This window comes from Gopherus evgoodei, chromosome 1 (genome assembly GCF_007399415.2).
Source record: "Gopherus evgoodei ecotype Sinaloan lineage chromosome 1, rGopEvg1_v1.p, whole genome shotgun sequence".
Taxonomy (NCBI): domain Eukaryota; kingdom Metazoa; phylum Chordata; order Testudines; family Testudinidae; genus Gopherus; species Gopherus evgoodei.
Window position 1 is genome coordinate 342,710,758 of NC_044322.1, and position 112,117 is coordinate 342,822,874.

General features: G+C 42.7%; 2 protein-coding genes across 2 annotated transcripts; one reads left to right on the forward strand and one right to left on the reverse strand.

Moving 5' to 3' along the window:
* The first annotated feature begins 51,226 nt into the window (after positions 1-51,226).
* NAPEPLD (N-acyl phosphatidylethanolamine phospholipase D) lies at positions 51,227-79,136 on the forward strand. The gene is made up of 5 exons (XM_030556089.1): positions 51,227-51,874; positions 66,897-67,209; positions 71,000-71,646; positions 74,872-74,986; positions 77,979-79,136. The coding sequence occupies exons 1-5, from the start codon at positions 51,669-51,671 to the stop codon at positions 78,108-78,110; spliced, it is 1,413 nt and encodes a 470-aa protein (XP_030411949.1). The 5' UTR covers positions 51,227-51,668; the 3' UTR covers positions 78,111-79,136.
* A 1,117-nt stretch (positions 79,137-80,253) lies between these two features.
* ARMC10 (armadillo repeat containing 10) lies at positions 80,254-111,516 on the reverse strand. The gene is made up of 6 exons (XM_030556863.1): positions 111,150-111,516; positions 108,405-108,550; positions 106,751-106,885; positions 92,115-92,291; positions 86,461-86,532; positions 80,254-82,723 (listed from the first exon to the last, which is right to left on the reverse strand). The coding sequence occupies exons 1-6, from the start codon at positions 111,391-111,393 to the stop codon at positions 82,427-82,429; spliced, it is 1,071 nt and encodes a 356-aa protein (XP_030412723.1). The 5' UTR covers positions 111,394-111,516; the 3' UTR covers positions 80,254-82,426.
* Positions 111,517-112,117: the final 601 nt, after the last annotated feature.

A 112,117-nucleotide genomic window follows, 5' to 3' on the forward strand; every position in this document is an offset into this window, starting at 1 on the left:
CCTTCCCTGCGGTTTGCAGGGGGGTTCGGGGAACGCAAGAGCAAACCGCGGCGAAGCTGGTCTCCTTCCCCGGTTTGCTCTCGCGTTCCCCGAACCCCCGAGCAAGCAGGTCTCCTTCCCTGCGGTTTGCAGGGGGGTTCGGGGAACGCGAGAGCAAACCGCGGCGAAGCTGGTCTCCTTCCCCGGTTTGCTCTCGCGTTCCCCGAACCCCCCTTGAAGCCGCCCAACAGCGCTGCAGTGTGGCCACATCTAACACCACTTGCAGCGCTGGTTGCTGTAAGTGTGGCCACTCTGCAGCGCTGGCCCTATACAGCTGTACTAATACAGCTGTAACAACCAGCGCTGCAAAATTGTAGATGTAGACATACCCAAAATGATAACAGGTAAGTCTTGAATGTTCATGATTAAAACAAAAAGCCAAGTTATATATATGTTAATGAGTCTGCACACAAACTCAAGAATAAATCTGCCTTTGGATGACAGTTTAAAGGAATCCAATTTTTCTAAACCTCAGAAGGGGCCCATAATATTTTAGCAAACTCATAGTCTCTGGTGACACATAGTATTGCTATGGACTAACCCATCATACTTTAGGCCTGAAGGATTTATTGTACTTTACTCTGTTGACCCAAGCCCAGGAAGAGAGCAGACATATGCTGGTGGTCTGCGCGTTTAGAAATATTTACTATAATGTTAATGTAGGTTGGATTCTATGCACAATGTATGTTTTTGTTTCTTCCCACCATCAAAGTGGAAAACAGTAGCTTCTTTTTAATAGTACAACTTATCCATTTCAGTTTCATAAGACTTTGAGTGGTGCTCTCTCCAACAGGGAACTGAATTCCATTCCTATTCACACTGGTTTTAAATCCAGTGTAACTCCACTGGACTCTTCTGAACTGGGAGCAGAACTTGATCGTAGCATTTTAAATTATTTGTAAATGTTATTAGAACTATTTGACTTTGTTTCCGAAGTATCTTGTATATCAGGCAGTGGATAGTTTATTTCCTGATGCACTTAATCTGCAGATTATCTCTGAAAACTCTCCACTTTCTCCTGTGGGGTGGGCAAGGATACCCAGTTTTATTTTAACTTTTTTCAATAACTTTTCATGTCATCATAACTTAAGGTCCTCTTGCTTTTGGTTATTTATGTGCTTTGAAACAGGTTATTGTAGAAGCAGGAAAAAACATTTAACATGCTAGAACAGGGCCTCATCCTCCCTGATTGAACTAACCTTGTTATCTCTAGCTTGCTTGCATATATATATATATATACCTGCTCCTGGAAATTTCCACTACATGCATCTGATGAAGTGGGTATTCTCCCACGAAAGCTCATGCTCCAAAACGTCTCTTAGTCTATAAGCTGCCACAGGATTCTTCGCTGCTTTTACAGATCCAGACTAACACGACTACCCCTCTGATACTTGACACCATGCAAGGCACTGCATTTAGCCGTATGGAGTGGAAATCCATCAACCTCATGAAGAAACTTGCACAAATACAGACAGATATCATCTTCCTTTCCAAATGCCAACAGATGGACATCATACCAAATGGACTAAAGGTAAAAAATCCACTGCTATCTACATACTACACAGACCACAGTGAGAGATTATGCCATACTCTATCAAAGAAACTGAGGAACCACCTGATCAGCATCCTATACAGCAAACAGGAAAACATCAAAAAAGAGATCTCCAACCTAGAGACTCTCATTAATAACCAAACTTCCGTACAAACGGACTTCACTAAAATAAGACAGGAGATCTACATTATTCACCACCTCTCTACAAAGGAAAAAGGACTGTAAGCTGTCTAAACTCCTACCTGCCACATGGGGCCACAACTGTGGTACCCCTAACCCTCCCAGCAATATCGTCAATCTATCCAACTACACACTCAGCCCAGAAGAAAAGTCTGTCCTATCTCAGGGACTCTCTTTCTGCCCTGCCATCCCCACCAACATGATACAGTTCTGCGGCGATCTGGAAGCCTACTTTCACCGTCTCCGACTCAAAGAATACTTTCAGAACAACACTGAACAACGCACTGATACACAGGTACCCTCCCACCAACAATACAAGAGGAAGAACTCCACATGGACTCCTTCTGAGGGTCGAAATGACAGTCTGGACCTATACATTGAATGCTTCCGCCGACATGCACAGGCAGAAATTGTGGAAAAACAACATCGCTTGCCTCATAACCTAAGTCGTGCAGAACGCAATGCCATCCACAGCCTCAGAAACCACCCTGACATTATCATCAAAGAGGCTGATAAAGGAGGTGCTGTTGTCATCATGAACAGGTCTGACTACCAAAAGGAGGCCACCAGACAACTCTCCAGTACCAAATTCTACAGGCCACTTCCCTCAGATCCCACTGAGGAATACACTAAGAAACTGCACCATCTACTCAGGACACTCCCTACACTAACACCGGAACAAATCAACATACCCTTAGAGCCCCGACCAGGGTTATTCTATCTACTACCCAAGATCCACAAACCTGGAAATCCTGGATGCCCCATCATCTCAGGCATTGGCACTCTCACTGAAGGACTGTCTCGATATGTGGACTCTCTACTCAGACCCTATGCCACCAGCACTCCCAGCTATCTCCATGACACCACTGATTTCCTGAGGAAACTACAATGCATTGGTGACCTTCCAGAAAACACCATCCTAGCCACCATGGATGTGGAGGCTCTCTACACAAACATCCCACACACAGATGGAATACAAGCTGTCAGGGACAGTATCCCTGATGATGCCACAGCACAACTGGCTGCTGAACTCTGTGTCTTTATCCTCACACACAACTATTTCAAATTTGATGATAATATATATCTCCAGATCAGAGATATAGCAGACCTTAAGGTGGCCATACTGCATCAAAAAAACTTCAGGACCAGACTTCAAAGAGAAACTGTTGAGCTCCAGTTCATCTGCAAATTTGACACCATCAGCTCAGGATTAAACAAAGACTGTGAATGGCTTGCCAACTACAAAACCCCACAATATGCCAATATTTTTATGGCCGACCTGGAACAACGCTTCCTCAGCTCTCGTCCACTCATGCCCCTTCTCTACCTACGCTACATTGATGACATCTTCATCATCTGGACCCATGGGAAGGAGACTCTGGAAAAATTCCACCACGATTTCAACAGCTTCCACCCCACCATCAACCTCAGCCTGGACCAATCTACACGGGAGGTACACTTCCCAGACACCACGGTGCAAATAAGTGATGGTCACATTAACACCACCCTATACCAAAAACCTACCAATCGCTATGCGTACCTTCATGCCTCCAGCTTCCATCTCGGGCACATCACACGATCCATTGTCTACAGCCAAGCACTGAGGTACAACCGCATCTGCTCTAACCCCTCAGACAGAGACCAACACCTACAAAATCTCCACCAAGCATTCTCAAAACTACAATACCCGCACGAGGAAATAAGGAAACAGATCAACAGAGCCAGATGTGTACCCAGAAGCCTCCTACTGCAGGACAAACCCAAGAAAGAAACCAACAGGACTCCACTGGCCATCACATACAGTCCCCAGCTAAAACCTCTCCAGTGCATCATCAGGGATCTACAATCCATCCTGGACAATGATCCCACACTTTCACAGGCCTTGGATGGCAGGCCAGTCCTCACCCACAGACAACCTGCCAACCTGAAACATATTCTCACCAGTAACTGCACGCCGCACCAGAGTAACTCTGGCTCAGGAACCAATCCATGCAACAAACCTCGATGCCAACTCTGCCCACATATCTACACCAGCGACACCATCACAGGACCTAACCAGATCAGCCACACCATCACTGGTTCATTCACATGCACGTCCACCAATGTAATATATGCCATCATATGCCAGCAATGCCTCTCTGCTGTGTACATCGGCCAAACTGGACAGTCTCTACGGAAAAGGATAAATGGACACAAATCAGATATTAGGAATGGCAATATACAAAAACCTGTAGGAGAACACTTCAATCTCCTTGGCCACACTATAGCAGACCTTAAGATGGCCATCCTGCAGCAAAAAAACTTCAGGACCAGACTTCAAAGAGAAACTGCTGAGCTCCAGTTCATCTGCAAATTTGACACCATCAGCTCAGGATTAAACAAAGACTGTGAATGGCTTGCCAACTACAAAACCAGTTTCTCCTCCCTTGGTTTTCACACCTCAACTGCTAGAACAGGGCCTCATCCTCCCTGATTGAACTAACCTCATTATCTCTAGCTTGCTTGCATATATATATATACCTGCCCCTGGAAATTTCCACTACATGCATCTGACGAAGTGGGTATTCACCCACGAAAGCTCATGCTCCAAAATGTCTGTTAGTCTATAAGGTGCCACAGGATTCTTTGCTGCTTTTAAGGTCCTCTGTGTTTCAAGTGTCCAGTAGGAATTTTTCTCTTGGAATGACAGCAAGATTACACCCGGTATTTGCTACCCTTAAATGAAACTCTTCTTCGCATCACATAGAAGTCTTGGGTAAACACTGAGGGCAAAGTCCTAGCTCCATTAAGTCAATGGAGGATTTTTCCATTGATTTCAGAGGAGCTAGGATTTCACCCTAAGGGTGGAATATAATTGTTCCACATGTGGGACTCCCGTTCCTGTTGTATGTGATAGCAATGAATTCAGCAGTGAAGAGTTTAAATGGCAGTTCCACATATGCACTAAGTGCAAAAAAAAAAATAAGGGCACACGCCTGCAAGTGTGCTTAACTTTACTTAATCGCATCAGTAATATTAAACCTAGGGTTGCCACCTGGGGTTGGATGTATTCCTGGAGGTTTCATCACATGACATAGTCTTTAATTAAAGATTCATCTTTAATTCCTGGAGGTTTGGCAACCCTAAGCCCAAGGGTGAATTCTTGTTCCCATTGCAGTCCATGGCAGTTTTGTCATTGACTTCAGTGGAACCAGGATTTCATCCATGATATTTGCTGGACCAAAGCCTAAAGATGTTTTGTTTTGTTTGTTTTTGCCATGGGGGACACTTTTTCTAGTTCTTCTCTTACATACATCAGTCTCCCTGTACCAGTTTTGTGGGGTACTGAAACCCAGGCATAAACTGATCCACCTCTCTTGTAGCTTTCCACAATGGGGTACGTGTTTCTGCCATGGAGATTGTTTCTGAAGAGCTGTGCATGTTCCCCTGTACAATTGATAGTAGACATCTGCTCAGGCCCAGGGGAAACTTAAATAGGAGGACCTTGCACACCAATCCTCTGCACCATGGGTGAATTTCATTCATTGGCTATCATGGTTGTTGAAAATGGGTATTCAGGTCCTTGAACTTCTAGGCTAACTTTTTTTTTTTTTAATGATAACTAAAGGTCTTGATAGCACTTTAATGGGCTAATGTTCAAGAGCCATGCCAAAGAGGTCAGTTTTAAGGAAGCATATAAATAAAGAGACCTGATGCATTATATATTGGGGATGCAGCGCAGCAGCAGGCAGGAAAATGACAGCGGATGAAGAGGTTTTCTCTTTTGCATTGAACGGCCTTCAAAAATGTAATAACAAAACTGGGAATGTTTGTTTTTTAAATTGTACCTGCTGTAAACTGCTTGTCTGGAATCTGGACTTCTCATCACAGCCACAGAAATCCATCCAATTTATTTATTACATAAATAACCCTTCTGCCAGGTGGAGCCAGCAGCAACCAGGGCTGGGGTCAATATCTAGGGGTTCCTTTTCAACAATACAACACAAAACCAGCTTGAGCCCCCACCCAGTAACCTGGAAAAACTACACTCCACCCTTGGGCACTCAGGGCTTGTCTACATCACAAAGTTGCAGCACTGGTGAGGGGGTTACAGCGCTGCAACTTAGGAGGTGTACACATCTGCAGGGCATCACCAGCGCTGCAACTCCCTGTTTGCAGCGCTGGCCGTACTCCCGTTTTGTCTCGGGTGTAGAGGATCCAGCGCTGGTGATCCAGCGCTGGTAATCAAGTGTAGACACTTACCAGCGCTTTTCTTGACCTCCGTGGAATAAGCAGGTATCCCAGCATACCTAAGGAAGCCTCTCTGGTAATCAAGCAGGTATCCTTCCCCGCGGTTTGCTCCAGTGTTCTCCGAATCCCCCCCCAAGCAGGTCTCCTTCCCAGCGGTTTGCAGGGGGGTTCGGGGAACGCGAGAGCAAACCGCGGGGAAGCAGGTCTCCTTCCCCGGTTTGCTCTCGCGTTCCCCGAACCCCCGTGCAAGTAGGTCTCCTTCCCCGCACCCTCGAGCAAGCAGGTCTCCTTCCCCGCCGTTTGCAGGGGGGTTTGGGGAACGCGAGAGCAAACCCCGGGGAAGGAGATCTGCTTGCTCGGGGGTTCGGGGAACGCGAGAGCAAACCGCGGGGAAGGAGATCTGCTTGCTCGGGGGTTCGGGGAACGCGAGAGCAAACCGCTGGGAAGGAGACCTGCTTGCACGGGGGTTCGGGGAACGCGAGAGCAAACCGCGGGGAAGGAGACCTGCTTGCTCGGGGGTTCGGGGAACACTGGAGCAAAACCGGGGAAGGAGACCTGCTTTCCCGCGGTTTGCTCTCGCGTTCCCCGAACCCCCCTTGAAGCCGCCCAACAGCGCTGCAGTGTGGCCACATCTAACACCACTTGCAACGCTGGTTGCTGTAAGTGTGGCCACTCTGCAGCACTGGCCCTATACTGTAACAGCCAGCGGTACAAAATTGTAGATGTAGACATACCCTCAGAGAGGCAATGTTTCCCTACTCGCAAGCACAGAGTCTGAGTGTAGAAAAGAAACTTTTAATGAAAGGAGAGAAGTCACCTGAGATTAATTAGGGAAAATGCCACAATCAGGATTCATAAACATAAAACTGTGAACAGGACATCCACCCTAGAGTGCATAAGGCAGAGTCTTCTGCCTCATGTTCTTGAGTTCTACAACCAAAAGCTCCTTTATTGTGCCCCCCTCTGCTCCTTCACCATACCCCACTCACAGTGGTTTTCCTTGGTCAGTGAGGACCCAGGGTTCAGAGGTGCACGTGTGTGAGTTCACCTCCAACACAAGGAAGAAGGAACCTTGCTTGCTCTGCCATCTGAGTGCTTGCTCTGGCTGGCTGCCCTGCCAACCATGGTTCCTCTTTACTGACTACTCTGCTAGCCACAGTTCCTCTCTGCTGGCTGCCTTGCCAGCTATGATTCTTCACTCCTGGACACCCTGCCGGGTACTCATGCCAATGGCTACCTCATCAGCTGTGAGCTTGGGACCTGACTACTCATCAGCTAACTATCAGTCATCTATTGTGACCTCTGCAGATTTTTAGCTCTTAGCAGGCTAGGCAGAAACACTACTCTTTCACAAATGATTTCAGCTCCTCTTTGAGCACTTTAAAATAACAAAGGCTCCTAATGTAACCTATTTAGTTGTATCTTTGAACATTAGGAAAAAATAAGTTAAACCAGACCTAGGACCCTTAGGAAATTGCCATACTGCCTAACTAGGATACCTATCCCCATCCCTCTTACTTTCACAGGGTTCTGGCAGTCAAGCCCCAGGCTTAATGAGGTCCTTTCAGCTGAGGGTGACCCCCTTCTTTGGGCCAGGTTAAGCACAGTTCTGCTCCCCTTTATTCGTACAATACAGACAACAACTTTGATAACAGCATTTCACTACCCTTGCATTCAGTACTAAAGTGATTTGTAACCCAACACCTCCCAAAGCTGATCACTTGGAGCTACACAGCTCCTGTCTGCTAGATATCTATGCAGAGTTCATGTAAATACAGCCAGCTGTCAGGGGAGAGCCCATTCAGACTCTGCTTACACATAAATATATAATTAGGGACCTACCAAATTCACGGCAATGAAAAACGAATCATGGACCATGAAATCTGGTCTTTTGTGTACTTTTACTGTATACTGTACAGGTTTCACAGGGGAGACCAGTGTTTCTCAAATTAGGGGTCCTGACCCAAAAGAGAGTTGCAGGGAGGTTGCAAAGTTATTTTAGGCAGCTCACAGTACTGCTATCTTTACTTCTGTGCTGCCTTCAGAACTGGGTGGCTAAAGAGTGGTGGCTGGGTATCTAGTTCTGGCGGCGGCGGCGTATGGTATTGCTACCCTTGCTGTTGCCACCTGCAGAGCTGGGTGGCTGGAAAATGCCATGTGCTGACTCAGGGCCCAGCTGTGCAGGCAGCAGCAGCAGTGCAGAAGTAAGGGTGGCAATACTATACTAGGCCAATCCTTATTCTGTATTGCTGCTGGCAGTGGCTCTGCCTTCAGAGCTGGGATCGCAGCTAATGCTCTCCAGCTGCCCAGTGCTGTGGTCAGCAGTGCAGAAAGGTAGCAGTACTAACTGTGAAATTGGTAGGGCCTTATCTATAATACATATATTTCCCTTTTCTCCACCTGACCTTTTGATGACAGTTGTGGAAAAGCAAAAAAGGCTTGAAATGAGGGGTAACTAAGGGCCCAGGACACTGCTAGACCTTCATGACTTGAGAGCCATGCCATCTATGAAATAGCGTATGCTCTAGTTTATTCTGTACTGTTTAAAAAAGAAAATAAACTGTAGCACATGAAAACCTGGAAACTTTTCCATATACACTGGTCAGACCAGGCCAGGAACAACAGGTCAATTGTTTGCCCATATGAATGGATTGATAGTCTCAGTCTAGATCCTCATGAGCAAATGTCTGTATAACAAAAACAAAATCCAGAATAAACTGCAATACTTGGCACTGTTGTTGGCTGTCTTGTGAAGGGGTCAAGGGCTGTGTGCACATGGATGTTGAACTATCCTTATCACCACTAGGTCATTCTAGGTCAGGGCTGAGGAGCATATGGAAGCTTGCACAATTATAACCCATAACTTCAGCCAGAGCTGTCAGTCCTGCACCTTCCATCACAGAAAATTTGCTACCGTGTTTAATTAAGAGATAAGCATTTGAAGAGCAGCAAAGGAAGTAAGTAAAGCACATGAAAGATGTATATTCAACTAACTATATATTTGGTTCTGATGTTCTTGGAGGAGCATGGGCAAAAGCCATCTACACATGACTAGCCACAGTGCAATCTATATTGTATAAATTAGTGACACAGTGTGCAAATGGTCTTACTAGTTGTGTGCTCTGCTGCACCACGACCCTTGCAAAGAGTGTGTGCTCTTTTACCCATGTGGAGCATACACTCCACCAACAATCACCATGCTTTGGGTGTTCTCAGAGATGTGTGCCTGGCTAGCATCAGTGAGAAAGTGATGTCAGTGTTGCAAAAGGTGAATTTAACAGAAATGTTTCAATGCTGTGAATGAATTTAACAATCCCACTTCTGTGCATTGTCCTCTGTGCTTCACCAGATGTGGCCTTCAGGAACTTTTGTAGTAGTAAATCATCTTTATCTTTTTTCTACAAGGTGAGATTGCAGGCACTGCCCATACATGCACAGGCATTTTAATCACTTTATTACAGGAATATAAAGCCCCAAATGTTACCATTGCCACCTAGGAAACTACATGTAATGAAACATTGAAGCAACTTAGACAGAGATATATCTTACTGGTGGTCATTGTCAAAATGCTGCCTTAAAGCCTCCCTGATTTGAATAGCTCCCCTCTGGGCTCCTTTGACAGCCCTGGTATCTGGCTGCGCAAAATCAGTGGCCAAGCAGTCTGCCTCAGCACTCCACCCCTGAGCAAATCTTTCACCCTCAGCTTCACAGAGATTATACAACATACAGCATACGGCTATGACCATGTGAATATTATCCTCAGTGAGGTCCAATCTGCCATAAAGGCATCACTGGCACACCTTTAATCTGCCAAAGGCACATTCAACTGTCATCCAGCACCTACTGAGCCTGTTGTTGAACTGCTCCTTACTGCTATCTAGATGTCCCATGTAAGGTTTCATGAGCCACAGCTATAAGGGGTATGCAGCGTCCCCTAGAATGACTATGGGCATTTAAACACCTCCCACTATAATCTTCTGGTTAGGAAAGAAAGACCTCGCTTGTAACTTTCTGTACAGGTCAGTTATCCTGAAGAACACGCCGCGTTGATGTCAGTGAAACACCCACGGCGATCCACAGGTGCCTGCAACATCATGGAGAAATACCCCTTCCTATTGATGTACTCTGTCACAAGGTGGTCTGGTGCCAAAATTGGAATATGTGTGCCATCTGTCGCCCCTCCACAGTTAGGGAAGCCCATTTCTGCAAAGCCCTCCACTATTTCACGCACATTTCCCAGAGTCATGGTCTTTCATAGCAGGATGTGATTTATTGCTCTGCACACGTGCATTAACTCAGCCCCAACGGTCAACTTCCCCACTCCAAATTGATTTGCGACCGACCGGTAGCAGTCTGGAGTTGTCACCTTCCACACAGCAATTGCCACATGCTTCTCTACTGAGAGGGCAGTTCTCATTCTGGTGTCCTTGCGCTGCAGGTCTGGGGCGAGCTCCGTGCACAGTTCCAGGAAAGTGGCTTTCCTATCCAAAAGTTCTGTAGCCACTGTTCATCATCCTACACCTGCATGATGATACGATCTCACCATTCAGTTCTTGTTTCACGAGCCCAAAAGCAACAGTCTACCCTATGCACCTGCTATGTGAATGCCAAAAGCAATCTAAAGTTGCTTCTATCCAATCATGCAAAACGTCAGGCGCCTTTGAGTCTTCTTCAGTTAGGAGAGTAGTGCGGGATCCATCCCTTCTCACAAAGATGCTGGGGTACACAGCAAAGAAGGGCCATTGACAAAATGCCACCAAAGAAAGCTGGAAGCCCATGGAGTGCTGGGACTGAAATCAATGCATCATGGGACATTTAGCACTTTCCCAAGATGCGCCGCAATCCGCTCCATCATCCCATAACACCTAGTGACAGAAGGACTGAGTGATAAGTACCCATAGTGTGTTGCTCACACTGTCGATGATGGTGCCCCCACTGTGAACATGATCTGCTGACAAAGAGAGCAAGTGTGAACACAAAATTGCAATTTTTATTATGTCAACTCTTGGGTGTCAACATCACTTTTGTAGACACAAATTGGTAGTGTAGACATGGCCTTACGTAGACTGACTGCTAAAGGGGGACAAAGACCAACACTGTATGATGGTAATGTGGTTTATAAAACATAGTGGCTTAAATTACCAGAACTCTCTCAATGTGGCCCCATAGCAGGGTGGTCACCCTGCTTCAGCTCAGAAAGGGTTAAAAGCCAGCCCTTGGAGAGGGCTGGGGCTGAGAGCCGATCAGGAAGGTGCAGGTCCTGAAGTACAGTAGTGGAGATTCTCCAGCCTTGGAGAGAGATGGACCTGTCTGCCTGAAAGAGCAGAGTACCTTGGACAGCGCAGTGCTGGAGAAGGGCAGGAGGAGTTGAGGGAACTCCAGCCTGGCAAAACCCTAAGCAGAGGCAGTGCTGTCAGGGCCGGAAGAGGTATTAGCGCTGCGGGGAGGCAGCCAGGGAGGACCACTTTGCAGCATTTGGAAAACAATTTGTTTGAGGTACATACTGTGTATCATTTCACAACAATGAGAGGCCTCAGCTTAATTTGCTCCTCATTAGATGTTGAATTCTGTCCATCATCCATACCTCCCACCTAGCAGGTGGAGACTCCATTGCTGTAGTCTTTTCTCCTATCTCAACCCTGTGATTTCCATGGGTTATTCCAGTTATGGCTACATCAGTACAATTAATATACTGATGAGAGGTTAAAATCCAAAGTCTGTCATGAGATGATTAATTTTATAGCAGTTTTGTCTATGATCCCGAGGGAGTAGGTTCAAGTTACAGCACTGATCCACCAAGTCCACTGATGCTGTTACATACATATATGTACACAGCAAATATCTATAAAATCACAGGGAACTGTACCAAGTGACTAAGGTGACCAACCAGACAGCATATTATGAATAAGGAATCGTCTTTGTTATCACAGTCAGCTGTTCAGGAACAATCTATACATTGAAAAATGGTCAAATAAGCCATTCGTTGAATAGCAATGTTAAAGCACAGAGTTATAGCCCTGTAAAGGCCAGAGGCTAAATTCTGCTATTGTTTACACTGATATAAATATAAAGTAACTCCATTAATATTAATTAGTTCAACTGATAATTGAAACCAGAATTTATCCTCGGGGCTATAACGAAGTTCCATTACATGTCTATAACATGGGTTTGTCTCATTCACACGGCAAGAGCAAAGGATGTTAAAATACATGGCTGGAGCATTGTGATGTAATAACATGATGTCCTGTCATGGTACATTTTGCTGTGTAAATAGGCCCTTTGAATTCACTCATGCAAATAGCTGCTTAACTCCAATGAGCAGTGACCATTCCCTCCTATCACTTCACCTTGGAAGAAAGGTCAAGGTTTTAGTTCCTGTTTGCATTCAGGCATGATGACTCCTGCAGTTTGTGTGGCAGTGCTTGTTACAGAACACTGTAGCTAGTTAGTTACATGAAAGACTATTGTGGAATATGTTGCATTAAGTGCAAACATTAAATTAAATAGAAAAAAGTGATGTTAAAGTTCAGATTTTACATGCACAGGATTCAGGCAGTTCATTGTTAAGGTTGGTGCCGATGGTTTAGCTGTGGAAGTTCTGATATTGGAGATATAAAATATGACATGAAATATTCACTAGCGACAACCTGCAGGATGATGAAGGTTGGGGATAATTGAATAACCTGGTATGCAGTGCTGTGTTTAGCTGTGTTGGTCCCAAGATATTAGAGATACAAGGTGAGTGAGGGACCAACTTCTTTACGGTGTGTGGGAGTGTGTGATGATTTCTTGTTTGAGCTGATCCCTTATGGAGTATGTGAGTTGCAATAAATGGTTCCTCAGTTTTTCTGAAGTCCTTTTGCAGAGCTGTTCTGCACATTTGGAGTTGTACGCAGTGGTCAGATGGTTATAGGCTGAGTCCTCTGGGGATGATGATGTGTTTATTGCATTTGCTCAGGAAGTTGATGTTGATGTTAAGTTTTGCTTCCTTTTTCTTCATGTTTGCATTGCAGGCGGCAAAATGCACTATCTTCCATTGTTGTATGCAATGTTGTAGCCATGTTGGTTCCAGAATATTAAAGATACAAGATGGGTGAGGTAATATGTTTTATTGGACCAGCTGTTACCAGCTTTTCCCATTACTTTGGGGTATGCTCATTTATTTGGGTTACTCTTCTGGGGGAGGAGGGTGTTCTGTAATTCTATCAATGTACTGCTTGTGTCACTTGTGTTTTCATATGGAGCTCTACCTCTTCCTTCTGCAAGTCCCCTCCCAATGGATCTATCCCGCAGGACCTAGGTTCCGTAGGGCTGGGTTCCTCCAGCCCCAGAACCGGATGAAGGCACACATATTCACACATACATTAACAGAGCAAGTCTGAGTGGACCGGGTCAATCAGCACTGTCAAGCTGACCCCTTATATGTCTCTGGACTCACTGGGCTGGAGGAAGCAGCTCAAGCTGCCTCTCCTTATATGCCCCTGGGCTCCATGAACTGGGTCAAGCAGCACTTTCAAGCTGTTACCCTTATGCATCCCAGATTAAGCACGTCCCTATCCCCACTCTCACATCACAATTGTACTGGCAGTAACCTACTTGATGAGCAAACCCCACAGTATTTTGGGCGCTGCAGGGATCTTTAGCTTAGGTAAAAGAAGCATTGCTGTAAAGTGAATGGGGGAAGCTAAAAACACAAAAGAGTAAAGTTCAGCAAGAGAGAGAGGTGCAACCAGCTTAGCCATAAGTTATTTATTGAATAATAGTGATAACTACACAAGGAGGGCTAAACCAACATAACATATATTATTAAAGGTTAATACCTAAGGTAGAGAGGAAAACAGAGAGAGAGAGAGAGAAAAATAAGGGGATCTCACCACTCCCTGAAGCCTGAACTGGTTGGGGTTCCCAGGTAATGGTGGTAGCTCAGGGTCCCAAGGGCAAGAGACAGGCAGAGTCCCCAGCACGATCAGTCAGGAGAATATTGAGTCCCAGTGGAACTGATGCATAGTTTGGATTTAAGCATCAGAATGCTTAGTGGAGGGTGAATAGGGATTTTTGTAGAGAAAATACAATGGTCCAAGGGAGAACACTAGATTTGTTTATAGGTAAGCTGATGACTCAAGGGCTTTCTTTAGTCTAGACAATAGAAGCTGATCACTCTTGGCTATGGGTAGTGTTTTCTTCCAGGGAGCTCACAATGAACTAGGCTGCTCCAGTATTTTGGATATCAGTCAAGGATTCATTACTAGAATTGATCTGATAACTGCTGAATTGGGTGTGGGCAGGCCTAGGTTCATTAGCATCTGAAGCAGAGATTCCCATGATGCAGTGCTTCCCTGCTTTTTCTGGTCCCAGAGCTCATTGTGGTTCTCTGTTCTCCATTTTGTATGCAAATTGAGATGTCTCCCTGTCCCATCTCTCATGTAGATGAGTCTAGGGGAGTTATCTCTGTTCTTCATTCTGTATACTAATAGAGATGTCTTAATCTTGTCACCCTTGTCAGGAGGAGTCTAGGTGTGTCTCCCAACACCCTTCACTGGTCTCTGCAAGTTTTTTCCTCTGATGGGTTTTGGTTTGAGCAGAGGCTGGAGGGGTGTCTTTCATGAGTCAGGCTGGATACTGCATCCTGGTTCCCCAAGAACATAGAGCTGACTGGTATCGCAGCTTCAGATGTTGGTCCAATAAAAGATATTACTGCATCCACCTTGTATCTCTGTATAACCTGGTGGCATTTTCTATGAAAAAGGAAGTTGATCCCATACTCCTGCCACTGACACTTTATTTTCTGCAGCTTTTTAGATAATCACCCTCAGTAGACACAGAGTATTGATTTTCCTCTTCTCTTTCAACAATTTGCAGATTTATAGCCTGATTCCAAGGGGGTGCTGAGCACCTACAGCTTCTACTAAAGTCAAAAATGCTGCTAATCCAAACATAAGCCACAGTACTGACAGCTATGGTCACATCCTTTTAATAGTGAACATGAGAGATATGCTATAGATGAATTGCCTTGCAGACACCAGTAAACAGGATTTTAATCATGCTACCCTGGAGCTTTGAAATTCCTTATGAGCTTCATTTCCTGCATGCAAGGTCAATTCCACTGAATAAAAATGAGTCCTTGTACAAAAGATATTCTTCCTGCAGACAGGTGAGATTCTAAGACTACAGTACTATAGCAGAGCAGTGATTTTGCTGCAAGATTTTTGCTTTTCCTTAGCACATCTTCAGCCTTGTTACTCATGGACTCTATACACAACAGCAATGCCTCTGGAAAAGTCGTGTGGAAGAAGAGAGAGAGACAGTGACTGAACATTCTAAATCATAAAACAAAGCCTGGTTCAAATAGCATTGCTAAATGTCCCCTTGAGTTTAGCTAAGATGTAGAGTAGAGTAGGGATGGCCAGAAAAGAACAATTTCATTATGTGAAAATTTCAAGATTTCAAAATTTGTTTTTCTGAATCAGAATGAAAATGAGACCTTTCAAAATTTGTCATGAAAGATAAGTTGGCTCTATTGCTTGAAGTGCTCATGTGAGTTGTGGGACACCAGGTTTAAGTCCCTGCTCTGATTCAGGCAGCGTAGGGACTTGAACCTGCGTGTTTCAGAGCCCAAAAAAATGCCACTGGGCTAGAGTCAGTCTCTTTCTGATGAGTAATTCTGTGCTGGACCTGAATTTCCTTACAAAGCTTTTTGTTGGCATAGACATGTACAAAACATTTTGGTTTAGATGAAGCAGCATTTTTTGACATAAAGAAATTTAGTCAAAAATGTTTGACCAGCTTTAATGTATAAGTACATTGTTTTCAGCCTTTCTTCATATCAAAGGATAAACATATGTTTAAAAGAACACATTTTTCTCTTAATTTTGTTATTTCATCCTTTACATAATTTTTCTGACAAACGTAATAAACACGATAAAAGGTCTAATACAGGAGTTTAAAATGTTAGCATGTGTTATTAAAGCCCAGACATTGCCTTCAGGTTCCACCAAAGAACAGCCCCTGGCTGAAATAGTTACAACACATGCAGGCACAATACTGTGGTTTTCTAGAATAATGGTCCAAACCACTAAAGCTCACAGTAGAGTTCAATTTAAAGGTTTGAATTAAATTAGCTGTGTACTGGCATTAAAAACCAAGCAGTGGTTTATTAGAAATCTTATATCTGCCAACTCTCCAATGCTTTTTAATTAACTTTTTTTTTCTTGCTTGACTATCCAATAATTTTGTGAAGCTACTGTTTGATGGTGAATTTCAAGTTTAAAACATCTCTGGGAAAATTAACAAAGCATCTTCCATTACAATCAAAAGTCTCACTTCTGTAAAAGTTCCAGGGAAGTAGCCAATTCCATGCATAGCCATACGATTGTTCACAAACACACAGTTTACCAATGAGTTCACAACAGAATTAGGAGCTCTGAGAAAACAGGTTTTGATCCTGAACTGTTTCACACTAATAACCCACACAAATCTGTTCTTGCACAAGAATGGAATGAACCTTTGTTTTACAGGCTTGCACAGCTCTATCTCAAAATGCTATGTTTTGGCCCATTACTCTAGTATTTTAAGGGCAATAATATCCAGTTTCACCCCATATATACATTGTGTGCTTAAGTATGAAATCTTAAGAGGCAATCTATTTTGAAACAATAAATCAACAACAAAACAGACATTTACTTCTTAATACGCCACTATTATGTCTGACATCCTCAAAATTATCTTTCTCCAAGCCTTTATACAGGTAAATTAAACTTTATACACTACTACAGGTATATTAAAAATAGTCTGCTTGGTTATAGATCTGTATAAAATTCATGGTCTTGCTTCACAGCAGGTTGCAAACGTTTTCTTTGGTTTTCCTCCAAGTGGGCAACTCTGTGTTTTTGGTTTGACTTTCTTGTTTGAACTCAAAAATATGAAAGTTGAACTTAGACAAAACTGCAGGGCCTCAAGAGGCTCTGTATCAAATCCATGATCCTCCCACTTTTTGTTGCAGAGCAGCAAATCATCTCGGGTTTGCTTGAAATTGGACACAGGTTCAGTCCAAGAGGTTTTGGAACTTGACAGAACTTTATGCACACTTTTTTAAGCTTGTGAGAAAACTCAGGCGAGTTTTACACGGTTTCAGGTGTCACTGGGTGAGACTCACCTCTGTACAGAAGGTCAGCATAAGCCCAGTTTTGAAGGCTTAGAAGGGGCTTAAATGGTGCATATAAAGCTTTGTGTTAGCCCTTTGCAAAGGGTGAATTTCACCTATGGAGAACATTGTACGCAATGCAATTATTTATTCTTCCTTGTCTCTCTAGTGATAATAAATGAGGAAATCTGTAGAAGACGTTGGGTAAAATTCTGGCCCTAAGGTAGTTGATGGCAAAACTCCCATTGTCTTCTGTAGGGCCAGGATTTAACCCCTGGATGCTATCTGATTCCAACCAACATGCTGCTTTATCATTTTGAAAGTGATGTTGTAAAGTTCCTTGTGATGTTCTGCTTCTCATTCATCCTGGCGGCGATGGGGCTGGGGTATATAGGAGAAAAAAACTCTGCTTGTACAGGCAGGCGCTTAATAAAAAAGAGGAGGCCTTCACAGAGGAGGGTCAGCTTGATTAAATGCAAAGCTGGATGATAACATATTGAATCTAGCACCATTTTTCTAGGATAATTAATAATAGCCTCAAAGGGGTTAGTCAACAATAATTTGGATTTCTGTCTAACTGAGAGTAGATTACATATCTTCTATAGGGTTCATAGCTTTTCATCACCAGCCTGGTCTTGCAGCTGTCCTGGTGAATAAATTCTCTGTGTCAATCAGTGAAGAACAAATTGCAGGCACACAGAATTGGACAGTTAGTGGTAGCAGCAGAAGTTAATAAGGTTGCCGATTGCTACAGGACAAAGGAAAATAAGCCTTCTCTTTCCCATGAGCTGTTGTTTTAAAACCAATTCAAAATTAGTTCTTAGCTCCGCCCTCACTTCATTTTTCTTTCAAACTTCTGCAACACCAAATTCCTTTTCATGATGTTTTGCATTGATTTTTCTCTTTTACAATAAAATTGGCATTGCAACAAACATAACTTCAGAGAAGATGTTGATACTGTGTCTTGTGTCAGTATATTTTAAACATGTCTGTGTAATCCACCTAAATAATGCTTAACAAGCTAAAAACCCCAAAACAAACAGGGTTATTGTCTGTTTCAGTTTCATTATTGGTTCAAACCAGCTGCCTTTAAGATGTCTAAGCAATGGTATAATTGATAACACATATACAGTATGTGCCTACCCAGGCCAAAGATTTTCAAAAATTACTAGTGACTTTTGGGTGCCTCAACTTTTGAGTGCCCAATTTGGGGCACCTTAACAGGACCTCATTTTCACATGGAGGGTGCTTAGCATTTTCTACAAGTCAGGCTCTTTTCATGTGTCTTAAATTGGGCACCCAAAAAGTTGGATACCCAAAATCAATAGTCATTTTTGGAAAATCTGCTCTCTTCCATAAACCGAAATTCATCCCGTCGTGGAGGACACTTAAAACTACCTGCAAACCACTAACATCCCAAATGAGTCTTTAAGGCAGGGTTTTTAAGGACTTAAGTGGTGGTGCCTAAAGCCTTTGGAGTACCCTCTGCGTTGTGGTGGCTTATCTCTATTATTCCCTGAGCCAGGATTTTCATCTATAGATCTTTAACGAAGTGGCACACCACAAACAGACTTCACTTCTGCTTTGGTGTTTAAGAAAGAAGTATGCCATGCATATAAATGTTGAAAACAATACTTATGCAGTCATTGCTTCAGCCTTGAATTCTCTGAGTCTTCCAAATCAGTATCTTGTTGCACTTTGTGTGTTGACTCCGCTGCCCAGAATATGTAAATTTCTGATGTAATTAGCCTCATTTTGGCAGGGTAGCGGCAGGGCTGGCTCCAGACACCAGCGCAGCAAGCAGGTGCTTGGGGCAGCCAATGGAGAGGGGCGGCATGTCCAGCTCTTTGGCAACGGGTCCCTCAGTCCCTCTTGGAGGGCAGGACCCGCTGCCAAATCACTGCCGATCATGCCTCCTTTTTTTTTTTTTTTTTTTTTGCTGCTTGAGGCAGCAAAAACTCAGGAGCTGGCCCTGGGTAGAGACTTGACATGTACGTGTCTCAGGTATCTTGACCACAGTACATTCCAGCCATCCCTTCTACACAGCCAAACAAGATCAGTGGCTTGTGGTTTATGCCCAAGGCGGAAAAGGAAGGAAAGAGTTCAAAGTCAAACTTTTTTCATATTTGTATACAATTGACATCATATCCCACCCCCGTGATCCCTTTATCCCACCTCTCCCCTGAATATTTGGTTTGGAACTCATGAATTCAATTTAAGATCTCAGTCTTGAGAGATCAGGGAGAATACAATTTAAAGGGTTATTATTGCACACTTTAAATCATAAATATCGGGACACAGAGTGAAAACTATATGTCAAGTCTGGGGCATAGATGAGTTACAGCACAACTGCAGCCGTAAAACCAAGTTCTCCACAGTATTTTTCTTTAACTATTGTACCTGGACACAACACTGCCTACCTCTAATCTGGAATGTATTTTATTTATTTATTTATTTATTTCTATTTTCCATTGCCAAGAGAGAAAAAAATAAAAGACACCCTCAGAGTCCAGAGATGGAAGAAGTGTATCCAGATTAGAAGTCATAGATTAGTTCTCAGCTAGAGATGAATATGATGAAAGATAAAGGGTCAGACTGTTCCATGCACCAGTGATAGTAAAGGGGCAGCAATCTCTCCTTCATATGGGACGTTGTCACCTAGCTTAGAGCCAATGTTACAATTCTATCCTGGCCCCCTAAAAGCCTCCGCTGTTGGGGGTGCGGCAAGCAGGGGGCATTGCTGGAGCATGCTTTGTTTGGGCTATGCTGTGGCAGCTGAACAGGGCAAAGTGAGCTGTAACAAGACAGCCCAGTTAAGAAGATAGCTGTTTCCAGGATGTATCTAAGTACTTACATGGCTATCATTACCAAAGCACATCACAATCACTAACAGGTTTTAAACTCCAAACTAGAACTGGTCTGGAATTTTTCAACAAAACTTATTTGCAAAATGCCGGTGTGTCAAATTGAAAAATTTCATGGGAAAGGATCTGTTTTGACAAAAGTTTCATTTGAAAGGTTTCCTCAGGTCCAGGGTAGAATTTTGCGGTGTGCGGGGAGGGAGGCCCACCCAATAAGTCAGCGGTAAGGGCACTCATCAGGGATTTGGGAGAAACAGGGACTTGCTCTAACCAACAAACAACAAACCCCTCAGAGGCAGGGACAGAGCCCAGGAATTGAGATGGTGGGACAATTTTCATTGAAACAGTTTTTTGTTGGAAAATCCCATTAAGATTAAACAAGTTTGCCTTTTGAAATCATAAATCAATTTGGATGAAAATTCTTTGCAGAAATACTTTTTTGCAAAACAAAAGCATCTCCTGTTTGTCACATACTGTTAAATTGTCTCATTCCACACAAAGAGGAGACACTTTGATCTAGAAAACTAGGTAAGATGCTTCAGTCTGGGCTAAGTAGTTGCTCCTCTTAATGATTTAAAAATCATAAAATTCAAATAAAATAGAGTATTTCAGCTATTATACAGCAGAACTCTGTTTGTTGAATCTAATTGGGACCAGGCCAGAACAGATAATAAAAAATTCGGATAATCCAGAGAAGGGAACTCGTGAGGCTCCAGCGCCATCTAGGGGCCACGGTAGAAATTGCCTGCTTCTGGACCTGTGCGTGCTGGTTGTTTGGTTAATATGGACAGCTGGATAATAGAGGGTTGGAGTGGACATAGGGGTTGAGAGTTATATGGGCCCATGATGCCCATGCTCCAGCAAATTCAGGACTCGGGGGCCCGACTCCACCAATGTTCGCAGCTGCACTCTGTGCTCCCTCACTGGCTGCTGGCTACAAAAGGGAGTAGCGCCAGCAGCAGGCTGAGGTGGTGGCACAGACGTCACCTGTGGAGGGAGGAGGCGCACATGTGATGGCAACCCTTCCCCTCCTCCACCCCTGGCACTCACCACAGGGGAGGTGAGGGGGCTTCCTGGACCCCAGAGGGACCCGGCCCCAGGAGCATGTGCAGTGACGGTGCCCACCGCAGGCTTGCAGCATTCTCTCCCCACTCCCCTGCCTCCCAGGAGGAGGCATGCAGTGAGCAGCGGCAGGCGGGCAGCAGCAGCACAGGCTGTGGGGGTCTCGGGGAAGGGGCAGCGCCACCACAGCCCAGGGGTCTGGCGGGTCTGCAGTAGCTCAAATACCGGAGGGGAAAGGGATGGGGCAGCCTGCCTGCACCCCTAACTCATCCCCAGACCCGCCCCATCCCAGAACCCATGGCTCCAGCCAGAGCCCTCACCCCCTTGCACCGCGACCCTCTGCCCCAGCTCTAGCCCCCTCCTGCACCATAAACCTCTTATTCCTGGCCCCAACCTGCAGCCCTCACCCTAACCTTCTACTCTTGTCCTGAGCCTCCTCCCACACCCCAACCCCTCACCCCCAGCCCCACACCAGAGCCCTCATCCCCCCACACCCCTTCACATTGTTCAATATAGGGAAACTGTTAAACATCCATTACTGTTTTCCATCCATTTTTACATTATTTTAAAAAATATATATTGGCTTACAAGGCGGGATGGTGGGGGTGGTGGGATGGGACGTGGATCTGTTCTGGACACCACCAAAATGTATACAAACCTGCCGCCCCTGGTTGGATAAATGGGGTTCTACCGCATTACGTCACAATCTGCAATGACTCAACATGATAGGACACCTAATGTTATAGACTGCTACTAGTGAAACGCTCTGAGAGAACTTCAAAGCTCCCCAACCTCCACCCGCCACGAGGTAGGTGTGAGAGGATTGTTATCCCTAATTGACAGAGGGAGAAACTAAGGCTGAGAAAGGACAAGGGACCTGTCTTACATCAGACAGCTACTCGGTGGCAGAATTGAGAATAGGACCCATTATTTCACTATTTCACACTAACCATCAATCTTCAATTTCATACACTGAATGATCAAAATAAAGTTGATCTCAAAAAAGCTACAGACCAACAACTGTTCATAGTAATTATTCAGCAAGTATTTGAGAACTAGAACATTAGCGGGAATCATGAACTGCTCAGAGAAAAATTCATCAGGCATATGATTGATTATGGCTTATTTGCCTGGTCTTAAAAGAGAACAACAAAGTCCTGAGTCTCCCTCCTGTTCTCACAACATGGCCCAAAGAATGGCTCAGGATACCAGGGGGGATCACTGTCAGAACTCTTCCATTCTCGCCTCTCATAAACCTTACCTGGCACAGCTACTGCAGACCCGCCAGACCCCTGGGCTGTGGTGGCGCTGCCCCTTCCCCGAGACCCCCACAGCCTGTGCTGCTGCTGCCCGCCTGCCGCTGCTCACTGCATGCCTCCTCCTGGGAGGCAGGGGAGTGGGGAGAGAATGCTGCAAGCCTGCGGTGGGCAGAAGGGTCTGGTGGAGGAGTGAGTCGGCTCAGCCATGCACTGGGGCTGGCGGGGGGCTGGCCAGGAGCAGGGTGCTGGCCGGCAGCTTGGCCCAGCATGGCTGGGGCCGGTCTGCCACTTGGGTTGGCCAGCATCTCAGCCTGGCATGGCTGGGGCCAGTCTGGCACTTCAGGTGGCCAGTGACTTGGCCTGGTGCTCGGCCCAGATGGCGGCTCAGCCCAGCATGGCCAGGGCCAGCCCAGCAGCTGGGGGCTAGTGTTGACTTGGCCCAGTGTGGCTGGGACCGGACTGGCACTTGATGGGGGAGCAGCCATTGTGACTGGGATGGGCAGACCAGGACTCCTCCAGTCACGGGTGGGGCCCTCAGAGCTCCTCCTGTTATGGAGGAGGGGTTCGAGGCTTCGGCATGTGGGGGCAGAGCCTCAGGTGGAAGGGGCATGGCCAGCAGGCTAGCCTTCCCAAAGCAGGGCTTCATCCGCCGCTCGTGGCTGGAGAGCAACCCCCTCCTCACTGGTGGAGGGAAGGAAATAGGGAAAAGGGAAATCAAAAGATAAACCCCAATGTCCCCAGTGATTCAAGGAGAAAAAGGCCTAGCTGGGAAAACATTCTGCCCCCTTAACCTAGTGACTTCTGTGCCTAGAATTTGGCCGGCACCAGATGGATCAGGCTGAATAGGTTCCAAACCTCTCTGAGGCTTTTACCTTCCCAACAGGGACACCTGTTTTCTAGCAAAATTAGTACTTGGAAAGGAGAAAACTCGAAAGAGGCTCCTCCTCATGTTCACATACAGGAACCTGAATTCTCTCTCAGTCCTCGAGAAGAGACTTGCTATAGCAAAGCCATAGGGGTCTCTGAGAGTGCCCCTGCTCTGCAGCCTGTCTGGCCATTGTCAGGGTTTCTCTGTGAGGTCACCACCTTCCGACCTCCTTTGACCAGTAAGCTGAGGTCCTGCAAATAGCCCTTGTGATATCACTGCCCCATTCACCCCTGCCCTGCAGGGCTAATGTCCTGCCCCTGGCCAGCCTCTTTGGTTATTTGAGCTGCTCCCCGGTATCACACCACTCACTCAGGCATTAGCTACACTGGTGCTTTATAGCGCTGCAACTTTCTCGCTCAGGGGTGTGAAAAAACACACCCCTGAGCGCAGCACGTTACAGCGCTGCAAGCTAATCCCCACGGGGAGGTGGAGTACCTGCAGCGCTGGGAGAGCTCTCTCCCAGTGCTGGCGCCGCGACCACACTCGCACTTCAAAGTGCTGCCGCAGCAGCGCTTTGGAGTTTCGAGTGTAGCCAAGCCCTCAGTGTCAGTTCTGAGGATCAAGCAGGCTATATGTGAAAACATCAGAGGCTGCTCAATGTTCTATACTCAGTTTTTCAGAGATTTCTAGACTGTAGGGCCAGAAAAGACCATTAGATCATCTAATCTGACCTCCCTGCATATCACAGGCCTCATGTATACCACAGTAGCTAGTTTTTGACCAAAGCACACTCCAGAATGACATCTAGTCTTCATTAGTAAACATCAAAAGAATGGATATACACAGAGGTGAAAGTAAAATACAGCTCTACCGGGTCCCACTCTGCCCCCTCTCCCCTCCCCGGAAGGGGCAGGGCCTCAGACAGAAGGGGCGGGGCCAAGGTGGAAGTTACATTTCTTACCCATCCAGTCCAAACACAAGCAACCCATCTCTCCTACATACTTCATGGATCCTTCCCATTGCATGACTTAGATACAGAAAATAAAGCTACTATTACTACTACCAGTACTGTCTGTAATAAAACTTTACTATTGGAATAAGCCTGAAAAACTGAAAACTCACTGTCACATTTTTCTCCCTGTCCTCCCTCCTCCTCCTCCTCCAGTCAGGCTGCCCAACATGGCTAGGCTCCATGTTCCTCTGACCTCTGCATTCAGCAGGGGCTGCAGGGGCTCGCTTGTAGCAGGGAGCAGGGGGACTGGCTAAGGGAGAAGCCTCCCCACGTAGCCTGCTGCCTGCATAAGAACAGTTTAAACTTAGCTGTTCACTCCACGGTCTGAACCGCGGGATTAGGGGCTATTTCTGGCATCCTTGTTAATTTCACTCATGGTTGTTGGGCGGGGGTGACCAAAGCCAGGGCAGTTCTTTTCTGCCCCCTGGATGAGGTGATCTTCAATAATATAATACACAAAAAATACAATCAAAATCAGGAACCATTTCCAAGTTCAAAGATTTGGAATGGGAGTGGGGCAAAGGTGATGCAGGGCAGGGCCAGAGGCAATGGAGGACCAGGCCCGGGGGGGCGGGGAGGGAAATCGAGCATAAAGAGGTTTTTTCAGGGCTAAATCAACTCATCTAGATATTTGCCTAGTTTTACAAGAGGCTTCCTCACATGCATCTGAGGAAGTGGGTATTCACCCACGAAAGCTCATGCTCCAAAACGTCTGTTAGTCTATAAGGTGCCACAGGATTCTTTGCTGCTTTTACATAAAAAGAATTAGCGAAGTCAGTACAAATTAGGATTTTACACAATGACTTGTTTATACTGCTCTATATACTATGCAGTGAAATGTAAGTACAATATTTATATTCCAGTTGATTTATTTTATAATTATATGGTAGAAATGAGAAAGTAAGCAATTTTTCAGTAAAAATGTGCTGTGACACTTTGGTATTTTTATGTCTGATTTTGTAAGCAAGTAGATTTTAACTGAGGTGAAACTTGGGGATACACAAGACAAATCAGATTCCTGAAATGAGTTCAGTAGTCTGGAAAGGTTGAAAAACCACTGGATTAGATGATCATGATTGTCCCTTCTGACCTTAAGTCTATGAGGGCTGTGGGCTCCTTATGTGAAAAGCGTGTTTATTTGCATAATAACACAGTGGAGGAAGGTGGCTGTGGACTCCTGGTTCAAGGATAGTGAGGCTTTGCATTTTAAGCCAGCTCCAAGAAGGAGGAAGGGTTGACAGATCCCCTGAACCTGAGGGAGAATCTATAGGCCAGGAATAACAGGACTAAAATCTCTTCAGCCCCAGGAAGGAGGGCTGGGAAGACCCCAGAATCTAAGAAGGAGCTCTTAGTTGATTAAACTATGTTAGACCCAGGGCCAGCCCAGGCACCAGTGCAAGCAGGTGCTTGGGGCAGCCAACAGAAAGGGGTGGCACATCCGGCTCTTTGGTGACGGGTCTCTCAGTCCCTCTCGGAGGGAGGGACCTGCCGCCAAATTGCCGCTGAAGAATGAAGTGGTGGCGGTAGAGCTGCCATCGAAGTGCCGCTGGTCGCAGCTTTTTTTTTTCTTTTGCTGCTTGGGGCAGCAAAAACGCTGGAACCGGCCCTGGTTAGACCACTAGAGAAAGGGAATAAAAGTCCCAATTTTTCACACTTCCTATCTGGTCACCCTAATTGGACAGTCTCTTAAAATACATGGATATTGCACCATATAACAGTAAAAACACTCAAACACACAACAAATCTTCACAATTGAAAGGACACCCTCTCACACACAAATATTAAAAAAATGAAAGGAAAGGGGAATATTTGAAACCTCAAACAGGGCAATGGACTCTCCTGATGGATACCACATGTAAGGAGAAGGCATCAGTACATACAAGGAGGTTACAAAAACATTGATTCTGGAGAATGGAGATTGAATCTTACGATAAAGGCTAAATATTTTTGTGATAGTGAAATTGATAGGAGCAAAATCTAAATGATGTAAATGTGTGGATAAGAAATTAGGACCAATTAAGGAGAAAGGTCACATACATTTGAATGGAGGGTGCAGATTCAAATATCTCTAGTGACGTAGTTATGAAGGAGAAACAGAAAATGGAACTTAAGGGTATTTAGAGTAATTAAAATACTGGGCATTGAAAGCATGTTTTAAACTAAATACTGGAATTTTCTGGTCCTAAATTATCAGAGATCCTCTCGGAGCACATAAACTGAGGAGTCTCTTTTGGCCACAAAAGACTGAGTACTCTCAATGTCCGCTGACTTCAGTGTGAGCTGAGGCTTCACTGGTCCTCTTAGGATACGGCCCTGATTAGGGAATTTAATTATATAGGTCCCACTCCAACAATCAGATCTACACAGACATGCCCTGGTACCTACAAGAAGCCTCACATTTTGATTATATTTATTTTAATATTTGTGATTCAGTAGCGCCCAGAGGACCAACTCAGACTGAGGCCCTGTTGTGCTGGGCACTCTACAGATGCATACTGAAAGACAGTCTCTGCCTTGAAGAGCCTAGCACCTAAATAGACCAGAGAAACAAAGAATCGGAGAGAAAACAGAGGCACAGAAATGTGAAGTGACTTGCCCTAGGTCACACAGTAGGTCAGTAGCAAAGCCAGTAAAAGAACCAGGACTCCTGACTCCCACTCTGGTGTCCTAGTCATTAGACCAAGGCATGGCTGACTTGGGCCTCAGCCTATATTATAAAAGAGTTATTGTACTATGATGTACTATTGTTACTATGATGAAAATACTTAATATTTATTTTTTTCATGTATTATGAACATTTAAAAAATATATTAAGTAGTGATTTCAACCACGTATAACCCCTTTAGTTCAGTCCTTTTATGCCCTTTCTGTAGTTTGGAATGAAACATCAATGCTTAGTTGATTTAAAGAATGTGACCAGAGACACAGAAAGGAAGACTACTGTAAATGTAATTCAGAAAAGCATGACAAACAGGGATGTGTAATGATTTTTTGGTTTGAATAGATGACACAGTCTGGCAGAACCCCTTGTCTGAGGAATGGCGGTACCACATTACTTGTGGGAATGTCTTTCACTGTATTAGTCTTCTATTTGTCTTGTTTTCAAAGGTCCCTGTGAATCTTATTCATAGGCTGAAGCTTTGAGAAAACTCATACTGGCAAGTCATTTAGGCTGATAAGCATTTATGGGCAAAATGTGAAATTATACTGGCAATTTTCCCTTCAATAATTTCAGCACTTATGTGGCTATTTCTGCATTGGCCTATTTAGGTTTTATGCCATGCCCATCATTGTAGTATCTAAGTGTCTTGGTTCAAGAGACTCCATTCTCACTACTTCAGTTCCCATTAAAATTCATGGAAATCTTTACACTGATGTTAATTGGAGTTGGATTGGACCCTTAGTGCATTTCTCTAAATTTAATCTGGAATAAGAATGTCCCCACATGAAATTATTCAGGAATAGTTATTCTGCTTTAAATTCACACTCTGCCTTGTTCTGGAGAATAACTTTAATGTATAGACAAGCCCTTAACCGTAAAGGTGTATTTTTTCTGCTGAGGGTGGAAGTTTATTGGCAGTCCACATAGAGAAGTTTGCACTGCTGCTGCATGTGCTGCACTTGCTTTGTGGATGAAAAAGAGCATTTCATACTCCAGCGCTTCTAATCCAGCATCTTTCACACACACACACTACATTCACATGAAAATAACACAATATAAGCAACTGCATGAGAAATTGTGTACATTTCAAAAGTGGACTGCAAACCTTAAAGCTTTAAGATAAAATCAAAAGAGACTGATACTTAATTTTCAGTTTGTTGATGACCCTTTAACTGTTGCTATATATGGATTTCATAGGTTGAAATGGAATTATTGTTGCTATTATTGCCAGACATCCACTATGCTAGGTAGTGTGCAGACACAATCCCTGCTACAAAGACCTTACAATCTAAGAAAATTAATTCCTATAAAATAATGTAGATGCAATACAAATATAGCCTCATATTAAGCTATTTTTCTTTCTTTACAGTTTATGAAAGCAAATTGAAAAGAGCCATTCACGTTCTAGCAAGTCCCAATTTAAATATATTTCTGTGGACATAACCAAAAAGTAGAAAAGCACATCTGAACTAAGCAAGGTAGAATTTTAAAATTAAACCTAAGTAAATCTTTTTTTTTGTACTGGTGGGTCTAAACTATTTCATTATACTGGGATTTATCCCAAAGACATATTACCAGACTCCACTAAGCCATCAAGCAGTCCAGAAATTTGAATGCTTGCTAGACACAGCATTAAAGCTCAAGATAAACTGATTATCCTCATCGCTTGTCTCCTACTTAACAAAACAGCAGTGTCTCATATGTAAATATATTCTCAGATGTAGCTTGCAGCACAAGTCTTCAGAAAAATTAGATGAAAGTTTAAGTCAAGATATATAGTTATCCAGCAAAAAGTGCGATAAAATGAAAGGAATACTTGTGCTGTAACAATAAAAACTGAAGATATAATAAGAGGGAGTATTTGCTTGTGAACAGGTATTTATCTATGTAACACTATTTTTCTAAAAGATTATTTCAGAAACTTTATAGTTTTAAAAGACTCTGAAAACAATGAATGCTTACTTAATCCCTTTGAAATAGATAAATAATATTTGCAATTTACAGATGAGGAAACTGAGTCAAAGAGATTTTTACTCACCCAGTGTCACACAGGTGTTATTGAAATATTGGGTTTGCTTAGCTGAAAGCTAATTAATAGCTTGATAGGGATAAGGAAAAAATGACCGCTACAGGGGACGGGACAGAAGGATTTCAATTCGACCTCACAGCTTCCTCGCATGCATGGCTTCCACTCTGAGGAATTACGAACGAGAGGTTCAGTTCTGCCCACACTCCTAACGCCCAAATGTATACAGAGCAGAAAAACAACAGTAACCGGTTAAACAGAACAGAACCAGAACCAGATAACCAGATAAGAGGCCCGCCTCTAACCAGAACCAGATAGTATTTCCTTATTTTATTAGGGCTCACCTTATCGGATCACGAACCCCAGGGGCTGCGGAGAAGTGAGGAAGAGGGGTTATGCACCCCAGTGGCGCCGCTTCTAGTTCGCCGCAGCCATCCGGAGTCCAATGTCTGAGCTAGGAGAGTCCTGGCGGAGTCGTCAGAAACTGTTACCGAAATATCGGGTTTGCCTAGCTGAGAGCCAATTAACAGCCTGACAGGGATAAGGAAAAATGCTTTATTTTGCAGAAAAAGGAGAGCCTGTACCTTGGTACAAAAGACTTTGTTTTACACAAATTTTATAAATCTTTTATACACATTTAGACAAAGACTCTTGCGTATTAATACTTGATTGGTAAGTGTAAAATTTTATGTTTTTTTTATTTGGGTAGTACTGACCGGTTTGGAGCAGGATCTTCCTGCTTTGAGGCAGAGGAAAAGAGACAGTGAAAAAGTTTAGGCTACTGTGTTTATGAGCAGTACTCACCCCCCCCACCTACTGGCCGCTTGTAATTTATTAAGGGGGGTTAGCCAGCTTTTACACAGGAATGTTATGGAAGAACTGGGATTAACACTTGGGAATTCTATGTACTTCCCTAGTTTTTATATTGCATTCATAAGCACTAGATCATGTAGCTGTGTTAGATACAGTGCCCACATAGATGAGATTCTAAGTGTAACCCTTCTGGGAACAAGGGGTAGGAACAGGGCTGGCTCCAGGTACCAGCTCAGCAAGCAGGTGCTTGGGATGGCCAAGGGGAAGGGGCGGCACGTCGGCTCTTTGGCAGCAATTCGGCGGCGGGTCCCTCGGTTCCTCTTGGAGGGAAGGACCTGCTGCCAAATTGCTGCCGAAGATCGTGGCTCTTTTCTTTTCTTTTCTTTTTTTTTCACCGCTTAGGGCAGCAAAAACCCTGGAGCTGGCCCTGTGTAGGAATAAATGGTAAATTCTCAGAATGGAGAGGGGCAACTAGTGGTGTTCCCCAAGGGTCAGTCCTAGGACCAATCCTATTCAACTTATTCATAAATGATCTGGAGAAAGGGGTAAAAAGTGAGGTGACAAAGTTTGCAGATGATACTTTTCATAAACAGATAGTTAAGGGTTAATGTCTCTTTTACCTGTAAAGGGTTAACAAACAGGGAACCAAACACCTGACCAGGGGACCAATCAGGAGACAAGATACTTTCAAATCTCAGTGGAGGGAAGCCTTTGTTTGTGGTTTTTTTGGGTTTTTTTGTTCTCTCTGGGCTCTGAGAGTGACCACACGTACCTACAGGCTCTATAATCTTCTATTCCAATTTTGTAAGTACAAAGGTAGAAAGGCGGTATAGTCTTTTTATTTGTTTTTTTTAATTTAGAAATGTGTATTTGGCTGGAAGTATTTTAAATTGTATTTCTGCTGGAGGAGGCTTTTTCTCCAGTTTCTATAAACTGACAGACCCTGTAATATTCCATCTTGAATTTACAGTGATTTTCTTTATTCTTTTTTTCTTTTATTAAAAGTTTTGCTTTTAAGACCTGTCTGATTTTTCCCCTTGTTGAGGCTCGAGGGAATTGAGTCTGTACTTAACAGTGAAGGAGAAGGGAGGGGGAGAGAAAGGGGGGGAACCCACCTGATTTCTCTGTGTTGTGATTCAAGGAGTTTGAATCATGGTGATCTAGTGTACCCAGGTCGGGAAAGACCTGGGAGGAAGAAAGGAGAAGAGGGAATCCCTTCGTTTAGATTCACGGAGCTTGAATCTGTATATCTCTCCAGAAGCCCAGGGAGGGAACACCTGGAGGGGAGGAGGGGGAAGGGAAATGGTTTATTCCCCTTTGTTGTGAGACTCAAGGAATTTGGGTCTTGGGGGTCCCCAGGGAAGGTTTTGGGGGAGACCAGAGTTTATCAGGCACTCTACTCTAAGTCCTGATTGGTGGCAGCACTACAGAATCTAAGCTGGTAATTAAGCTTAGGGGAATTCATGCTAGTACCTATACTTTGGACACTAAGGTTCAGAATTGGGAATTAGACTATGACAATACTAAACTGCTCAAGATAGCTAAGACCAAAGCAGACTGTGAAGAACTTCAAAAAGATCTCACAAAACTAAGTGATTGGGCAACAAAATGGCAAATGAAATTTAATGTGGATAAATGTAAAGTAATGCACATAGGGAAAAATAACCCCAACTACACATACAATATGATGGGAGCTAATTTAGCTACAACAAATCAGGAATGAGATCTTGGAGTCATCGCGGATAGTTCTCTGAAGATGTCCACGTAGTGTGCAGAGGCAGTCAAAAAAGCAAACAGGATGTTAGGAATCATTAAAAAGGGGATAGAGAATAAGACAGAGAATATATTATTGCCCTTATATAAATCAATGGTATGCCCACATCTTGAATACTGCATACAGATGTGATCGCCTCATCTCAAAAAAGATATACTGGCACTAGAAAAGTTTCAGAGAAGGGCAACTAAAATGATTAGGGGGTTGGAGAGGGTCCCATATGAGGAGAGATTAAAGAGGCTAGGACTCTTCAGCTTGGAAAAGAGGAGACTAAGGGGGATATGATAGAGGTATATAAAATTATGAGTGGTGTGGAGAAAGTAGATAAGGAAAAGTTATTTACTTATTCCCATAATACAAGAACTAGGGGTCACCAAATGAAATTAATAGGCAGCAGGTTTAAAACAAATAAAAGGAAGTTCTTCTTCACATAGCGCACAGTCAACTTGTGGAACTCCTTGCCTGAGGAGGTTGTGAAGGCTAGGACTATAACAGCGTTTAAAAGAGAACTGGATAAATTCATGGAGGTTAAGTCCATTAATGGCTATTAGCCAGGATGGGTAAGGAATGGTGTCCCTAGCCTCTGTTTGTCAGAGGGTGGAGATGGATGGCAAGAGAGAGATCACTTGATCATTATCTGTTAAGTTCGCTCCCTCTGGTGCACCTGACATTGTCCACTGTCGGTAAATAATATACTGGGCTAGATGGACCTTTGGTCTGACCCAGTATGGCTGTTCTTATGTTCTTATGTTTCACTACTCTCTGCCAGCCATCCCACTCCTCCCCTCAGACACACACTTAACACAGCTCTCAATGATTTCAGCCATTAGTAGGAGAGCATTAGTGCTGGTGCACTCAGAACCACTAGCCCAAAGTAGGTCTAATGCTTAGACCAAGGTATCAGTGATTTCAGCTCTTCAGCATGTAACAAGACTTCTAATAGAATCAAAATTAGCTCTTGCAAAGCATACCAGAGAACACAAACATGCAAACCCAAACATTCAAATCTGGGGATTGGCTCACAGACTAGAACTGCTATAAATACATTAACTGTAAACTAGAACAGCAGTCTCGATATTGGCAAACTATGGTCAAATACAGAGGATTTTTCTTTAAATTTTGTAACTACCTAAAGAAGTTTCTTCCAAAATAAAAATACCCCCAGATCAGGGGTGAGAAATGGCGCACTGAACACCGCCACAAGAAGAGAAAGTGCGGGACCAATCATAGTAGTGCTGGTAATTTGCCACAAATGATATAATAAATAAATATAATGGAGATAGTATCAGAGGGGTAGCCGTGTTAGTCTGGATCTGTAAAAGCAGCAAAGAGCCTGTGGCACCTTATAAACTAACAGATGTATTAGAGCATGAGCTTTCGTGGGTGAATATCCACTTTGTCAGATGCATACTCTATCTCCTAGAACTGGAAGGGACCTTAAAAAGGTCATCAAGTCCAGCCCCCTGCCTTCACTAGCAGTACCAAGTACTGATTTTGCCCCAGATCCCTAAATGGCCCCCCTTGAGGATTGAACTTACAACCCAGAATTTAGCAGGTGAATGCTCAAACCACTGAGCCATCTGTCCTGCATTGTACTTAGTAAGTATGCTGAAATACCTCTACCTGATTTGCCTTGAACTGAGCAAAGCAAGCAATGTTCAAATGAGTCTAAAAAACACAGGTTGAACAAATGAGAGTTTCTTGCGGAAGAGTTTTATGTGAATAAAGTGGCTTACTGAACGTATAAATCATTTATGCTTTATGGAAATTGTGTTGTATAACTTTACATTTCTTTGCACAGCTGTTCATTAGCCTCCAGTTAATTCAATTTTCTATTTATAGGTTGTCCTCCAGATAATTAAATTGCAAATAGTTTTTCTTTCTCATGGTTAATCACAGGACAGCAACTGCATAGGCTTATAGGCCATTGACACTGATCCATTGTACTCTTGTGTTATAAGAACGTCTGGTTAAGTAAAAGACAAAGACTGTTGACTCAGCCTAGAATACCATTTCTGTTACTCATTAACAGAGCTTTCTCTTTTGAAGTTGGTGATCAGGAATTTCCTTTAGGGAGTATTAAACTGCACTGTCTTCAAGCTCCTTTTTTTCTCATGGATATTAGCAAGCCACATAATAAAAAGAGACCTGTCATATTAAGCACCAAACAACTCATTACCTGAGATGCTGGGCTTTAATCAGGCTTATAAATAGAAGTAGTTCCTTTCCTAAGAAAAAAAGAGGGAAATGAAAAGACTCATGTTGATGCAGTAGCTGAATAAGAAATCACTATGAGGAAGTTCATATGTTTCATAAAAAAATAGATTTCCCCATGGTATTTACAGGGCTTGCTGTAAAATAATCCCTGTAAAATGAGCTTTCTTCAAGGGGGCATCCTTGTAAAGTACTCTTTTCTATCTGGAGTAACATTTTGGTGCATAATTCTGTGTAGTTATTCTAATTTTGAGAGTGGATGTCGATCCCTCCAAGCACATGCAAAGCAGCATTTTTAGGAGCCGACTAATCCCTTTACAGGAACATTTCCCTCCAGAAAAGAAACATATTGTCCCTAGTAGTATCGCCAGTCAAGTTACTCATGATTTACACTAAAATGAGATCAGAATTTGGACCACAGTCTTCCTCAAGACAGACATTATTCTTTTTTTCTCTGTTCAGCCAGTAAAGGATGCTCAACAGCAGTGCAGTCAGCATCCTTTCCTGAAAGATTCTATAATGAAGACAGGACTTTCCTTGGATGTAAAGGCTGTTTATGCCAGTTATAACAACTCCTAGTTGAGTAAATGTATAGTACAGTACTAGTCCTATATCCAGAGAAACAAGACATTTCGGCAAGGTCTCGTCGGTTCTCTTAAAATCTTATCTCTATCCCATTTCTTAAGCTCTGCATTCTCAGTCTCAGAGCCCAATCTCCATTTCTCCTCATTTGCCTTTTGGTGGATTGTTGAAGTGTGAACTGCAGCCAACAGGGTTTTGCAGGGCCGCCCAGAGAGCGGGGCAAGTGGGGCAATTTGCCCCAGGCTCCGCGGGGACCCCCACAAGAACGGCCGAGGCTCCCTGCCCGTCCTGACCTCGCCTCCGCCCCTCTCCCGGAGCCTCAGCACATGCAGGGGCATCCCTGAACAGCGGTGCAGTGTGGCTCTGACGGGGCTCCTGAGCTCCTCCCCCTTCAGAGCCGCGTGGTGATGGGGTGGGGCTGCGAGCTCCATGCCGAGCAGAGGGAGTTCAAGCCCCACTGGAGCTCGCAGCCCTGCCCCCTTACCACATGGCTCTGAGCGGGGAGGAGCTCAGGAGCCCCGCCAGAGCCACACTGCACCGCTGTTCAGGGACACTCTTGGATGTGGTGCACTGAGGCTCCAAGTGAGGGGGGCGCTGTGGGTAAGGGGCCAGGGCCAGGGGGGTTGGATAAGGGGCAGGGAGTCCCAGGGACAGTCAGGGGACAGGGAGGGGGCCAGAGGTTGGGGGGGCAGGGTCAGGGGACAGGGAATGGGGGGTTGGATTGTGGGCATTCTGGGGGTCTTGTCAGGATTCTGGGGGGTATGGATAGGGGTCGGGAAAGTCAGGGGACAGGGAGCAGGGGTGGGGTCCCAGGGTGATGGTTTGGGGGGTCTCTGGGGGACGGTGAGGGAACAAGGAGCAGGATTGGTTGGGGATTCTGAGGGGGGTGGGCAGTCAAGGGGCAGGAAGTGGGTGGGGGTCGGATAGGGAGCAGAGCCAGGCTGTTTGGGAGGCAAAGCCTTCCCTACCATAAAGCTTATTCAGCAGTTTGAGGCTTGCGGAAGAGCCAAGTGTTAGTTTTTCCATTAGGGCTACCATCCCTTTCACTTCTCAAATGCCAAGTTATAGTCTATATTTAATTTCAGTGCCATAGGGAGATTCAGGTCAGGGGAGGGTAGCGTCATTTAAAATTAGCCACTGGGGGAGGGATCACATGAGAAGAGCAATATCCTACACCACCTACCTCCTTCCCAACCCTACCAAGGGAGACCACCCCTCCCCTGCATTCCCTGAGGCTTCAGAGGGGTTAATTCAGTGGTTCTCAAACTTTTGTACTGGCCACCCCTTTCACATAGCAAACCTTTGTGTGACCCCCCCCCTTATAAATTGAAAACACTTTTTTATATATTTAACACTATTATAAATGCTGGAGGCAAAGCACGGTTTGAGGTGGAGGCTGACAGCTCATGACCCCCAGTAATAACCTCGTGACCCCCTGAGGAGTCCCGACCCCCAGTTTGAGAACCCCTGGTTTAACTTAATTTTAGCACCCTGTGTCCATTCAGATGAATGTGTTATTTTGAGAATTTCAGTTTTCACAACATAGGCTCATCCCAGATTCTGGACAAGCTCAAATGCTCAGTTCGTGGAGTATGTACATAAGCTATACTAAAGACAAACCCACAGTAACCACCTCCAGTTTGTGAGGGACCCCATGGAGCCAGTCTCTAGGAAACAGATAAATGCATGGAGGTTAAGTCCATTAATGACTATTAGCCAGGATTGTCGGTAGACAGGATACTGGGCTGGATGGACCTTTGGTTTGACCCAGTATGGCTGTTCTTATGTTCTAAGCTAAATGAACCCAAAGTTCTGGAGACAGATATGATTCAAAGAAGCCAGCAGAGTATCAGAAACCTGAAAAAATCTCTGACTGGATGGGCTCAGGCGTTTGGTCACAAGCTGAGGTGGTCCAAAAGTTTCGGATTTTTTTAAGCAGAATTTTTTTATTGTTTCTTTAAATAATCAAACACAGCAAGCAGCAAATATTTGGTCACACACTTCTGAAACCCCAAACCATATAAAGGTTTTGGCAGACTAATTTCAGCTTTTCAATTAAAAAACCCACAACAAATTCTGAAGGAAAGCAGACATTGTCTGTGATTTTTTCCTGCTTTTTAAAAACCCCTAGTTTTCGATCCAAAAAACGTTTTGATGGAAAATATTTGTCTAACCCTTTTAGTGAGCTTTAGTGCCTTTTAGCACTAGCTGATGCTGAGAACCTGTGATACTTTGTAAAGAAGTTTTCTCCAAACTGGGTTTGTGCTGAGATGCGGAAGGTTTATATTTCCCAGGGCCGCCCATGGAGGCAGGGGGGAGCAAGTGGGGCAATTTGCCCCGGGCCCCACAGGGGCCCCCATGAGAATATAGTATTGTATAGTATTGCAATTTTTTTTATGGAAGGGCCCCCGAAATTGCTTTGTCCCTGGCCCCCTGAATCCTCTGGGCATCCCTGGGGTTTTGTTAATAATGTTACCCTTTTTTAAATCGAGGTGGTTAGCCAATACTTAGCTATAGCAGACCTGGTAGTCTACTTATAACATTAGTTGTATCCTACAGGTAATAGATGATGTGATGGGATTTACAGCCCCTACAATAGGATTAAAAAGGAATCATCATCATAGTCATGTTCCTATTACGCCTCTGGCATTTAGGGCAGTGACGAGGCTCCTCCACTCCTGTCTGTTTCTGGTAAGTCTTTCAATGGTTCCCCAGCTGTGCCCCAGGTTTTTCAACTTGGCTTCCACAGCTCTTCGCCATGTTGTTTTCGGGCGGCCTTATTTTCGCTTGCCTTCAGGTGTCCATCTTATTGCTACTCTGCCGATGGAATCAGTTTCCATCCGAAGCAGATGACCAATCCATCTCCAACGCCTCCTGGCAATGATGGTGCTCAGATCCTCTTGGCTGTACTGTGTCAACAGATCTTGGTTTGAGATTGTTCTGGGCCAAAAGATACAGGAGATTTTTCTGAGGCAGGTTGTATGGAATGAAGACAGTTTGGACATGCCATACTTTCTCAGTATTCTGCACTATAAAGTACTCTTGAAAGTACACAACTCTGATAAATCTTGAGTTTGGTTTTAGTATAGTATTTTGATGATTTCCAGACTGTATTTAAGCTCCTGAAGGTGTTCCTGGCTTTATTGATTTTGTTCTGGATGTCCTGGCTTGTTCCACCATCCTGGCTGATGGCGCTGCCCAAGTATGTGAATGTTTTTACATTGGTGAGAACATAACCCTCTATCTGCACTGGTGATGGTGAGGCAATATTAAAGTTCATGATAGCTGTCTTATTGTGGTTGATTTTCAGTCCAATTTGCTGGCTGAATTCTTTGAGTCGAGTTGTTTTTTCTTGTATATGGTGTTGGGTATGTGATAGGAGAGTGACATCATCTGCAAAGTTCAAGTCTTCAAGGGATGAGAAGACTGTCCATTTAATACCTCTTGGCATGTCTTCTGTTGTACACCACATTGCCCAGTCAATGGCAATGTTGAAGAGGACTGCAGACATGACGCACCCCTGACATACTCCTGTTTTGACTTCAAAACTGAGCTCACTGTGATCAACACTGCATGTAAAGTTGAAATAGAAGCTTTTGATGACGTTGATTATACAGAAAGGAATTCCATATGCCCACAGAACGTGCCATAGGCTGATCCTGTGAAAGCCTTCTCAAAGTCTATAAAATTAATGGAGAGTTGCCGTTGCCATTCTAAGCACTGTTCTATTATGTTTCGTAGAGTGAAGATCTGGTCTGTGCATCCACGCCCTTTCTAAAAACCAGCTTGCTCTTTTCTGAGAACGCTATCAACTGCCTCTTATGTACACTGGACTATGATCTTACACAATACTTTGCTTGGCACAGATAAAAGTGTGATGCCACACTACTTATTACAATCACTGAGAGTTCCTTTCTTTGGTATCTTCACTATAACCCCATTGGTCCACTCATCTGGCACTTTTTCCCTTTCCCAGACTGATGTAAATAGAGGGGGCAGGACAGATGCTGCTAATTTAGGATTTACTTTGAACAATTCTGCATTCAAGTTACTCTAGCCAGGAGCTTTCCCATTTTTTAAGGATTTGATGGCTTGAATTATCTCTTCCTTAGTTGGGGTGTCTGTGTTGATATCAAGATCTTCTTCTGACTCCTAGATGTGTGCTTCCTCTTTAGGTGACTCCCTGGTCATCAATTATTTTAAATGCTCTGTCCAGCGCATTTCTTGTTCTTTTTCAGTTGTTAGTAGGTGTCCTTGTTTGTTCCTGATGAGTGTTTGTTGGTGTCTGCCGTTTACCACTGATAAACCACGTCATTTTGTAGAGTCCCTTGTTCACCACAAGCAGCTGCATCCTCTGCTTGTGTTGCCAGATTATTAATATAATACTGTTTGTCCGCTCTCACAAGGCGTTTGACCTCCTGGTGTGCCATGCTATACTGCTCATGGTATTTGTCCTTTAGCTTCTGGAATTTTGTGTCTAAAACTTCCGGGCTCATCTGGTTTGTATGGTGTTCCACGTGCTGTGCGTAACCCACTCCTTCCTTCTCTTCTACCTGTAGCCTAGACAGACTTCACTGCTCTGTTTATAAATTGCTGTTACTTAGTTCCACTTCTTGTTGATCTCCCCATCTGCATTCCCCTCCTCGTCATCCAGCTTTGCAAGTGCTTGAAACCTGATATTTAACTGCAGAAGGAAGGCTTTCTGTTTCAAGGGACTTTAGCTTGTCAATATCATAAGGTCTATGTCCCTTGTTTGGTGGACCCACACTTCTCAGTTTTAGCTTGATGGAGGCTGTCATAAGGCCGTGGTTGCTGCAACCTCTGCACCCCTTCTCACTTTCACATCTGTCAGTGAGCGTTGCCATTTGCCATTGATCATGATATGGTCAATGTGGTTCTTATCTCTGCCATTTGGAGAACACCATGTCAGCTTGTGAATTTCACGATGTTCAAATAGGGTTCCGCCGATGACTAGGTCATTCACATTACAGAAAACAGCAAGCCTTTCTCCATTTTCATTCATGGTGCCACATCCATGTCTTCCCATTGCTCTGTTGTTGTTGTGTGTTATCCTTACCAACCTTGGCATTCAGGTCTCCCATGATGATAGTTAGGTCGTGGAGTGGTACTCTCTCTAACTCCGCCTGTAGTGTAAGGTAGAATTTGTCCTTTACTTCTTCATCACTGTCTTTTATCAGAGTATAGCACCAAATCAGGGTGATATTATTATGTTTCTCCTTCAGTCTGGCTGTCATAAGTCTCCTTCTGATGGATTATCACCGGCCGAGAGACTGCAAAGACTCAGGAAGAGGCCATGTAGAAGCAAAGACGACATGCTGCATGAAGTAATGCAGCAGTCACTTAACAAGAATCTAAAAGCGCAGGAGTGGAGGGAGAGTGAAAGGAGGATCCACCAGCAGAATTTAGATGGCCAGCAGAAAAGCATGGCGCTCTGGCAGCAAAGCACGGATTGACTGATAAACATCATGGAGAGCCAAGCGGACTGAATCCAGGTGCTCATAGGCATGCAGGTGGAGCACTACCACGCTCGCCCTCCCCGCAGCCCTTGTCCCAAAATTCTTTTTCCCTTGTGCCCCCATGTCACCTCCGACTCACTTTCCCCAACATCCGAGTTCTTATCGCCACCAACTTGCCTTCAACACCTGTAGCTTCACCACTCAGCCCTGAAAACTATGACCCTTACCCACTGCACTCAGCCCCCATCATTATGCAGTATAGCCATCCTGAAGTGCAGCACTCATTGCACAGCACTCCAGACAGGAAGGCTGAGTATAACAGGACATATGCAAATCTGTGCTCGTACCTTCCCCACCTCACCCCCTTGCCCTTTCTGCAGGGGTGGCTCTAGGCATTTTGCCGCCCCAAGCACCGAAGGCAGCCTGCCTGCCACCCTCGTGGCGCCAGCAGAGTGCCCCTTGAGGTTTGCCGTCCCAAGCACGTGCTTGGCGTGCTGGGGCCTGGAGCCACCCCTTCTTTTCTGTTTCCCAAGCAGTGGTGTTTCTTTTCAATAAATGGATTATTTTGGCTTTGAAAACATTCTTTATTAGTGCATAAAGTAAAAAATACCTTAGCCCAGGAGAACAGCAGGCACTGCAGGTCAGCGTAGCAAATACAGATTCCTACTAACATAGAACCATTGCACTTCACTCCTATACAGGGCATCAGACATTACCAGTGGCTTTCAGCCTCAAACCGCTCCCTCAAAACATGCCTAATCCTTGCAGCCCTGCACTGGGCCCCTCTAATAGCCCTGCTCTCTGGCTGTTCAAATTCAGCCTCCAGCTGTTGAACCTCCAAGGTCCATGTCTGGGTGAATCTTTCACCTTTCCCTTCAAAAATGTCATGGAGGGTACAGCACACAGATATAACTGCAGGGATGCTGTCATCGGCCAGGTCCAGCTTCCCATACAGAAAGCGCCAGTGGCCAGAATGGGAAGAGGTGCTCTGTGGGATAGCTGCCCATAATGCACCACTCCCAATGCCATTATAAGTGCGGCAAATTGTGGCCATGCCAGTGCGCTTGCAGCTGTAAGTGTGGACAGAGTGCAGCGCTTTCCCTACTGCGCTCTCCGAAGGCTGGTTTAACTCAAAGTGCTCTACATCTGCAAGTGTAGCCATGCCCCTACTTTGTCTTTGTTTTTAATCTGATAAGCTACAATGTGTGCCAAACGAACGGAGAGGGATAGTGTCGGAGAAAAACGCAGTTGTCGCTTTTTCTTTGGGTGCAGCAAAATCAAATACTTTATTATTTCTCAAGCAATTGCAATTGAGGGAAGGAGTGCCCTAGGACACAGGGTTGCCCCAGTCCCGGACAGGTCTCTCTACAGGTAAACAATTACAGCAAGCATTTATACCTTTGTTACAGACAATGACAAGCAATAATATAGACAACAATGAGCAACAGCTGCATTTTGTTTATACATAGGCTATCCTGCTATCTTATTTTTCTCACGTCTAGGGCGCCAGTCTATGTTTTTGATTATCAGTGCAAAGTCGTGATAACTTCTCACACAGTTCTTTCCTACTCGCCTCACACTATCCTTGCTTTTACAAATCTCACGTTATTAGGGTTATGGCTGGCCTAACTCTTGCTAACAGACTGACATGCATTAAGATCCCCTACAAATCCTTGTCAATTCTTTCCCTTCTTTCACAATAAGAATCCATGTAATCCATTAAGTAGGTTCAGCAAATTTAGATTATTGGTTCCTACTTTCTGACTGACTTCAGTTACCACACGGACAACGCTTGCAGTGCTGCATGTGATTATTTTAACCCGTATATGGCTATCAATCACACTGATAGTCTGTTTATCTTGACATGTCTACCCTTTACATTATGTAATATATTTATTTTATTTTGCAACATTGTGTCCCAGTCAGGGATAATAATTAAACCAGAACACTTTTAGAACTTCCTGCCAGATGTATGCTATAACAAATCTCAGCTTTGCTTTGTGACTTTCCCACAATTTTCTGCAAGAATATTCCATTGTTTCTGTTCTTGGCTTTCTACCAGTCACACCATTTATACCTCGTCTTTTGTTTTTCAATTACAATTTGAGCCCTAGAGGCAAGTATTTACTATAATTGTAGATGTATAATCACCAAGGGTTTATTAATCACCTTTAAACTCCCACAAGATTTATAAACTGTTCTTTTCAATTATATTACAAGGATTATAGCAGTCCCTGACTGAATGAAGAAAATAATACTTGGCACTTGCATCCAGTTTTTTTGTCTATAGTTCTCTAAGGCCCTGATCCTTTGCTAAAAATTGTACGAGTAAATCCCATCTACATAAAGCTCCCCTCATGTCAAGGGAGATCTGCATGGATGAAGATGTCCTCCCACACAGTTTGTAGTGCTGGCTCAGGGCCCTACGTGATTTACACCTGCAGGCAGGAATTCTTATCCACATTTTACACACAAGGATAGTGAGACATAGGGCTTGATCCAAAGCCCACAGAAGTCAATGATGAAAAAAAACAACCCTCCTGTTTACTTCAGTGGTTTTGGCTCAGGCCTCTAGAGAGACTAAGTAACGTGCACAAGGTGAGCATGGGCAGAGTCAGAAATGAAATAAAGTTTTCTGTCTCTGAGTCAGCTGTTTAATACACTGGATCACAATGCCCTGTAAAGTAAATTAGAGTATTACAATTCATTCCATTTTCAAGTATGTGATTGTTTTAGTAGAAACAGCAGCCTGGGCTCATCTCTACCATCTGCTTTCAGTTCCTGCGCTCATACCGTGAGTGTCAGTGGTGAAAGTCCTGCAACCATGCTGACTTCCTCCACTATTAAATTAGATTTTAAGGTCAGAACAGACAACTATGATAATCTAGTCCAGGGGTTCTCAAACTTGATTGCACCCTTCTGACAACAAAAATTACTACCAGACCCCAGGAGTGGGGACCCAAGCCTTAGTGCACCCAAGCCCTGCCACCTCGGGGTGGGGCAAAGCCAAAGCCCCACCTCCCCAGGCCAGAGGGCCAAAGCTGAAGCCCAAACGCTTCAGCCCCAGGCAGGGGGCCTGCAACCTGAGCCCTGCTGCCTAGGGCTGAAGCCCTTGGGCTTGGGCTTTGGCCCTGGACTCCAGCATGTCTAAGCCAGTCCTGGAGACCCCATTCAAACACTGTCACGACCCACTTTGGGGTGCTGACCCCAGTTTAAAAACCACTGATCTAGCCTGACCTCCTGCATAACACAGGCTGATACTTCCTGTATCAAGCCCATAACTTCTGGTTGACCTACAGCATATCTTTTTAAAAGAGACACGTAATCTTATTTTAAGAGTCCAAGTGATGGAAAATCCCCTTCATCCTTGCTAAGTTGCACTCTCTGTAAAAGGGCCAGGGACAGCTGCAGACCATGCATTTGATGGTGAACAAGGACTGCTCTTTCTGCTTCCCAAGAATGCATGTTGTCCAACAGGGCAGGGAGGGTTGGACAGGTAGATTCATGACCCTTCACCTGCCTCCCCCGCAGACTCATGGTGGTCCAGATGCATTTAGAGAGAGCAGGCTGTCCCACCGTAAAGGATGATGCAAGCAATCTGCACACTGCAGACCTCAGCAAAGGATTGTCAATGGGGCACTCGAGGCACCTAGTCTCTTCCTGAGCACCCTTAGAAGAGGAGATTGTGTGTTGCCCCAAATGTGTGATCGTGACTAAATGTATTTTACACTCTTACGACAAGAACTGTCTCTTTTTCAGTATTTTAATAAATGTCATGAATATCTATAATTCACATGTAAAAAATACTGTAATAACATTCTTGGTGTGTCCTCACACCCTGAACTCTTCTAACTCTCGTACTTTTGCTGTATATCTGCAAAATGCCTATTGTTACCTTCACAATATTTCCCAGATATGCTTCAGCCCCACTTCTGCTGAAACCCTCATCCATGATCTCATCTCTCACCTTACCTACTGCACTCTCCTCTTTATAGCCTCCCCAATCCCAGTTCTGCAGACTCCAATTTATATACAATCCTGCTGCTTGCCTTCCCATGTGTACAGAGATGTAACCACAATATCCCATCCTTAAAAGTGCCATACAAAGAAGGAAAACTGGGGTTTGTGCCCTTTTGTCCTCTTTATGTTGTATAAACAGTCTAAGGGTGTTTTTTTTTCCTGCTTGTTTTTACATTTGAAATTCAGTTCTTGTTTTCCCCAGAATCAGTTGTGATGACTTGAGAGGTAGCAAGATGATGGTGTCTCAGGTAAAAAGAAAATGAAACATAATTGAAGATGGAAGTTATTTTTATTTGGATTATGTTGTTTTTGTCAACACATTTAACTTAACTGAATAACACTTGTGCAAATAGGAAGTTTGCTTGTTTTTTTAAAATTCAACTCCCTACTTTCTTCAATTAAACTCTGAGAATGCTCATAATCTACATTTTTGTGCCTTCAATAACTTCTCCAGCAAAACTTAAGGAAACCACACTTGGAAATTCTTGATATTTCCAAGATGAAACACAGTTTTTATTATTTTTATTTTAAAGAACACCCTCTATTATTTGTACACATCAAGAAGAACAAAAAATGGTGCAAACTTGTCACTGGCTCTCCATTTACTTCAGAATCCAGTTTAAAATTGCCTTCCTTGTTTCTAAAAGCTCCCAGATTACTTCATAAACTTTGTGAACCAGAATCTGGTACCAAATCTCTACATTACACTCTGCTCCCTTAATTTATTCTGCACTGAATTCTCCTCTATGAATGCAATCTGGCTTTTAGTGTAATTGCGCCTTTAAAGCTCCATCTGTCCGGAAACCTTCCTGCAATTTCTCTGTTTTATTTAAATTTTTCTCCCTTGCCTGTCCTCTTAATTACTCTTGCCTGCTGCTATTATCTTTTATTTAACTTAGTCATTTCATTATCTAACTCCTGCAAAGCATTTTGGGATACACTTTGTATGGAAGACATTTAACAAAATAAAATTGTACAGCACTGTATTGTTATTAGAGTAATTTATGACTTTATTCAAGAAAAAATGGTACCTGTAACCTAAAACCTTTTAAAAAATTGCAACTCTCCCAGGTTATAACTAATGGCTTCCCTTTTGAAAAAGACAATAACACTTTTAGGGAGAAGATTAATTACCTTGGAGAGAATTTCTGAAAGTTATATTTTTAGTATTTACCTTGTCGTTAAACTGTATCAAGGTTTCTTCATACATTTCAAATAAGTGTGGGTTTCTTCTCTACTTTTTCTGATATGTCATTACCCTGAAAGGCCCAATTAAGATGCAGCATCTTTTTTTCAGTGATGAACATTCTCTCTTTCTTTCTTTCACTTACTCAATATCCCAGCTGTGTTGACTGAACTCCTTGGGTCAAATTCATCCCTGGAGTTACGTTATGGTAGTCAATAGATTTACACCATGGATGAATTTGACCCAAGGAGCTCAGAGAATTGCCCAAGGTCACGCAGCATGTCAGTAGCTCAGACAGGATTAAAATAGAGAAGTCTCGTGACTTCCCAATGTAAATTAGCCTCTTTTGATATAACTGAACCAGAAAAAGTTTAGTTCGTAGGGTTAGGACAGAGGGAGAGGCGAAGAATGGTTCTTGATTCACCTGAATATTTACTCATAGTGAACTCAGTCATATTTTCCTTAAGATTATCAAGTACCCTATTTCTTTTTCACAATGGCTCCTTCACAGTAAGCTTTCAGCCACTAATTTTTCTTACTTTTTAATTTAGCAACATAGACTCATAGACTCATACCAAAAGCTATAGTATTTAAAAAAACATGAAAATTAGCACTTAATCCTGCTTACAGTAGCTGATGTTTTTTATATGTGACAGTATGTTCCCACCTATCATAAAGCAAGACCAAGTCCATGGAGTATTATTATTGATTTAACACAGTGCTTTATAAGCATACAAGACAAAGAACCTCATTCTACTCACACTTTCACTGGTTTTACATTAGTGTAATTCCACTCACTTCAAAGATATTACCCTTGACTTACATTGATATAAGAGTGTAGCGAGGTGGTCACCCTGCTCCGGCTCTGGAAGGGTGAAAGCAGCCCTGGAGAGGGCTGCTGCAGAGAAGAGGAATTAAGAACAGCTGGGGAAGCTGAGTGGGTAGCTGACCACAGCTGTGGCTGGTTTAATGAGGGCCCAGCTGGCCCTTATAAGAGGGCTGTGGGCTAAAAGCCAAAAATCCAGTCTGTCTCTAGCTGTTGAGAGCAATGGACCTGGCTTCTGGGAGTTGAGCAGGGCTGGGGAAAGGCCAGAGGAGTTGGGGAGCTCTGGCCTGTAAAACCCCTAGGCTGTAGGCCTTGTTAAGGGCCAAGAAGGGTACTGGGAGTGCAGAGGAGCAACTCCAAACCCTCCTTGCCAATGATGAATGGCAATTATACTGCAGTCTGCCCCAGTGAATGGGGGCTAGATGGTGGCTGGTCAACTGGGAAGAAAATAGTTTTGAGAGTGTGCCTGTGCTGCACAGTTAACCCAAGTGACTGGCACCTGGCACTGAGCATGTGGCTTAGCTTCACCTGAGTGTGAGCATCCCCACTGCAGAGACCTGAGTTACTGGGTCCTCACACTTTCTGTATTCATGCAATGTATGTGTGGGGGCATACACTATGTTTTTGTGCTGAGATGCTTTTGGATTCTTCTTCTGCACTTGCCACATTTGACTAGAAAAATTGGTCTGCCCTTGAGGGTAAATTGTGGGAAGTCATTGATGGGCTATCAGCATACAAATGATTTTTTATTTTTTTTTTTGCCTGTGTCCTCACTGCGAAGTGGACAGGTTGCATCCTGAGTGAAAGTGGAGCCAGATTTCTAACCTACACCCACAGATGGGTAAGCAACACTGGTCAGGTTAACTGTGCAGTGAAGACATATGGAGTCAAAGAGAAGTCTTCACACGTAGGATCTATAACAAAGGCCTTTGAGCAATATGGAAATGAGGCTTAGGCTCATACAGAGAGTGGCTCTTTGAGAAAGGAGAGTTTCCCTGAAACGGGGGAAATGGACTAGAGAACTCTCTAGAAGACAAACTCTTTAGTTCAGGCTGGGTCCCAAGGGTTCCTGTACTTGCTAAAATTTGAGTCTGTTCTGTTCCTGCAACTCAAGAGGGAAGCCCATCTAACTTAGCTTGTAGTGATGCATAAGAACAAATGACTCCAAACAGGTATGGGCTGTTTTGCTTTAAAATAATTTTCTCTAATGCTCAGTTCCATTTGCTAAATAAAGCTACCTGTTTTAAGGAGATTGTCTCTGTATAGTACTAGTCACAAAGTCCTGAAAGGAAGAAAGGCATCCAGTCGGATTGGCATGGTAATACATGGTTGACATGGACAGTGTGTTGTACCCAGTTCATGGTCTAAAAGAGGGAATTGCAAAAATCCACCCCAAGATAGGTAGACACCAGAAGGCCTAACAGTTGAGGGAGGTCTCTCAGAGAGACCAGAAAGGAGACAGAGGTGCAATCAGCCCCAAACTGTGACTGGTCTGATCCTGAAAACAATTACAAACATGATTAACTTTAGACAGGTGAGTTATCCCATTGATTTCTAGGGTGAAATTCTGTCTTCACTGAAGTCAGTTGCAAAAATCCCATTGACAAAAATGGAGCCAGGATTTCACCTCTGTGATCCAGAACTGTAATGGGATTGCTCAACGCATAAAACATGTCCCTCCATGCTTTCACAATCAGAGCCTAAGATTAAACTTTGATATGGTGCTCAGAGAGCCATGCTGCATAGCAGTTAGTGAACTTGAGCTCCAGCCCCTTGTCTCTTTGTCAGGGCAGAACAGGTGCCTGGTTCCTAACTCTAAATCAGGAATATTTTGGCTTCCGTCTGGGTCTTTGGCCTTAAGGGGGGTATGGATACCAACCTCGAGGATGTATTTAAGATCATAATAGTTACAAACCATCTCAGTCAAGCATTCACGCAATCCTCAAGAAATACTGTTAAATAAATGTGATAATTGTAAGCACAATTAACATAAGATTTTGCTTATAACAAATCTAAGGGAGACATCTTCCAGTAATACACTGACAGAAGCAAAGCAGTTTAATTCTCATCTCTTTCCCCCAGTTAAAGCAGTATAATGTTGAATGATTTATAGCTCATAATTAAAACATTCATAACAACCTAGCTGTGCAAATAGACGGTCTATATTAATACATGTTCTTATTGCTGTTTCCCATATCCTACCTCCTCCGCTTCTTCCTATTGTTTGTTATACCTGTTGTTGTATCTTGTCTTTAATTATAAGCTTAAGTGCAAAGGGCAGGGATTGTCCTTCTCTGGGTTTGTACAGTATGCAGTACACAATGGGACTCTAAACCTGACTGAATCTTATAGAGACTATTGTAATCTAATAGGCGATTATTCTTTTAATTAATTTAACATGCTGTAAGCAGAGTTTGAATGAGCTCTCCCCTGACATCTAGTGGAGAGTTGTGGAAAAGGACTTCAGGAGCTGATCTTGTTTGCATGGGCATACCCACCCTGCCTAGGTGCTCAGCATAATGGGATTGCTTGCCCAAATGGTCACTTTTGGCTGGTGTGGAATCCCCAGTATCCTTGTTATTGGGGCAGGAGTAATAAAGGGTAGTAACTTTGTTTTGTGAACCAAGGGCAGCAGAACTGCAGTTGGCATTTCCAGATTGAGGGATTCATCCCCAACGAAATGACACTCTCTAGGCAGGGAACATGGGTTCCAAAGACCAGTGAGATGAGAAAGGGCTGTGGGTAGGGGGAATGGATGCTACTTGACCAATCCTCTCTCCAGTGGGTAATAACAGAACTACTTTAGACTGAACTGAAAGTCTTACTACATGCTACAGAATCACTGCAGAATCATCTAGGTCTGAATATTAGACCTGCTTTGGGATAGTATCTGATGCAAAAGACTGGCTAGTCTCTGTTAGCAGTGAGGCTCCCCCACCAACAATTGGAATCATTGAGCACTATGTTGGGGGAGGGATAGCTCAGTGGTTTCAGCATTGGCCTGCTCACTCCAGGGGTGTGAGTTCAGCCCTTGAGGGGGGCACTTAGAGATCTGGGGTAAAATCAGAACTTGGTCCTGCTAGTGAACATAGGGGGCTGGACTCCGTGACCTTTCAGGGTCCCTTCCACCTCCTAAGGTAGGTATATCTCCATATTTTTTTTAAGTGGGGGGACCCTGAAGACATCTTGGTGCTGGTGGGGAATGCCAGAGCAGAGTTAGTGCCAAGTGATTAAGGTGCCTCATTACCCCCTCCACCAGGGTGAGAGACAAACTTTGCAGATGCACCTCAGAACTCTTGATCTGCACTGTCCAAGGACAGCAACAATGACTGGGGTGCAGAGAAGGGTTGGGCATATTAAAGGCACTTTAGGGTTGCTGGACTTACAAACCTGAGGGGAAAAGGACACTGCCCAACTTACTTGGTGGAGGGTCTTTTGATCATGGTTTATGTTTACCCTTGTTGCTGCCAACTCTGACTAGTAGAAGCATTACAGTGCCACAAATGGTCTATGTCATGATATAGCATGAACATACTGCAGCAATCTCATATGATATAGCATTGTCAGTGTAGTACAACACTGTGATGGTCTTAGTCTAGACTAAAACAATTTTCATGATTCATCAATGGTTCCCCAAGCCTATACAGGAAAACTGCATCAAAATCAGTATCACTCATTATTTTTAGAGGAACCATTTTTTTAGCCTGCCCCACAACCCGATTTAGCTTGCAAAATTTAGCAGTGTTACATCATGCCTCTAATGTAAGAGTATGGTTTGTACTGGCAAGCAGTGGGTTTACAGCTTTCCACATAGATCAGCTTTGTTGCTCAAGACGCTTGATGCTATGATTCAAATAGAGGCAGGTTCTTCATGACAACTTTTTCAAGTGCTAGTTTTTTGATCATTCCTGACCCCTCTTTCTTTCTAGTGACTAGGAAATATTGTACGGCTTCCTTTCTAGACCTACATTAATCAGCAATGACTTTTCAGGATGATCTAGTCAGGCTGTAACTTCAGTTGCAGACCTGCTTTCTTCAGGGCTCTCTTCAGACCTTGACCTTGTGATGAATGAGTAATCACACTACAGGAGTTAAAAGAACGAGGAGTACTTGTGGCACCTTAGAGACTAACAAATTTATTTAAGCATAAGTTTTCACAGGCTAAAACCCATTTCATCGGATGCATGCAGGGGAAAATACAGTAGGAAGATATAAATATACACACAGAAAACATAAAAAAATAGGTGTTGCTATACCAATTATAACTAATCAGTTAAGAGGGGCTATTGTCAGCAGGAGAAATAAAAACTTTTGTAGTGATAATCAGGATGGCTCATTTCTATTTTTTCTGCTGATGCAGACTAACATGTCTACCCCTCTGAAACCTGACTACAGGAGTTGTCTCTACAGGTCTCTCCTAAGCAATAATACTTCCTTTTTTGTGTTCTTTGTGAAGTGTTTTTCCTCAAAACGATCTCATGGTTTCAGTGTCCATGAAGCCACCTGAGATAAGTGCCTTCCAGCTGGTGCCTGCATGCTGCACTCTTTCCTCCACCCTAACACCCTAACCCAACCCGGAGCCACCTCCTGCACCCACTCCCTCTCAGATCCCACACCTGCACCTCAACCCTGTCTCATCCGTGCCCCCTCTGAGACCCTCTCCCATGGGAGCTGCACCCCCTGCCACACCCAAACCCTCTGTCCGAGCCAGTGCCGGCCAGAGGAATCAGGGGGCCTGAGGCAAAGCAATTTTGGGGGCCCCATCCATAAAAAAAGTTGCAATACTATAAAATACTAAATTCTTGTGGGGGCCCCTGTGGGGCCCAGGGCCTATTACCCCCCCTTCTGGGCAGTCCTGGCCCCAACCCTGAGTCTGCTCCTCCACTCCAAACCCCCAAGGCTCCATAAAATCTACCAGCCCTGGGCCCACAGAAGAGTTAATCCGGCCCCGGTATCATGAGGGACTTTCCAGTGTAGTGCACCTGTTCCCCGGGGCCTGCATGCCGCCACCACCCAGCAGCAGCGGGCTTTGCCTGCTTAGTGATTTGCTGCCGGGCTGGAGCCCATCCCGGGCCCAGCGCTGGAGCCCATCCCGGGCCCAGCGCTGGAGCCCATCCCGGGCCCAGCGCTGGAGCCCATCCCGGGCCCAGCGCTGGAGCCCATCCCGGGCCCAGCGCTGGAGCCCATCCCGGGCCCAGCGCTGGAGCCCATCCCGGGCCCAGCGCTGGAGCCCATCCCGGGCCCAGCGCTGGAGCCCATCCCGGGCCCAGCGCTGGAGCCCATCCCGGGCCCAGCGCTGGAGCCCATCCCGGGCCCAGCGCTGGAGCCCATCCCGGGCCCCAGCGCTGGAGCCCATCCCGGGCCCAGCGCTGGAGCCCATCCCGGGCCCAGCGCTGGAGCCCATCCCGGGCCCAGCGCTGGAGCCCATCCCGGGCCCAGCGCTGGAGCCCAGGCAGGCTGCTTTCCTCCTCGCCAAGGGCACGTCCTAGGGACCGCACTGGGCCAGACTGCGCCTCCCCCACTCCGATTCCCAAGGGCCCCTCGATGGAAACTGGCCTTGTCCCAGGGCCTGCCCAAGGGCTCCTGGTTCCGAGTTCCCGGGGCAGGCCCCGGGCGATGTCAGAGCGGCCCTGACACATCGCACAGCCTCCCCCACCACTCACCCAGCGGCCTTTACCAAGATGGCCGCGGCGCCCACTGCCCTCTGGGAGCCGTCCTGGTCAAGGCAAGTGGTAGCGGAAGCAAAGCTCCTCCATATTCCCTGTGGCGCAGGGAGGCGGCGGTAGCGAGTCCTGCGAGCTCCCTGAGCTCGGCGGGGGGCGGGGCGGGAGCGTGATGGGCCCCGGGAGGGGGAGCCGGGCTGCCGGCGCTGCGCAGGCGCCACCATGGTGAGGAGCAGGGCGCTGTGGAGCTGCTGCCTGGAGCTCCTGGCGCTGCCTTCAGCGGCTGGCGGCTTGTCAGGTAGGAGGCAGCAGCCGCAGCCGCGTTACGGCTCCTGCTGGGGAGTCGCGGCGCAGCCGGGGGAGAGGAGCCGCCGCCGCGCCATGGAGGAGGAGGAGGAGGACGAGAGCGCCCAGCCGCAGCCCGAGCGGTGAGGAGAGCGCTGCCCGGGGTCTCGCTGTGCTGCGCTGCGGGCCCCAGCTCAAATGGGCTCAGCTGCTGGGCGAGGGGGTATGGGACCGACATGGGGGTGGGGAGGGATTGGTGGCCACTCGCCCCTGAGCTCCTTTCGGCCTGGGCTCTAGGGCTGGCTTCTGTCACGGGCTACCCAGAGCAAACCCAGCGCGTTGGAAAGGCAGCGAAGTGCATTAGGTGGCCCGCCTCCCTCCCAGGCTTTCCAGCTCCCCTGCTAGCTGCAGTGTTTCAGGTCAGGCGCTTGCTCCAGGAGTGTGGGGAGAGGTTTTTAAAAACGAACCACGAAGCACTGACTGGCCGAGCTTGTCTCTCCCACCAGCAGAAGTTAGTCCAATGAGAGAGATTATCTCATCCACCTCTAACTTTCCTGAACTACCTTTATCGTGTGCCCTGCATAGACAGTATCTTGGCAACTGCAAATCATCTTGGTCGCTCTCGCGTGTTACCCCGAAAGTCAAGAAATCAGGGTTAGGGGGCTCGAGGGAAGAGGGCGGAAGAGTCAGCGTATGATGTTTTTAGAAGGTTTTTTAATTTATTTATTTTTTTGGTTGGCTGGTTTAAAAAAACCCGTTCAAAATAATGTATTAGTTCTTGCTGCTTGTGTGGGCGAACCTTGTGCCACTGGAGTAGATGATGATGGGTAATCTATAGGATTTGTCACTGGCAGCTGTGTCAATGAGTAAATGAGTTGTTTCCTGTTGATGTTCCTCTCCCTCCCCCCCCACCAAAAAAAATAAAAAAAAAAGAAAGTTAGACATGTTTAAGACCTACTGAGTCACTTAAATCCATCTCCTTGCCAGCACATGGTTTACTACAATGTTTTCAAGTGATTTGTCCATTCTAGTTTTATATCTGATTTTGCTGTTAGTTCTGTTTAGCACAGAAAGCCAGCTCCTTAAGAGAAACTGAAATGGATTGCATCTAAAAAAGATGCTGCAGGTTGTCTGTGTAAGTGAAAAATCTTGATTTATACCACCTATTAGTATAGCATTTTTTTTAAATTGGGACCATGAGTCTTATCTATGGCTGGTGAATGAAATCCTGGAAGAGCAGGTCCTGTTTTCTCAGTTGCTATAGTTTTATTCTCCTTTTTCATTGACATGATAATATGCTGCAGCCTCATTCAGAAAAACATGTTATATAATCTCCTACAAACATTTGTATGCCTCACAGCATTGTCATCTTGTTCAGCATTTTCCCTATTAAAAAGAAGCACTGTAAACAGATACTAGTGACAGAAACATTTTTTCTTACTTGTGTAGAATCAAAATATGAGGTAGAAAAATATAGTCTGTTTAACCAAATAATCTGGATGATCAGTAACTATTTAAAATACAGATTTAAGCAAAATATTTTTCAAATGTGATTAACTATATGCTACTAAACTCTTTTTAAACAATATCAGGAAATACGTTTTCATGTGATGAAAACTTAAAATCAATGAAATGTGATTTTAATACATTACTTGTACTCTGCCCATCAGCAAACAGAAAATCTATTTTTTTTTAAATGGGCTAGCAAACACAGTAGCACAGCCAAGAAAGTGCTCTCTGTTCATATGTTTTATTTTGTTCTAAACAAGACTGACTATGGTGCCACCAAAAATTTCATGTTGGGATAAGGAAATGACTGGCCTTTAGCGTCTTTTCCCTAATAGACTTCTGAGTGCTATCTTAACTTTTTTGTCTAATAGATCATAAATTAAGGGTAAAGTTTGGGGATTGATTTATTGAACAGATGAGATGCTCAGTAAAAAGTCTTGTATCAGAAATGAGCCATAACTGAAATACCCGATATGCATATGTACTGAAATTATCTGAAATCCAGACACCTGATATTAATCTTAGTGCCTGAAGGTGTAAAAGCCTAATTTGACTCTCCCTGGAATATAATCTCTACATTCAGAACCTCTGCCAGAGTATGAAAAAGTGGAAGGGAAGGTCAGAGACATAAGAACGTAAGGATAGAGTAGAACTGCAGAAAGAGAAATAATGGTTAAATGTGCTGTGGGCTTTGTCTGATAGATTTCAACCTACCTTAAATAAAGCAAAAGGCATGTGCTGCAGATGATTAAGCAACAGCCTTCACATAACTTTTGATATCCTAATGCAACTGTTGGATATTGGTAGCTAGCTAGACTTTTGGGAATTGCCTAGAGAGAAATCTAGTGCTCTAGCACTTCCCCATACATAATAAGCTAAGTATCTGAGCCAGCACCGCTAATTTTCTTCTCCCTCCATCCCAGAATCACTTTTAGATTCTCTCCCTTATTTGCAACTGGTTAGGAGATTGTTTTGGCTGGGATTAATACGCACTAGGTGCTGCAATAACAATTAGTACCTTCATGCATAACATCTGCTGTAACAGTGTTTTCTGTTTTATTTTGGTCTTCTGTAAAATCATTCTTGGTCTTATGTTTTCATTATTTTGTTTTGTTAACAAATGTTAATGAGAAGCTCTGTAGTATGGTTAGAGTACCACTGAATTCTAGCAGGGTCCCAGTTCTAATCCCCACAGCTCACAGTATGACCTTGGTAAATCACTTGGCCATCTTGGCCCAGTTCCACAAAGCAGTTTAGCAGTTTAAGGGTATGGCTACACTTGAAATTTCAAAGTGCTGCCGCGGCAGCGCTGCGAAGTGTGTGTGGTCGGAGCGCCAGCTCTGGGAGAGAGCTCTCCCAGCACTGCACCTAAACCACATCCTCTACGGATGTAGCTTGCAGCGCTGGGAGCCGCGCTCGCAGCACTGCGGCACTGATTACACTGAGGCTTTACAGCGCTGTATCTTGCAGCGCTCTGGGGAGTGTTTTTGCACACCCCTGAGCGCGAAAGTTGCAGCGCTGTAAAGTGCCAGTGTAGCCAAGGCCTTATTAGACTCCTGACTTCCATTAGGAAATAGCTTTGTGGTTCTGGGTGCGTGTGCCTAAGTGTAGTTGCAGGCATTGTGGGCAAAAAAGAAGGATTTCACTAAAAAACATATGCTGCATTTGATCTGAATTTTCTTGGAGAAATAAATTACAGGGATAACAAGCAAATGTTATTTACTGCTTATTTGTGCTACAGAAGCACACAAAATATGCTAAGTGCTCTACAAATATATAGGAAGGCATAGTCTTGGCCATCAATAGCATATAATAATAAAAGGACAAAGCTACACAATAGAAATAGACTGACACTACAGAGGATACAGAAAGATTTGGATAAATAAAAAAAAAAAAAAAAAAAGTGAAGGGGCTCTCCAGATACAGTATTAGGAGAACATGTGCCATCATTTCCCTGCCTAGAGAATAGGCTGATAGGGTACAGTACATTTAAGAAGTCACACAGTGTACTGTATTAAAGAATAATAGTAATATGTTGGTGTATATGAAAAGATTTGTGTTATTAGGGCTAAATTATTATAGCTGGAGCTGGTAGAACCATCTATATTTAAAGTTGCCTGATGCTTTCCTGTTTTCAGTTGCTTATGTCCCATGCTGGGGGTGTGATTGTGTGTATGTGATTCAGTCTAAATGCGTCCGCCATTTCCAAAAATGAGATTACGGAAAAATACATTGTTTGACCATGTGAAATAAATAATTGGTTTCATTGTCATTCACCATGATGTTAGTGATGTGCCTTTGTTGTCCCTATGGAAAAAGTGCTACTTTAACATTACAGTCAGCAGCAGTTATTCCTCAGATCAGTGATGTTACCCAATCATATTGAGGGTCCCACTGGAGTGTATGAAGAATGATCCTGATTTGGAGTGATGGACACAGTGAAAATGGCAGGTTTGGTTGGAAAGGGGCTATGGATTGTGGTGTTCCCAGTTCGTATTGGTATCTTTTTGGGAGCAGAGTTATAGTTGTGCTTCGTGTGAAATATCATTTAATGTCTACATTTCTTGGTTTTTTATCATGGTGACTTGTTTTTACTGTGATGCTGCTATAAGGGAGAAGTAGGGGAGCCGTATATCTGCATTATTGGCTTTTCACGGAGTTTCAGAAATTAAACTGTCATGTTCACGAAGAGCATGAGGAGTACAGAGCACTGTTGAGCATCTGCTAGTGTAACTCTCAAAGAAAAATTTAAATGTGATTTTTTTTTTGAATGGTTATATTGGAGAAGATATAGCATAGTGAAACTAAAATGATAAAAGAAATGGGTGGATTTCTTCTGGGGAGAAAGGCAAAATTAGTTGTACCTGGATACAAATGTGATTAAGAGGTTATATGGTAGAAGTATGTAAAGTAGCTAATGGTTTTTATAAAATTAACTATGACCTATTTGAGTTAGTTGGACAAACCAGAGTCAGAGGATAGGTTTAAATTAAGAAAGAACATGTCAGAAAAATTTAAGGAGGTATATTACAGAGAGAAGTGAAGAGGTGGGATTGGACTTCAAACTGAAGTGGTGGAGTCATCTACATCTAAATATGAATGTATATAAGCAACAATTGAATGACAACATACATTTAATAAATTGAAGGAATATTAGCTATTCCCAGGCATAAAACTAACTGCTCTTACAAACTCTGATAGGTAAAGAGCTTTTTCTTCCTCAGATTATCTATAGCAGAGGTTTGCATGCTAGAGTGTTTGTCCTCTTCTGGCACAAAAATGATTTTTTAATGCATAAAAATATAAATTAGAGATGGCAGTTGCAGAGTTAGGCATAAAAGATCTAAAGTTAAACATAAATGGACTGCTTCCTGCTCCTATATTGCTGAATAACTATACCTATAAACCTAGGCTGCAGCACCTTTCCAAGACACTGTTTTCTAACAATGTTTTCTGGCCACAGTGATAAGAAAAAAAGTTAGAATGTGGCAGAAAGCTGTACACTAACCTCGTTCATTTTATACTATAGATGGAGCACTTAGTCCCATTTCATCTGGGATAGAACCAATTATCTTTTAATCTCATTTAATTAACCAAAATTAATCAAGCAACCATTAATACAAACTGAGGTACCTTCAGTTAACTTAGTACCTTCATGGCACCATGTCAATTCACAACTTTTGTATTTATTTAGATTTTTAATTAGATAAAGCCTAATTAAGTAAAAGCTCTGGATACCCCTAACATCATTAATAATAATACATATTATATAATAATCATTAAAATATTAAAATAAAACCATGTGAGTTGGGTAATCAAATAGTACAAGTAGGCATTTAATGTATGTTCATGCACCATTAAAGTTTGACCATTAAAAGTACCAAAATCTGCAGTCCTGGAAAGATTTATGTTTGTACTTAACTATATTCACATGAATAATTCTGTTGACTTCAGTGGGACTGCTCGTACGCGCAAAGCTCTGTAGGCCTGGGGCCAGAAACAGGAAATTCAAAAATTCATTGCCAGATCCTACCACTTGATCTGTATGGAATGACTTTTATGCTCATATAGAGCACTATCGATTTTATTGGGACTCCATGAAGGTACAAGGGTTCATGTATGCAAATCCAGTTGCAGGTTAGTTCCAACAGCAATGATAGCTTAGCTGGTCTGTGTTGCTCATGTGTACTGTTTGTATTTTTCTAGTTAAATGTAAATCATTATTTACATTGTAAAACACATTAATCTACATATTTCAGGCTGAACTTTGGCCTGGCTGCATCAGGGTGTAAAGGACTGTACTCCCTTGTGCAAACTACACAGTGAGCATAAGGAAGCAGATTTAGGGAAGGGAACCAGAACTGCTGCACCCCCTCGTCTATGTGCTGGTGATATAGCCCTGGCTCCGCAACTCTCACCCCCAGCATGCCACCCAGCATAGCTGCACTTGGGGAAGTATGCTGTGTTGGATACTGCTCCTTTTTAGAGCATGGGGGAGATCAGGAGGCAGATTGAAGCAGATTGAAGCAGATTGAGTCATAATCTCTATTCTGTCTTTTACAATGAGTATAGTGATAACCTAGGTCTTAGGCAGAAAAATAGGAACCTAAGGCTATAGGAACCTTAACTCTGAATTTCCTGACTTTTTGTGACTTAAGTGTTACTTTAGCATTCATTAATATTTTTTTTTATTAAAAACTAAATGGCCAGTGCTTAATAGTGTTAGCATTTAAATGGTTCCAATTAGACTTTAAAATTAACATATTTTAAATTCCTAGCACAGTAACTTAATGTTACGTGTATATAATAACAAAGTAAAGGAGAAAATAGCTCCTAGCCAATATGGTTCACATTTATTTTGACAGTAAATATCAGGAATTCATGTTACAGGCAAGTCTTATCTTAGGCGGGGGTTCTGTTCCGCGGTTATCGCATAAAATGAAAACTGCATATACTCAAAATTATATCCCCAAGCTCTTTAAACTCCACCCGCAGCTCTGGCGGCCGGGCTGGGGGGCATTTAAAGGGCTCCTCCGGGCTCCCCACCACGGCAGGAAGCCCGGTGGAGCCCTTTAAATGCTCCCCGGCCCCGCCACTGGAGCTGCGGGTGGGGTTTAAAGGGCTCCACCAGGCTTCCCGCCACAGTGGGGAACCCGGAAGAGCCCTTTAAATCCTGCCCACAGCTTTGGCAGCTGGGCTTGGGCTGGCATTTAAAGGGCCCGGAGCTCCATGGTGGCTGGAGCCTCGGGCCCTTTAGTTCGCCACAGGGGCTACCAGCCACCTATGTAGCTGGGAGCCCCCTGGGTGATTTAAAGGCCCTGGGACTCCCAGCCACAGCTGTTGCCCCAAGTCCTTTAAATCTTGAGGCCACCTCCCCCCCCGCTTGAGGCCACGCCCCCCCACTCACTCTGGCCGTATGTGTAAAGTTGAAATCGCGCATGTTAAATGCGCATAAGTTGCAACAGACCTGTATTCATCTTAATGAAACAGATGTAGATGTAAACAATTAGCGTCTTCCTTTGCATGCCTTAAAGATGTATATTCAGTACTTATAAAATTTCCTGAAATCAATTCAGTTACTCCTGTTTTACAGTGTTCATAGCGGAACAACAATTATTTTAAAGTCAAAAACACTTATAGGTACTGTGTTTCCTGTCTACACTAATAGGAAATCAGCATGATATAAAATGTATTCTAAATATGGCAGAAAATTGTGTGGTAGTTTCTTCAGACATTGTGATACGGACATAAGGGCACTGCACACATTTTATCACTAGTCACTAAAATATGAAATAACTTGAGTGAATCATTTTGTAATGTTTTTTCTCCCCATCTGTGCAGTTTTAAAATGGAACAGTCCAACACACTGAAAGAATCCTTTGAAGGCCGGTTAATTCCACAGCTTGAGGCAAAATCCTAAGGCTGGGAAGGAGTGTTCAGCCAATCTGCTGTTCTGATTGGTTTGAACAGCCTCAAGTGCTTTATAATGAAAGTTTAACAGCATTCATAATCATCTAATCTTAAACTGTCCATTAGTTGCCCTAAGCAATTTCAGTGCTAAAGAACAGTGAAAGAAAAGAACACGGAGTAAAATCTAGCTGGCAGTGACTATCGATAGCTAAGATTGCAGAGGGCATTTCTTTCCACACCCTCTAATGTTTGCAAATAAATTCCTTTTCAGTTGAAAATATTCATGCTTCGGCTCAGCCCAAAGGTATGTTTTGTTTTGTTTTTTTGTGTTTGTGGAATACTTGAAGGAAAGATGCTGAATTATATGCTTCCTGGCACAAAGGTGGTAGAACTCCCTCAGCTCGGATATTTTGGGCCCACTAGGGCAGTGGTAGTGGCAGGGCTTTGGAGTGGAGCTGGAGCGTGGAGCAGCTCCAGAGCAGTGGAGCTGCAGGTTTTTGCCTGGAGCTGGAGTGGAACCAGAGCACAGCTCCAAAGCCTTGGGGTGGAGAACAAGTAGGCCCTTTATGGGCTATTGTATGCCATCTCTCTCAGTTTATATGTAATGCCAGGTACCACAGAGGGAATGAACAGAACAGGTAATCCTCAAGTGATCCATCCTCTATCGCCCCTTCCCAGCTTCTGGCAAACAGAGGCTAGGGCAGGGGTGGACAAACTTTTTGGGCTGAGGGTCACATTGGGTTTCCTAAATTGTATGGGGGGCTGGTTAGGGGAGGGGGTCGTTGCTCAGCCCTCACCTTCTATCTGCCCCCCTGGGACTCCTGCCCCATCCAGCCCCTGCTGTTCCCTGATAGCCCCTCTGGAACCCCTGCCCCATCCAGCACCCCTCCTCCCTGTCCCTTGACTGCCCCCAGACCCCCGCCACCCCTATCCAACCCCTCCTCTCATTCCTGATGCCCCCCCCCCCGGGACCCCTGCCCCATCCAACCACCTCTTCTCCCTGTCCCTTGACTGTCCCCGAAACTGCTGCTGCCCCATCCAACCCGTCTTCCTTCCTGACTGCCCCCCTGGAACCCCTGCCCCCATTCAACCCCCTGTTTCCCCCCCGACAATCATCCACACCCCTGCCCACCACCTTGAACTCCCCTGTCCTCTATCCATCCCTCCCTGCCCCCTTACTGTGCTGCCTGGAGCACCGGTGGCTGGCGGCACTACAGCTGCACCGCCTGGCTGGAGCCAGGCCATGCCGCCACCGCCACCACGCAGCTCAGAGCACCAGGTCAAGCCAGGCTCTGCAGCTGTCCTGCCCCAGGAGCTCACAGCCCCACCACCCAGAGCTTTGTGCTGGCGGCGGAGCAAGCGAGCTGAGGCTGAGGGGAAGAGGAGACAGCAGGGGAGGAGCTGGGGGCTAGTGTCCCGGGCCAGGAGCTCGGGGGCCAAGCAGGACGGTCCTGTGGGCCGTAGTTTGCCCACGCCTCGATTAGGGACACCATCCCTGCCCATCCTGGCTAATAGCCATTGATGGACCTAACTTCCATGAATTTATCTAGTCCTTTTTTGAACCCTGTTATAGTCAAAAGTTTAAATTGGAGCCAGAAAATGGGAGCCCTGTTCTGAAATTAAATCTTATGGGGCCCAACAAATTAAGACTCCACTCCTTCAGATGTTAGCATGTCCATAGGAAGTGTGTGTGTGGTGGTGAGTTATACCAGAAAGCGGTATGGTAGTGGATGATGGTACTGGGTAGTGTATGGTAGATAGGATGGGTGGAGGTCTTTATCTACATCGAAGAATTTGAGAATTAGTAAGAGAGGTTCCATGTTCTGTTGTCTGTATTCTTCTGACGTTAAAAAACCCACTTTCATGCTTGAAACTTTGTAATGTTTAAAATTGCATTTTCAAGGAGAAATACTGAAGACAATGTGTATTTGTAATTTTTCACTTCTATATTTCTAAGGTCCACTTGTAAAAGGTGTGAGGTGAAATCCATTTTAACATTCACTGAACACTTCATTGTTTGTTTTCCTAAAAGTTAATGGTTAATGCCAATATGAAACTACACCATATGTATTTTCAGCTGTTTATCAAATTTTTAGCTTGGCTTACAAAATTGATCCAACATCTGCTAGCTCAAGGACCAAGCCTAAATGTGAGGCCAAAATACACAGGTTCTCCAAGCCATGCCCCTCCTGAGCCACTACCCCTCTTGTCTGTTATGTCCCTTCCACTTCCTCCCACCCCGTCCCCATACTGCTTTGGCCTGAAAACTTTGGTTTGGATGAACTGAGTCCCAAATGAATGCTGGGCCACCACAACATATTTATCATATTTACCATCTTCTCTCTGAGGGTATGTCTCCACTGGAATAAAAGACCTGTGGCATGTCCGCAGCTGGCTGGGGGTCAGCTGAATCAGATTGATAGGGTTTGGGCCACAGGGCTAAATATTGCTATATAGACGTTTAGGCTTGGGCTGAGGCCCAGGCTCTGGGACCTCCCTCCTCACAGGGTCTCAGAACATGGGCTAGAGCATAAGCCCAAATGTCCTACACAGCAAATTTTCAGCCCTGCAGCCTGAACCTGAGTCAGCTGACCTGGGCCAGCTGTGGGTGTTTTAATTGCTGTATAGACATATCCCTAGAATCCTCTTCTGGCATAGTGTGAGTAGAGTTCCTCCACACACAGATTTCTCTGCTGGGTTGGTTAGGAATTCGCTGCTCTAGGGAAGAGGTTGGCAATTACTCCAGGGCATTCCTCATCTTAAGATGTCCTGGAGGCTAGGGCTCCCCTGTATAACAGCAGTGGCAGCTTCCTACTCTCTACACCCCCTGCAGTGTCAGAACTGGAGTTCTTTCTATAGACTCAGGAAGACATCACTACATTGATTACACTTGGTTTACAATGAATGTTTTCTTTGCAGTCATAAAGGCTAGGAACTTAATTTTTTAAAACAGAATCTTTACTTCTGCAGAAGCTATTGGCACTTGCCTGAGCGATTTCTGCTCACCGATGTGAGTGGATTTTTCAAATCCTGCTTCTAACATATTTCTTTCCAGACCTTAGGAAGGATTTAATTATAGGTCACTTTTCCACAAACTGATTATTAATTCTTTTATGCTTAAATGCATCTGGCTATTAAAATATTTCTTAATTTAAAAGAAGTCCTCCTGCTCTGTTTTAAATGTTCATAGCAGTCAAACAGTATTTGCATCCCATTTGTGCATTTGAAATATATCACTTTTGCCTACTGGATTGCGGTTTTGGATGTAAGATAACTTGTGTGAGTAAAACATCCAGGATTTGATTAATGTTTTGCATATATAAGTGCGGATTCTTCCGTTTTGTTTACAAGGGTAGAGTGTACCTGTGCAAGTCTACAATTGCAGGATGTCTACATGGGATTTTTTTTTTAAGAAGTCTTTTATTGCTACCCACCACACAGATAGGATTTAAGAGAAGGCTGGTTGATTGCAACGTCTTGCTCGCTTATACATATTGACAGACAATCCAGTGGCTTAAAATAATAATAAGGGGTTGTTTGGTGCTAGAAAAATAAAATTACCTCTGAGGTGAACTCAAGAGGGTGGGAGGAAGTGTTGACTCATCCCTGATTGAGTACTTTGTAATATTCAAGTATCAGAGGGGTAGCTGTGTTAGTCTGGATCTGTAAAAGCAGCAAAGAGTCCTGTGGCACCTTACAGACTAACAGACGTTTTGAAGCATGAGCTTTCGTGGATGAATACCCACCTCGTCGGATGCATGGGTATTCACCCACAAAAGCTCATGCTCCAAAACGTCTATTAGTCTATAAGGTGCCATAGGACTCTTCGCTGCTTGTAATATTCAAGATATAGATACCAAATCTCAGTTTTAGACACTTTCTTGTGTAGAATACCAAGAACCTCTGTAGACAAACAACCTGCCAGGTTTTATTTTAAGCCAGAAGTTGAAGCATGCTGGATTTTTCTCAATGTTCCTCTTCACCTTAAGAAAATAATTAGCTTTAGTTTGCTGTACCTTAAGCAGAATCAAAACTGATGTACAGAGCAAAATTGCTGCATTTCAGACACACTGGGTTATACCCACCACGTATTTCCAAGAGAAACATAAATTAAGAGGCAAGAGAGAGACTTTCAAGGAATATACAGTACAGAGAATACTTGACTAAATTAACTATTTCTAAATTTGTAATTTTCTTTATGCATGTAAAAAGGTTAAGTGTTCAATCAGTTCTGGCTGATCAGATCTGTGCTCCACTCAAATGTTTATGGAATGCTAATGAAAGCCACGTACGTGCATCAAATGGAAAGCATATTGGCAGATGGATACCTGCAGTGCCTTAAATGCCTTGGCACCCATTTTGTTGTCAGTACAACCATTCCCTCTTCCCTTAAACTGATAATTTGGTTCAGTATCAAAATTTCAGAGCAGGATCAAATGTGCATTTAAGCAAAAATCAAACTCACCCATTTGAGAGATGAATGTAATAGATAAATTAAAACTTTTAAAAATGCCTCAGACACTTTTGGAGCTCTTTTAATGTAAAATTACTTCATAGATTCCAAAGCCAGATGGGACCATTGTGATAATCTAGTCTTTCCTGCTGTATAACTGACCATAGGACTTCCCTGAATTAACTCCTGTTTGAATTAGAGCGTATTATTTTTTTTTAAATCCAATCTTGACTTAAAAATTTGTAGTGATGGTGAATCCACTACAACCCTTAGTAAATTGTTCTAATGGTTAATTATTGTCACCTTTAAAAATTTGCTCCTTATTTCTAGTCTGAATTTGTCTAGCTTCAGCTTCCATGCACGGCATCTTGTTATACCTTTGTTATACCTAGATTGAAAAGCCCTGTTATCAAATTTCTGTTCCCCTTGTAGGTACTTACAGACTGTGATCAAGTCATCCCTTAGCTTGTTGTAACAATGGTAGTATGTCAACTTTATAGTAGCTTATACTGTGGACCACAGTCGTCATATACAATATTTGAATAAGAAAATAGAAATGGGTGGTCTACTGAAATGGTAACTGATTAATTTATTGAAATTAAGTACCTAAATTACTAGAATTTGATACTTTACCTTGGCATATCATCTTTTAGTAATTTTTCAGATGTGGTTTTATGCTGTTTGCATGCTTTAATTAAAAATGATATGTAATTAAAACTTCTGAATTGGCATATAGTCCTAGGAATTAAAAAAAAAAAATGGTTTTCCCTGAGTGCAAACAGCAGCATGTAGATATACTGCATAGTTCAGTACCTGGAAAGACATATTGTGTAACGCATATATCTGCACGCAACCGTTAATCCTCCTTTGTGCTTCTTCTATGTACCACAGTCCTGCATACTTTCTAGAGTGGCGTGCACAGTTTCAGAATGCACACAATTTGAATTAAATGTTATATAGTGATGTAATACATAAATGCATTTACTGGAATATGTGATTGTTAATTAGCAAATGTACAAACTGGGTGATCTCTCTAAAACTACAAGAAAATTAATGCAAAGAAACTTAATTTAATCCACCATTACGGTTGAGATTTTACACAGTTCAAGGCGAGTGGCAGTAACCCTGCCCTGCTGTGGATGTATGGAGATATTTCTGTTACCATATGGTGTTGTCTTTAATGCCTTAATAATCTATGTCTATGCAATATGGCAGAGTAATGACTGATGTGGGAACCATCTGTGTATCTCCATCAGCTATGTCATGTCACAGGTAAGCAATTTTGCTAATTTGCAAATGGCTGTTCCCATGGCAGAAAAAGAGGGATCTACCTCTAAAGTCAGAGCTCCACCAATTCATACATTTTTGATCGGTTGTAGTAACATTAAACTGATTTTTTCTGTGTATAAAATCTCAGCTATTATGGTACACTAACATAGATTTTTGTATTTAATTGTACAAGGGCAGAGTGAATTCTAGCCACGCGGGTACTTGAAGATTATTTTGTCAGAGGAACAACACATCTCTTAACTAATTTGACTAAAACCATGCTAAATACAATGGAGAAATTTTTCTTTTAAATTGCTTGTAAGTCACTGGCCTATTTAAACCCTTCTTTTTGAAAGTGATCCTTGAGCACACAAAGTTTGGAAATCAGTTAATGTACAAGTACATCTCTAAGGGATATCTGAGGTCAAGCTTGATTATTGGGTGAAAAGTTTATGTAGTCCAGAATGTGTAGAGGGCTTGTTCCATATCAGTAAGCAGCCCAATTCCCAGCCTGTGTGTAGGAATGGTTCTTCACTGTGATAAAAGGTATAGTAACTCTGGAACTATAAAGAGAGGTTTGCATGCTGGAGACTGGTACCTCTATTTTTGCTTCTAGTTAGTACCATCAGTCTTAATTCATGAATGCTAAAATTCCCTCCACATTGTTTTGAAGTATCTAATCAAGACATTACCCTATAAGAATGTTTCTAAACTTACTGGAGACCAGTACAAATGCTGTTTCTATCCAGTCATTTAATTTTGTTTTGTGGTGCATATCTATTTAAACAGTGTTCCACTGATTCTAAACAATGTACAATGCTACTTGTCCGCCTCTGGTCCTTTATTGTTTTTAATCACATAAAGGTCTGAAGTCTTGTAGTTTCCTGTTTTAAATAACTGGACACCAAACCAACATTTGTCTTAATATTGGTAGAGGATTGAAAATTTAATTCAAAATAAATGTATTCCAGAGTTTCTTAAACTAAAGGTGTTAAGTCACTCATTTATCACTTTGCGAGGATTTTTTCCCCACCTTGGAATCCTGTTGAGTTTGGATTGTTTTATCTAAATTCCTAAACTGTAGAGGATGCATGTTCAGCATAACAATATTGTGAATGCAGCATGGGTTAGGAGCTCTTGGCTCCCATATTCTAATTGCTTCTATGAAATGTGGGTAAATTAATTTGTTTCTCCAGTTGCAAAATAAGGATATTTATTAACTTCACAGTGGTGCTGAAATTAAGGTACTGTTTGTAGAACTCTTTTTGAAGATGTAAAATACTAAATGTTGCAAATAAAACATAAACACTGGACCTATTGTAGACTCTAAGTCCAGGAACCAGCCTACTTAATGGATACCAGACTTCTGCAGCTCATTCCTGGGATGACGAATTTCATGGGACTTGGATTGTCCTTCAGACATTTGACTTTAATTATATCGGTTAAGCTTAGCTGTATTTTAGACAATATAGGTATCTTGAGGCATCAAATACCTCTTGTGTTCATAAATCTTGTTCATATTATACAGAGATGCATTATTTGTTGATGTGTCTTTCAAACAGAAGTATCTTTATTGCTACATAATACTGCAGTTTTTGTTACAGAACAAAGGTCCGATGTCAAGTATAAAATATTTCATAGTTCAAGAAAATCAAGGATGTGCTTGCAAGATCTAATTACATCAGGTGTTAAATGAACTTTAGGAGGAGTTTGGTACTCTTCCACAAAGAGAAAGTAAAGAACATTCCTCTCTTTTATATTTAGTGTGCCATAGGGCTCGGTTCTAAAGTTATGCATACCAGGAAGGAAGTTTCTGCCTGAACTACGCTACTTGCGAAGACCTGTTTTTTAAGCTTTCTGTGTAATAATAACTTTTTTAAAAAGTAAACTTGCATGGAAAAATAAGTCAAATTGCAAAATGGAAAGGGCAGCTTTATTTTTGTGGTGGTTTGGAAAGCTTTCAATGTTATGAATGTTAATGTTAGTGAAATAAAAGATTTATTCATTTCAAAAATATATTTTAGCTCTTCATCAAAAGACATAGATGAGAAGGCAGATGAAGAGCAACCTTCAACTGCATGTAACCAGTACCCTAAGGAAGCAGTAAGGAAACGACAAAATTCAAGTCGAGGTTCCAGAGGCAGTGACTCGTCCAGGACGTCCAGAAAAAGCTTCAGATTGGATTACCGTTTAGAGGAAGATGTAACTAAATCAAAGAGAGATAAAGATGGAAAGTTTGTCAACCCTTGGCCAACATGGAAATCTCCATCCTTGCCAAATATTTTGAAATGGGCCCTTGTCGAAAAAAATAACAGCAACATCCCATCTTCAAAACAGGTAACTATTTGCATGTTTACTATTCCAAGATGTAGGTCCTAATCCTGTGGGGCACTGAGAGCTCTCAATTCCTATCTTTAAAATAAGAGGATTTTCAAATAAGACTTCTTAGGTCTCTTTTTGAGACTCTAGACCAGTGGTGGGCAACCTGCGGCCTGCCAAGGTAGTCCGCTGGTGGGCTGCGAGTCAGTTTGTTTACATTGCCCGCCTGCAGCTCTCAGTGGCTGCAGTTTGCTGGTCCTATCCAATGGGAGCTGTGGGAAGCAGCGGCTAGCATGTCCCTGTGGCCCGTGCTACTTCCTGCAGTTCCCATTGGCCAGGAATGGCAAACCGCAGCCACTGGGAGCTGTGGGTGGGCATGCCTGCAGACAGTCAATGTAAGCAAACCATCTCGTGGCCTGCCAGCAGATTACCGCCGTGGGCCGCAGGTTGACCACCACTGTTTTTGGAGACTCACCAGTTTCACTGTTTTTTTTATTTATCTTTTAATTTTTTTATTACTTCTTTCAAAAGCCATCCATTTCTACCATTTTAATGTGAAATCTTTAATTCTGTGTTTGAGGCCTATAAACTTGGAATTGATTATCCAGTTCAGGTTATATGTTGAGAGAAACTTCAGGAAATACCCAAACAGCATTTTTCTGAACTCACATGGTTACAGGTTATTGCATGTTTCTCTTTCAATAGATATTGGACATGTCTACAATTTGTAGCAGATCTACTGCATTATTCAAGGTGCAGTTATTACTTATGGGACATTTAATTACAAAAATGTTACTGTATGATTTGAATGGTGGTAAAAACTTCATATAGCTTTGAGATGGTATAAAACCACTACTAAATTGTAATGATGATTTCCTCTTTTTGCAAGCCACGATACTTAGGTTAGATTCTCTCAGAGAGAGTAAGTTTTTTATATTGAGGCTAAGTTGAGCAAACATTTATACTAAGACACTGTCAGGTTATTGGGAAAAGATACTATTATTTATTTGTCTTGCATCAGTGCCTGTAGGTCTCAGTCAGTTTCAGGGCTTCATTGTGCTAGTACTGTATACAATCATAATGTAAAAAAACCCAAACCCTAAAAATAAAAAAAAAACCTACAAACACTCCCCCACAACAAGAGAGAAAATACAGTTCCTGCCACAAAGAGAACTGGATATTGGTCTTAAATGCCTCAGTTTGGAGATGCGCTTTGTGGAGATGCACTTCTGAGCTAGTACTTTTCAGCATCCAGGAGGCAATCATAAGAGTTTATGCTTCACAGTCTGAAGCGTGTGGGAGACTTTCATTGGTTAATCTTTGAATGAAACAGCTAATTGACAGTACTTCTGATGAGCAAATACATCTATATATTGCATTTTTAGCGATAGTGGCTCAGAGTTGTTTGATCTCAGAGGGATAGGGAATCTATTTAAGGAATAGATTAAATCTGTAAACAGTTGGTCTGACAGCATTTTGAGCGCTATTCTCCAGGATTAATTAACCCATTTTAAATTTGCTAGTCCCACAACATCCAGCATGCACATCCTGGGCATTTAGCCAGTATGAGTGCACCAGTTATTTGCAGCCCCTACCACCACATGCATCTGAGGAAGTGGGTATTCACCCACGAAAGCTCATGCTCCAAATCGTCTGTTAGTCTATAAGGTGCCACAGGATTCTTTGCTGCTGCTACCACCACTACTGGCTTGCTACATTATCTTGTTGATTTGTGTTGCTCCACAAATCTCAGTTAAAATAAAATCAGATGGTGCGTCAGTATGTACTGAGCTCCACAGTCCTAAGCTAATTAACCAATCTTACTAAAGCCAGTCATGCATTTCTTCTTGCTTTGCATTTGGGGTGGGGAGGTGGGGGATTTCACATTAATGCAGAAATGAAAAGAAGTGAGTAGTAAATATTTTTCTCTACATATCTTTGTCCACAGCCAATTTGTCATTAATGTCATAGTTTAAACATCTGCCATTGTTCTTGGAACAAAACCAAACATCTATAGTGCAACTGTGTCACCACCGTAATACTAGTATGCTAATACTAAATCCGGATAAGATTGTGTATTTATCCACCTCATTGTTTACCTCGTTGTGCAATTCAAATGATTTAGTATGGAATATATTGCAGTAGAAGTTGTACACTCTCTTTTTTTAAGTACTTGTAATTTGAATAATGAAATGATGACTTGGAAAAACCTATTTTTTTAATCCAAAGTTTGAACATTTAAAAAAGACAGTCATGAAGAAATTTTTTCAACACATCAAAAAACAAAAATCTATTTTATGAAGAAGACCTGAAAATGCTTTGCCCCAACTCCTTTCCATAATTTTGTATGTATTCATAGATTTTAAGACTGGAAGGGACCATCTGATCGTCTAGTCTGACTGCCTAGATAAGAGAGGTCACAGATTTTCAGTGAGTTATTCCTGCACCTAGCCCAACAACTTGTATTTGGCTAAAGCATATCTCCCAGAAAGGCATTCAGTCTTGATCTGAAAATATCAATGTTGGAGATAATATCAGTTCCCATGGTAGAGAAAAAGAAAATTGTGCCTTATTTCTAATTTGAATTTATCTGGATTCATTGTCCAGCTATTGGTTCTTGTTGTCCTCTCTTTGCTGGATCAAAGAACACTATAATACTGTGAAGGGAATCAAGTCATTTCTATCTCTTCTTTGTGATAAACTGAACACATTTTGTTCTTTGAGTCTCTCATTGTAAGGCATTTTCTCCGTCTCTCAAATTATTTTTGTGGCTCTCTTCTGCACCCTCATCGATTGGAAGTGGTCAAGTGGATCAAATATGGCTTTATCCTCTTTTCAGAGAGCATTGCCATAGTTATTGTGAAAGGGAGATAAATGTCTAACTGCAAATAGTGCAATTTGTATCACCTCCTTTCTAAAAAAAATACATTCAGGGCGTTTCTGTAACACACTTTTTAACGGAATTCTTTATTCTAACCACAGCTCCAGTGAAGTCCCAGATTGAAATACTGATCTAAAGGGAACTACACTTAATCATTACCTTTCAATACAGTTTCAATAGAACTGAAATTCATATTTCAATTTTTAATTAAGCTTCCATGGGACTTCACATTTAAGATAACCCTCCATAAGTAAGGTAGCAGCAGTGGTGCTGCATTATACCTCTCTATTTGGCAGTTTCTTAAAAATTTATCAGCAGTGTTCATTGAATTATTGAGTCTGCCGGTAGCATATTAGTGGTCCTCCTAGCAGATTAAATTCTCTTCAATCTAATAAGTAACTTGTAATAAATCTATCCCTGCTAGGACTCTGGAAGGATATTGCTCAGATCCACAAGCTATAGCTCCAATATTTAAGCTAAAGGCCAAACTCCAAGAGATGATAGTAGCAGCAGCAGCAGCAGCAGCAGCACCACTAAAATCCTCTTCCAGGGCAATAGGGGCAAGATATCAGAATTTGTTGCTAATTTTGAGCAATTCTGTTTCATTCCAGTAAACGTCTGCAAGTTGTTTTCAGCACATCTTTGAATTGTTTCCTTTGTAGAGCCGCAGGCCTAATTCTCCTGCTCTCAAAAGCATGTTCTAAGGCCTAGAAAGATTAAATGATTATTAAAAATAAGGTTAATGATTTTAATTTAATAGGAAGCTATTGAAGTCACTGGAAATGGTATCTCTGTGCACCTACTTGCAGGTTTCCTAGAAATGAAAGATGTACACTAAAGAACAAGCCTTGTTTAGTGATTGGTGCTTTGTGGGCTTTTTGTTGTGTGTATGCTTTGCTTTCTAACTCTTTTTTTTGTTTTTGCTAGGAACTTGATAAAGAGCTTCCTGTGTTAAACCCTTACTTCATTCCAAACCCTGAACTAGTTGGTAAGACTGGAACTGGCATGCGAGTCACATGGTTAGGACATGCCTCAGTTATGGTGGAAATGGATGGACTTGTAATTCTTACTGACCCCATCTTCAGCCAGCGGGCTTCCCCAGCACAGTTTGTGGGTCCAAAACGTTTCCGAGGACCTCCATGCACAGTAGATCAGCTCCCAAAAATAGATGCAGTAATGATCAGCCACACCCACTATGACCATTTGGACTATAATACTGTAGAGAGTTTAAACAAGCGTTTTGGCACTGAGTTGAGATGGTTTGTGCCTCTGGGTCTTTTAGAATGGATGCAAAAATGTGGCTGTGAAAATGTGATTGAATTGGACTGGTGGGAAGAGAATTGTGTCCCCGGTCATGATGCAGTTACTTTTGTCTTTACCCCATCTCAACACTGGTGCAAGAGGACTGCAACAGATGACAACAAGACTCTTTGGGGCAGCTGGTCTGTCTTGGGGCCCTGGAATAGGTTTTTCTTTGCAGGAGATACTGGTTACTGTGTTGCTTTTAAAGAGATAGGCAACAGATTTGGACCTTTTGATCTTGCAGCTATTCCAATTGGAGCTTATGAACCAAGGTATGCAAATTTCAAAGGGTTTGACCAAAAGATATGTAAACTATATCAATGAAATGATATACTGACTTCAAACCACTTTTTTTCTTGTTAGTGGTTTAATACTAACATTGTATCTGCAGCTTCTGAACTTTTCACTTGTCTAAAATACATTTCGGGAAATGTAGAGCAGAAGAGCGATTTGAAAGCTGTGGAAATAGTAAGGCAGAGCAAGGGCATGTCTGTGCTGTGGGCGGCACAGCTGCAGCTATGTTGTTGTCGCAGCATAGTGCAGACGCTTCCTACGTCAACAGAAGGGGTTTTTCCATCAATGTACATAATCCACCTCCCTGAATGGGCGGAAGCTAGGTTGACAGAAGAATTCTTCTGTTGATCTAGTTGTGTCTACACTGAGCGTTAGGTCAGCTTAACTTCAGTACTCTAGGATGTGAATTTTTCATACTTATTAGTGATGTACCTAAGTCAATCTAAATTTTAAGTGTACACCAGAGCCAAGATGTAGAAAGAGAGGGAAAGAAGCTGAAATGTGGTGGTTTTTTTTTATCAGACATTACTCCAAAAACTATTGAAAAACACACAGCCTGGCATTATTTTAATGTGAAAAGAAAGTAGGAATAGGAAAGGCCACTGGGATCACCCAGTCTGAAATCCATTTTCATACATTCACACAATTTACAGTGCTACTATATTATTCTAATTACCACATTACTTTCCCCGATTTCAGTTGTCACATGATTCTGAATGCTTTATAGCATTTGAAAGATGTTTGCCTGGGCATCTATTTCCTCCTTATCATGTGGTATCTAAGCTTTCAGGTGGGATAAAGCATTGGTTCTTAGTAGGGCTGTTGATTTAATTGCAGTTAACTCATGCAATTAACTCAAAAAGTTAACTGTGATTAAAAAAAATATTGCGATTAATCGCACTGTTAAATAATAGACTACCAATTGAAATGTATTAAATATTTTTGCATGTTTTTCTATGTTTTCAAATATATTGATTTCTATTACAACACAGAATGCAAAGTGTATAGTGCTCACTTTATATTATTTTTATTACAAATATTTGCATTGTAAAAACAATAAAAGATAGTATTTGTCAGTTCAACTCATACAAGTACTGTAGTACAATCTCTTTATCGTGAAAGTGTAACTTACAACTGTAGATTTTTTTCTTACATAACTGCACTCAAAACCAAAACAATGTAAAACTTCAGAGCCTGCAAGTCCACTCAGTCCTACTTCTTGTTCAGCCAGTCCCTAAGACAAACAAGTTTGTTTATATTTACAGGAGATAATGCTGCCCTCTTCTTATTTACCATGTCACCTGAATGTGAGAACAGGTTTTCACATGGCACTTTTGTAGGCATTGCATGGTATTTATGTGCCAGATATGCTAAACATTCATATGCCCCTTCATGCTTCAACCACCTTTCCAGAGGACATGCTTCCATGCTGATGATGCTCATTTAAAAAAATGTGTTAATTAAATTTGTGACTGAACTCCCTGGGGGAGAATTGTATGTCTCCTGTTTTGCGTACGTTCTGCCATATATTTCATGTTATAGCAGTCTTGGATGATGACCCAACACATGTTCGTTTTAAGAACACTTTCACAGCAGATTTGACAAAACGCAGAGAAGGTACCAATGTGAGATTTCTAAGGATAGATACAGCACTCAACCCAAGGTTTAAGAATCTGAAGTGCCTTCCAAAATCTGAGAGGGACGAGGTGGGGAGAATGCTTTCAGATGTCTTAAAAGAGCAACAGTCCGATGTGGAAACTTCAGAACCCAACCCATCAAAAAGGAAAATCAATCTTCTGGTGGCATCTGACTCAAATGATGAAAATGAACATGCATCAATCTGCTCTGCTTTGGATTGTTATCGAGCAGAACCCGTTATCAGCATGGACGCATGTCTTCTGGAATGGTGGTTGAAGCATGAAGGGACGTATGAATCTTTAGTGCATCTGGCACATAAATATCTTGTAATGCCGGCTACAACAGTGCCATGTGAATACCTGTTCTCACTTTTGGGTGACATTGTAAACAAGATGTGGGTAACATTATCTCCTGCAAAGTGTAACCAAACTTGTTTGTCTGAGTGATTGGCTGAAGTAGGACTGAGTGGACTTGTAGGTTCTAAAGTTTTACATTGTTTGTTTTATTCTTGAATGCAGTTATTTTTTGTACATAATTCTACATTCGTAAGGTCAACTTTCATTATAAAGAGATTGCACTGCAGTATGTGTATTAGGTGAATTGAAGTATACTATTTCTTTTTTACAGTATATTTTTATTACAAATATTTGCAAAGTGAGCACTGTACACTTTGTATTCTGTGTTGTAATTCAAATCAATGTATTTGAAAATGTAGAAAACATCCAAAAATATTTAAATAAATGGTATGGTATTGTTTAAGCCTGATCAATTTGTTTAATCGCTTGGCAGTCCTAGTTTTTAGTTTTAGCAGTTCTCAAGATAACTGTTGCTAAAATGTCAGAAATGAAGTTTGGGCAGGTTGGGGAAGCAAACCAGAAATCAGAATGGTGAGATTAAAGTCCAGTATTTCTGATGAACTACCCAGTTCAGAAATAAATGCTAGCATTCTCATTGGTGTGCAAAATCTGCTTCTATCTTCCCCTTTAGAGAGGCTTTGTCACTGGCCTTCAATTAATTATAGCAAATTCTAGAAGTTGAACCAATGTAATTTTAATCCTGTGCCTTATACCTTGGGACTTGCTCAGAACACTGAACCTCCAGTAGCAAGCAAAGTGTTCGTTCAATACCGACTCAGAGAGAAGAGTGCTATCTACTGAAGCATGTTTCTTTTGTTGTATTGTATGATTCTTCATACATATTGATTATGGTGATGTTAGCATGAACTTGCTTCAGAGCAAATGGCCCATAAATCCTTAAGCTGAATACATTGGGAAAACGTCCCACCTCTATAAAGAATACTGATTAAAAAACAGAATAGCTCTCCAGATTCTGTGGATGTGCGTGTTGTTGTATACATCTATTGTAATTAGTTAAAGGAATGCTAGTCATTACTAGCAAATGGATTTCTACAGTCTCTGTAACTTGGTGACAGTTATTAGACCTTCCTTTGATTAAATGAGGATATCTTAACACCTCTTGCCTATTTAAAAACCCTAATAAAGAACAGATATCTTGAATGTAAAAGGTTTATACTAAATATGTAAGTTTTATTTTGTGTTTGTTAGGTGGTTTATGAAATACCAGCATGTGAATCCTGAAGAAGCTGTAAGAATTCATATTGATGTTCAGTCAAAGAAGTCTGTAGCAATTCATTGGGGAACCTTTGCTTTAGCAAATGAGGTGAGTTTGGGCTAATCATGAATACATTCAAATTTTCTAAGTATGGAAACAGTAATTAAGCTTAATCATCTCATATTATAACAAACATCTATAAATGGATTATCTGTAGCTCAGAATTATAAGCTTATTTTGTCTTTATCCTTACATAACCGACTACATATTGTATGTATTTAGTTAAGACTAAATTCTACAATTTTTAATACAAAAACTAGTTCAGTTTTCATAACAATTTTAGCTCAAGGTATAAAATGCTCTCAATAAAGCTGAATTTCTTGTGAATGTCATACTTCAAGATAAAAAGGCAGTGAAAAAATATCAGCACATTGGGAGCTTTTGTTATGCAGGCAGATTTGAAATACCACCTCTATTGGCAGAAGAACTGGTGCACAGAAAAAGGGGAAGGCATAATACGCTTGATAAGGAGAGATCAATGTTGCATGTTAAAAGAGCAGGTCTTGTCATCAGATTTGTGGTACTGAGTTAGCATCAACCGGACATGAGACTGCTTATGTAGTAAATGACCACAGATAAGTCATACAGGTAATAGAATTCATGACAGATGAGTTAAGGGAGAGAATAAGAGAAGAAACCCAGAAAGACAGACTATAATTCTGGTTCGGCATTTGAAATTGTGCATCCATGCCTTAAATAATCAGACACTTGGGACATAAATCTAGATCAGATGACGGGACAAAGAAGAGCTTGTGTCCGAAACCCAGAAAGAGAAATTGACACAGAAGGTAAAGATTTCTGCAATTGATCTTCATATCGGAATGCCCTAAATTGGGAAGAAAATATTTACAATAGTACATCAGCAGGTATTACAGAAATGTGCTGGATAGCAAGACTAAAAGACAATCATGGTTTTTATTACTATTATAGATGAAATTATTAATGAGTCACAGGGTGAAAAAACTTTCTGGAATGGGGGATGGGAGTGTTCTGTTGTATGGATAGTAATTTAGGTATACAAAAATCAGGGACAGCAGAAATGTGAATAAATGTTGTGACAGAGTCAGGCCAGATGGCTACAAGAGAGTGGTCAAAGGTAGATATGTTAGCTCCGGGTTAAGCAGGTCCCTTTTCCCTGGGTAAGATAACAGGGACTATTCCAGAACACTCAGGAACTTTCTAGAATTAATTAAGGCAGGCAGGCTAATTAGGACACCTGTAGTCAATTGGGAAGTTACTAGAATTAATTAAGGCTAAGCGGGACACCTGGTATAAAAAGGGTCTCACTCCAGTTAGTGAGGTGTGTGTAAGGAGCTGGGAGTGAGAGGACGTGCTGCTGGAGGACTAAGGATTACAAGTGTTAACAGACACCAGGAGGAAGTGTCCTGTGATGAGGACAAAGAAGGTGTTGGAGGACAGGGGGAAGTAGCCCAGAGAATTGTAGCTGTCGTGTAGCTGTTCCAGAAGGCACTCTAGAGAGCTGCAGTCCACAGGGCCCTGGGCTGGAACCCAGGGTTCCCCCCAAAATCTCCCAACTCCTGATCCAACACAGAAAGATCTCTGAGGCTAGCAAAATCCGCCAATAAGCGCAGGCCCCACCAAGGTAGAGGAGAAACTTTATCACAATATGTAACTGCTAAGTATCATAGGGGTAGCCGAGTTAGTCTATATCCACAAAAACAAGGAGTCTGGTGGCACTTTAAAGATTAACAGATTTATTTGGGCAAAAGCTTTCATGGGTGAAAAACCCCACTTCTTCAGATGCATGTGTGTACTGCTAAATTTGCTTTTATTGCTGTATCATTTGCAGACAGTCAGAAGTTAGAATATTACACGTGTAAATCACATTTTACATGTTTAGTAAAGTGTTATATACTGTCTAATCCTGCATAATTAACAGTTCCTTTTATAGTTAATTTGAGGTACACTTTATTGACAATTTCATATCCTGTTCTATTGCTCAATTTTTACCTTCATAAACAAGTTTCTAATATAGGTAATATGTTGCCACTGTTTGTAAAATTGTAGTTTAGGGGAAATTCTTGTTAAAACATCTATATGCATTTTATTTTGTAACTAGTAGCCTGGATACTGAGTTATTAAGGCAGCAACATATGTAAACACAATATCTTTGATACAGCATTTCACATCCAGGCTACCTTGAATAGTCTGTGCCTTTAATATCCAAGATACAAGGAGTGCTTTTTTCATTATTCTGAATATATGTTAAACTCCCGTAAGCCTTTTTTTAATATGCTTTGCTTTGTATTCAGGATAGCATTGCCTAGAAATGCTGTGTGCATAGTATACCTTCTTCAGATGAAGAGTTCATATTACCTACATTTTTTTAAAATAAATTTAACGCAGCAAGAAGACAGCATTGAAATGACAATTTGTTTGCTTGAACAATTAAACTGAATAACCTTTAAATGTGGGAGAGGGAAACCTATATTTTTTGTTGATCATGACAGGGAATGCATTTTTCTAAAACTGGGAAAGAAGTGCCATCTACTGAATCACCAACCTCACTTCCTCCAGTACTTAACATTTCCCCATGGTTCCCAACCTAGGAGTGAACTGGTCCTGTTTATTTAAGAACTCTTATCCAATAGGGTGTGAGGTAATATGGATTTTGAGTCATAGATGCATATTTAGCTAGTATTGTAAAGATTATAGGTCATCTGTTGTCTGTTACTAATTGTATAATTTCAGTGGGGTGTTTAAATAATAAAAACCTCCAATCGCTTCCCCCCCCCCCCCAAAAAAAAACAACACCTTTCATGTTCACGTAATCTCAGAAAATGTACACCTGGTACACTTTGCCTAGTATATCTAAAAGGTGAACCAGTTTGTCTAGAGCAGTGGTTCTCAACCTGGGGCCCAGTCAACACAGCTGCAGCCCACATGACATCCTCAGGCCCATAGTAGTAGTGTTGGATGCGGCCCACAATGGTAAATAGGCTGAGAACCACTGGTGTAGAGCTTGAAAGCCATATTTTCTCTAATGCTGGCATTGTCTCTTTCTCCCCTCCATCCCCAGTATTACTTGGATCCTCCAGTTAAACTGAATGAAGCCCTTGAAAGATATGGCTTGAAACCTGAGGATTTCTTTGTCTTGAACCATGGAGAATCACGAGACTTGAATATAAATGATGATGATGGATTTGAATAATAATTTTAAAAAATCTGGAAATTCTTTGAGCCTTGTTTTGATTTGTACTAGGAAATAATGAAAAGATTGATAGCTTCATAACCCTCTAATGAAATTTTCTAAAAATTTGTACTGGATTTTTAGACTCCAGGTTTGTTAATTTCAGAGGTAAAAATTGTACATCTGCTTGATCACACAATTGCTTATAAACTGAATGGCATATTGACAGATGATTTAAACACTAAATGTACAAAGCATTAATGGTCTAGAAATGCCTTGTAATTTCAACTATGTACATCCACCCCAAAAAATGCTTTAATTTTTTTTCATATATGGTTTTATGGGATGGAGTCTTCCACCTGTTGCGAAAGCCTGTTTAAAGTAAAATACTGATTTTACTGAATGCCTGTATGTTTGCATTTCATGAGAAACTAAAAATGATCTAAAGAAATGTGCCTTTTTAAAGAGAGAGATTGCTTAAGATATGCATCATTAATGCATAATTACTGCTGGCCAGAATACCTGTATTTTCTTTGTTTTAAAATTACTCTATCATAGATCTAAATATTTCTGTTGTTTTGAGATTGGTTTTCCTTGTCAAATACAGTACATAGGAGCAAAATGAGTTTATCTGAAGTCATGATTCAGCCTTTTATTTCTGTATTTTTTTTTTTCAAATAAGCAGAGGCACTGATGGCATTGTCTCAAATACGGGCTATAGAAGACTTTTCACAGCTTCCATATGGCTTTATTAAGCATGCTGTGGGATTATAAAATGTGTGCAGTATTGTAAAACTTGGCAAAATGCATCTGTATTAATTGCCATACTAATTTACAAAATAAAGTCTATTGCCAGGAAAATTGTAATTTTCCTTCACCTTTCATTGTAAAAAGTTGCTTTACTATTTACAGGATTGTTAGTTATACCAAAACATAAGCCTGACTGCAGGGTACGGATATTTTTTGTTCTCTGAATGCATTGCATATTAAATTCATAAGAACTGCCATAGTGAGTCAGACCCAAGGTCCATCTAGCCCAGTGTCCTGTCTTCTGACAGTGGCTAGTGCCAGGTGCTCCAGAGGGAATGAACAGAACAGGTAATCATCAAGTGATCCATCCCATCACCCATTCCTAGCCTCTGGCACACAGAGGCTAGGGACACCATCCTTGCCCATTCTCGCTAATAGATGGACATATCCCCCATGAACTTACCTGGTTCCTTTTTGAACTCCTGTTATAGTCTTGGCCTTCACAACATCCTTGGGCAAATTGTTCCACAGGTTGACTGTCTCATGGGGGACTTCCCCCACTTTTTTTCTTGTTAGTGGTTTAATACTAACATTGTATCTGCAGCTTCTGAACTTTTCACTTGTCTAAAATATATTTTGGGAAATGTAGAGCAGAAGAGAGATTTGAAGGCTGTGGAAATCATAAGAGAGCAAGGGCAGGCCTGTGCTGTGGGCAGCCCAGCTGCAGCAGCATAGTGCTGATATATCCTACATTAACAGAAGGGTTTTTTCCATCAATATAGATAATCCCTGCCACCTTCTCTCTTCCCTCCCTGTGAAGAGCCTCCATATGCACATATCCTCATTTTCCCCAGGCAGTATAACATTCAGGATGTTCTAGATCCTTTTGTGTACTCACTTTGCCAATGCCCCAGAAAGAATACCACATGGACAACCACTTCACAAGCCCTACAGTTAGCAGTTAGATGCTGCAGAGTAGGAAAAATATGCCAGCACAGACCACATCTCTCCACTCAAGTCAGTCTGCTGTCAGCAAGCTCATGTGAACATGTACTCTGTGCTCTCCTGCACCCTTGTGATCCAGTTAATTGGCCAGAATCCACATGCTGGCAACATGCAAGTTTCTCTTCCTTCAGCAATCACGGTATTTGTGCTGTCAGTTCCAAACCTCCATGCTGTGTGGTTTTGGGGACACCACATAAATCTGCCTTCCCACCACACCAGAGCTATTGCCTCATTTCCTGCCCCCTCTGCAGCCACAACCCCTATACCTGCTCACCCTGAAGTCCTTGGTTTTCAGTTCCTCCCCACCTGATATAACAAAACTTTTGCCTAGGCTCCCTGCTGACTATTCTGCTGTGTTCAAAGTAAACCTCCCCATAAAATGAAAAACAGCAACTTGCAGCAAGCAACATGCATTGTTAAATCTTTATTATACAGGTGTACAAAGGTTTGGACTGGAACCACCAGTGGTGGGTAGCTCCCCAAGGAGGCAAACATGAAGTGGATACATAGAAACCCCCTCCCATTTTTCTTTTTTAGTGCACACTCACTGCAATCCTTCCAGACCACATCTATACAAGTGAAGAGGAGAACATGTTCTTAAATACCATTCTCAATTTGGGTCCCTCAAAGATTTAGTGGGTGCCATGCACTACTTTGGGTAAAACTCAAAAGACAGATTTTGATCTGCATCACATCAATAATTCAGGCTCTAGCTCTGTGCAAAATACACAAAAAACCATCTAAAAATTGTGAAAAATAGCTATTTTCAGGCCTCTCTCTACATCCTCTAGCTCAAATGGCCCTGCATTTGGGTCACTAACCCTACTTTGCAGTCTTCTGGGGCACACCAGATTTCAGAGGAATATGACTAAGCATGTCAATTTTAGAGGACTTAAAGTTTGACCTTTAAATAAAAGTTGTGACAACCTAAACTACAGTGGTGCTCCCACACCACTATACAACAGTTCCTGCCCCAAAAAGCTCACAGACTAATTGAAATGGTGGATGTGTGCAGTTTGTGCATACATTGGGATACACTGACAGAGGTGTGGAGTGCAGGGAGATTGGGGTATACTGGCAGAGTTCAGGGGTGCTGCACTTCCCTCACTGGAGCCTCCCAACCCCTCTCTTATCCCCATATAACTCCCTCCTCCTATTCCACTGCCCCCTAATATCTCTTCCCCCCCCCAGGAAGCATTCACATGTCTACTCCCCCCCCCCCCCCAAGACTTTGATTATTCCCCCTGCAAAAAATCTGCCATCCATGACTCAAATTGTAGCAACCTTTTGTCTTAGATAGGGGCTTGTGATTTACTTATCCTTGGCTATGTTAATTGAAGGGTGAGTGCACAGCCATCAATCTTAATGAGGTCTGTGAGTTATCCAGTCCTTAGTACCACTCACTTTAACAGTAAAAGGAAACAGTTATTTTGGGGGAGGTGAGGGTGGTCTGTAACTCAAGAACTCCTTGGTCAAATGACTCCAAGTTATGGTCACTAACACTACCCTGTGCCCCCATGAGCGCATCAAATTTCAAAAGCCATTCAAATAACATTTCTAATTTTAGAGCACTTTCAAGAATTGAGCTATAAAGCATATAAAGTGGCAAATGTTTTTCTGTGTTGGTGCATTTGCACTGTAAATATACATTCTTAAATACCACTCATTTTGGGCTCCCTTAAGACTTAGTGGGTGCTATGCACTAGCTTGTGTAAAACTCAGACTATTTTGACCCACATCAGCAATTTGAGCCCTAGCTCTGTGCAAAAAACAAAAATACCATTTTGAAAAATGGTAACTTTTTCTAGGGCTTATATCTCCACATCAATAACCATGCCCTTCACCGCCCCAGGCACACCAAATTTCAGAGGAATGCAACTAAGCATGTTGATTTTAAAGGATTTAGAAAGACTGACCTTTAAACAAAAGTCAAGATGCAACCTTAACTATAGTGACACAACTGTGCCACTATAATTCTTTGTTCAGGGATTTTTAGTGGCCTTGTTTCAGTACAAGATGTTTTCTACTACATGTTCTACATTCTATAGTCAAAGTGCATTTGTTTTTTGAGCTGATACACTTTGCAATTAAGAGGGTAATATAATGCTTATAAGCTGCTTGTTACATTTGTTTCTAGTTCCCTTCAAAATATGTTTATATAATTTGACTAATCTCATTATGCTTTCAGCCAAGTAATAATGTGGGGATTAATTTTACTTAATAGATGTTCCAGTATTTCCCTGCACATGTATAGTAAAGTTAATAGAATTACATAACTAAAATTTAAGGTTCACTTTTTAAAAGTTGAGCTTGTTGTTTCATAACTTACTGTAAATTTGAAATGGAAATATTTCCCTGACCCAAAGTGTCTTTCCTCTGTCATGTACACACACTAGTTTTGTGTAGGAGACTGTCAGTACTAAACAGACCATTGTTTTGCATAACTCTGAAAGAGTATTAAATGCATTGTAAGCTGTCTTGCTTACAGTAATGTAATGGTGCTCAGCAAAATAAGAGCAGTGGGTTAAACTTCATTCTTTCATGAAATGAAATTCATTTTAGCATTCAATAAACATTTTCTATTACTGTAATTTAACGGAGTATCTCGTTTTAGTATCTCCTCTTAGTTGCGTTATTATTTTGGCAACTTGTTCTTTCACTTCCGTATCATGGTGATGCAATAAACATACCAGTTTCTTAGTATATTGGGTAGAATGCCCACAGAGCAGAGAAAAAACTGAATCTTCACTGTATTGATCCTGGGTAACGATGCCCTCTTCATTTTTCATATTCTCATTCAAATTTGCAGCAAACATCAGGGCTCTAAGTAGAATCTCTTTGTTTATGCAGTTGTCAAAGAGTGAAAGCAATGATTGTGCCTGTGACATTAAATACATAAAAGTAATGTTTATTCATCAATTGAGAAGTAAATGTGTGAAGAATTCCTGTTGTAACCCCCCCCAAACACCAATGATTTCTTAAAAAATAAAAAATACTGATCTACAAACCAGACAGCTTCCAACTAAAACTCACTAAAATAGAACCATACATATATATTCATTACAGCTACCATGCGCTATAAAAGCATGTCAAAGAATTGCAAGGACTGCACATTTTTCTTTTTGGAAAAAATTGGCTCGTGTTTTGCAACCTGACATATGCTTTGTAGTCTGAATCTTTAGAATGTGGCTGTCTGGAAAATTCCCATTTTCATTTATAAGAGCAGGAATATTGTTTTCATTCTGAATGGTATTTCAGTTGCCTTGAACAGTGCCTGAATGTCAAGTATTTATAAAGTGTTTTAAAGTGCAGACAGGATAAAAATACAATTTTGGTATACTAAAGACTGATCTTGGCTACTCAAATATTGGTTCAGGTAAAAATCAGGGGCAAGACCAAATACAGTTAACTTTTTAATTTAGTTTTCAAAAACTTAGCCTAAGCATGTAATTACAACTACATACTACTATCCTAATTTTCAGGGCTATCAAAAGGTACTGGATTGACAACTCTGCACTGCTATGTGCTTATCAACAGATCTGACACAAAATGGGCAGTGACAGAACCAGTTTCTCCATCCTGCCCCTGCCAATGAGATGTCATTTAGCTATTGAGGCTCTGATCCTGCAAACATGCACACTGAGTTCAGTGGGACTACTAACATGCTTTAAAAGTTAGGCACATATGTATTTGTTATCAGAGGGGTATATATTTGGAGGATCACAGGAACAGTTCATGAATCCCCTGGGTACTCCAAAATGGTGGCTGCTCAGCACCTACCGGCATCTCCCCTATCAGTGCCTTTCCCTCCCCCTAGCACCTCCTGTCCACCGGAGGCCTTGCCGATCAGTGCCTCCCCATCCCCTCCAGCACCTGTTCTGCGGCAGACAGGAGGTGCTGGGGAGAGGAGCAAGGGCTGGGTGTGCTCAGGGGAGGTGGCAGAACAGGGTGGGAAGAGGTGGGTCAGGAAGAGGCAGGGGCCTTGGGGGAAGGGGTGGAGTGAGGGGTGGGACCTGGGACAGAGCAGGGGGGAGGAGCAGCACTTGGCACGTTAAAAAGTCGATGTCTATAACCTCTGTGACTGTCACCAAGGTTGCTAGTTTATGTTGATTTATGGAGCATGTCTACTGGGACTGGATAGAGATGGATAAATTCATTTCACATGCATTCAACAAGGACAAGTGCAGAGTCCTGCACTTAGGACGGAAGAATCCCATTCACAGTTACAGACTAGGGATGGCTAGGAAGCAGTTCTGCAGAAAAGGACCTAGGGGTTACAGTGGATGAGAAGCTGGATGTGAGTCAACAGTGTGCCCTTGTTGCCAAGAAGGCTAACAGCATTTTGGGCTGTATAACTAGGGGCACTGCCAGCAGATCGAGGGATGTGATCATTCCCCTCTATTCGACATTGGTGAGGCCTCATCTGGAGTACTGTGTCCAGTTTTGGGCCCCACACTATAAGGAGGATGTGGAAAAATTGGAAAGAGTCCAGCAGAGGGCAACAAAAATGATTAGGGGGCTGGAGCACATGACCTATGATGAGAGGCTGAGGGAACTGGGATTGTTTAGTCTGCAGAAGAGAAGAATGAAGGGGGATTTGATAGCTGTTTTCAGCTACCTGAAAGGGAGTTCCAAAGATGGATCTAGACTGTTCTCAGTTGTCCTTGATGACAGAACAAGAAGTAATAGTCTCAAGTTGCAGTGGGGGAACTTTAGGTTGGATATTAGGAAAAACTTTTTCACTGAGAGCGGTGAAGCACTGGAATGGGTTACCTAGGGAGGTGGTGGAATCTCCTTCCTTAGAGGTTTTTAAGGTTAGGCTTGACAAAGCCCTGGCTGGAATGATTTAGTTGGGAATTAGTCCTGCTTTGAGCAAGGGGTTGGACTAGCTGACCTCCTGAGGTCCCTTCAACCCTGATATTCTATGCTTCTATGATACATTATACTCATGTTCTTAAGTGGAAGGTCAGCTTAATTCTTTTTTAAATTCTTACTTCTGTTGTTAAGAATGCTTTACATTATTTAAACTGATTATTTTAAAAGTCAAGCATGTGTTACACTTAATTTGCCCTCTTCATTTTGGATGAAAAGAACACTCATTTTCTCTTTAAGGTTCTAAAGTATTAGCATCACATTACATCATTTGGGACGCAAACACTGAATACAAATATTTATTTGTTGGAAGGAGGTAAACATTGTTTTTAGTTAATGGAAACATTTTTATTGGTCTCAGGTTTTATACAAGCTTGTTTATACATCTGCTTCATTTTTGGCTCATATTTGACCTTACAATGTCTCTTGATAAGACTGCAGTCCATAGTCAAATGAAGTGGAAGTTCATCAAGAACAAAAGTCCACTTTTTTTTACTTTGACCTACTGCTTATATCCTAATAATGGAGCTGTGGTAAGACATGGTATCTGTAGAGCAGCAGTCAGGCTGTTTGTGCCTGTGACTCCCACAAAGCGGTTTTAAAATGGGAGTACTGAAACCAAATATTGTGATGTCTGATTTTGTTTTGGGAAGCTCATTTGAGAGTAAAAAACAGTACAGCTAAAAGGCAACTTGAAGTGGTTTAGATTTAATTTGTTACCATATCAACTTTCTTTTACATATAGCTGAAACGGATGCAACCACCAGGTGCTGAAAGGTAAAGTACTTCATGTACTAAAGACCTTGGGACAGTGGCAGATTAGCCACTGGGCCTGTGCCCAGGGGCCCCTGCCAATTGGGGTGCCCCTGTGCCCCAACCTGCTCTATCCATTCGCCTGCTGCCCTGCAGGAGTGCCCGGTAGGCAGAGCGGAGCAAGCCCCCGCACCTCAGCCCCATTTCCCTGACTAGACTGCCAGCAGGAGGGCCGGGGGTGGAGGGGAGGAAGTCTGCAGGCGGAAGGAGTGGGAAGGGGGGCCCCCACTTGCTCTGGCCCAGGGCCCCACAAATCCATAATCCACCTTTGCCTTGGGAGCTGCATTGGGAGGGGTACTGTGTTCATAAAGCTGTCTTATCAAAACAGTACATCTGTCGATAGAGATGTTTTGTGTATATTGCATTTTCTATCTTTCTCAGCTGCAAAAGTTATGACAGTTGAGACAACAGTGGTTGAGAAAGTGAGGATAATTTGCAATGTTGGATGCATTTGAAATGATTTGCAGCACTTCCTCAGGCCACGTTCCTTCTGTAGATGAATAAGTGAAAAGTGACAACTGGGTATATTATTTTGTGTCTCTCATGTATGAGCAGCAACCAATGCCCTTGTTTTGTGGGAAGGGATGGAGAGAGAGTGGCAGTTTGCAGAAGCCTTATCATTCTGCATTATATACAGGAAGCATGACCAACAGTGGCCATATGGCGAACATGTTAACCATGCACATGGGTGAATCTTCATACGTGAATGTGATGTCTCTGATATAGCATGACCTGGAAGAGGCTTAGCATGCTTTTACCTACCGTTCCTGGTCTCAGCCTGCTTTGGCCATGTAAAGTAAAATTCCAGCATTAAAAACGTACAGCTATTTAAGAATCATACAATTTGAAGTGTAGATTAAATAAGAACATCATGAACTTTTGTACTAAAATGTTCAGCAGTGAAGCAACTTGAAAATGGCAAAAGTCTTACTTGAGCACTGAAAAGATGTCTTGTCATGGCTGGGTTTGCAGATAAGTTCACAAGTACTTTCAGAACTTGAATCTGAAATGAGAACATAATAGTTCACATGGAAAAACTCTTAAAGTGAGGGGAGGAGAATCTGAATACTGTCTCCTTCGCCCTTGCCTTCCCTCCTCCCCGCAACTTTGCATGAAACAGTCTCCCTACCAGAATTTGCCACACGATCACTCTCTAATTCCAAATAAAGATTTACGTCTTCAGTGATGTCCACAAGAAAAGAGCCACCCTCCACCCCAGGTCTAAGCTTCTCAGTTTGTCCTTGCTTTCTTTGCATCTGTAAGCTCTTTGGTACTGGGACTGTCTTCATTTACTGCTTTTGAACAGAGAGAAGCAAAGTGTCAGCCTTTAACAATTAATTCATTGTAGCTAAAGCAACAGAGGAGGAAAAATACTGCAGGGGCAAATTCTGCTCTTATTTACACTGGTGTCAATCTGTAGTAACTCCAGTGTGCTCTCTCTACTAACTTCAGTAGAGCTACTCTGGTTTTTACACAATGAAACAGAGGAGAACTTGGCCTTTCATATCTAAGGGCTTGATCCTCCACTCACTGAAATCAATGATGCAGCTTCCATTGATTTTAGTAGTGCAGGATTATGCATTAAATAAATCCACGGTTTAGTAAACCAGCTATGATGCTAACAGGCATCAGAGAGCTGTCCGACCAGCTCAGATTAGAGCAATAAAGCAATTGACTGGTGTGTTTATATCAAATAAATGCTAGAAGGTCATAGTGTGTTCAGGCCAATTCACTTGCTAGAAAAGAACAAAGGCGGATGTTATCATGTTACGATTACATGGCATATGCCCCGGTAATTACATTTACTCTTCATTCATGAAAATTAGTGTAATGTTAATGGCAATATCTTCACTTATCTATAAACCTGTTGATTGCTATCTCATTACATCACGTATTACCTTGTACTTTAGTCCTAGATCAAACGGATGTATTAGCGTGTTAAATATAGGACTGTAGCTATTTTAGTATTTTAGAATTGCAACCATGCAAATTGGACTGGGGGGGCGGTGAGAGGGGGAGTAACTCCAACTTCTGTTTACAATCTAAGTAGACAACAAGCAGATAAAAAATGGGATGCAACAAAAGTGACTAAGTGATGTTCAGCACATATCTCCTAATTCCATATTTTAAAACTCTCTCTCTCACATGCAGTGAAAGGCAGCTGAGACAGGAATCAATACGCTTTGTAGAACTGCATTTTCAGGAGGCCTTAGGACGTACTTAATCATTTGTGCTTCTCTATCCTTCAGTACAGTTCTGAACTGCCCTGCAGTTAATGCTGAAGTGAGCATAACAAATAATTCCCAGTTTAAAACTTTTTCTTTAGCAATTGATATGTATTTACAGTCTTTTCACAATGTTGTAGTATTAAAAAACAAACAAAACTAAATAGGTGTCTGGAAATGCTGAGTAAGGCTTAACGCTGATCTCTTCTCCTTTCCCATCACATAACTAGGCTTGGCATGGCAGAATTTTTTATTTTTATTTTTAAATAATTCAGACAGTATTCATGTTTATTTTTATTAATTCAGTTGTGAAATTATGGTGGGTGGCAGACAATAATTAAGGCTAAGATTTAGTCATGGGTATTTTTAGTAAAAGTTATGGACAGGTCACAGGCAATAAACAAAAATGAATGACCCGTGACCTATCCATGATTTGTACTATAAATACTCCTGACTAAATCTTAGGTGCTTGGGATATGGGAGTGGCTTGGGGCACTGCTGCTGCTCCGGTGGCTGAGCAGCAGCCAGTGTGGCTGGCCCCGGCACCGCCCAAGCACCAGCCACTGCAGAAGTCATGGAATCCACGACTTCCATTACCTCTGAGACAGACTTGCAACCTTAGCTATCATTAATGACAATAAATGTTAAGATTCAAAAAGTTAAAGCTTCATAACTGTTAAAATGCAAAATTATCAATATGTCAAAATACACAAAATAAATATCCTCAGATTAATCCTCAAGCAGCATTTTTCTTACTTCGCCTATCAATAAATTTCAAGTACCATTGTTGAAAATATTTTTACATCTGTTTGTGGATGTATGGTAAAAAAAAAAAAAAAGTCTACATTTAATGACATTTCCCAATAAAATATAATCCTTCCAAGTCCATGCCTATGATTTACGTGGAGATATAAAAGTAATTATTTTACAGTGTGGTTTTTGGGGGAAGATGCAGGTATGCTACATTTCTTAAGGTGCAGTATCTGAGCTATTATCAGGAGCTATACAGGAAAGGATTGTGAGTTATTACATCAGTGATACGCTTTGTGGAATGGTGGATTTGAGAATCCTTGGTATTACAAGATGGGGGTTCATGAAATCCCCAGAATTTTGGATGAAGGAGATAAATTCATGAAATTAGAGGCATGTGTACCTGCAGGGAGATGCTGTACAACATTTCAGTAAGCCAACATCTATAGTAGCAGGCAAAGGAGGAGCATCAGAGATACAAATAAAACAGGCTATTTTTAGGAAGGAGGTTTAGTTTTTAATATTAGTGAACTCTGATTATATGGGGAGACAGAGCTAAAACAGTTTATGATTCTTGTTGTGTGTTGGATATGTGAACAAGGAAATGTGACTGGTGACCAACAACAGGTTACTGGGAGTGAAGTCACAGAGGTGAAAGATTTGGAAAGATATTTAATCCAGTGATTTACAGTAAGCACCATAATTGGAGGGATGGCAGCAACTCCCTTTAGCTTTTGCAGAACACTTGACAGTAGCTTTTGCATCAAAGGACCCTATCTTTAAAGTCAGCTGTTGCCTTGATAAATACAAGGGATGTCAGATATTTAGGGCCAAATCCTACTTGCCTTACTATGCAAGTAGTCCCACTGGGCTCTGGGAGACTACTTGCAATGAATAAAGCAAGCTGGATTTGTGTTAGTCATAACTACAGATTTTTTAAATACTGCATTTTCAATTCCGATTGAACGCATGAAGCACATTTCTATCCTTTTATTTCTGAGAGTCTAATATTCTTGAATCGCCATCTCGTGGCATGTACTTTAAAGCATCTACTACTAGTTTATGTACTACTGCTGATTGTTTAACTTACGTAAGTAGCCCTGATCAATCAATGGAACTATTTATGGAAGAAGAGTGAGCAAGATTTAAATGTTGGTGTGAGTTGATGTACAGATGTCAGCGGAATTGCTCCAACTTAGATTAGCTCTGAATTTTGTCCTAATGGAGGAGTGTGACCCAGGAACCTCATAGTGTCAACTGGCAGAGGGGGTGCATAGAGTTTTCCTGGGATCCACTGGATGAGGTATATGCATAATAATTCACTAAAGGGTGTCATGTGATGTTTATACCAAGAGCCCAGAGCCCACCTGGTCATCATAACCATTGCAAAATGTATGGATGGATAATATGTAATTCCTTAAATGTCTGTACAGAAAATTATGTTCTTAAGGCAGGTAACTAGCAGGTGACATGTTTTGGACAGATTCCGTTCAGACAGGAGGTAACAGATCTGTCTGGTCATGAGTATATTGGGCATTATATGTCTCACAATGGATGCCTGTTTGCATACTGAGCCAAATGACAATCAAGACACTGCAAAATCTTCAAGAGGAAAATTGCAGTAAGAAATAAACAACAGGAGAGGATCATTTATGAGTAAAGAGAATGGATTCTTGGTGTATATCTGGGGATGCAAAGTTATTCCCTGAATCCTTCAACTGAGGAGGCAAACAGTGTGTTTGTCTTATAACTGGAGGGTCACAGCCAAGTCTGGCTGTAAAATACTGGAAGGATTTTAGGTGAGCATTGCGCTATAAGACATGAAAATGTTGAGTTAATTAAGTCTAGGTTCTAGAGTGCATGTTATGATTTTATATCTGGACATTTGTTTCCAATACTTTTACTTACTATCACTTGAGCTGTTATACTTTGTTAAATAAACTTTTACTTGTTTTCAATATAAACATATCTACATGCTGCATGTGAAGCAGAGTAGCTATCTGAGTGAAACTGGTAAGCTGGGCTGTACTGCTTCTTTGGAAGCAGTGAACCTGGGAATACTGCAAGGGTCTAGCAGAACAGGGGCTGGACACTCTAGGGAGATACTCAGAGGCTTTAGTGTGCCCATCACTAACCTGTAGAGAGACAGTGAGGCTTGCATAGGCAGTATTTATGTTGCCCATGACTGATGGATTTGGGGACACAGCAGGCACAGTCAAGGCTTCCTCATGCTAAGGGCAGTTGGTAGCAAGGTGCCTCACAACCATGGGTACCCCCGGGAAGCATCACAAGGAGAAGAAAAGATTCACATTATTCCTGGTAGTAATTTACAAATAAATATACAATTTTCCTTTTTTCAAATACCACTAAGAAGCAGTATCTTCACATGTGCAACAGGTCTTCTATTAGCATTGCAACTATGACAAAAATTCAGATGAGCCTATACTCATAGTAATTAGGGTCACAGACATACCCAACATAATAAAAGTCTTCTGTGAGTCAGATCCACAAGATGGCTGTTGACTGTGATGACCTACTCTCCCTGATACACAACTTCCAGGAGAGCCATATTATAGACAGATAGATTAGATAGATAAAGAACACCAGAGTTAAGATCACCATGTGATTCTGAGAGCAAACTTTTGCTCACAGTCTCCAGAGATTCATAGACTTTAAGGTCAGAAGGGACCATTATGATCATCTAGTCTGACCTCCTGCACAATGCAGGCCACAGAATCTCACTCATCCACTTCAATAACTCAGACATAGGTTAGGGGTTTGTTACTGAAGTCCTCAAATTGTGGTTTGAAGACCTCAAGCTGCAGAGAATCCTCCCGCAAGTGACCCATGCAACAGTGGAGCTCTCCACATGCAGATCTCCTTTGCCCTGTGCTGGGGTGGTGGTGATCTACCTCCAAGGGACTATGTACTTACTGGGATCCTATAGAGGGCTCTCATTTGTTTTGGGATGGTGCATTCCACACGCAGAGAAGGGATGAATGGAGTTTTATTTTCCACAGCAGCACCACAGAGATTAGCTAGGAAAGGTAATAAAGCTTGTGGTGTTATTATCTGTTCCCCATCTCTGTGCAGGGGCAATATCCTTTATAATGGGGTCCATGGGGCAGTTGAAACTGAGAAGCAGTGGTAGCATTACTTCATTTTCCCTGATAGGTCATATAGTGGAAAGGGCTGGTGGGGTTTCTAGAGCCATTGCAAAGGCACAGGACTGCTGTGCGGATGGCTCTGGTCTCCTATAGCATCCAGCAATACGGGGGCAAAAACAAGACTCCATCTCCAGAGAGTCTTGGAAACTCTTGGGGTGAGAAACGCTGCAAGACGATCCTTGTGAAGTACTCTTCCCTCCTGTGGGAATTTCCACTGGAGAGGACAATTGGGTAATGTTCGCAAGTCCTTTACACATTCTCCACTAGTTATAGCTACTGAATTGTAAAATTATTTTTCTTTAAAAAAAAATACACCACAGAGTACCTTAGAAACTGATGGTTTAAAAAAAAAAAAAAAAAAGGCAAATCTAAACTGGAAGACATCTCAGTCAAAGTTAAGCAGCTTGGTTACTATCTGGTTATGATAGTACAGTAAACAGTACCTGTGTCCTTTCATTTCCTTCTGAAAGCAAATGAAGAAAGCACGGAATTGCATTTGTCATCATATGGTGGTAGTCATTGGTAACAGACATATTTGTTAATAATCTAAGTTCAGCTAGCTGCAGATCAGAGTTCAAAGGTGATAACTCAATCTCCTTACAGACCTGTAAAATGTATACCTTAAAGAACAGAAAAAGAAATGGTTAAATGTACAATTTGTTGATCCAGCCAAAGAAGTTCACAGTTAACATCCCAGTGTCAGTAGTCACGATGGCTCAAAATCATGATTCCCAGTAGCAAGAGGATAAATAAATAAATAAAAACATTGTATAATCAGTCTCATCTTTGATCAAGAACATGTAAATAAGGCACTAGCAGTAAATAAGTGATGTTAAGTTTTAGCAGAAACTATAATTAAAGGAACACTATCAATCTGATTTTTTTTTTAATCAGTTTTCTGATAGAGCTACTTTTAGACAATATGTTCTGATTTAAACAAAAAAAACAACCCTGTTCCTCTACATAAATTTACAAGGGCCTTTTGGACAGGTCCAAAGTAACATCATTGAATGGCTGTCAGACTATGCATTTATGATTCCCATCCCATAGCATCTGAACACACCCCCTATGCCAGTATTTAAAAACTGGAACTAAAATGTCTCTTCCTTCCCACCCCACAAGAAATAGGTACTGTAATTGAATTGCTTACAGGGTTTATTGGTATATGTGATACATTTATGGAGGCAAAGCTAGGCAGAGGAAATGAGTTTTGCAGTTAGTTGCAAAAGTGGTTAGTTACATGGTCATTCTTATCCCTTGTAGCAGTGAATTCCATAGTCCAGGTCCAGCTTCTGAGAAAGTCCTCCATCTCCACTTATTGATCAATAGTTTCCATTTACATTGGAAAGTAACTTTTGTAAGGGTTCACGGTTGTAGAGGGATAGGTGTGAATGAGTACTTGCACTGGACTCTATATTTAGTGGGGAGCCAGTGCAGAGTGGAGTACTGAGGTAATCTGTTAACAGCAACCTGTGTTGCTAAGCAAATAGGCTGCTATATTTTGGGAGCTTATTCAGGATGTGGGATTTGTTCCTAGAGAAGAGTTGCAATAATTAAACCTGGATCACTCTGGTCAGATCTGAGTCTGAATGGATCTGACACAATCTTCTGGCCTGTTAGAAGCAGATGAGACTGTTCTTGCTACCATGGCTATTTTGGCATCCAATAGCACTGAAGAATCTTAAACAACTCCAAGTCTATAAACTGACTTGATCAGAAAATGTAGACAAAAATGTTTAAATGGAAAAAAATTAAAGTGTTCATGAAATAATTTTCCAACCAACTCTAATAATGGGGAAGTTAAAGAAACACCCCTCTTCCCATCAGCATTTCTTTAGTCTTGCCAGAGTTAAACTTTAGCCAGCTGCTGATTTCAGATAAACATCAGAAAGCAGAGAGATTGTGCTGTTAAGATTTGACGTAAAGCAGATATAGAGCAGGTTGATGTGTGAGTGTTGCTGGGACTTGGGAGTTGGCAAGACAACAGAGGCTCAACTGTGATACTGTACAGTATAGGGAGTGGACTGAGCCTTGCGTGATTCAGCAGGGGAGAAATTTGGAGATGGAGTCTAGTAATGACTATCTGCATATGGATTGAGACTAACTGTTTCGGGCTGTTTCTATTCAGCTTCTTAAAAACAGGACTGTAGTATATGGTAATCAATTACACCAAATGCTGTAAATAGGTCCAGCACGATACTACAGGCAGGAGGATGTCAGCCATCAAAGGAGCAGCGAGTTCTGTCATTGTCCTGACCTCAAGCCTGACTGAGAGGGATCCCATTTTCAGTGAGCTGACAGACTGCTTTGGAGACTTTTTGCTAGCTTCTTGACTGGATAAAACACGAGGTGTGTGTGTCTGTGTTAGACACTAGGAGATAGTTTGCACAGTCTCTAGCACTGAGCAATCTTTTTTCAGTATGGTTGGACTACTGCATGTAGTAATGTGGGTGATAAATTCCAAAAGGAGGAATTAACAATCTTGGTTAGTTAGAGGCTCAAAGTGTTTTCTACTCTTACCACCCAGAAAGGGCAGGCATAAGTCACAGGTGCCAGCCTCAGTTACCATCAGTGCTTTTGACTACTTTCATGAATGGGCCAAATTCTTGGAAGATTGATTGAAGGATGTTGCTCTATGCTTGTTCTCAGTGCCTATCACTTACTGAATGCCATCTCTCTGAAATTATTTCTTGCAGTAAGAGATGCTGTGTTCGAAGATTGAATGGAGGCAATCTGGTCTTAGAGAGCAATTTATGGTCCAAAAAAGTTATGCCAGGCATGACTTTGCTATCTCCATGGCAGAAGAGAGAATCTCTTTGCCTCCTTCATGCCAATAGCACAGATTTGTAAAAATTCCTTGTTTCTGAGTGTCTCCATCAAACCATTATCTCCACCCCCGATATTTGGAGTTTTTTTTCCTTCCTGCTCTTTTTATTACAGGTTGAACTCTGATAATATGGAGATGGCCAGCTGGGAGAACGTGTGTTGGTGATGGTGTGTCTATAGCAGTAGTCAAGGAATGGTTGAATTGCTTTACTAAGTCACATACTTTTATTGACCTCTTTGCTGGGTGAAGTTTTCTTTAATTTCTCTGGAATTTGGGAGGGAACAAGAGTTTCTTAAGTGGACCAGAGCAGTGCTTTCCTCCTGTCTTACGAAAGGAATAGTTATTTTTCAGGAAGTGGTCTGATCAAGATATAGGAGTAGCTCTGTTTCTTATGCCCGAGGATCCAATCTAGAGAATGGACAGCTGTGTGCATAGAGACCAGGGACTATATTTTTGGCCCACCCACCGTCATCCTCCACCTCTCTGTGCAGATGCCTACTTGCTGTCTCATCATTTTTAGCCCCTTGCTGAAAGAGAATTCCTGGATTGCTTACTGGGAAAGGGAGTGCATGCTAGTGCAAGAGACAGGTGCAACTGAGTATCAACAAAGGAGTGACACTGTCTCTATGCAAAGTGTTGTAAAGTGCACAAAATAAAACTGACAAATCTTCTGACTCATCTTTTTCAGTTATAGTAGTCCCACTTAATTACTTTTAACCATAGTAGGTATAACATTTTCAGAAGAAAATGTGAATCTCAAACTGACTTTATCTCTCTACATTTTTGCATTTGTATTATTTCAAAAACAGAACTATTTCTGTATTTCTGAATGGATTTTATAATATATATATTTGAGATTGAATTTAGAATAATAATCCTGACAGCATCTGATTTTTTCCCCCCCTCGAATACTGGTATCAAGTTAATTTTCTTTCTAGTCCTCTAGAACCTTCCTGGTTCTCTAAAACGCTTTAGAACTAACTGCTAGTGGTTCAATAAATTTGTTAGCTATTTCTCTTGGCCTTAGGGTTTAAAGATCATTTGGATCTGCTGATTTGTATATATTCATGTTCTCCAAAAGTTGCTGCATGATCCTTTTAATTAACAACTATATTGAAAGGTCTTTATTACTGATAAAGAAAGCCGACCCCAGGCCCAGAGGCCGGGTCTTAATCAAGTTAATAATCATATCAAGGCCTTAGGCCTCAATCACAGTAACATATAGCAAAGTTAAAACATTGATTTATACTAACCCTCCTGAGGCTCACTTTCTAATTTCACTATGTTATACGCTACTATTATGTTACTTAATGCTGCTAAATCACAGAATGCTGCTATAGGGGGTTAAACTGACATAAAGCCCCTTAAAAAAACCCCCTCCATCACTGCCAAATAAACAGCTTGTGCACACAGAAAATTAACCTCTAATAAACTTGGCCGAACATGCATTTTGGGCCCAAGTTCCTCAAATTTGCTTAAAAAACATAGCTGCTGACACTGCAAGTAGGCGAAAACCAGGTGTCAAAGTCCTGACATTAACAAAAACCCGTATAAAGGGGAAGTTGCAAAAAGCAGGCTTGCAAATTAGCTCATAACCGGTATTGTAATGGTAAAAGTTTTGCAGATGGTTAAGAAATGTCATTATATTAACCAAATATGGTATCCTCGGATGTATAAGCTCATATGGTAATTTGCGGTTTTAAGCTTTATAAACCCAGGTATTATTGCTGTAAGGTAGAGCGACTTCCCTCTTGCTAGAGGTCCTGTCGTCTCTCCCTGCATATATGCTTGTAATCTATGATTAATCAATAAAGGAGCCTCAGGCTGTCTGATCAACTCAACTGACTGGTGGTCAATTTCCACGACAATTTTGGTGCATTGGCCGGGAAACCACAAGAGGGCTTCTCCTGGATCGGAGGACCGCAGGCAGTCTCCTTCCAACCCCCAGGCCCAATTAAAAGGTAAGAGACCTTTTGAAATCTCTATGGGGTTTGGCAGAGGACTAGTCTGTAGGCTCCGGTTTGGGTAAGTCACAAGCTGGGTTCGAACTTTTAGCTATCAGACAGACCAGATGCCCTTTCTCTAAGGTTTCTAAGATTCCAAGGTTTTAGCCTTTCCAGAGGCTCCCGTGGTTTCAAAGGTACCGCTAACAACCCACGGACCACGCTCCTTTTGGTCCGGAGAGTCCTGATCCAGGCGTGGATCAGGGGTCCCCTTCCTACCAGGTCTGATGGGGATCCGGGTTTAATGTTCCAGCGTTCCGTGGTTTCGCCTTGACGTCTGTGTCAAGAAAGTGCCTGTGTCTGTGTGTGTGAGGGCCAAGCGGCCAGAGTGAATGCAGCTGTGGGAAGACGCCCCGAGCCTCCTGCGAAGCGAACGCTCGTGACCGGGAGTGTCTCGAAAGCAAGCCCCACAGCTGAGCTTCTGTATGTGCAGAGATTGTAAAGCTTCCCAGCTGGCAGGCCTTGGTAAGTGGCTAGCCTGTTGGGTGCTTGTGTGTTTCCCCGTCCCTCTTCCCTTCCCTTCCACGACCTATGACCCTGTGACCGCTCCTCGAGCACTGTCCTTACAGGACCGCAGAGTCCCTATTTTGCCCACTGGAGCCATAAGCTCCCTTCCCTTCTCGGAGAGGAGGGAAGCCCCCAGGAAAACCGTACCACTGAGTCTGTAGCTTCAGAAGCATCGTTGGCTTAAGGCTGGTGCTCTGGGCTAACGACAGGCGTGCGGGGACCGCGGGTTCTCCGGAAAGGAGCCCGTCCCATCCTTTACCTCCTTCCTTGTAGGTACCTGCTGTTTGGCGGGTCAGAGAAAGCCTACTCCACCTAGTTCCCCTGCCCAGGGCAGGTAAAGACACCACCGGTGTTAGAACCGTGGTAATCCTGATTAGCGCTTCCCTGGTGTGAAAGGCTTGTGTGAAACAAAGGGCTGAAGTGAAAATGGGGTCTACCCAATCTAAAGGGATCTCAATCCCACCAAAAGGCACTCCTGCTGCTTATATGTATGTGCACCGTGGCCCGTCAACATGTAGATATTTGCAAAAGTGGAATTGGTATACTAGAGACGACCCAAAACTGCAATTTCCAGTGGAGGGCAGTTTTGATCTTGATAGGATTGTGCACCTCAGGGGTGCTCTTGTTGCCAACTCTGTAGGACAGGGACAGTTTGATGCTTATTTTGAATGGCATGATGAAATGGGTAAAAGGCGTCAGGAATCCCAAGTTAGGGGGTTAAAAGATACCCAAGAAAAACTAAAAACCCAACTTAAAGAGGCACAGGAAAAATTAAATAGTGCTCAAAATTTGCTCAGTCCCCCTCCCTTAAACGTAGTTCCCCTCTGCCCGTCTCAAACACGCCCGAAACCGACTGCCCCAAAAAGAATCTACCCTTCACCCCCTTCCGATGAGCTAATTGATCTGTTCTTGGAATGTAGACAGTGGCCCGATAATTCTAATAGGCCGCCCGCTTATAGCCCAGATGCTCAGGCAGGAGGTGGGGCTGGACCGGGAGATAGAAGTGAGGCAGAGGACAATCAAGGTAACCATCCAGACACCACATCTCCCTCATCTCCCTCAGGTTCTGATAAACAAACACCTCCCAAGACCCCTTCAGGTGGGTCTACGCCCCGGTCTGATATGTCCGACGACTTAAGGGAAGCTCTAGCTATAGTAGCAGTGGGAGAAAAATGTATAGACGATTGGCAACAGGCATCAGGTGAAGAAAATATAGACTGGGAATGCAGAGAAATTAACTGGGACAAATTATCTCCAAATTCGCCGCTACAGCGGCTGTCAAGTACTATAGCAGAGATGAAACAATTTGTGACATCACCAAAATATGACTCCCTTTTAAATCTCCGCCACCCCCCGGTCTCTGACGACCCTGATGCAGTGGCTTTTCATACCCGCCGTAAGGAGTTTCTGCGAAAGGCTGAAAAAATCCCCGACCCACCTAAATCTGTTGCCCTTTTCCCCCTCCGTCAGCTGCCAGGAGGCCAGGGAGGTTTAATGACAGTGCATGCTCCCTGGTCACCAGGTGATCTTTATAACCTTATCGAAAAGTTTCCAAAAATCAGGGAAGATCCCGTTAAATTCCAAGAACAATTGGAAATGATAATCAAGTGCTATAACCCCTCACATGCTGATATGCACCAGCTATTATCGGCTATAGTGCCCAAAGAGACCCTTACTCGCCTCTATGTGAGGGCAAATTGGCCGGATGACCCCAGCCAGATGTCAGAGGCCGATTTGGTCCAAAGAAGAAATAACCTAATTGTTGAAGTTCTCAATGTATGCCCAAGGAAAACGGATTGGGCCAAAATAAATGCCTGTAAACAAAGTAAGGGAGAAAATCCGGCCGATTATATGGAACGTATAAAGCAAGTGTTTGAAAGACATTCAGGGATCAATAATGCAGAACAAACGGCCACACAAGCAGTAGTGGCAGCCTTTGTGCAAGAACTCTTGCCAAAGGTAGGAGAGCAGTTAAGGGTTAATTTAGTGGATTGGAAAGGTAAAAATTTAGAAGAAATTCTGGCAGCTGCACAGCACTTCCACCGCCAGTTAGAAAGAAAGAAAGATGAAACAGAATCTAAACTTATGGCTTTACAAATCCAAAGTATGCAAAACTGTTGGAAAAGGGCCCAGGAAAAGGTCAAGACAGGCTGTAACTAAAAATCAACCTTTTGCTGGAAGTAGCCCCCTGACTAATCTCAGTTCCACAGCCTGCTTTTCGTGTGGGCAAGTAGGACATTGGAGAGCCAATTGTCCCCAATTAGGGGAAAACCAGTGTCGGTATTGTAAAAAGGAGGGACACCTTATTAAGGATTGTCCCACACGACCCCCTAGACAGTTTCCAAAACAGGAAGGATTGCCTTTTCCTGCTCCGCCAGCCCCAGCTCTTAACTACTAGGAAAGCCAGGAGACTAATAACATCGTCGTCGCCCCCCTTGTTCATGTGGATCAAACTGGCCCAACCGTTTCTTGTCTAATAAATGGTGTCCCTACCCCTTGCTTGGTTGATACAGGAGCTTCTAGGTCTACCTTAAAAGCACAAGATTTCCCTACTGTACCTCTTTCCTCTGAAGTCGTAACTGCTGTGGGGGTAGGAAATACTCCTATTCCCCACCCTGTGTCATCTCCTCTATCTATATCTATCGGTCCTCTTTCTGCTGACCATGCCTTCCTCCTCAGTCCATGCTCCCCTGTAAACCTTTTAGGAAAAGATCTATTATGCAAACTTCGTTGCACTATCTTTTGCTCCCCAGAAGGGGTCTTTTTAGAGGTCCCAGATCCGGCTCATAATGAGGTTTTAGGTCTCCTCCAAATTGATCCAGCCCCAGATCGGAAACCCGATCCCAGTCTTTCCTTGTTGCAACAGGAACTACTGGCAAGGGTACCCCCTTCACTGTGGGCTGAGCATGCTAACCAAGTAGGACGCATTTGTTCTGCTCAACCTGTTAAAATTCGACTTAATCCAAGCAAACCTCTTCCTAGAGTCCGGCAATATCCCCTCTCTCAGCAAGCTGAGGAGGGGATTCGTCCAGTTCTTTCTGCTCTACTTAAACAGGGGGTCATAGTTCCAACAGTAAGTAAATGTAATACTCCCATTCTACCCGTCCGAAAACCCGGGAAAAACACCTGGCGATTCGTACAGGATCTACGTGCTATTAATGCTGCTGTCCTCCCAACTTTTCCGGTGGTTCCAAATCCTGCTACTATTCTCTCTTGTATACCTCCCACTGCTCAGTACTTTTCTGTGATAGATTTGTGCTCTGCTTTCTTTTCTATTCCTATTCATGTGGATAGTCAGTTTCTTTTTGCGTTTACTTATCAGGGAGCTCAATATACTTGGACCAGACTACCCCAAGGTTATACTGAGTCCCCTACTATCTTTTCTCAAATCTTAAAGAAAGATCTAGATGATATCTCATTTCCAAATGGGTCTGTCTTAATACAATATGTAGATGATTTGTTGCTTGCTTCTGACTCTCTGGAAGCTTCAAAAGCGGATACGTTGGTTTTGCTCCAAGCCTTAGCTCAAAAGGGTCATAAGGCTTCAAAGGAAAAGTTACAACTCTGTCTCCCTGTAGTGCATTATCTGGGCCATGATATTTCTGCAGGAAAACGCGCTTTGTCTTCTTCGCGGGTACAGGCAATTCAAAAGATCCCCAGGCCAATTACAAAAAAGCAGCTCAGGGGATTCTCGGGAATGGCAGGCTACTGTAGACAATGGATTCTGGGTTATGCGTCTCTTGTGCGGCCCTTACAAGATTTAACTCTTAATAAGATCTCTGACCCTATTCCATGGCCCACGGAAGCAGAGGAAGCGTTTCAACAAATAAAAATTGCTTTAACCAAAGCCCCTGCTCTCGGTTTACCCGATTATAAAAAACCATTTACTCTCTTCTGTCATGAAAGAGAGGGCTCAGCCCAGGGTGTTCTTACTCAGACTCACGGAGAAAAACACAGACCCATAGCTTACTTTGGTTCTTCATTAGACCCGGTAGCAGCTGGGTTACCCCCCTGCCTCCGGTCTGTTGCAGCAGCTGCAATATTAGTTGAAGCCTCCGCCTCCCTAGTTCTCGGCAGTCCGTTAACTGTTGCAGTTCCTCATGCTGTCACCGCTCTCTTGACTAAAAGCAAAACACAGCATCTTTCAAATTCTAGACTCACTAAGTATGAAATGCTTCTGTTAAATGCTGCAAATGTTACTTTGGCTAGATGTCCGGTACTAAATCCTGCTTCTCTTCTCCCCACGGTAACCGATGGGAAACCCCATGATTGTCTATCTGTAACTGCTGAATTATCTGCTCCCAGATCTGATCTACAGGATATTCCCCTGCAAAATCCCGAGTTGATTTATTATGTAGATGGTTCCTGTTTAAGAAATGCGGAAGGGCAGCTGGTAGCAGGCTATGCTGTATGCGATCAACACAGTACTATAGAAGCATTCTCTCTCCCTTCAGTAAAATCAGCTCAGGTTGCTGAACTGTTTGCTCTTACTCGAGCCTGTTGCTTGGCAACCGAAGCGTCTGTTACTATTTATACTGATTCAAGATATGCTTTTGGAGTAGTACATGATTATGGGCAATTGTGAAAATATAGGGGATTTCTTACTTCTACCGGAGCACCTATTAGCCACGGCCCATATGTCAATGCTCTTTTGTCTGCTTTACAGTTACCGTCTGCTATTGCTGTAGTCAAATGTGCAGCCCATAAAAAACCCCATGACGATGTTACTCGAGGAAATGCACTGGCGGACTCCTCCGCCAGGCAAGCGGCCCTTTCCGGGTCTCCGGCTCCTACTGAAATATTTGCTCTTTGTATGTCCCAGCCCGTCTCTTTAGTTGACTCTTTACAGAACTTAGCACTTACACAGGAGTCAGCATCAGAAGATGAGAAAAACTGCTGGAGGCAGTCTGGATGTTCCAAACATCCAGAGGATGCCTTGTGGTATGCCCCAGACGGTCGCCTGGTGGCACCCTTGGCTCTGCTCCCACACCTTGCCCGGCTAGCACACGGGCTAGCCCATGTAGGCAAGGAGGGGATGATTGCTTCTGTAGCTAAATATTGGCATGCTCCAAAGTTTACAAGCATTGCCCAGCAATACTGCCAAACATGCCCTATCTGTCTGGCATACAACAGTGGGCGACCGGTTCGAACCACCCAGGCAGCACACCCACCGCCCTGGGGACCGTTTGTAAACATCCAAATAGACTTTATAAGTATGCCTAAGTGTTGTTCATATGAGTATGTACTTGTGTGTGTGTGCATGTATTCTGGATGGGTGGAAGCTTACCCATGCGCCAAGGCAGACTCAACCACTGTAGCAAAGAAGTTGCTCAAGGAATTTATTCCTCGCTTTGGTATCCCTGTCTCAATTAACAGTGACAAAGGAACCCATTTTACAGGTCAAATCACTCAACAAATCTGTAAGGCCCTTCATGTGGACCAACGTTTGCACTGTGCTCACCATCCTCAAAGCGCGGGAGCAGTGGAACGCAAAAATGGGGATCTAAAAAACAAGCTAGCAAAGCTGTGTGCAGAGACAGGCCTTAAATGGCCGGATGCACTCCCTCTGGCACTAATGCAAATAAGGAACACTCCCATGCGTAAACATGGGTTGTCTCCCCATGAAATTCTCATGGCTAGACCAATGAAAATGCCAGTGTCTCCGCCCCTATCCCCAAACTCCCAGCATTTGCAACTCAGTGATGAAAATGTACTAGAATATTGCAAGACGCTAATTAGACATGTCAGATTTATTCATTCACAGGTCCAAAGTGCCCTACCAGATCCAGCTGAGACCGCATGCCATCCCTTGGAGCCTGGTGACTGGGTTTGCTGTAAGGTGTTCCAACGAAAGTCTGCCTTGGAGCCCAGGTGAAAAGGTCCGTTCCAGGTCTTACTGACTACTCACACTGCAGTAAAGTGCCAAGGACTCCCAAATTGGGTACACGCATCTCACTGCAAGAAGGTAACGCCTCCTTTGGATCCCATCAGTACCCCGGCTGTTCTACAACCTCGGCTGACAACGTCAGCAGGTGAACCTGAGCAAAAACCCAAGTATCACCTTCGAGGTCGGCAGGTTACATAAGGCATCATGACCAATCCACAGACCAAGATCAAACAGACTGCTCAAGTGCGAAAGTGGCTGTTGCCCTCTATCTGGTTTATTACCATTCTAATGTTCTTTATGTTTCTTTTGGACATTTATGACTCTTACCTACTCTCAGTTGCTGCCCAAAAGACTACTTCGCTACGTCTCCTGTCAACAGGAAAACCAAAAGCCAAAACAACCACTCCACCCTACCCAATGTGCGGGATAGCAGTTAAAAAAAAGGGAAAAATCACTCCCCGTTCCACTCCGTGTGACGAACAAAACCTTGCTGCCAAACAAAGGAAAAAAGTAAAAAGGTCTCGAGAAGCCTCCACTGCTAAACCCAAAACTCTTACTATAGAGGACGTTAAAAATTGGCCATGGTATAAAAGACGTTACGTGATGTGGTATCAGGGAGGCTCTTGTGGCCGACAGGCTTGGTCATGTGGGGTACATTGGTATTTGGGATTTCTCCCCGGTACAGCTGATTGCAACCCACCACAGGTCCCCTGGCCATGTTACGTCATTCCAGAATTACTAGACCACACTTCCACTGTTCCCCCCACGGTCCCTCCTCTAAAGTAATCCTCCCATAGTAACCCCATCTATTAGTATTTCAAAAAGTCGTACCCACCTTGAGCCCCATGCAGATCCATACTTACCCAAAACCTCAACCATCAGGCAATGGCCTAGGCCCTCTTCCACTAATTTGTTTTCCTACTGTCTAACTAAGTTAATTTTCTCCTTGCAGGGTCAAGTGTACCAACGGTATGTTAAATGAAATGCGTTTGGTATGGTATACCTTAGTTATCGTAATATAACCTCATATTTAACATACACAGGAGAATCTGACCAAGCCGAAATTTTTATAGATACATGGGACACTGACCATAATATAAACCTTATGCTAATCCCAGGCACATGTTGGCCCCTCACGGACGAGGGTCCCGAATGTTTTGTAGCCACTCATGCCACAAGAACTAATGTTACTGTTAACAGAATATGTTTAGCTGCTGTAGGGTTTGTTTGTGCTCAGGACATTCCCATCACTGAAAACCTGACTTGCACATTACTTCAATACACCCCTTCACACTCAATCAACATCACACTGGCCAAAAAGGGCATTCAGGTGCAAAGCCAACAATTGTGGTATGAGCCCACTGAAAACCCCCATTTATCAGGGTTCAGATGAACAATACTAAATGCTACCTTGGGAACTGTCCATTTCTCCATACCTCTCACTCACTTCCAAATTACTAGTACTCATTCTAATTGCTCTAAAGGTGCGGCTATACGCCTACTAGAGCAACAAGCTAGACTTGCAGAAAAAAAAAAAAGAAGAAATATTGTTGATACTCTACTGCATGGTGCCAACACTGCAGCGTCTGCCTGGACTCTATATAAAATGCAGGAACATGACAGTCATCTGGGACAACTAGACCAAGCTCAGGGGTTTATTTCCGGGGCTCAGATAACTGAGGAGAAGGCCGGTATAGGCGCACTCCATACTATTTCGGCACTAAGTATTGTTACCCAGGACCTACTTAAGCAAATGGTTCACCAGGTTGCCACATCAGGAAAGGCATTGCAGTGGGACCAAGCGTGTTCAGAAGTACAGGATTATCTTAACACTATCCTTTTTTCCTTACGTAAGGACCTTGAACAGCAGCGCTGGCCCACTGCCCTTACTAATACATCGAGTATACCCCTCGATTTGTGGCCTTGGAAACTTACGTGGAAATTCTCTAAATGGAGGTGTTGGCGCTCACAGTGTTCCTTCCGGGCTTATGGACCCGTGAAAGGATTTTGGGCCCCCACTTACCGTATCCTTCCAGGCCCTTGGGGTGGTTGCTTATGGGACTGGGTAATTCATCAAGATGTTTGGAAAATTAACCCCCCTGGCGGTCCTAACCGCTTCTTAATCGGTGCCCCAGCTATAACCCCTGACCTTTGGATAGGTCTAGGTGATCTTTGGACCTATTGGCCTTTACAGCCCCCACAGCTGCAATGTTTTAAAAAATTACACCCAGGGGAGGTAGTAACTGTTCATCACCGAGTATGTTGGAAAGGTCTTGGTACTTTACAAGACCTAACCTCCCATGACCTATTATCTGCTAACAGCAGTTGTGTTCATGTTAATTCCTCAATCATACACGATGTGGCTTTTAACCTCCACACCAGCTCAGGTACTCACAACATTTACTGGCCCGCAGAAAAGAATTATCAGGTTTATTTGGAATTTCAGGTTCCTTTTGATTGGACCTCTGTTGTCCCTGACCGATTCCACTCATTGTTATCCCTCCTACCAGACATTCAATCTATTTCACATTTGCAAACCCAAATTCACTACTTAGAAACTGTTTACCAAGAAGCTTTAAACGCTCTTCAAACGGTCCATTTGGTCTCTACCCTTTGTGTTAAAGGTGATGTTCTGTGTCAGTTCACAAAAGTTTTCAGTCACCCCAAAAACACCCTTGGTATGTATGGCTTCTTTTTGCCATTGGTACAGTTACCTTTGTATGTATTTGCTGTTGGTGTTGCTGTAATTGCTTGTCGCATTGTATTTGCCTTAGTACAACTTCCCGTTCCCATCCCCCACCACAATTGGTCTCTGTTAACCCTGTTAGAACTACACCATATTACACACCCACCAATGCCAGTAATAATATTTATGTTACGTTCAACATTGAAACCCCTTCCAGTGCTCCCCAGGAAGGCAATTCAGGCCAAAAAACAGTAAATCAGCAATTAATCGAACACATTGCGCAGGAACTTATAAATATTTCAAATTTTAATAAAGTGTTTGCTGCTGAGGGAAGCCCGGTAGCAGCAAACAAAGAAGGGGATTAATAAAGAAAGCCGACCCCAGGCCCAGAGGCCGGGTCTTAATCAAGTTAATAATCATATCAAGGCCTTAGGCCTCAATCACAGTAACATATAGCAAAGTTAAAACATTGATTTATACTAACCCTCCTGAGGCTCACTTTCTAATTTCACTATGTTATACGCTACTATTATGTTACTTAATGCTGCTAAATCACAGAATGCTGCTATAGGGGGTTAAACTGACATAAAGCCCCTTAAAAAACCCCCTCCATCACTGCCAAATAAACAGCTTGTGCACACAAAAAATTAACCTCTAATAAACTTGGCCGAACATGCATTTTGGGCCCAAGTTCCTCAAATTTGCTTAAAAAACATAGCTGCTGACACTGCAAGTAGGCAAAAACCAGGTGTCAAAGTCCTAACATTAACAAAAACCCGTATAAAGGGGAAGTTGCAAAAAGCAGGCTTGCAAATTAGCTCATAACCGGTATTGTAATGGTAAAAGTTTTGCAGATGGTTAAAAAATGTCATTATATTAACCAAATATGGTATCCTCGGATGTATAAGCTCATATGGTAATTTGCGGTTTTAAGCTTTATAAACCCAGGTATTATTGCTGTAAGGTAAAGCGACTTCCCTCTTGCTAAAGGTCCTGTCGTCTCTCCCTGCATATATGCTTGTAATCTATAATTAATCAATAAAGGAGCCTCAGGCTGTCTGATCAACTCAACTGACTGGTGGTCAATTTCCACGACATTACTGACTAGCTGTACACACTTCATTTTGTTGTTCGATTTTGCCTCAGTTATGGTGCCTTTTAGTACTTACCTTTATCTCCTCTTGATTTTTAACATTCATACTCAAGTTATTAAGTGCGTTTAGTGCTTTTTCTTTAACTTTGGGAACGGAATTTGAGAGCATCTTTCCAACAACAGAAAGGCCATCTAAGTTTCGAATTATATCCTAAAAAGATAAACAGATAAATATATAAGATATTACTGCTAATCTTAAACCAAATGGGAGTTCTGCCTCACTAAAGCCTTTAGGATCTGGTCTCTGATATTTAAGCAGAGACTATCAGCAGTTTAATATTATTTCTTTACATACCAGTCTATACAAAATAAATATGCACAACATTCATTGTGAAACTTTGGTGCCAATTTATAGTACCCAGTTACTTTATCTCCAAATAATTTTGTTCATAGTTAAAACAAGAACAAATAGGATAGATGCACGTTTCTGCAGGGTCACTCCCAAAATTCTCAAATCTTGTAAAACTATCCGAATTAAGAAAGCTTTGCTCATGTCTAGAATAGGAAAGAAGCATCAGTTACGTTTTGTTTAATCCAACTTAAACAATTACTTGATGTTTTTCATTTAGTGTAATAAAATATGCCATCAACAGGCCATATTTTGGCCTTGGATTCACTATTTCCATTTAAATCAGTGGGACCCCTGCTTATACATTTGAGGCTAGAATATGGCCTAATATCTGAAAAGAGCAAATATCTCTATTATTCAAGCTCTCTGTGTCAGAATTCCCCTTTGAATTCAGCAGGATTTCAGCATGCAGGTTTGCCGAACCAGGTTGACTATTATAGTTAGCCGGTTCTAAAATTTAGCTTATTTTTCATATATTTACAAAGTTCAAATGCTCTTAAAAATATATTACTCCTCCTGCCACAACCCTACTTCTCCTCCCCAAAACTGAACTCAACAACATTGTTTTAATTCTCTTTATGAAAAATATCTCAGGACCTCATGACATCCCAGTCACCTTAGTAAAGGTCTGGGGGGAGGGAATAAAGATTTTTAGTAAGAAATAATATTTTTAGTTTCTCATTAAAAGCCAGAGAATAATTGAGAAACTATGGTTACAATTATGAGAACTACCTCAACAAGAGAAGTGTGGAAGTTTGAAAATTAACCCTTTATGGTTACAGGAAAACATGCGTCTCCCAAAGAAATCTGTCATATTGAATTCCCAGTCAAAGGAATAGCAGAGGGGTTAGACTTAGCAAATTTCAGGCCTGATAATGAGAGTTGCAGGTGCTCAGCACCTCTCAGAACAAACTCTTCAGTTGACACTATAAAATTGTTAGTGATAATGCACATATCTAATAACACTTTGAAAATATCAAGCTCTGTACCAACATTAATTATCCTAACAACAGCCCAGTAAAGTAGTTATTCTTATATCTATTGTAATGATGGGGAAATTAAGGCAGAGAGATTAAATGACTTAAAAAAGGTCATGTTGGCCCAGATCCTCAAAGTTATTTAAGTGCCTATCTCCCTTTTAAATTCATGGAAGTTAGGCACCTAAATACTTTTGAGGATCTGAGCGATAGTCAGTAAATTAGGATTAGAACATAGGAGCTTCTAGTTCTTGATCTCATGTTTACTCCTCTGCAAAATGAAGTCTCATTTTCTATACTGGCTCACTTTCAAATATAATTGCTTTCTTTAGAACATGACTTACTTGATTTACAGAGAAGGCAGCACAGTTGCTCAGAGTGACCAAGGCTTGTTCTTGAATTAACGGATCATCTGTGAACTCAAGCAAATGAAGAAGTTTCTGTAGATGATGGGCATCCAGGTTACTGGGTGATTTTCGAGGATCCGTGTCTGCCAAGGTTTAAAAATTAAAACAAATTATTTCAAATAAACTTTGAAATGTTTCACTGAAACAAAGCACATAACACTTTTTACAGAGCTGTGTTATAGCCACGTACTTATAGATAGCATGTCAGTTGTAGGCCACATAATTCTAGGATTCACTGATCCACTATGATATTATGGCGGAGTCACTGCAATACCAGTTAAGGCTGGGTTCTATTTTGCGTTTAAAGCAGGATTTAAATATACATATTTTAAAAGTATGTGTCTGCCCCAATTTTTCAGCATGTAATCTGAGTAAAGCCTGATTATTATTTTTTTTTTTGAGGATTTTCAAGTAAATGTTAAGTAGTTTCTGATTTCTAGTCAGTTAAAAAAATCTTTTAAAAACGTTAACTTTCTGAGTTGCATGACTGAGCTCCTCTAGTTTCAAAACTACAAAGTGAAGAAAGTAAATAAAATTGTGAGAATGTGTGTTTATGTAATTATTTTGCTAACTCACAAAGAAATAATTCTATTAGCATTATTCATCATAACTGGAGCCTTATTCATTGCAGTTATCCAATGGAATTTTTTTTTATGTCTGCTACTTCCATTTCTGACATGGAATGTGGCAACTTTTTTGGACAATTTAGGAGAAGAGTAGAAATTTTGACTTATCTCCAGTAATATTCCTCCCAGAATTGGGGGCTAACATGGTGAATGAAGAACATGCTAGTCCAGGGACATCTGAACTGAAGATCTTTGATAAAGGAACAGCTGCTGTGTTAAGATTAGTGTTCTTCATGAAGACACTCAGCCAACTGAAGAGCTCTGCTTTTAAGTCAGCTAAACACAAGTCATACAGTACCTGGTCTTCATGAAAGCAAATACTACTAACGTCAAAGTTCATGATCAGCCAGATCAGCAGTGAAGCTCTTGAGCTGACTAAATTGTTTTATGAACACCAGGATTTGTGACAAAGGAATGGCTACTCTAATAAGTACTAAGATTTTGTGAAACTGACTAGCTTGCTCAGAAGCGGATCCTATTCTTCAAGAGATTCTCCCTTGATTTATTAGCATTATTCCTCATTATTGAGTCCTTACGCACAATGGTTAGCCATTGAATATAACAAAGGTTGGGGTTTTTTAAAGGTCTTGGACAATTCTAAAGTTAAGCATCTAACTCCAGATATAGGTCCTGATCATGCAATGAGATCTCCATGGAGGATTCCTGTGCATTTGTGGACCTCCATTGACTTGAATGGCTCCACACAAGGGTAGGTGTCTGCCCAACTAGATTCAGTATCAAAATCAGGGTCTTAGCTACTTAAAAAAAAAAAAAAGGAAGAAAAAAAAAAGGGACACTGATTTTCAGTACTGAGTACCTACAGATCCTACCGACTTTTGCCAGACGGGTGGCAGTGTAAACTCAGTCATGCATAAAAAAGGGTTCACAACAAATACTGCCTTGTTGCACTCTCACTGGGTTGCAATTATTCTGAACCCTATTTTCCTAGATTTTTACCAACATCAATTATGCTATCTGCAAATAGTAGTTCAAGAGCATCAAACTACAAAAATGGCAAGCTAATTTAGCATTTCAATTGAGACTGTGACCAATGTGTAACCTGAAATTCTTATGAAAAACAGTGCTCAGGAAACTGAACCACTGCAATCCTATTGGACAGAAGCTGGACAAATCTAGACTCGCATCAGAAATGGCAAAACATTTTTTTACAGGTGTCCAATGCAGTCCCAGTCTGTTTCATCATTATGAATCCCTTAAAAACTGTTAGACTGTGAAGATCGAAAAGTTGGTTAACTTCTTTATATTATTGGCTGCAAAACCCTTGCATGCATTCTTCCGCTCCCTCATAACAAATGCTTCAACGTTCTTTTATTTGAAACAAAAGTTGAAGATAACGTGACATCCAAAAGCTAGCATCCAAAAACACTAATGTTTTCCTTACTATGCCCATCTGTGCTTTTATCAGCTGCAGGGCTACACAAATCATAAACAGTGCGCAAGCAAGATACCGGATAAAGCACTTTCAATAAGGCAACTGGTAAGATTCATGATTTCAAGGGAGTCTAGTCAGCTTTTAAAAATACATCAGGAAGAGTCTTTTTGAAATTTCACAGCCATTAGGGCCAGATTTACAAAAGTATTTAGGGGCCTAAAGTTTCAGAGAGTAAATCCAGCTCTAATCAAACTGACCTATTCAAATAGTCTGAAGAAGACTATGATCTGAAAAAATGAATGCTACAATGGGTGAGAAAAGAGATGTAGACCAAGTGGATCCCTAACAGAGACTTCGCTGGCTATATTACTGTCAAGATACCAGAACATGCTAACATACAATAGCCCAAAACAGTAAAAAACAATAACCTCCTTCTCCTACCCACACAACTCTCCTCTCTCTTCTTTCACGCCACCTCTGGAAGGTCACATCAGCTAACGCGTCATGCGGTGTTGTTACAAAGCCTAGCTTTGATCGCCAATACAAATGTTTAAATACTCCCCTGGTGCGTGTGCTGGGGAAAGCCCCTGTTAGCGGCGGGAGGCCGGAGGTGCACCGCCTAGCTGCTAACAGTCTGCCTGGCTAAGCCCCTCTGCAGCTCACCTGACTGGAGGCTGGAGGGTCCCCCCCAGGCAAGGCTGGAAAGGACGGAAAGCCCGGACACCTGAGGCAGCAAACCGCCCGCTGGGGCTGACCTATGCCGAGCGCTAGCGGCTCCTTCGGTCCCGGCTGCGGGTCCCGCCCTCCTGCTCCTGGTCAGCCTGTAAACACAGTAACACGCGCCAGCTCCCAGCACGAGCCCCGCCGCCACCCCGGCTCTCGCCGCCGCCCCTCTGGCCTCCCCCATGCCCCTGCGGTGCTCGTCCCCCCGGAGCACTAGGGCAACGCCAGGCTGAGGCGGGCCCAACCGCCCGTTTCACAGCCGCGGGACGTGCCTCAGCCCAGCCCAGCCCGGCGGAAACGGGACACTTCGTTCCCCCTCCCCTCTGACCTCCGCCTCCCTGCGCTGACGTGCTGCTCCGCCAGCTCGCCCAGCGCAGGCGGGGACAGCCGCCCCAGCAGGATCAGCCATGCGCTGTGCGATCTGCCCACACCCGGCGGGTTGGGGTTTGTGGGGCCTCCCCCCGGCGCTCCTGACGGGGAGCTGGGGCTTCTCGTGGAGCCCCACAGGAGCGCCTGGCGAGCAATCCGCCACTGCCCTCACCCAAACCTTTCCTACCTACTGCACACCCCAAGTGATGGTCCCACCCCCAGCCTAATCACACCAGGGGAAGTTCCTCAGATATGGACATGATCCATTATATTTAAATTCTAACAAAAATGTGGCCATGATTGGAAACTAAAACCAGCCACCCAAAAATCTCCTCAGGGCATATGATTTGATTTAATTTCAACACTAGTCATGTGCAGTCCCCCCATCACAGATTATAAACTCTTTGGGGCATGGACCTTCTTTTTATTTTGTTTACACAGCACAGTGAGAGCCTGATCAGTGACTGGGGCTTCTACCTACTATCATAATACAAATAACATTTTCAAGGTAGCTCTTACTTAAAAACTCCAAAATAATC

What these genes read in the sequence shown, in the direction of transcription:
- ARMC10 (XM_030556863.1), bottom strand. Translation starts at nt 111,393, where the DNA reads ATGGGGGAGGCCAGAGGGGCGGCGGCGAGAGCCGGGGTGGCGGCGGGG. An exon ending in ACCCTCCAGCCTCCAGTCAG is followed by an intron (nt 108,551 to 111,149) that starts GTGAGCTGCAGA and finishes AAACCTTGGCAG; the next exon opens with ACACGGATCCTCGAAAATCA. An exon ending in GACATCTTTTCAGTGCTCAA is followed by an intron (nt 82,724 to 86,460) that starts GTAAGACTTTTG and finishes TTAATGTCACAG; the next exon opens with GCACAATCATTGCTTTCACT.
- NAPEPLD (XM_030556089.1), top strand. Translation starts at nt 51,669, where the DNA reads ATGGTGAGGAGCAGGGCGCTGTGGAGCTGCTGCCTGGAGCTCCTGGCG. An exon ending in ACATCCCATCTTCAAAACAG is followed by an intron (nt 67,210 to 70,999) that starts GTAACTATTTGC and finishes TGTTTTTGCTAG; the next exon opens with GAACTTGATAAAGAGCTTCC. An exon ending in ATTGGAGCTTATGAACCAAG is followed by an intron (nt 71,647 to 74,871) that starts GTATGCAAATTT and finishes TGTGTTTGTTAG; the next exon opens with GTGGTTTATGAAATACCAGC.